This window comes from Mustelus asterias, chromosome 25 (genome assembly GCF_964213995.1).
Source record: "Mustelus asterias chromosome 25, sMusAst1.hap1.1, whole genome shotgun sequence".
Taxonomy (NCBI): domain Eukaryota; kingdom Metazoa; phylum Chordata; class Chondrichthyes; order Carcharhiniformes; family Triakidae; genus Mustelus; species Mustelus asterias.
This window is the reverse complement of record NC_135825.1, coordinates 34895236-35017131: the sequence shown is the minus strand read 5'-3', so window position 1 is coordinate 35017131 and position 121896 is coordinate 34895236. Positions and strand designations below refer to the sequence as shown.

Here is a 121896-nt window from a genome sequence, read left to right as displayed (position 1 = left end):
AAATCATTTACATGTATCGAATAAAGTTTTACACTCAGCACTGATCCCTGGATTACGCATAATTTTAATCCTTTTCCAATTTAACAATACCAATTAACCCTGACCCCTTGTTTTTTTGTCTGTCCACCAATTTTCTAACTATCCTGTTATGTTTCCTCCTGGAACAGACTCCTGACTTTGTGTGACAGAACTTTTGTAAGGCTCCCAAGCAAATCCATCATACAATCAATATATTTACAGGTCATAGCATGCATCCCTTCGTTCCCCATCTCTCTGGACTCCATGATCCTGTCCCCAACCCCTCCTGCACCTCTCCACTACACTGCATGACCACACTCCCGTGCCTCCCAGATCTCCCTAGCCTCCCACAATTTCTCCCCTCCTCCCTGACTTCTTAATTGAGACTGGATGATTTACTGAGCACCTCTGTTTAATCCCCAAGCATAAACCTAAGCTTCCAATTCCCTCTCCTTTACACCTTCACTCTGACCTTTCTATCCTCGTCGCTCTACAGTGCTCCAATGAAGCTCTGCGCAAGCTTAAGGAATAGCACTTTATCTTTTGATTAATCTTCCACCTTCAAAACTGAGTTCAAAAACTTCAGATCATAAAATCAACTCCCCTTTCCTTGGACACCACGTGCTTCTCATGATTCTGCAGTAGCCATTTACACCTCCCTATACCCATTTTTTTTCTCTAACGTGCCAATGCCTCCACACCTGTTTGCCTTGCACATCACAGAATCACAGAATTGTTACGGCAGAGAAAGAGGCCATTTGGCCCATGATGTCTGCACCAGCTCTCCAAACAAGCATTGTGGCTTAGTGCCATTCCCCTATCTTTTCCCCACACCCCTGCATATTCATAGAATCATAGAAATCATAGAAACCCTACAGTGCAGAAGGAGGCCATTCGGCCCATCGAGTCTGCACCGACCACAATCCCACCCAGGCCCTACCCCCACATATTTACCCACTAATCCCTCTAACCTACACATCTCAGGACTCTAAGGGGCAATTTTTAACCTGGCCAATCAACCTAACCCGCACATCTTTGGACTGTGGGAGGAAACCGGAGCACCCGGAGGAAACCCACGCAGACACGAGGAGAATGTGCAAACTCCACACAGACAGTGACCCGAGCCGGGAATCGAACCCAGGACCCTGGAGCTGTGAAGCAGCAGTGCTAACCACTGTGCTACCGTGCCGCCATATTGGAAAATATTGTTTCCATTCAAGTAATCATCTAATGCTCTTTTGAATGGATCAGTTGAACCTGCCACCACATTTCCAGCAGTGCATTCCAGACCCGAACCACTCGTGTGAAATGATTTTTTTCTCACATCACACTTGCTTCTTATACAAATCATTTTACATCTATGCCCTTTCATTCTTAATTCTTGTATGAGGCGGAACAGTTTCTTCCTATCTACTCCGGCTAGTCCCTCATGACTTTAAACGTCTCTATCAGTCTTCTTCTCTCCAAGAAGAACAGTGCCAACGTTTTTATTCTATCCTCATAACTGAAGTTTCTCATCACTGGAATCATTCTTGTAAACCTCTTCTGCTCTCTCCAATGTGTTCATATCCTTCCTATAGTGTACACAGTATTTCAGCCGAGGTCGAATGAGTGTCTTGATTATTATCTGATTTATCACTAAATCAATCTTTACTTTTGCTCTATCATGTTTTGGTTTTTTTTCCTCCCCCCAGTTCAGCCTTTTCTCTCTCGCTTATAAGTTCTTAAATCTCGAAATACAATTTTGATAAAAGCCCATTGACCTAAAACATTAACTTGGTTCCTCTCTCCATTGATGCTGCCAGATCTACTGAATATGTCCATCATTTTCTGTTGATGTTAACAGCTTAATGTTTCCTCTGTCAGTTTTTTTTCCAGTTTGAGTGAAACACAGCTGCTTGTCCTTCGTGCCTCCAGATAACACCATCCTGCTTGAAAGTCAAAGCTATGGGTACCTTCTAGAAGCAAACAGTCTGTAGTTGGATAACCATTTTAGGCCTACCTTATTTCCACTCTCTACTTCCTGTCTGCCATCCAGTTCTCTATCCATTTCACATTACCCCCGATACCATGAGGCTTTAATTTTGATCACTAATCTCTTGTGTGGGATCTTGTCAAAAGCCTTTTGAAAGTCCAGATACACAACATCCACTGGTTCATCCCTGTCCACTCTACTGGTCACATTTTCAAAAAGTTCCAGATTTGTCAAGCAGAATTTCCCTTTAGTGAATCCATGCTGACTTGGACCAATCCTGTCACCGCTTTCCAAATACTCAGTTATTGCATCCTTAATAATTGACTCCAGCATTTTTCCCACCACCAATGTCAGGCTAACCGGTCTGTAATTCCCTGTTTTCTTTCTCCCTCTTTTTTTTAAAAATGGGGTTACATTAGCTACCCTCCAATCCACTGGATTGATTCTAGAGTCTATAGAATGCTGGAAAATGATCACCAATGCATCCACTATTTCTAGGGTCACTTCCTTGAGTACTCTGGGATGCAGAGCATCAGGCCCTGGGGACTTATCAAGTTTTAATCCCAGCAATTTTCCCAACACAATTTCCTGACTAATAAGGATTTACTTCAGTTCCTCCTTCATTCTAGACCCTCTATCCCCTAGTATTTCTGGAAGGTTGTTTGTGTCCTCCTTAGTGAAGACAGATCCAAAGTATTTGTTCAGCTGGTCTGCATCTTTTTGTTGTCCATTATGAATTCACCTGATTCTAACTGTAAGGGATCTACATTTGTCTTCACCAGTCTTTTTATCTTCACATATCTATAGAAGCTTTTGCAGTCAGTTTTTATGTTTTCTGCAAGCCTACTCTTGTATTCTATTTTCCCCTTCTGAATTAAACCCTTTGTCCTCCTCTGCTGGATTTTAAATTTCTTAATAAGAAGTTTAACAACACCAGGTTAAAGTCCAACAGGTTTATTTGGTAGCAAAAGCCACACAAGCTTTCGGAGCTCCAAGCCCCTTCTTCAGGTGAGTGGGAATTCTGTTCACAAACAGGGCATATAAAGACACAAACTCAATTTACATGAATAATGGTTGGAATGCGAATACTTACAACTCATCAAGTCTTTAAAAAACAAAACAATGTGAGTGGAGAGAGCATCAAGACAGGCTAAAAAGATGTGTATTGTCTCCAGACAAGACAGCCAGTGAAACTCTGCAGGTCCAGGCAACTGTGGGGGTTACAAATAGTGTGACATGAACCCAATATCCCGGTTGAGGCCGTCCTCGTGTGTGCGGAACTTGGCTATCAGTTTCTGCTCAGCGACTCTGCGCCATCGTGTGTTGCGAAGGCTGCCTTGGAGAACGCTTACCCGAATATCAGAGGCCGAATGCCCGTGACCGCTGAAGTGCTCCCCAACAGGAAGAGAACAGTCTTGCCTGGTGATTGTCGAGCGGTGTTCATTCATCCGTTCTCGCAGCGTCTGCATAGTTTCCCCAATGTACCATGCCTCGGGACATCCTTTCCTGCAGCGTATCAGGTAGACAACATTGGCCGAGTTGCAAGAGTATGTACCGTGTACCTGGTGGATGGTGTTCTCACGTGAGATTATGTCATCATCTCACATCTCACATCATCTCACGTGAGAACACCATCCACCAGGTACACGGTACATACTCTTGCAACTCGGCCAACGTTGTCTACCTGATACGCTGCAGGAAAGGATGTCCCGAGGCATGGTACATTGGGGAAACTATGCAGACGCTGCGACAACGGATGAATGAACACCGCTCGACAATCACCAGGCAAGACTGTTCTCTTCCTGTTGGGGAGCACTTCAGCGGTCACGGGCATTCGGCCTCTGATATTCGGGTAAGCGTTCTCCAAGGCGGCCTTCGCGGCACACGACGGCGCAGAGTCGCTGAGCAGAAACTGATAGCCAAGTTCCGCACACATGAGGACGGCCTCAACCGGGATATTGGGTTCATGTCACACTATTTGTAACCCCCACAGTTGCCTGGACCTGCAGAGTTTCACTGGCTGTCTTGTCTGGAGACAATACACATCTTTTTAGCCTGTCTTGATGCTCTCTCCACTCACGTTGTTTTGTTTTTTAAAGACTTGATTAGTTGTAAGTATTTGCATTCCAACCATTATTCATGTAAATTGAGTTTGTATCTTTATATGCACTGTTTGTGAACAGAATTCCCACTCACCTGAAGAAGGGGCTTGGAGCTCCGAAAGCTTGTGTGGCTTTTGCTACCAAATAAACCTGTTGGACTTTAACCTGGTATTGTTAAACTTCTTACTGTGTTTACCCCAGTCCAACGCCGGCATCTCCACATTTTAAATTTCTCCCAGTCCTTAGGTTTGCTGATTTATCTGGCCAATTTATATGCTTCTGCTTAGGTCTTAATACTATTCCTGATTTCCCTTGTTAGCCAAGGATGAGCCACCTTCCCCATTTTACTCTTACATCAGACAGGGATGTACAGCTCTTAAAGTTCATCCATGTGTTCTTATAATTCTTTAAATATCTGCCAGTGCTTATCTGTCAACCCCTCAGGTATCCTTTGCTAGCTTATCCTAGCCGATCATGTCTCATAACATCAAAGTTAGCTTTCCTTAAGTTCAGGACCCTAATCTCAGACTTAACTATGTCACTCTCCATCTTAATGAAGAATTCTACCATACTGTGGTCACTTCTCCCCAAAGGATCTTGCACCACAAGGTTGCTAATTAATCCTCTCTCATTACACAGTACCCAGTCTAAGATGGCCTGCTGTCTAGTTGGTTCCTCGACACATTGGTCGAGAAAACCATCCCTTATACATTCCAAGAAATCCTCCTCCATCGCATTGCTATTAGTTTGGTGAGCCCAATCAATATGCAAATTGAAGTCACCCATAATAACTGCTGTGCCCTTATTGCACACATCTCTAATTTCCTGCTTGATGCCATCCCCAACCTCACTAGTACTGTTTGGTGGCCTGTACACAACTCCCACTAGTGTTTTTTTGTCCTTTGGTATTCCGCAGCTCCACCCATTCAGATTCCACATCGTCCAGGCTAATATCCTTCCTTACTATTGCATTAATCTCTTCTTTAACCAGCAATGCTACCCCACCCCCCTTTCCTTTCATCTTTTCTGAATATTGAATACCCCTGGATGTTGAGTTCCCATCCCTGGTCACCCTGGAGCCAGGTCTTCGTGATCCCAATTAATCATATTTGTTAATGACTATCTGCACAGTTAATTCATCAATCTTATTACAAACACTCCTCGCACTGAGACACAGAGCTTTCATGCTTTTGTTTTGGCATTTGGTGCTCTCTTAGAATTATGATGTAATGTGGCCCTGTTGTGATAGTGGTTGGACCTTTAAATTTAACAGCTAATGTCATAAAATTGGGGGCATGGCTTCCTTATCTCCAACTCTCCAGCCCTCAACTAAAGGCCTCAGGGTGTGCAGCCCCACACAATTCTCACCTGGCTCGAGTTCGAAGGTTGCCAAGAAAGGAGTGGTTGGATTTCCAGGTATGAAACTAGGAACAGAATGGCAATCCAACTCGGGTTACCACTCTGTGGAGGTTCAGGCCCAATATGTTTATAAACCATAAAACAAACCTACAACATGTGGGTAGATAATCAGTACATTTAACTCTCAGCTAGAAAAACACAGATAGCCTCTTTGATTGTTGGCAACCCTAAGTGGCAATCAGCTATTTTGGCTCACAAATCTGAATCTGTTTACATGTATGTCACTCATTAAAATAACGAGATCTCCACATGTTCATCATGGTTTACAAACAGTGTCAGATTTCTGAACATAAATACAACACTTAGCAGACCCTTGATGTAGCCATAACAACGCAAAAATAGCTGCTTAGGCCAATTAATAATGCCCACCACTAGTTAGACTTTCCCTTGCCTGCTTAATCAACATATTTTGCCTTGCAAATTGCTCAAAAAGTTACATTAAAATAGTGCAGCATCTGGAAATGTGCAATTGTGTAGCTTCTTAATCAACCCAAGAACAAAAACATTATTTTACATTTATATTGTGCCTTCAAAATCATAAAAGATCCCAAGTCATTGCACGGGATTATCAAATAAAATTGACATTGATCTGATCAAATGACTTGTTTCTGTGCTGTAACTACCTTGCAAAATTAATACAAAACCACAGAAGGTGATATTAAGGCAGGGTAATGAAAACTTGGTCAAAGAGGTAGGCTTCAAGGAGTGTCAGAGGAGAGAGAGGTGGAGAGGTTTAGGGAGGGAATTACAAAGCTAAGGGCCTAGGTAGCTGAAAGCCCTTGGTCAATGGTAGAGTGACTAAAATTGAAGAGGAATACGGGCCAGAATTGGAGGAATGCAGAGATCTTAGGGTGTTGTGGAGCTGGAAAAAGTTACAAGAATGGAGACTCTCATGGAATTTGAAAGGGAAGATGAAAATGTTAAAACTAAAATGTTGCCAGACTGTGAGTCAATGTTGGACAGCAAGCACAGAGGTCATCAGTGAATGGGACTTTAAGTGCAAGTTAGGACATGATAACAGAGATTTTGGTGAGCTTAAAAACATGAAGGTGGAAAGTGGAAGAGCATCGGTAGTGAGTTGGAACAGTCAAGTCTCGGGATAACAAAGGCATAGACAAGGGCCTATGCAGCAGCTGAGTTGAGGCACATAAATGTTATGGATATGGAAAGAAGTGGGATAATTTTCCCCTTTGCTCACACCTCAGCGAGCAGCAACAGGATTATTTTTGAGAAGGAGTACCCATTTGAGTGCTGTGAGTTTATAGAACAGACACAAGCAGGCTTCCTTGCAAGTTTAAACAAACTAAAGAGTTAAAAAGCATTTATTTTCACATCACCCAAAATATAAATCCTACAATCACCCACTCCCCAAACAAGCAGGCACACACACAAAATAATTTATAGAGATGTAACATGCACTTGAATTCCTAACAGACTATCAAGAAACAAGTCACTTGTTCACAGTGCTTATAATTGACCTTTTGAGGCAGAGTTCTGTCCTTTTGTTCGGTGAGATCTTTTTCTCTGAAGTGCTGGTCCCAGGCTGACTTGCTGAGCTCCCTTGAGGATTCATAAGGTATTGGCTCCCTTTCCAGCAAGTTTCAGTCATGTGATGGCAGCATCAACGTATCTCATTATCCATAGAATGGGTTGGAGTCATTGGCTGGAATTTTACCATCCCGCCCGCCATGGGAATCGGAGCGGGAGAGGGGCGGAACATGGAAAGGTCTGTTGACCTCGGGCGGGATTTTACGGTTTCGGGACGAGCGAGGCCATAAAATCCCGCCCATTGACTCATGCAATTGACACACAATGAAGATGTTTGATATGCCATCAAACATTCCAGTTATGATCATCTCATTGAATGACATTATTTGAAAACCCATCTTCCATTGATCGGCAGGTCTAGATGCCATTGTCGTATTAAAGCTCTTCCATTGAAATGGTGAAGGATAGCCAATTACCATCTTAAGTTCAGTGTTGTCGGTGTACATGTGGAACTTGACATTATGTTTTCAGATGATGTTGCTGAATGGTAACATGTTGAGAACAAGTAGGAGGGAGCCAAGGTTTTAATGTAAGATCTGAATAAGGAAGAGTAAACGAGAATGATGAGTTCAATATTAAATGAAATACAGAAACAGAAATGAAGGAAAAGAAATTAAAAAAACAGAAACTGCTGGAAGAACAGTTATTTTGGATTCAAAAATGTTAACTCTGTTTCTCTTTCCACATGCTGCCAGGCCTGCTGATTTTTCCAGTACTTTCTGTTTTTATTTCAGCTTTGCAATATTTTGCTTTTATTAAAGGGTAAGAAAGATTGGATTGAAAGAGAGAATGAGGGACAGAAATAAAAATAAAAGATGCCTTTTTAAAAATGTGTTAAAATCTGAAGGAGATTCCACTTGAAATAGTTAATTTTCAGTATCAGAGACAGTAATGGAAACATTCCTTTGTTCCAAGGGCAAATATACTTAAAATGACAACTTCCTGTGGCAAGTTTACTTGGTATCTATCTACTATGCAAGTTCATGCCACTCCACACTTACTCAACCTTGCCTAAAAATTCTGCGTCACTTGCATTCCAATAACAGCAGCGCCATTAGCCTCACCGTTATCTTGGCAACATTTCTTGGGGTTGGGGGCAGGGAGAGGGGGATGGGGGGTGGTAGTGTGATTAGCCTTGCCCATTTCATTATCTCAATGGGCAGCCCATACACCTCTTATTGCCTGACCCAGCAGGGGTAGGTAACATGAAATTTCTGACTGATCCTGAAAAATTTTCTAATGCAGTAACAGCTCTTGCTGTGTTGCCAGGATAAACCTCACTTAGTTAGAGATAGAAGTTTACAGCATGGTAACAGGCCCTTCGGCCCAACTTGTCCATGCTGCCCTTTTTTTAAAAAACCCCTAAGCTAAACCAAATTGCCCACATTTGGCTCATATCCCTCCATACCCATCATACCCATGTAGCTATCTAAATGCTTTTTAAAAGATAAAATTGTACCCGCCTCTACTACTACCTCTGGCAGCTTGTTCCAGACACTTACCACCCTGTGTGTGCAAAAATTGCCCCTTTGGACATTTTTGTATCTCTCCCCTTAGTTAACTTACCCCTGGCAGGAAACTAATGTGTGGGTTAGGTTGGATGGCTATGCTAAATTGCCCCTTATGTCCCAAGACGTGCAGGCTCGGGGGATTAGCAGGGTAAATATATAGGGTTATGGGGATAGGGCCTGGGTAAATTGCCCTGTTGGAGGCTCAATAGATCGAATGGCCTCTTTGATTTGATTTATTATTATGTGTATTGGGATACAGTGAAAAGTAATGCATGGTACATGCGGCACCATGGCACAGTGGTTAGCACTGCTGCCTCACAGCGCCAGGGACCTGGGTTTGATTGGCGGCTTGGGTCACTGTCTGTGCGGAGTCTGCATGTTCTCCCCCTGTCTGCGTGGGTTTCTTCCAGGCGCTCTGGTTTCCTCCCACAGTCCGAAAGATGTGCTGGCTAAGTGCATTGGCCATGCTAATTTCTCCCTCAGTGTGATGACCAGGGGATTTTCACAGTAACTTCATTGTTTAAAGTTTATTTATTAGTAGGTTTACATTAACACTGCAGTGAAGTTACTGTGAAAATCCCCTCGTCACCATACACCGGCACCTGTTCGGGTACAGAGAGGGAGAACTTAGCATGGCCAATGCACCTAACCAGCCCGTCTTTCGGACTGTGGGAGAAAACCGGACCACCCGGAGGAAACCCACACAGACACCAGGAAAAGAGTGAATGTTTCCACTGTTTTTCAGGGAGTGAAATGGGGAGCAGGGTTGTAGCTTGGTGCAGTGAGTGGCCTGTCCCACCCTAAGGTGGAGGGAAGGAGGGTTGCTGTTCCCGCTCTTCCAGTCCAGGGGGCGCCAGCGGTCGCGGGAGGACTCGGGGCGGTGTGTTTACAGGAGGCCGGCTCCGGGAGCCTGGTTACCTTTTGCTGGTTTGTGGAGAAAATATCTTTCATTTCTCTCTCTCTTTCCGTCTCTCTTGCCCCCAGCTTTCCTCTGCGAAGCTCCCGGGACTGAGGAAGCGGCGTTAGTGAAGTAGGAGGAGGAGAGCGGGGCCTTTCCAGCCAAAGGCCTGCTGGCTGGAGCTGGAAGAGAGAAGAGGCCGTCGGATAGCTTGTTCCTCATCTCTTCCCCAACCACCTCCTTCCCCCTTTCCCTCATTCCCCCTTTCCCTTAATCCTTCCCTCACTCCCCCCTCAACAACAGGGGGAAAAATAAGGAACACACACACAACCAGGAAGATGTTGGCCCTTTTCAACAAGCTGCTGGACTGGTTCAAGTCCCTTTTCTGGAAGGAGGAGATGGAGCTGACCCTGGTGGGGCTGCAGTACTCGGGCAAGACGACGTTTGTCAACGTGATAGCGGTAAGAGAATCAGTACAAACACAACCAAAAAAAAATCCTCAATATTCAGAGAACAGGGAGGTGCCAGAAAAACCCTATGGAAATCAACCCAGTTCAATTGTCTCATGTGGGAGCAATCTTACTTATTTATGTAATTAAAAATATGAAATGAAGGTTAGAAACAAATCTTTCCCACCAGTTTTGAAGCATTTTGCAACGTTGGCAAAACACTTTGCCTTTTTTTTTCTATCAGCGATTGAAAATGTACATTTCCATTTAGTGTTAGAAAAGATGGTGTTTTGATAATTAGAAAAAAAGCATACACAATTCTGCGCATGGTCCAGCTTTAACTTCCTGAGTGGTTTCTTAACTCTCTGCGGCCCTACAGTATATCCAGCTAACATTGGTGTGTGTGGCCTGTGTGTTTTTTTAAAATTTCCATTCCCTGGGTGAGTGTCATGAAGATGTTTGCTGGTCTGCAGTGAACATGTGACATTTGTAATCTCTGAAAAATGCAAGTATCCAAAATGTGGAACATTTGATGTATTTGAAAAAAACACAATTCATGGGGGCTGTGAGAGAGAATCCGTCTTGGAATTGTAACTCATTTTGGGGTTACACCCTAGTTATGAGTATTCATGAATCATACCCAAACAAGAGGGTGTTTTACAAAAACAATAATGCTCTGCAATGTTTTGCATACTCTGCTGAGCGTCTTTTAGTCCAGATTTTTTGCAATAGATGGATTGCAGTTTGGTTGCATCATATGACAAATCAATAGGTTTGATAGGACCCTGAGCCTGCTTTATCTCAGTTCTGTGTTTGTACAACTTCTTGTGGTTACGAAACAATTCTGTGTACGTTTACTGGAGTAGAAAGAGAAAACATGAGCCAAGTCATTATTATAGCACTGATCTTTAATCTGCTTTAGATTTCTCTCATTCCAGCAATATGACTTATAGAATGTTCATTATAACTAACTGGATTTCCTGTGACAAACTACGGCAAGTTGGAGAATACATTATTTTGTAACCTGGGTTCTTTAAAGTGCTAATGCCAACTATCTCTCCCAATCCCAGAAGTACTCCTTGGACAGCTCTATCTTTTTCTGTCCAACTTGTTTCCCCCTCAAATGGGGTTGCACTCTTCCACTGTTCCCCCTGCAAGTCAGCCTCTACTTTCTTTCTCTCTCCTCCACCCCTGCCTTTGCACAATGAGAACACAAAAGAGGAAATAAATGGTTTTGCAATGTTTTCAGGATATTTTTTGCCCAAGGCTGATCACTTTTAAAACTCTGAATGTGATAATTAATTGAATCAAAAGGAGAAAACTTATTCAATTACTGGATTTAATTTCAAACTATTAACAAATATCTTTGTAGCCTCCTTACACTAAATCCCAGTTTTCTGTTCAAATAAATCAATAACTGCCACTTTAAAAGAAAAATGTCTGTCTCCATTAGCACCAATTGCCCATCTATATATATCATTCAAGTTTTATGTAAGCTCCATTGGTGAATAACTTGCAGACTCTGTGAGCTTGGGTGGGGGTGCTTACAGTCTAGCCTAATCCAGATTTTGCATGATGTGTGGTACTCTTTCCCCATACTTTAACCTAGCTGGGATTGACTAGCTCAGCACAGATTGAGGGTGGGACCGAGCATCTTCCTGCCTAATGGCTCAATTCCACACTGGAATGTACCATTTACGAGTCAGGAAAGATTTTGATACAAACAGGGTATAGGTGCAGGATTGCTCTTAAGACTAAATGGCCTGGTTTGTAAGAGAGGGATTATTATTAAAATTGTTGATTCATGTCAGTATATTTTTTCAATTTCTCTTCGGTTCTAAAGTGCACTTTAGAACCTTTCAGCTAAGCTTTTACTTACGAAAGAAGTTTTAACATAAATTATATGAATAATCATCTTGCATAGATGGAAGGATGCCGTTGATCACGAATGTTGAAAATACGTCCCTTATTACCCACCCGTAAGGCCTTTCACTTAACAGCTGCTCTGTTAGTCAGTAAAATTTGTAGTCTTGTACTAATGTAACATTTTTATGATAGCTGATATGTAAATTGCCCAATAGAATATGCTACAGTATATTAATTGTGAAGATTAACTAAATATTTGATCTAATATCTTTCTAATGTACAAATTGTGGTCAGCCGCAATCGTGTTGTTTTTAGACCTTCTGGACCTTGTATTTGGTAATCATACTTTAAAAAAGAAAATAATCAATTTGAGTTTTTTGTGAAGGATTTTTACTAATTTAAATACACTTTCTGTCTGCAGTAGGGGTGTGATTTTGAAATCAGAATCTTTTAATTTTGTGGTTTTTGAAGCTGTTCTTCAAAAAAGGACCTGGGTTCGATTCCCGGCTTGGGTCACTGTCTGTGTGGAGTTTGCACATTCTCCTAGTGTCTGCATGGGTTTCCTCCGGGTGCTCCGGTTTCCTCCCACAGTCCAAAGATGTGCGTGTTAGGTTGATTGGCCATGCTAAAAATTGCCCTTAGTGTCCTGAGATGCGTAGGTTAGAGGGATTGGTGGGTAAATATGTAGGGATATGGGGGTAGGGCCTGGGTGGGTTTGTGGTCGGTGCAGACTCGATGGGCCGAATGGCCTCTTTCTGTACTGTAGGGTTTCTATGATTCTATTCTATGATTTGGATGACTCCTTTTAGAAAATGTGCTATCTGGTTATGATACTGAATTATGCATATCTGGAAGATTCTACGTTTGATTCCTAATCTCTGTTGGCATGGTTGGTGCTACAGTTGGCCTTGATATTACCGGATAAAGATCATGAAAACAATCCAAGGTCTCCTGTGAAGCTGCCTCGAATGAGATGGATGTAACACACACACGCACACAGCTTTGGCTTTGCCTTCCTACAGCCAATTAATTTTTAAGAACTATGATCTAGATTCACAGTACGGCCACTTGGATGATGCACCAGATGGCTGTCTGCTCCTGTAAAACCATACTCTAAATATGAGCCACTGCTTTCAGGAAGTGAGGAGTGGAGGTTAGAAGAAGCACAACCATTTTATTACTTGAGAGATGTTTCAAACTACAAAATTATATATTATTTGTGTGTGTGTGTGTATATGTACATTGAGGTATTTTACTAAATAGAAGAATTAAAATTCCTTTTGTAATTCACCATCTTTTGAATTCTGATATCCTGTGATGTTTTGTAAATTTTATAGCACTATGCCCCCATGTACCACATGGTCAAAACTGACTATTGTTGCTCACTCTTTTATATTCCTCATATTCAGGCAAGTAATCATGATTCTCTTTTAAAAGTAATTTTTGTGATTATTTTGAATTTGTACCCTCCTATTATTTTGCCCTCTCCAATGGATACCGCATCGTAGCCATTGGTAATATTGTAAACCTCTGCCAGGTCACCACCTCAATTGTTTGTGAACCTCTTGCAAATGAGCAAGCGGTTAAAATATTGTAATATATCAAATACTAGATTAGTAGCTGAAGCAGCAGTGCATTTTATATTCTCAGTATGTTCCAAAGTGCATCATGGAAAACAAGTTATTTTGCAAGCGTTGTCACTTGTTCTGTAGTCTAAGGCAATAACCAGTTTGTGCACAGCAAGCTCCCAATATTGACTAAGTTGAAGGACAAATAAATCTGTTTTTATGGTTTGGGTAAAGAGTAAAGTTCTGCCAGGGCATCAGGGCAATTTCCCTGCTTTTCTTTAAATAGAGCTGTGGGAAATTTTGTACTGCTTGAGCAGGTAAGCAGGGCCTCTCGACCTTACCTTTGAATCCTGGTATTCACTAGTGCAGCATTCTCCGTTCTGTACTGAAATGTTTGCCATCAGTGATATGTTGAAGCCTTGGAGTGAGGTAGAAGCCCGTTATCTTGTGGTTTAGAGCCAATTTGATACTTCAGTCATGAATTGTAATTAACAGGCAACCTGCTTAACTTTTATGGAAGCGAATGATTTGCCATTTGAACTCCTTTTTAAAAACAACTTACTCCCAGGGAGGAGGTCGCATAGTAGTACTGTCACTGGACAAATAATCCAGAGACCTGGGTTCAAATCTCACCACAGCAGATGGTGAAATTTGAATTCAGTAAAAAAAAATCTGGAATAGAAACCATTGTTAATTATGACCCATCTGAGTCACTGATGTCCTTCAGAGAAGGAAATTTGCCATCCTCGCCTGAGCTGGCCTACACGTGACTCCAGATCCACTTCAGGGTCAAACACAGCAATGTGGTTGACTCTGAAAGACCCTCAATTAGTGATGGCAGTAAGTACCCATATGACACCCACGTGAATAAAAATAGATTATCCCTTAACCAAATTACAGAATGCTTAATGGGGAATCGTATAAGAGTCAAAGTTACTTGCCACAATCAAAACATTCATTCAGTTGCATTTAGAATATGCAGTATCTTAACACTTGAACTGGTTAATTGGTGTCTGTTGTTGTGGTAAGCTTCTGTGCGACTGAAAATCCCAGCTGAAATGTCGAAGCTCATAGTGCAAGGTTGAACAAAGGAAGGGCGATGACGAGATAAATTGAATAGATGTAATTAGATGACTTCAAGCTTGATCTAGGTTAACTGGTTGAATGAATGATATTTTCACATCCTGCAACTTGAACAGTTTGCAGTTGCCATTTGACTGTTCCGACATTCTGCAACTTATTGCTTCCAGAATAGGAGTTACATTGCATTAGAACTAGCTGAAATGGAGCTTAGCTTAGCATTACCTGAAATGTGAGTCTACATTTTTTTTTGCAGTATTTGGCACATGATTTTCTAAATGGTTTACTTCACATTACTCAAATGTCATGACCAAACGTGTCATGTGAGCTGACACAAAGCAGAAGTAGAATCTTTTTTGTCAGAAAATAACTTGCAAAATTATTAATGCACAATTACCTTTTAAAATCATAGAATCCTACAGTGCAAAAGGAGGCCATTCGGCCCATCGAGTCTGCATCGACCACAATCCCACCCAGGCTCTATCCCCATAACCCCATGCATTTACCCTAGCTAGTCCCCATGACACTAAGGGGCAATTTTGCATGGCCAATCTACCTAACCTGCATGTCTATGGACTGTGGGAGGAAACCGGAGCACCCGGAGGAAACCCAAGCAGACATGGAGAATGTGCAAACTTCACACACACAGTGACCCAAGCCAGGAATTGAACCTGGGTCCCTGGCGCTGTGAGGAAACCGTGCTAGGCGCTGTGAGGAAACAGTGCTAACCACTGTGCCACAGAGGTTGATTCATTCACATTGTATTAATAGTTGATTATATTTGACACTGGTTTTATAATTTGTATTATGTTTGCACAAAGTACTAAATATTTTAGTTTTCCGGGCACTCAAACACCATCTGTTAGGCTGGAAAGTCACTTTGGGTATACATGTGAGTAATAATGAATAATCTTCACCTCATGTGTATCAGTAGATCACCTTAAGCCTCATTTTGAAGTCCACATAAGGGCAGTATAGTGGCACAGTGGTTAACGCTGCTGCCAACAGCGCCAGGGACCTGGGTTTGATTCCCGGCTTGGGTCAATGTCTGTGCGGAGCCTGCACGTTCTCCTCGTGTCTGTGGGTTTCCCCTGGGTGCTCTGGTATCTCCCACCGTCCATGCTGATTAGGTGCATTGGCCATGCTAAATTCTCCATTAGTGTACCTGAACAAGTGCTGGAGTGTGGCGACTTGGGGATTTTCACAGTAACTTCATTGTTAATGTAAACCTACTTGTGATTAATAAATAAACTTTGCATAGATAATGTGCATAGTCACTCCCTTATGCACCATGTTAGTTAGTTCCTTCTCAAATTTTAGTGGTGCAATGACGCTCTTCCAATCTTTGCGATCTGTTTGTTGACAAATAAATGATCAAGCATTACATAACTGGGTGCCACCTTTGCTATGTTGTGAAAAATGTCCAGTATCTTGTCAGGTTGCAAAGGTCCGAAAGAGAAATCCTTTGTCAATGAAGAACAGCATGTATGTGACTTGCATAAATCAATGCCTTTGATTGGATTTTGCTTCTTCATTTGCAATAATCTACACGCCCTGACAGTTTTTCTCCCAGATGCTTTAATCAGACAATCTAGAGTGGTTAAGGCATCATGCCATTAATCCTGAATTTGCTGGTAATATGAAGGTAAACTAAATGTGTAGCCAAATATTGAGTAAATCATCCAACCCTTCGTGTCGGGATAAAGAGAAGGCGTGAGTTGTGAACAGCCACAAATTGTTTGACTATTTGAGCTATTGCATCATTAGCTTGTTGCCAACCTCCCGATGAGTGTCAAAAAATTGTTACATTTGCAGAATGCAATAACTAGGTTCATTGGACATGACTTCTGATTACAAATGTTTTGCATCACTGAACATCCCACCTACCTTTTTGTGTGCGGGGAGTGGTGCTGGTATTCAATGGCAAGATTTTGATGACAAGATTTTGTTCTTATAATGATGCTTAACCTTGCAGCCCAGAAACAGTACAAGTGAAACTTTGGAGTCTTACGCAGATATCAAAATCAGCATGTATATAATTCAGAAATTGAGTGTTCATATGCATCTGCATATGAACATACAAATTAGGAGCAGGAGTAGGCCACTCAGCATGAGTAGCATTTATGTAATTCACAATATACAATTACAATACTGAATATAGTTAGTATGCAGTCTTGTCTGGTCTATTAGAAGCAAGAAAACACAACATTCTGTGACGTTTAATTTTCCAAACTCCATAAGTCGCAATCCTGTTCTTTCTGCTTTGTTGGCTGAAGATATCCTGCTTCATGTTTTTTACTTGACATTCTCTCTTTCGACTCATTCCCCTGCATCTCTCTCGCTGTTTTGCGAAAGAGATGATCCCAAATAGCATACATCGTAATATAAGACTCGTATCATCTGTTTTAATGAAATTTCGCAATCGAAAGCTGCTAGAAGTTGATATTAAGATATCGGCCCAAGTTCTCTCTGGTCTGTTTCTTCTTAACCAATAAAGACTATAATGTTTCTGCATTAAGTTTTGAGCAGAAAAGCTCATTTTTAAGTAGGCGTATAAATTGAAAAATTATAGAGGTTGCTATCTGAGAGTCTAATAAACTGTGTATCATTGCAGAGTTACCATTTGAATTATTGACTGTGCGTATCAAAATACTACAGCAAAATGCCAAGAACCAGTCTGCTTTAATGTTGTGCAATAAGTTTTGCAAGCTGCTCTTAATTCATCATTTTAAATTGCTTCTACCACTGACAGATTCATAACCACCAGTACCTCCCCCAGTATGAGACAACTCTAAACTCTCAGCAGACACCAATGCTGAAGGACAAAATCTATAATAGCACTGCTGAGTAGCATTTTATAGCGGATTTGCTATAAAAATTTCACATTGCAATTTACTAAATTCTTAATTACAACATAAAGGGATTAGTATGTTGACTGGAGAAAGTGCCAAGTTTATAAATTCTACTTAAATTTGTCCTCTTGGAGAGATGAGCAAATATTGTGCTAATTTTGCGAGTTTTAGTTTGTAATAATCATGACTCTACTATCGGCGTCAAGCACTTGCAGGTCACCTGCAGACTAAAATTCACTCTACTTCCGTAAGTATGTCCCAGACTGCTACACAAACAATCTGGAGATAAGACTGTCAGTGCCAAATCAAGCAGCGAGGACCAGTTTTATGCTAAAGGCCTGTACTCATGAGGAACTGGATTGAGACCACAGTACATGCTAATCGGTTGTAGATAGGAGACTTGTTCAGGCCACAGTTGGATTGGAATCCAGTCTGAGTTCAAAGTATCTCCTGCTCTGTATCACCTGGTTACCTTTTTTGCTTTCTAAATTGTATAATATTTCAGTAACTTGATCTGTATTTTAGCAACGGCAGCACTGGAAACAGTGAAGCTGAGTGATGACTCCTTGAATATGTAATTTGTTCACATTAGCATTAAATATTAACAACATCTCGTTAAATGCAACATTTCCAATTCTCTGCCCACTAGAAATGGGGGAGTATAATGTTTCTATTTTTCTTTATGGTGCTAAATAAATGGTTCAGATGGTTTTTGAAACCATGTAGTTTATGAAACTTCATGAAGCATAGCTCATGTTATGAACTTGAATGTAATTAAAAGTGTAAGAAGAAATTAGGAACTGGTTCATGCTGCATTTGTAATGAAATTTTTCCTGGACCTAATTGTTCAGCAAATTTTAAAAAATAAAATTGAGGGCCACGCTGCCTACCCTCAGTGCTTCTACCTCCCATGAATTTGTTTGTGCATTTGCAACAGAAGTTTGCATATCCCTCTAGCCAGATCAGTTGAAATGGCTACAGTACATTGCAGTTCTTCACAGAAACCTCCTCCCAGACCATGTTTTCTTAGACAGTCCCTCGAAGTTGAGGATGACTTGCTTTCACATTAAAAATTAATTCTTAGGTGACTGAGAAGTCCAATGCAGTCTCTGTTGTAGGTGGGATAGATGGTGGCTGGGAGAACGGTGGGTAGAGTGCCCAAGTTGCCATGCCCTCGTTCTGCTGTAGATGCTTGGCTTCAGCTTGATCTTGGTGGTGAAACTTAGTATTCAGTTTCTTCCCAGATGCTTTGCCCCCCACTTCCGGGTGGTCTTAGATCAGGGATTCCCTGGTGTCGGTGGGGATGTGGCCCTTTTTCAAGGGCATCCTTGTAGTGTTTCCTCTGCCCTTCTGGGGCTCACTTGCCATGTCAAGTAGAGCGCTTGTTTCTGGAGTCTCATGTCAGGCATGCAGACAATGTGGCCTACCCAGTGGAATTAATCGAGTGTGGCCGATGCTGCAGATGTTGACTTGAGCGAAAACATAGACATTGGTGCACCTATCTTGCCAATGGATTTGCAGGATCTCTCAGACTGCTGGTATTTCTCCAGGATTTTGAGGTCCCTTCTATATGTAGTATACATCTGTCAACCATATAGGATGGTGGGTATCTAGACTGCTTTGTAGGCCATGAGCTTGGTGCCAGGTCTGAGGTCCTGATCTTCAAACACTTACTTCCGCAGGTGAACAAAGTTTGTGCTGACACTGGTGGTGTTCAACTTTGTCGTCGATGTCTGCCCTTGTTGACAGTAGGCTCCCAAGGTATGGAAAGTTGTCCATGTTGTTGAAGGCCACGTTGTGGATTTTGATAAAGAGGGGACAGTGCTGTGTGGCAGGGGAAGGGTGGTAGAAGACCTTTGTCTTATGGATATTTACTGTAAGGCCCATGCTCTTGTATGCCTCAGTAAGGTGTTGATGATGGTTCGGAACTCACCCTGGGATGTGCGCAGACGCAAGTATTGTCTGCATACTGTGGTTCAATGACCGAGAATAAGATGTGGAGTTAGCACAAGGCTGGATGTGATTCTGATTTGGATGAGCCCTTGGAGATGTGCATGACCATAAAAATTGGGAAGGAGTAGGTCGTTTGGCCCCTCAGAATCATAGAATCCCTACAGTGCAGAAGGAGGCCTGCCTGCTCCACAAATAGGATCATGGCTGATCTGACATTCCTCTCATCCAATTTCCTGCCTTTCCCCATAACTCTTGATTTCCTTAATGATTTCTATCTATCTCAGCTTTAAATATATGCAAGGACTCTGTCCCAACAGCCCAAAGATTCACAGCCCTCTAAGAGAACAAATTTAAAGGTTAAAAAAGTTTGTTTATTAGTGTCACAAGTAGGCTTGCATTTACACTGCAATGAAGTTACTGTGAAAACCCCTTGGTCGCCACTCTCCGGCACCTGTTTGGGTACACTGAGGGAGAATTTAGCATGGCCAATGCACCTAACTAGCATGTCTTTTGGACTGTGGGAGGAAACTGGAGCACCTGGAGAAAACCCATGTAGTCACTGGGAAAATGTGCGGACTCCGCACAGACAGTGACCCAAGCCAGAATCGAACTGGGGTCCCTGGTGTTGTGATGCAGCAGTGCTAACCACTGTGCCATCGTGCATTCCTCCTCATCTCAGTCTTAAGATGTGCCCCTTTGTTCATGAGACTATGCACTCCGGTCCTAGACTCTCCTGTGAAGGGGATCCTCTCACTATTTACCTTGTCAAGCCCATTAAAAGTTCTTTATGTTTCAATGAAATCATCTTTCATTCTTCTAAATTCCAATGAGTAGAGACTCAACCTGTTTAACTTTCCTCATAAGATAATTCCACCAAATCAGGAATTGTCCTAGTGAACCTTCTCGGAACTGCCTCCAATGAAATAATATCTTTCCTTAAATAAAGGGACCAAAACTGCTCACATTAGTCCTGATGTGATCTCACCAGCACCATTATATAGTTGCAGCAAGTCTTCCTTACTCATATACTCCAACCTCCTTGAAATAAGGGCCAACATTGCATTAGCCTTCCTGATTACCTGCTGCACCAGTGTGCTAGCTTTCTGTGTTTCATGCACAATTACTCCCAAGGATCTTTGTGTTGCAGCTTTCTGTAGTTTTTCTCCATTTAAGTAATACTCTTCTTTTGTTCTCCTTTCCAAAATGAACAACTTCACACTTTCCCACATTATACTCCATTTGCCAAATTTTTGCCCACTTACTTAATCTAGCAATATCTCTTTGTAAACTGTTTGTATCCCTCTCACAACTTGCCTTTTCACCTGAGCATGAGCATTCTAAATTCTCTGCCAGCGAATACAAGTGTGATGGATGAGCAGAACTTATTGTAGTACAGAATATATGTGGCTGTGGTTTAGACATGATGAATTTTATGGAAGTGCAAAATGGGACGTGAACAAATTGAATCTTGAGATGAGAAAAGGACAAATTTTTTTTTTGGTGGGTTTGTGGTTTGGTTAATTAAATGTTAATTTAACTTGAGCCTTGAAGCGCAAAGCGTCTTTATGGTACTACCAGGTACAGCAGATTTAATGTTTCTGGTAAGCTATTTTGAAAACCCCATGGTCTAATTTCATATTCGGTCATTGTTAAAATTGCATTTTACTTTATTCATACCAGTAGACTCCAGTTTTTTTTTAAAGCAAAGGTTTCAGGCTGAGGTGTATTTTTTTTTCTTTAAAAAGTACATTTCCACCTGTATTTGTTTGACTTCAGCCTTTGAATTCCAGTGTCTATTTTTAAAAATTCGAACGGAAGCAGGGAATTCAGCCCCTCAAGCTTGTTTCACTCTCTTCACCCCTCTGGTCCCCTCTTTGGCCCTTGGCCATGTTCCTTGTCCCCTGGGGACTATTCTTAGTTGCCTTGTGCCCCTAGGGAGACCCCCATGACAGGTTCATGTCTATGTGAACCTGTTGTAATGGCACAGTTTGAAGGTATGACGAGGGGGTCAAGATACGGAGAGGGGGGTCATTCTATTAAAATGCATGCAGATGCATGTAAATGAGGTTCATGCATGAGATTTAGTGGTTTGGATCAGGAATTGGCTAGCTGTAAGAAAACAAAGGGTGGTGGTTGGTGGGGAATGTTCATCCTGGAGTTCAGTTACTAGTGGTGTACCGCAAGGATCTGTTTTGGGGCCACTGCTGTTTATCATTTTTATTAATGACTTGGATGAGGGCGTGGAAGGATGGATTAGTAAATTTGCGGATGACACTAAAGTCGGTGGAGTTGTAGACAGTGCGGAGGGAAGTGGCAGGTTACAGAGGGACATAGATAAGCTGCAGAGCTGGGCTGAGAGGTGGCAAATGGAGTTTAATGCGGAAAGGTGTGAGGTGATTCACTTTGGAAGGAGTAACAGGAATACAGAGTACTGGGCTAATGGTAAGATACTTGGTAATGTGGATGAACAGAGGGATCTGGGTGTCCATGTGCATAGATCTCTGAAAGTTGGCACCCAGGTTGATAGGGTTGTTAAGAAGGCGTACGGTGTGTTAGCTTTTATTGGTAGAGAGATTGAGTTTCGGAGCCAGGAGGTGATGCTGCAACTGTACAAAACTCTGGTGCGGCCGCATTTGGAGTATTGCATACAGTTCTGGTCGCCGTATTATAGGAAAGATGTGGAAGTGTTGGAAAGGGTGCAGAGGAGATTTACTAGGATGTTGCCTGGTATGGTGGGAAAATCGTATGAGGAAAGGCTGAGGGGCTTGAGGTTGTTGTCGTTAGAGAGAAGAAGGTTAAGAGGTGACTTAATAGAGGCATACAAGATGATCAGAGGATTAGATAGGGTGGATAGTGAGAGCCTTTTTCCTCGGATGGTGTTGGTTAGCACGAGGGGACATAGCTTTAAATTGAGAGGTGAGAGATATAGGACAGATGTTAGAGGTAGGTTCTTTACTCAGAGAGTAGTAAGGGCGTGGAATGCCCTGCCTGCAGCAGTGGTGGACTCGTCAACGTTGAGAGCGTTCAAGTGGTTATTGGATAAACATATGGATGATATTGGAATAGTGTAGATTAGAGGGGCTTTAGATTGGTACCACTGGTCGGTGCAACATCGAGGGCCGAAGGGCCTGTACTGCGCTGTAATGTTCTATGCTCTATGCCCAGTGAGGGGGGGGAAGGTCAGAGGTTGCGAGAACTATGACTTCTGGATCTTGAGCCCCCACTGACATTCGTATGGATGGCGGGCACAGGTTCAAGATTACTCTTGATATTTCTTGTTTTCGATCTTCCACTAGTAGAAGTACCTTCCCCCCCTGTATCTACCCTATCAAATCCCTTTATCATTTGTATGCCTCAGTTAGATCACCAATCAGCATTCTAAACTTCAAGGGAATACAAACCATTGTATGTAATCTGTCATCATAATTTAATGTTTTTAGTCCTGTTATCATTCTGGTGAATCTGTTATATTCCCTCCAAGAGCAGGATATTATTTTTGTTCCATAACATCACCCATCTCACCTGCCTCAGCTCTTCAGCTGCTGAAATCTTATCCATGTTTTTGTTACCTCCTGATGTGACTATTCCAACTCCTGATTGGACTTCCACATTCAATCCCCTACTGTAACCTTGAGATGATCCAAAACACTGCTATCTGTATCCTAACTCGCACCAAATTCCAGTTAAAACACCACCTCTATTTTAAAATTTGCATCCTTGTTTACAAATTTGTCCATGGCCTGGCATCTTCCCCCAATCTCTGAAGCACCACTAGCCCTACAACTAAGATCTCTGTGCTCCTCTAGTTCTGGCATCTTGAGCATCCCTAATTTTAATTGTTCTGACATTGGTAACTGTACTTTCAGTTGCCTAAGATTTGAGCTCTGAAGTTATTTTACTAAACCTCTTCTCCAATTCTTTCTTTCTTCCTTTAAGGCGCTCTTTAAAAGCTACCCCTTGGTCCATCTTTTGGAAATCTGCCCTAATATCTCATTATGTGACTGTCAAATTTTATATTGTAATATCTTCGTGCCTTGTATGGTTTGTTATGATTTTGGCAGCATGCAAATACAAGTGGTTGTTGAGGTGCCATTTCCAAAACAGAATGGGGACTAATCAAGGATCTCCAGTTGAAGCTTTCCCTTATTCCAGGCACTTGTGATGAATGTCAGTATTCCGTTGGCATTTTTAATTTTGTACCTGTACCCGAGCTTTTATTGATTTGCTAAAGGCTTCTGATGCTAGTTTTTAAAACCCAAAAAAGGTCATGGAGGCATCCTAAACAGTTGTAATGCACAATGCTTTAAAACCAAGCAACATAATTAAACAGTATGTGTGACTTGTGTTTATTCTAATTCAAACAATATCAAGTTTCCTAACATATACATTGTTATTAATGCTTCATCTTGTAGTACAAAAGGTGCTTCTATTATTTATTTGATTAGAAACCCTACAGTGCAGAAAGAGGCCATTCGGCCCATCGAGTCTGCACCGACAACAATCCCACCCAAGCCCTATCCCTGTATCCCTACATATTTACCCACTAATCCCTCTAACCTACACATCCCGGGACACTAAGGGGCAATTTAGCTTGGCCAACCAACCTAACCCGCACATCTTTGGACTGTGGGAGGAAACCGGAACACCCGGAGGAAACCCATGCAGACACAGGGAGAATGTGCAAACTCTACACAGACAGTGACCCGAGCCGGGAATCGAACCCAGGTCCCTGGAGCTGTGAAGCAGCAGTGCTAACCACTCTGCTACCGTGCTGCCCAATTATGGGGACAGACGTTAGTTTGTTCCCATTTCCACAGCCAGGATTTGAGATTGCCATGTTTTTGTTTTGTATGCTAATTGGTATAAATAGTATCAGATTTGTTTGCAATGGGTAAAACAGCCGGGTACTGCTTGTACCGTATTCATCTCTAGCCCCCCTGTCAGTGAAAGGTGTATGAAGGGGTCTCTTGGAAGTAGCACTTAAAAATACATATTAATAATATAATGTTCATCAATTTACACCTTTCTACTATGTAGTCAGTTTCCACTAGCAATCAAATGTGGGGAGTTTAATTGCATAGCTACTTGCCAGATAAAGTCAGCTGACTGGGTTCTCAAGAAAACCCCTTCAACACTCTTCATTTTCGTGTTGTTCAATTAAATCATTCAATTTGCATTATGCGATTCATATTTTTTGAGCTATAAATGATCTAAGTTGTATAGCTTGATTCTAATAAGCATTGGACAATAATTCAACCTCAGATTATCAATAATATTCCTTTATTTATAAATTTCTAAATTATTTATTTACAATTGAAAATGTATCTCTTTATTTGAATCAATTCTATATTAAATTGATTGGAAGTTTTAATTGCTTCTGACGACCTTTGAACACATTTAACGCAGTGGAAACTTGTATCAACCATTTTGTGTTACACATACGCAAGTGAGGTATGTTCCCTAATCCATTTTCTTTATTATGTGCAATTGAGAGCTGCCTTTCTAAGATACCATAGCAACATTAAAATGGAACTGTGCCTTCCTGTCCAGGTTCCCATAGTCAAAAATAGGTGCAGAACAAAATCTAGTTGCCTCTTCTCGACGAGCGAGCAAAAGAAAATTTTTAGCCGAGGATGCTTTCGTTCTCTGCTGGAAATAGTTAAGAATGTTGGTAGAACATGAAAATTAATCTCTGCTTCTCCAAGTAGGCGATAGTGTGTGAACTGAAGTATTCAGTACCTTTTGAAAGCTAAAATCATGTAAATTGTAGCATGGGAAGGTGAAATATCTGTAATTCTTAGACTGGTGCAAAGAAAAGTATATAATTTCGATGGCATTCCACAAATATTTCCATTAGTGTTGGAGGCTAGAATTTTTGGTTTTATCATGTATTTGTTATTCATTGCTTGTGCTGATTTTAAATATGTTTCAATGAGATATGGGCATTGCTGGATAGGCCAGCATTTATTGCCCATCCTTAGTTGCCCTTGAACTGCTGCAGTCGCGGTGATATAGGTACACCCACGGTGCTGTTTGGGAGTTCCAGGATTTTGATCCAACATCAGTGAAACAACAGCGCTATACTTCCAAGTTAGGATGGTGAGTGACTTGAGAAAGAACAAAAAAGAACCAAGAACAGTACAGCACAGGAAACAGGCCCTTTGGCCCTCCAAGCCTGTGCCGCTCCTTGGTCCAACTAGACCAATCGTTTGTATCCCTCCATTCCCAGGCTGCTCATGTGACTATCCAGGTAAGTCTTAAACGATGTCAGCATGCCTGCCTCCACCACCCTACTTGGCAGCGCATTCCAGGCCCCCACCACCCTCTGTGTAAAAAACGTCCCTTTCAGGTGGTGGGTACTCCAAGTGATGGTCATGGCCGTGGGTTTGGAAGATGCTGCACGTGGAGCCTTGGTGAGTTCCAGTAGTGCATCTTGTAAATGGTACACATGGCTACTGTTTGTCAGTGGTAGAAGGAGTCAGTTTGTTGAAGGGGTGACAATCAAGTGGGCTATTTTGTTCTCGAAGGTGTCGACCTTCTTATGTTGGTGGAGCTCCACTCATCCAGACAAGTGGAGAGTATTTCATCACACTCCTGAATTGTGCCTTGTAGATTGTGGACAGGCTTTGGGGAGTCAAGGGGTGAGTTACTTGCCGCAGGATTCCTAACCTCTAACGTACTTTTATAGTATTTATATGGCTAGTCAGTGGTGATCCCCAAGATTTGATAATGGGGGTTTCAACCATGGTGATGACATCGAATGTCATGGGGAAATGGTCATGGCCTGGCACTTGTGTGGCGCAGTTGTTACTTGCCACTTGTCAGCCCAAGCCTGGATATTGTCCAGGCCCTGCTGCATTTGGACATGGACTGCTTCAGTATCTGAGGAGTTGCGAATGGTGCTGAACATTGTGCAATCATCAGCAAACATCCCCACTTCTGACCTTATAATGGAAGGAAGGTCATTCATGAAGCAGCGAAGATGACTAGGCCTAGAACAATATTCTGAGGAACTCCTACAGCGATGTCCTGAAATGGAGTTGACTGACCTCCAACCACCATAACTATCTTCCTTTCTGCCAGGTATGATACCAACCCCCCTGATTCCCATTGACTTCAGTTTTGCTCGGTCTCAGTCAAATGCAGCCTTGTTGTGAAGGGCAGTCACTCTTGCCTCACCTCTAGTATATCTTGAAGGAAAACTCGAGCTGTTAAAGGTCCTATGTGTGTTTGTTCAGCAATATATTTTATTAACTTTAAGAAAGTTTTTTAGTGTTTGCTGCCCAACTCGGGAATGTGAAAATCTTCAGTATAGTGATAGAAGATGAGTGACCTTTTACCTCCATTGCCTCAATAAATATGTTGCCAATAAAGGCAGAAACTAAACTGACTAAGCATGATTTTGTTGTTCCCAGTGCTGTAGTTGATGACTTCTGCATTCTGATGGCATTTTCATTTCCCAGATGACCTTTTAGAATTTTAAAGTTTGTATCATGACGAGTGCTCCTTTAATACATTGCCTTGTAAAGCTCATTATGAATTATAGTTTGTAATACTGCTGTGACCTTTGTTAACCTGGTTAATGAAATAAAATGTTGATGACACATGAAATCTAGAAATTATATAAGGTTTCATTGGTTTTGATGGATCTATGACAGAAGGGAATGTCAAGCATGGAAAGAAGTGTTGCCAGTTTGCTTGGATTCATGGAGTGTTGCAGTACAGAGGCAGGCTATTCAGCCTCTTCAAGTCTGCAAATGTTTTCCTCCATATGTCACCTAGTCTAATCTGTTGACCCTCAGAGTAAAGAAGTGATGAACAAAGAAGCACTTGCGCAGAAGATTTTGTGTAACTCAATCTTTATTAAGGTTAAAAAAAACACTCAATGAACATTAACTATTCTTCCCTTAACTTGGTGGAATGCCAATTACCCTTGAAGCACTTGAACTGTCCTTTTTACTCAAAATTTGTTAAAATACTGATTGCTACAACAAAACACAAGGCTCACGGCTTGAATTCCAATCCTAACCATTGCAAGGCAAGGCAATTTGATCAGACTCCCTTCCGGCTCAGTTGTCTTCTTTTCCAAATCCTGGACTTGGGTTACCTTCCTTGGTCCGTTGGTTGTTCCCACAGGTGTCTCCAATGTTCCTCCTTTTATCCAAGTTCAGCTGGCGCTGAGTCATGATGCACATATTCACCTGACCCCGCTGAGTTCTATTGTCCCATAAGACTTAAACTCATTAATGGAAATCACGATACTCCTGTTTAACCATGTTAATCAAGATCTCGTTGTCCGCTGGAAGGAACATCCCTGCCTGACCAGCTATTTGCCAGTTATGGGGTGGAATTTTATGACCTCATCGCACCCGTTTTGTGGCGGGAATGGCGCCAGTTTTCATGCCCAATCCCATTTTACAAAAAAAACGATCGGGAACCCACCCAAAACAGGTGAAATGTCAAATTTACATTTTTTTGCATTCACCACAATGTCGTTACCAATCGTCCCAGCTCATCCGCCTTAATGCCCTCACTTGTTGCAGCTGGATCGGTCAGGAAAACACGGCCTCTCTAAAAGTTGGATTCAGGCGCTTGGTCAGTGAGGGCGAGTGAGGAGTTAAGTCGCCGCATTTAAACTGCTCCGTGCTGCTCAGAGGGGGTGGCCATGTTGCGTTTCAGGTCGGGGGAGCCTGGGGGTAGGTGTGAGGGGTTGCTGTTGCTCACAGGGTCCAACCTTGGACTTTCAGCACGGACCCGGCTCAGAGTGCTGATCTCAGGTCTTAGCCTGAGTCAACCAAATGCAACCCAATCATCTTATAGGGGTTCCTGTGGGCCCCTGGGTCACTCCATGGGTTGGTGGCGCTTCTGCCGTGAGCTCCAGAAGCTCCGGCGTCACCTGGCCCTGTCAGTCCTGGAGGACCACCTGTGTTCTAGCCATGGTGGTCGAGCCCTCTGCAATGGCCCTCTGAGTAGGGGGCCACCTGTCAATGGCAGCAGCAAGTGCCTTCTGGAACTGGGCCACGCTCTGCAACCTCTCAGCCATTCCCCATTGTGACTGTGCCACGTTCTCTAGAGCTGTTGCCATAGCCCGCTGTGTCTCGTTGCTGTCCCATTGGATCTCCTGCAAACTCTCGAGCCTTTCAGCCATGGTCCGCAGAATCTCAATTAGCCAGTTGACGCCCTCAGCTGTGGTCTGCTGTAACTCGGCCATCGTTTGGAGCCTGCCAGTTATGGTAAGGATTTCCTGCCCATGGATGTACGTCAGCAGAGGCGTCGTGCACACCAGAGAGTGACCCAGCTGCCTCGCCACTAACTTGACCCACCGATGTCCAAAGATGTGCAGGTTAAGTTGATTGGCCATGCTAAATTGCCCCCTAATGTCAGGGGGATTAGCATGGTAAATATGTGGCATTATGGGAATAGGGCCTGGGTGGGATTGTGTTCGGTGCAGACTCGATGGGCCGAGTGGCTTCCTTCTGCGCTGTAGGATTCTATGATTCTATAATGTGAGAGTCTCTGCGATGGTGAGTTGCGAGGTGGACGCTGACGCAAAACTAGTGCTGGCCTCGGAGGTCCCTTCATCCGCTTCCTCTGAGGAGTGTTTCGCGCTGTCAGGGGCATGATGGGTGGGAGCAGCAGTGGGGGCCGTGATGCTATACGGCCCACGCACGTCAGGATTCCTTCCTGCAACACAGGATGCAAGGTTAAGTGCAAGGAAGGGTGAGAAATCTGGGCTGCATGCAACTTACTTGAGATTTCTCCAACAAGTGGAGGATTGGCAAGTGTTCTATGCTGCAGACCGACCATGCTGCCACTAATGGTTTGCATCCTCTCCTCTCCCGCAAGCTCCAGTGCCCGCCGCTCAAAGGGGGGTGAGGACCCGGATCTCGGGCACATCGCCCCCTGTCTTCGCCCTCTTCTGGTGCTTCTCCTGTGAGAACAGAAGAGGCCATGTAAAATCTAATGGCATGAGTCCTGCAGGGTTTCGGGGGTGGCCCTCAAGAGCGCAAGGGTTGTGATACTCGTGGTGGGATGAGGGAGGTGCTTGGGGGTCAGGGTCTGAAAGAATGCAGGGTGCTGGGGTTGTGGGATCTGGGGGGGAGATGCTAGATGAGGTAAAACACTCTCCCATGCTGCCTGGATTAGTTTATTCAGTTATTTGCGGCACTTCTTCCAGCTTTGGCACGAACGCATTCAGCCACTGCCTCCCAGGCTGTGTTTCCATCCCTTCCTCTGGGATGGCGTTCTGATGGGGGGGAAAGAGGGTGTCCTGCCTTGTCTCCACTGCCTCCAGCAACCTGGTCAGATCTGCATCTGAAAAATGGGTAGCTGTCTTCCGAGAGGCCATTTCTTCTTGCACTGTCTGCCCGTCTGTCCATTCTTGGGGTTTTTATGGAGCTGTGCCTTGTTAGGGCAGATCAGCTGCAGGCAGCTTGGATGAGTCACGGGTTACGCGCCCATTTGTGCATTTCAGCGAGTTTAATGTAGTTTGCTTTGTTGCCATGAAGGGGAAGCCAAGTCAGCACTTGCAGGTGTGCTAATTGGGCTGGATTTGTGCCTCTGTGATGGTCGGGGGCAGGGGACAGAGGGCCATGTCAGTCAGCCATCGGGGATGGGGGGTGAATAGCGGGCCATGTGCCAGGGGTTCCTGGGGGTGGGGAGAGGTGGTGGGGGTATGGGGTGGGGAGGGGTGGGCGGGTGTTTGGGGAGAGGCTGGGGTAAGGGGGTCAGTAATGTTGTCGAGGGGATCTCCGATGTCTGTGGGCGGGAGGGGGAGGCTGTACTGGGTTCTATTAGCAGAGCTATTTTTTTCTGCGTTTCCTGCGCGCGCACAGTTTGTGGCTCCGATCTGAGCTGCTGGCTGTCTGGCAAATTAGGCCCTGCCCACTGGCTTTCGCAGCTCGAAACGGTTTAGCCCATGGTTTCAAAGACCAAGACTTACATGGGTATAGAGGGATATGGGCCAAATGCGGGCAATTGGGATTAGCTTAGGGGTTTAAAAAAAGGGCAGCGTGGACAAATTGGGCCGATGGGGCCTGTTTCCATGCTGTAAACGTCTATGACTCTAAGTGGCGGCCCGGTGGCACTGCTACTTCACAGCACCAGGGACCCGGGTTCGATTCCCGGCTTGGGTCACTGTCTGCGTGGAGTTTGCACGTTTTCCCCTTGTCTACATGGGTTTCCTACATGTGCTCCGGCTTCCTCCCACATTCTGAAAGATGTGCTGGTTAGGTGCATTGACCCAAAAAGGCGCCGGAGTGTGGCGACTGGGGGTATTTCACAGTAACTTCATTGCAGTGTTAATGTAAGTCTTACTTGTGACTAATAAATAAACTTTAAAGTGCATAAAATTGGGAGTGAAAACTTGCCGAAAACCGCATCAGCAACTCTCCCGTTTTCACGCTGGTTGGACACTTAGGAAAAAATGTCGTAAAATTCCGCCCATGGAGTCTGGTAGCCTTTTTGTTTATTGTCCTTCCTATTTTCATGCTTGTGCAAAGTTGACCTGTTTTCCCACCATGCTCTTGCAGACATTTTGCTGTTGGTTCCAATCTGTTACTCATTCCCAGGATCCTTAAATAGCCCCTTTTCGAACAACTAGCTGTCTTAAATAGGATTGTGGCAAAAAAATCACAATGTAACCAACATCTGTATAAAGACATTGTTCTAACATCTCCTTTCATTATTTTTATGGTTTATCTTAAATTGATGCTGTCTTCTGTTACTGTGTTGCTGACCAGTAGAAACAATCTATTTCCGTTAAGTCTTCGTGACCTTGAAGGCATCTTATTGGATCACTCTATAATCTCTACCCTTGAGAAAAACTTGCTGGTTTCCATACTTTTCATAACTGTAACCCTTCATCTCTGGGAACATCATGAAACCATCTTTTCCATTGCATTTATAGTGTTCCTACAAAGGAATGCCCAAAGGTCTGCTCAGTACTGCAGTTAAAATCTTCTCATTTAATTTGTATTTCGTTGCCCTATATTTATCTTTACTTTTCACTTTCAGTATTGAATTGCATCTGCTACCCGCCTGCCCATTATGCTATCCTATACATGTCCTCTTTCAGTTTTCACAATTCGCTATCAGAAAATGTCACAGTTCCTATAATTCCTCAGACCAACTAATGTGTGTGGGGTGGATAAAAGTAACTTCAATCCAAACAGCTGTGAACAGAACCATTGACTTGAAAGTGCTGCACTAAAAACATTTTGTCCTTCGTATGCATACAAGTCTAGATTTCAAAATTCAGTCAAGTACTGGCGTTGCAGGTTTCATATGGCGGATATGCTGTAGACAACCTCCAACCCAGGGGCCCCAGTACAGCCCCCTAATGCATTTGTGGAGAGACAGAGTGCTGCATGTCAGGAGTGTCCCCATTGCAAAACATGTAGCAGAGTGTCACCATAAACTCAGCAAATGAGGAGGCTATTGCTAAACTTTGGGTATTAACATACACTAAATGTTGTGATTATTAAATGTGTGGATAGATTTACGATTGTTTGACACAGAATTGGTTCTCTGCTTCTGGTTTCCCCAGATTTTTATAACTCACCAAATACAGTAAATGTCAACAATATATAGGTTCTGCACAGTGTCAATTGTTGCAAAAAGAAATGTCCTAAATACGCCTTAGAAAACTCCTGCTGAGAAGGGTCCTTACAGTGACTTTGGTCTTTCATTTTCTTTCCCTTTGGAAACTTTTTAGCAGTTCAATTTCAAATGCCCTTTTATTTCTAATGTTTGTCTTTCCAATGCAACTATGTCAAGAAGATGTGGTAAAATGAGAATTAAGGAATCTGATAATTGAGAATGTGTTTTGAAGTATGATTAAAAGTGAGTAAAGTTTTTTCAAATGGAAATTGCTTGGGAAGAAAGGTTGGCTGAGATGAAGGAACTGAGGTCTTTGATATGTGGATTAGACTAGCAACCCTCAACAGATATTTACCCAAGACAAATGGATAAAAATGGGACATCGAATTTCAGGAGTTCAAGAAAATATGGTAAAACTTCAAAAGAGAAGATACTGGTGAATTTCACACTTGCATTCAAAAAGGATGAGCTTATGTAAGAAATGCCATTAAGAAGGACTTCTAAGAAAGGTAGTTCAGGTAAGAAAAGATTTTAAAAGTAGTACATCAGTGACAGAATTTATCCTATTCAGAGAGCTGCTCCGAGATTGTAGCCACACAGCAGGAAGCTATGTTCATTTCCAAACAAGCAAGTATCTGGAGAAATCGTGTTTGAACAGCTATGTTGTCTCTATTTTAAGGCAAAAGCAACCCCGCAAGAGATACAGGTATCAAGTGTGGTAACAATTGATGGATTGTGTTTATTGTTTTAAAGGATATTGATTGGGGAGGTTTAACTCTGAGGTTAGGAAAATAGAGGGATTTAGAACTCTGAATTTAAAGGTATTGTGTATAGTAATTAAATGCATATTTTAGTTGTCTTTCTTGTGTATTTTACTACGTTTATTAAAATTATTGCTACAAGACTTTATAACAACTTTCAAAAATACAGCTAACAACCTGTATTCCAAGCTTCCCTTCTAAAACTTGGAATACCCCAGCATTGAACATCATCTGGGTTCTGAACCTGTAAGTCTGAAATATGCAGGTACCCATATGATTGTACTTTGGTGAGCCTTTATGATGTAATCATTTTTTAAAAAGTTGTCACCCATATTTCCATCAGTATAGGATGGCACGGTGGACAGTGGTTTGCACTGCTACCTCACAACGCCAAGGACCCAGGTTCGATTACTGGCTTGGGTCGCTGTCTATGCGGAGTCTGCACATTCTCTCCATGTCTGCGTGGGTTCCCTCTGGATGCTCCAGTTTCCTCCCACGGTCCAAAAGACGTGCTGGTTAGGTGCATTGGCCATGCTAAATTCTCCCTCAGCTGTACCCAAACAGATGCCGGAGTGTGGCGACTAGGGGATTTTCACAGTAACTTCATTCCCATGTTAATGTAAGCCTACTTGTGACACCAATAAATAAACATAAACTAAACTTTATTGTTGCAACTTTCCATTTAGTGTTTTGACAAATGCCTTGTTTGTGAGTGCTAATGGGTGTGAATATGAAGCAATGTTGCTGTTTGAACAGAGCTGTAACATACTGTAATACACTTTTATAGTAAGTTCTGCAGTACAGTCTATTCTGTTTTCATTAAATATTTTGTTTTCTTTTACGCTAACAGTCTGGACAGTTCAGTGAAGACATGATACCAACAGTTGGATTCAACATGAGAAAAATCACCAAAGGAAATGTTACCATCAAGGTACTTAGCCTCTGATTTTTCCAGTATACTGTGCTTGTAATGACATGATTTTTAGCTAAATCAAATATGCAATACATAAATTACCTGACATATCCTGAATTTATTATCATGTAATAATCCAAGCTATTTTGTGCATTTCTCAATTGTAGTGTTTAATAATTAAAGGCTTCTTAAATAGATTTCTCATTACAGCTTTCCAAAACTTGCTTCTTTAAAAACTAGTCTGGTAAATGTTGATATATTTTTGTATGGCAGATTGTCTATTAAAATAATGCTGTGAATCAGCCCGGTACACTTGACCAATAATATGTCTGCATTCTATTGGGGAGCTGAAGGTGTTGAGCTGATTGTAGATCGTAACCTGTTATCCTTCTCTTTAAATGAATAGAGTGTCCTCCCATTTCCTACTACATCATCTCCATGAGCATGATCTTGTTACTAATTGCCTGTAGACGAAACCCCCAAGTATTTTTCAGTTTGCGTTGTGATTGCCAGTTCAAGCTAGTAATAGTCTGGTGTAAATGCAGCATGCCTATGGAAGCAGTCCTGTCAAAGTTGTAATGATTGCTACTGATTGGTTTGGAAGTGGATCAAATACCCAATATTGCTGGGAAATGTAAGCGTGTCTTTTGCTGGAAAGGATTTTTACTGTTTAATATAGCAGATTAGTACTGATACGGATTACTGCTAGAGGTGCTGCCTTTCAAAATAATGCACTTTTATCTAATCTAATCTGGTGCAGAGAGTTATGATGACACAAATTAAAATTGCTTCAGAGTTCTGCGTACTTGCAATAGTGTGTGTTCTGGGTTGTATGCAACATTACTTCAAATTTCATTTCAATTTGGAACACACTGAATACTGGCTATGCTACTGTGTTTGAGTAGTTTAGCTTGGCTCAGCAGATATAACATCCAGCTGTGTTGGTAAACCATAATGCATTTTGGGTTATCTGGTGTTTTAGTTACAAATAATCAGGTGGAAGTAGTAGGTACTCTACTGCCAGGCCAACATATTGGGTATCATACTTTGGACTGTTTTAGATTTGGAGTTGGAAGATCTTGAAAGCATAAAAACTTAGTAACTTGGGTAGTTGCGTGATGCACCTTGATTCTTTTGCAAAAGGCTTGCAAAGATTTTAAATGTTTAGACCTTTCTTTCAGTATTGGATAGTCACTGGGAAAGTGTTTTTATTTTTGATATTCATTGTGTTGCAAACTGGAACATTTTGTAGTAAGCAGTCCATTAGAGAAGGAAGCATCAGTAGTCATTTTATTGGCATGGTGCTTAGTAAGGGCAGACCAGTTTATGAGTAGATAGTGGTAGAGAAAATTAGAAAACTATATGAAAGAACATGGGTAGAAAATAAAGGCTAAGCATGACCAAACTTGAAAACTATATTTATTCTTTATATACACGTCGGAATTTTAAGGAATACAATTATATTAATTGCCTGCCTTAATTTTAGCTTTGGGACATTGGTGGGCAGCCTCGATTTAGAAGCATGTGGGAACGATACTGCAGAGGAGTCAGTGCAATTGTGTAAGTATTTAAATTGGTTTATTAATGGGGGAAAATTATTAATAGTATGTATTTCATTTGATGGCCTATTCTGTAGCTTAGACTATTTGTTTGGTGATATTGCAACACAGTAGTCCAGTTAGGTTATCTTTCTTCCTTGTCTCTTTTTGGTCAGACGTTTGCCATGTCATATTTTTTTTAACATTTCTTTCTGCATCTGGTCCTTTGAAACAATTTTCTTCACTTTTCTTTCCCCTCATCCCCTTATTCTGTTACAAAAATGTCGTCCTGCTTATGTTTTGTGGGTATCAGAACTTAGCTATTGATGTGTTAAATGATCAGGTCCTTGCTGAGCATTATCTTGGGCATTAAAGCCAGACCCCACCTTGTGTTTATCTGGCATCCACATGCATGCTGAGTGGGGGTTGCTGTTCCAGTGGTTGCTGAGCAGCAGTTGAGGATGGAATCGCTGTCCAATTTTTTTCCATTTCAAACCTGGGCCGCCATAAACAATTATAGTACCCTGACTATTGTACTGGTTGAAATTAGCTACCTCAGCACAAACCAGATATTCAACCTGATATTTACTGGTCAGCTACTCATTGGAACTACTGTAGACTGCCATTCAAACAGAATTTTTAATAAGTCTCCTATTTGTACATTTTTCAGGTACATGGTTGATGCTGCAGACCAAGAGAAAACAGAAGCTTCAAAAAATGAATTGCATAATTTATTAGAGAAGCCACAGTTGCAAGGAATCCCGGTGCGTTTATTCCTTTTCAGTTTGTAATGAGTCAAACCAAGCTATTCTGAACTTTTATCAAGAAAAAAGTATTCTTCAAAAGTCTTAGAATTTGGAGCGAATGGTTTTGGAGTTCATTTATTTCATTCTGATTCAGTGACTTGGAATCCTAACGTGATGGTTCAAAACTTGCATTGCACAACAATTGCATTTAAAGATTTTGAATTCTGTAAAAACTGAAAATTCTAATATATTCATTGTAAATATTTTCAAACACAATAGAGGAAGGGGTGATGTAATGGTTAACCAAAATTTTGGCAAAAACACTGCAGTATAAAGACAAGACTAGTGTGTCTGCACACATACATGGCTGATGCTCATATAGTATCATCTCCTCTTGAAAACTACTTGCCCACAGTGTGAGACAATGGCACTGATATAGCTTCTGCTTTCTTTCATATATTGAAGCTATCTTAGTCACTGAACAGAACATCTATTTGACAGCAAGTTTAATAAAACAGTCAAAAACATAAAATCAAGAAAATGCAGAATCCAGAGCTATGGCATATAATCTACTAGAGATGTGCTAGTATTATACTGCAGCAATACAGAAGAGAAGTGCCAATTCGGTGATTACACTGATGAATATGTTGCTGTTAATTTCACACTATTATAAGTGAACTGTTTTCAAAGATTTTTCAGAAAGAGATTTGCATGATTTTATTTTCTGATTTTGAGCTGATTGACATCCAATAAGAAAATGTGTTATTGGATAGTGCAAAATATTGAAAATGCTCTATCAAACATTAAAGCAAATATGTGATGTGAGGTAAAAATTAAATGGAAAGTGTTTGAAATACTCAGCAGGTCAGGCAGCATTAATGAAGAAAGAGTAGAGTTTCGGGTCAGTGAAAGTTCACTGATTTAAAACATTAATCCCAACCCGTGCTATCTAACCTGCAGTGCATGTAGTGGGATGCATAAAAGTTCTCATTAATATAGTAATTTTACTAATATATCGCAAGTAGTTTTTTACTGAAATAAAAAACACAATTCCATTATATTCTGGTTTAAAAATATTTATTTCTACTTTGTCTTTCTATTTTTCTTGAAAGAAGGATGTTTGTACTCAGAATACCATATTATTATGTTATCTTGCGAACGATTGGACCTTACATTTGATTTGCAAGTCTGCCATCTAATCACAATAGAAAGTTATGGACGCTGTTGCAGGAGACAAACACCAAATCCCATGAACTACCCAAAATATATAAATATTATATTGGAAAATTCCATTTGGTAACCTACATTAGTTGCATATTAAATAAATTACTCCCCACTTTCAACAATTGCCATGCTTTGAAAAATATGTTTGGAGTTTATAGTCTCATGAGTTAGTTCACATAGAACTGATCTACAGAATCCTGTAAGATTGCTAACTATGGCAGAACAATAGCACAGCACTTGAATGCCAGCGGCATCAAATGCTAAGTTAGACAGTGATAAATTCATTACCACAATTTTGTTCAGCGACACTGATACAAAAGCAAAATGGTGTGGTTGCTAGAAATCTGAATTTAAAAACCGGGTTGACAGTATCTGTGGAGAGAGAAACAAAGTTTAAGATCTATTAACCTTTAACCAGAAGACAATGAAAGATCGCAGACTTGAAAAGTTACCTCTTGTTTCTCTCTCCACAGATGCTACCGGACTTGATGAGTAGATCAGTATTTTCTGTGTTTAATTAACATTTGCAGTAATATAATTATTACCATTGAAAGATTAAGGTGTATTCAGTAATTAACTCCAATCAATTGAAGCAAATCCAGCAGGAAAATTGTATTTTACCAGCTCAGCAGTAGTTGTTTCACTTGTTGCGAAGATTGCAGTGTGGGTTTGGCAAGGGTAAATATGGTATTCAGTGTAACTTGGTAGGTTTCCCATATTGAAATTGTCTGTTGACATGAGCATAAAATCATGTCTAGCAGGAGGCTGGTGAGGCTCTATATTCCTCTGGGGAGATCCGCACTGAGTTTGTCGTGCATGGCTTTCTCTGGTTGCGTCTTTCTAGCTTTTGCTAACTTCATATACAGTACGATTTCTTAGTTCTTCTGTCCTTTTTTCTACCTAAAACCTAATCTGTTGGTCACTGCAATTGACACATTTTATTTTGTTTTACAAAAGCACATTTCCAATTATTTCTATTCTCTGCTTTCTCCCCCAGCATATAAAGCACTAGCAGTAATAACACTTAGAACCAACAGGGTTCTCATAATTTCATTAGGGCTAGTCAATTGAAGAACCATGACTGATCAGTTTGCTTAGGTCATCCCTAATGATAGGCCATGTGCTATGATACAGTACTAAGTAGTTCCATATGTCGGCCTTGCAGTGATTAATAATTTAGCTTCAGCATTGCATCATCCATGCAGAATGTTCCAAAGGTCTGTCAAGCAACATCCCCCACCATCAAAAATGTGAGAACACTTTGTTTGTAAATAGAATACAATGGACAAATGCACTTGAAGAAAATGAAATACTTTCATTTTAATAGCATATTACTATGCCTACATTTGTCCCACCTCGGATACAATAATTGCTTTCATGAATGTGAACTTTTGTGCAATTTCGTTGGGCCACCAGTGTTTTCAATAGTATTAACTCTGTGTACCCATCTCCTGCAGAAAGACTACATTTTTTTAACTGCTTGTGGAGAAATGTTTTTGTGCATTGACAGAGCCACGCACTGTGAAATCTTTAGTATACTGAGTTCCTTGTTTGCATCTGTCTGGTCTGCATTGGAGTGTGGATTGCAGCAGACTGAAAACTGCAGTTTGGTGACTGAGAGAAGTTAAGGGTTAAATTATGGGTTAATTTCTATCTGAAGTCTTGTCTAGTCTTTACTTTAGCAATTAACTAAAGGTTGCTCTTTCGATTGGCAGTAGGTGAGTTTAAGGCCAACTTTAAAACAGGGCTGATAAAGGCTCTGCTCACAGCTGCAACTAGTTAATAGGAAACCTCTTTAAGCCAGTTTTCTAGTGGCTAGATTTAGTTGAGTATAAAAGTAGGTTTTAAAGTGCTGTCTAGTCTGTACTGGAATGCGCCTTTGGATGGCAGTAGAGCATGGAAGCTGGAGTTTGGTGAATATACAAATTTGGTGAGGAGGGAGCCAGATGATCCTTTCTTATCTTTCCTCAAAGACAAGCAGCAGCTTTGATAAGTAGGATATAGTGAGGCTTTCTACTGTCCTTAATATACCCTAAATTAGAGGAAATAAAAGTAAAGGGAGTAATTTAAGGATAAGTCGTGGTAGGGCAGCTTGACCATGTAGAATGCTCCTCTTGTGCGATGTGGGACATCAGGGAAACTTTCAATGTTCGGGGTGTCCACGTGTGCAGGTGTCGTCCCCAGGTACAGCTACCTGAAATCCGCATTTCATAGCTGGAACTGTGACCAGAGTCACTGTGGAGCATCCGGAAAGATGAGATCTTCGTGGATAGCACAAAAGGTGAGGTTGTCACACTGCAGGTAAAGAGTGCACAGACAGAAGGGAAATAGGTGACTGCCAAACAGTAGGTAGGGCAAGAGGCCCCTGGATCCATCTCCCAGTAACAGATTTTCCATTTTGGATATTGATGGGGGAAATGGTTTCAGCAAAGGCTAGGTCCATGGCACCATGAATTGCTCAGCTGCACAGGGGAAGACAAAAAAGAATGGCAGAGCAATAATGATGGGGATTCTGTTTTAAGGGGAACAGATAGGCGTTTCTGTAGCCCAGATGTGACAGCAGGATGGCATATTGCCTCTCTGGTGCCAGGGTCAAGAATATAACTGAGTGACTGCAGGACATTCTGAAGGAACAGCGTGAAGAGGCAGAGGTTGTCGTCCATATTGGTATCAACAACATGGATAAAATGAGGGATGAGGCCCTGAAAGCTAGGGGACTAGAAAATAAATTAAAAAGCAGGACCTCAAGGATAGTAATCTCAGGATTACTCCCCTTGTCACATGCTAGTGAGAGCAAGAATAGGAGAATAGACCAGATGAATGCATGGCTGGAGAGACAGTATAGGAGGAAGGGATTTGGATTCTTGGGGCATTGGGACCAAATCTAGGGAAGATGGGACATGTTTTCACCCAAACAGCCATAGGACTAAGATCCTTGTAGGAATATTCATTACTATTGTTGGCAAGTGTTTAAACTAGAGGGATGGGAACGTGAGCGGAGAGACACGAGAAATGGGAGAATTTATAATCGAGAATAAGGAAATAGCAGGGCAATTAAACAACTACCTTAGTTCTGTCTTCATGGAGGAAGGCGCAATTAACTTGTCAGAATGCCAAGGAACCAAGGGTCCAGTGAGAAGAAAGAATTGAAGGAAATTCGTATTAATAAAAAAATGCATTGGAGAAATTAATGGGACTGAAAGCCGATAAATCCCCAGGGCCTGATAATCTACATCCCCAGCACTATAGGAGGTTGTCATGGAAATAGCGGACATGTTGGTTCGCATCTCCAAAATTCTGGAACAGTCCCAGCAGATTGGAGGGTGGCAAATGTAACCCTGATCTTTAAGAAAGGAGGGAGGGAGAAAAGGGGGATTATAGACCGGTTAGCCTAAATGCTAGAGTTTTTTATAAAGGATGGGCTAACTGGATACTTAGAAATTATCAACAGCATTAGGCAAAGTCAGCATTGATTTCTGAAAAGGCAATCATTTCTGACAAACCTGGAGTTTTTTTAGCAGTTAACAAGTTGAGTAGAAAGGGATGAACCAGTGGATGTGGTGTATTTGGATTTTGATAAGTTTTTGATAAAGTTCCATATGAGAGGTTAAAAACAGAGTGGAAATAAGTGGGTCTTTTTCAAATTGACTAGTGGGGTCCCAGAGGGATCAGTGCTTGGGCCCCTGCTGTTCGCAATATAAATCAATGATTTGAATGAGTGAACCAAAAGAGCAGCACGGTGGCACAGTGGTTAGCACTGTTGCCTCACAGCACCATGGACCTGGGTTTGATTCCTGGCTTGGGTCGCTGTCTGTGTGGAGTTTGCACATTCTCCCTGTGCCTGCATGGGTTTCCTCCGGGTGCTCCGGATTCCTCCCACAGTCCAAAGATGTGCGAGTTAGGTGGATTGGCCATGCTAAATTTCCACTTAGTATCAGGGGGACTAGCTAGGGTAAATGCACGGGGTTATGGAGAAAGAGCCTGGTTGGGATTGTGGTCGGTGCAGATTCGGTGGGACAAATGGCCTCCTTCTGCACTTTAGGAATCTATGGAATCTATGAAATATTCACAAGTTTGCTGATGAAGTGAAACTTGGTGGGAATGTGAGTGGTGAGGAGGATGTTAAGAGGTATCAAGGTGACTTAAGCAAGTTGAGTGAGTGGGCAAATACATGCAGATGTAGTACAACTTGGATAAATGGGGAAACATATTTTAATAACAATAGATTGGGAAATGTTGAAGCACAAAGGGATCTTGGTGTCTTGGTAGGCCAGTCTCTGAAAGCAAACATCCAGTTAAAGCAGGCAGTTAGGAAGGCAAATGGTATGTTATACTTCATTGCAAGAGGATTTGAGTAGAGGAGCAAGGATGTCTTACTGCAGCTGTACGGGGCCTTGGCGAGACAACACCTGGAGTATTGTGTGCAGTTTCAGCCTCCTTACTGCAGAAACGATGTACTTGTCATAGAGGGAATACAGCAAAGGTTCATCAGACTGATTCCTGGGATAGCAGGATTGTTGTGTGAGGAGAGATTGGATCGACTGGTTCTGTATTCCCTGGAATTTAGAAAGAGAGGGATCTAATTGAAATGTATAAAGTTATGATGAGGCTGGACAGACCCTCTGGCTGGAGGGTCCAGAACAAGGGGTCTTAGTCTCAGGATATGGGATAGGCCAATTAAGCCTGAGATGAGGAGAAACTTCTTCACTGAACCTATGGAATTGCCTACCAAGAATTCTGTGGAGGCCAAATTAGTAAATATATTCAGAAGGAAATGGGTAAATTTCTAAAGGTGTCAAGAGGTATGGGGAGTATGGTGTTGAAAGAGGATCAGCCATTGTCCTATTGAAAGGCGGAGCAGGCTTAAAGGGCCTACTCCTATTTTCTATGTTTGTATGATATTAACTGACAAATTCTAATGTGTAACAACTGCACATACTTTATTTGACCATATGAATATAAATTTACACAATTCTGCAAAAAAGCAATGCAACGTGGGATGAGCGAAATTTCTGCCAAAAACCAAAATCCTGAAGTTCTGTAGATGCCAACAAGCATTCTTTCATGCTGTTAACATTTATTTGCATTGTATAATCAGCAATTAATAGCAAAATCAATGTGGGTCATTTTGCTTTGTCGCTGTCCTGAAATCCCACAAAACTGCAGGATTATCGAGGCATGCAGAATGAGACCATGCCTCTGGAACATCTGCACAGCACCCACTCGGCTGTTTTCTACATTGGCTTATGAGAAAATAGTACCAGACACTCACTTCAAGCCATCAGGGGAGGATTGTTCCAGAGACTGTTTGCAAAGATTGTACTTGAAAGCCAATCTGATTATCAAAGGGAAAACTTTGAAGTGGAATAAGACAATAAGAGGAAAAAACTGGGAGACGTGCAAACTTGACAATTGGGAAATTGGCACCTGACAACCATCAGTGGCTCACTAATAGTCTCATTAAGGAGAAATAAGCAAAACATTGTGGATGCTGGAATCTGAATAGAGTCCAGCATCCTCTAATTTAGGCAGGTGGGAATCATATGTTCTTTTGAAAACTATTTCAAGAATCAGAGAGTCTGTTTTGACGTGCCTTTTACTGAGGATTTTCTGTGTCCAATATGAATATTGCTCATCTACTGGAGTGCAAAGTTTTTTTTGGTTTTTAATCCAGTTATCACAGATTTTTATGGCGGCTTGCAAAATAATTGAGAAGGTGCAAACTGGATTTTACTCTCGTGTGAATATGAGCAGGTTGTCATTTAGAGTTGATAAAATGTTGCAAGGCTAGAGAGAAATCCATTTACATTGATTTTCATCATTATTTCCTTGGAGTAATAAGTATAGCCTTTTCTTAGAAGCTGTTAACTCTTGTAGGACCAAAGGTTGGACATTATCCAGTATGTTCAATCCAGTTCCAAAATCCATAGAGGTTGATTGGAAACTTGCTGAATCTATATTTCTATCTCGAATGTATAAGGAAAAGGTTGTCCACCATTTCCATCCTATTTAGTGTTTTTGTCGTTGTAATACTGACCTCCTGGTGACTGCTCTTAGCGTCAAACATGCATCAGCTATATGGCATGTCCAGATTGTCCTCAAAAGCTCCCTTTGAACTCTGAGAGTACTCACATTTGAAGACCTGTCCTAATGCACCCTTGTGCAAAGTGGCTTTTCAATTTCAGTTTTCACGGAAAAAACAACCGAATTGTGGAATATAAACTCCAAAACATTGGTGAAATCTGTAGTTTAAAAAAATAAACAGTGGTCTCCATTTAGGGTTCATGTTGAGGATTTGTTTGTGCTTGTTTTTTGAAGCTGTTGCGTAATTTTTGAGTTTACTAGATTGGCACATATGTACCTTGAAGCACAGACAGTGCTATGTAGGTGACTTTAGCAGTGTTTTATTATCCCACAAACTGCAGAGATGAATGACCAATTAAGTATCATTGCCCCCTAATGAATACCAAATCTTTAATAACAATGAGAGCAGAATTGCCTCTGTGAATTCTATCATAACTAATAAATCAGGTTGCATGAATTTCAACGTTAATATTGCATTTGGAAAAATATTGGATCAATGCTTTTATGATCTTTGACTAGCTTTCAGTATTTTGTGTTTTAACAATCTCCGAGCTATATGCTGTCCTGTGTATTTACTGGTGTACTTGGAACATCATCCCATGCTGGGATAATATGTTTCTTTGTACTTTAAGGACATGGTTATTCTCACAAAGACTTGGCATGTTTTTGAAAATTATTTGTTTGTAATTATTGAAATGGGCAGTGCATGTTTTAATCCAGCAAGAATATATTCCTTCAAATATAATGAAGTACACAATCACATCTATTGTACTATATGGCTGTGAAAGCATTTGTGTCTAGTGCTGTATTGCAGGTATGCTCCTCTATCAGAGGATCTGTTTTTGAATGAATAATGTCGCCTGTAGATTAATAAGGTCCCATGACACTATTAGATGGGCGGCTGTGTCAGCCTGGTGCCATGGTAAATGTGCATCCTTAGACTAGCATCACCAACAGGTTATCTTTTCATTTCCCAGAATTATTATAAACAAAACAACCATAATGATGTATAGCGCTTAACAAATATATCCAAGATGTTCCAATCAAACCAATCCCATAAAACCTTTCCACAGGTTTAACACAGCAAAGACTAATGCTCATGTGATACTGGAATTGAGTCCTTTTTGTTGGAGAATTGAAAAACCTGACTTCTCAGCTTTTAATTTTTAGCAGTCCTCTGGATACACTCAGAACAAGTTGAAGTCAGAACAGCTTCCCAGAACACCAGGAAGAGACTCTGTAAAGCCCCTAACAGCAGATTTTCTACTGCAGGATGACAAGATGGTTAGCTTTCAGCTAACCAGCAGAACTTCTAAAACCCAGGGAGAGAGAGAGAGACACCGATTTCAGTCTGATGTCCACTCATTTCTAAACTAAACACTGCTATTGGTCAAAAACAAAGTTAAGCCTTGAATTCCCTAGGAAGGAAAAAAAACTGACCAGAATCCATGACCTTCCTCCTAACAATGCAGGGCCATAAAATAATCCAGAGTAAAAATATACAACTGCCATTTAAACCACTGAAAGAGCAATAAAAGGGCTCCTATAGACAATCCTACAACAATGAGAGCCGAGAGCTACAGAGAACATGATTGGGGAAAAAAATCTCTTAAAGGTACACTAACATCACACACTTTATAAACAGTTGCCCTTTGCACGGCTCCCTCTGGCAACCCTGAAGGCCCCTGCCGCTGTACTTACAAGCTGCACCTTAATTACATAATTCAAAGACATTGTGTCACAACATACTGCCTCTCCTTCTCTGAGATATTCCTTAAAACCCACACATTTGGCCAAACTTTTAGTGACACCTCAACTCAAGCGCCTTGAAATTATTTTCCACGTTTAAGTTGTGCTATGAATGCAATTTGGTTGAAATAGGAACACTCATTCATATTAATTAAAATCAGAGGGAGAGAAAGTAGTTTTAAAATATATTGGGTAGATCCTTAAATTATATATAGAATTAATTTTTATACAGAATGCATCTTTACTGCTCCTGTAAACTGGAGAAGCTGCAATAGTTTGACCTGTAAAACATTACTTCAGTGATTACATTTGTAATTAACTGAGAGGCATACATAATTTGTTTCTCTTGCATAAATGAGAACTGATTTGAGACTTGGGCTGTTTCTTTTCTTTTAGTGCTGGAACTGGTTCAACCCAGAATTGCTTATGATGCTTCTTTACAGTAATACCATCCCTTAACTTCAATGCTATAGTCATCAAAAGTCTTCAAAGCCCTGGTGAGAGGCTAAAAGAGCCTGAGAGAAGAATGGATCGAGTTTTAAACTTGAACAAGGACAATAATGGGAGCATGAAGACAGCTGGCTAAAGTGAATATGGAAATTAGGTTAAGATATAGGTTTGTAAAGATGCAGTGGCAGCATTTATGGAGATATTTCAAAATACTCAAAGGATGCATTCCAGTCAAACACAGATGCTAAGGGAAGGGTGCCTAAGGAAGTTCAAGAGTTTCACATTGAAAGAAAATGTATATAATTCTGCAAAGGTAAGTGCAGGTCAGAAGATTGCACAGAATATAAAGAATGACTAAAAGGTTAATAAGAATGGAGAAATTATAGTATGAACTAAAAATAAAGAAATAGATATTGAGAGTTTCTATAGATATTTGAAAAGGAAAAAAGTGAGTATTGATCCTCTAGAGAGAGAGTCTGAGGAATTAATAGTGAAAAATAGGGAAATGGTAGATTAATTGGAACAGATATTTTGCATCAGTCTTCATTGTAGAGGACACAAATAACATCCCAGGAATAAGTGTGAATTTGGAAGCGAAAAGGAGGGAGGAATTTAAAACAGTTGCCATCACCATATAATTTTATCTTTTAAAAAGCATTTAGATAGTTACATGGGTACGATGGGTATAGAGGGATATGGGCAAAATGCGGGCAATTGGGATTAGCTTAGGGGTTTTTTTAAAAAAAGAGCGGCATGGACAAGTTGGGCCGAAGGGCCTGTTTCCATGCTGTAAACCTCTATGACACCAGGGAAAAGGTACTGAGAAAAACAAAAAACTGACAAATCCCCAAATTGCAAGGTCTTAAAAGATTTGTCCACTGAAATGGCAGATGCATTGATTTTAACTTTCCAGAATTCCCTAGATTCTGAAATGGTCCTATCTGATAGAAAATTAGCGGATGTGACTCTTTTCAAAAAAGAGAAGGCAGGGAACTAGTGGTGAGTTAGCTTAACATTTGTCAAAGAGGAAATGCTGGAATCTTTTGTTGAGGAAGTGCAGTTTGAAAATATTAGTACAATCAGGCAGATTCACCATGCTTTTGTGCAAGGGAAATCATGTTTGACTAATTTATTGGAGTTCTTTGAAGAAGTAACAAACAATGCAGGTAAAGGATAAACTGTGGATGAGACGTACTTAGATTTCAGGAAGGCATTTGAGAAGCTGTGATATCAAAGGTTACTGTACAAAAAGCTCTTGCTCATTGTGTAGAGGGTAATATTAGCATGGATAGCAGATTGGTTTGTTCACAGGAAACAAAGTAGGCAGATATGGGTCATTTTTGTCAGTCAGAAATTTATGCCATCACAATTTATGATGCATATTATTGTGATTAAAAATTGAGAGTATTCAGGATGTTCTTTCTCCAAGACAATGCTTTCATAACTTCTCTTCCTATACAGTTCTGCTTTCCAGTGCAACATTCTAATCTTAATTACTGCAAGTATCAATCTTTTACGCATTTTCCTAATATGGGCTGGAAGAAGAAATAGCATTTTCACTAGAGATAGAATATAAATATGATTTTGCCTTTTTTTTCTTGTGCGAACAATTGTTATAATTGACTTAGATTTAGATCTGTCTGCAACTTTACATCCTCCCTTTGTATACAGCATGGTAGAAAAAATATACTATACAAAACTGTGTACCCGTGATTTTAGCTGGAATGAACATATGACCCACAACTCTGCTCAAAATCAGAATGCTTGGGTGGCAAACAGTCTGGTTCTACCTGTGACCAGGCAGGGTTTGAATCAACAAGGAATGTGGAGTTGGGGATGGGGGTGTGCAAGGATGCTGGCTTTGCAGTATATGGTAAGGAAGAGGAGGAAGCAAAACATGATCTGAGTGGGGCTCAGTTGGAAATTGGCAGAGAGGGAATCAGGATGCAGGAGCCTGGTCTCGTGGAAGTACGTGCAAAACTAGAGAGAGAGATTGAATACCTGTTGGGGGGGGGAAAAAAACCCACCACCACCTCTGGGTACTATTCCCTAGGAGAGCATTGGTGACCATGGTCTTCCATTTGATTGATCCTTAACTATGCTTGGCGAAGTACTGCAGTGGCATGCTGTTGCCTTCTGCAGTATGGCTGACCAGGAAATTCCTGCTCTAACCACCTGCCGTTAGGTGCATTGGAAGGATTTACAGGCTGAAAATCATTTTGCCATGTTATGAACGCACCTGTCAAGGCCTGAAAGGAGACTTGAACCTGGAGCTTCTGGCCCAGACATAGAGACACTATTGCTGCACCAGAAAATCCCTCTGACAAACCAAAAAGTTTAAAATGTGTAACTAAAAAACAGTCCAAAGATGTGCGTGTTAGGTTGATTGGCCATGCGAAAAGATGAGTAGAATTGGTCAGAAATAAGCAATGTTGTTTGTGGGTTAGGGCATTGTTCTTCCACGCAGTGATTCCATTAGTTGCTAACTCGTATGACTTGATTCTGAATGGGATGTTTCCACATGTCATTTGGCTTCGATTATCCAACGCAAATGTTGTGCTAATATCCTCTAAATAGTTTGGATTCATTCCAGAAAGTTGCATCATTTAACTAGCTTCCTATGCTGACACCTTCTGTATGGTCACCAGAACCACCAGGAAATGCCATTGCTGATGTCAGGTGGCTGCTGAGAGAGCATTTTGACATTTTTTATAATTGACACCACATTGGGAGACTTGCAAAGCTGAACATGTTATTGAGATTGTAAGATCCATATGCCTTTTAATCAACATTTGGATTGAAACCAGAAGGCAGGGATCCTTTCTTTTTAAATTTAAGTTTTTGAATTTATTTATTAGTGTCACAAGTAGGCTTACACTAACACTGCAATGAAGTTACTGTGAAAATCCCCTAGTTGCCAGACTCTGGCACCTGTTCGGGTAGCCATGATGTGGAAATGCCGGCGTTGGACTGGAGTAAGCACAGTAAGAAGTCTCACAACACCAGGGTAAAGTCCAACAGGTTTATTTGGCAGCACTAGCTTTCAGAGTCTCAGGCTCCTTCATCTGGTGGAGGAGCCTGAGACTCCGAAAGCTAGTGCTGCCAAATAAACCTGTTGGACTTTAACCTGGTGTTGTGAGATGACTGACTGTTCGGGTGCACAAAGGGAGTATTTAGCATAGCCAATGCACCTAACCAGCACGTCTTTCAGACTTTGGGAGGAAACCAGAGCACCCAGAGAAAATCCACGTAGACACAGGGAGAACGTGCAAACTCTACACAGTGACTCTAACGGGGATTTGAACCCAGGTCCCTGGCGCTGTGAGGCAGCAGTGCTAACCACTGTGCCACCGTGTGTTGGCATCAGCTTTAGTTCTGCAAATTCCTTGCTGAACTTGGAGATCTAAAAGACATAAGAGAGTGTTCAATTTCAAATTATGAACATACATTTTACTTGTAATTGCCTATTAGAGCAGATGAGAATCTTTATTTTGAATGAAAACTCACCACTTCCATGACACATTACTCTAAATTATCCATCATAGTAATGCTAAGGAGCATTTATTTGGTAGGGTGTTTGGAGAAATGTTTTATTATTGTCAGTATTTTGAATTTACCTTCACTTGCCTTGATGGGCTGTTGGTGGAGTCACCGCATTCGATATAAAATCTGCTATTATAACATTTCCATTGTTAAATATTACAGAAGGTACTGACCCTGGTGAGTCTTTTTGTTTTCCTATAGGTGTTAGTTCTTGGGAACAAGCGAGACCTGCCTGAGGCATTGGATGAAAAAGAACTTATTGAAAAAATGTGAGTAGCTTTTGTGCTTTCAGTCAAATCTTCTGTTTAACCTTCAAATGCAACAGCAATTACTTGTACTGTATCTTTAACATGGAAAATGTCACAAAGTACTGAACACAGCCAAAACTGATGTCAAACTGTAGTAGTGATGTTGTGAGAAAACATGGTCAACGCACCAGGTGTTAAAGTTAGAAAAGTTTAGGAGTGCATAGTATCTAGATCAGTGGATCCCTATTGTGCCGTGAAGATCCCGTAATTGTGCTGCGAAAAAAGCTTCAAAATGATTCAACATTCATGTAATTAAACTAAAACTAGCACTAACCTTCACCTTCAGCTCTGGCCAGCATCTGCAAGACCTGATGAACCTCGGGCCTCCCGCGCATGCGCCAGCTGGGAAAGAGCCGCACATGCAGTTTAGAATTTTTATGTTGGTCAGGCCCATATGCATGACCAACAAGACTTGGAGCTGAACACAAAGGCCCCATGCGTCCCCACACACAAGTGAAAATTCAGGAAGGGCACAAAAACCCTGGGAGAAGCGAGAGAAACAGGTGGGGAAAAAAATGGCATATGCTGTTCTGAAAATCACAATATTGAAACCATGCCAAGAACTTGCATCTATAATTATGTTTAGCCAATGCCTAGATATGAGATCAGCGTGATGCTGAGATGACTTTCCTGCACTTCAGCATTCTCGCTTTAATTATGTTACTGCTTTTTCTCCATACTTTATTTCTTCTTCCTGAGGTAATAGTATTGAAAATATTAATATAAAAGCAAAATAGTGCAGATGCTGAAAATCAGACCTAAAAAGAAAAGAAATGCTCGAGAGGAAGTCAACGTTCGGGTTGATGACCATTTTAAAATATTCTTGTATGAACTGGATAAATTATTGTGAACTGTGTTTTCAAGGAACTCGAGGTTTCCTTTATACAATTTACATTTAAATTATGTTTTTATGTTTTTCCAAGTCAATGGCCCAGGTTTTGCAATAGCCTAAACAGAAGCTACCAGTGATCAGCATAACTATTATCATGATGGAAATCAGATTTTTGGCATCCACACATGCCAAAACATGAAAACCGTGTTTCCTTAGTCTCCAGATTTTCTGCCCCCTGTTTCCGTTCTCTGTGATGGCGAAAGCAGCCTGAAAATCACCCCAAAAAACTCTTTCTCGAGGGAAGTTCAGAGAAACAAAAGTGCCTCAAAATATTTTTATGATTTAGAGTTGTGCAATGATGTATAGAAGGTTGGGAAAGAGTGCTCTAGATAGTAAGCCTATTATGACTGAAGACCACCATTGGTGATGGGACAAGGAAGGATGCATTAGAGGCCATAAAAGACTGATGTGTTCAGACTTGGATGTGTGAGGAGCTTGCATATCTGGATTGAAATGAGGCCATGCAGGGATTGTAAATGAGGATGAGCATTTTTAATTGTGCATTGGACGGCAGTGAACCAGTGAATTAATCATTGACCAGCACTTTGTGGTGAAGTTTATTGTAAATTGCAGTTGTACACTGAAGGGGAGGGGAGTCACTGAGGCAGGTGTGGTAAAAGTCTGAAGTTACTAAGAGCATGGATAAGGATTTCCGTGGAGTTAGATAAGAGCAAAGGCAGGTGATGTGGAGATGATGGAAAACATGTACAATAAGTGATTCAACGTGAATGAGAAGTAAGGAGGGACGACTAAAATCTCAAAGCCACAGTTGGGAGGAATAAAGTAGTAGTTTTGGCTTCTTTTTGGAAATTGTACAGTCAATTGTACAGTTTGGTGCAGAGATATCTCCACGAAACACATAACTAAGGATTGTCAGTTATGTAAATCAGGAGAAGGAGGTGGTGATCATGTTGAATTTCCAAAGCTGAAGACCTAATGACTATGTTGGAACCATGAAAGTGAATATCAGAGCAGGGCAGAGTGTTCTACAATTTGAGTGCCACAAAAATATTTAAGTGAGTTCATGTGGTACAGTCAGCCACGAAGGTTGATGACTTTGATCAGGATCGTGTCAGTGCATTGGGTTCAGTGGGACAAAGCTTTCTATAGACAATGGTCTTTGAGATGAGCATGGAGCTAGCTAATACTATATGTTTATGGATTGGGAAGAGATAATATAATTAGAAATAGGGCACTGGTTAAGTGGGTAGGCGAACAATAGGATCAAAGATTGGAGGAGGGTTGAGGGTAGCTGTGTTTGGAAGTGGGATGGGAGTGATTCAAAATGGACTATGGCAAGGGAGTTAAATGCTGAAAATTTGAGTGGGAATGATTTGAGTTTTCAGTGTAGGTGTCAAGAGGGCTGTTGAGGGTTGAAACTTCAGAATGATAATTTTGGGTTAGGTTAGAATTGATGGGGAAAATTTAAGAGGAGGAGAGAATGGTTGAGGCAGCTGTGGGGATGATTTGAGTCTTTGAGTCTTTTGTACAGTGATGAACAGCAGTAGTGGATTTTTTTGTTGGTCAAGGGAATAAGGTAATCTTGTCAATGTTTGTATTCGAGGTTCTGAAGTCTTGAGATGTTGCAGGTGAAGGGGTTGATTGCATAAGATATTGTGTTGACAGGAAAGGAAAGAAGCTTTGGCTTAGCGTTGGAAGTAATCAAAGTGCACAGAATTCCCTGGGATTGAAGAGGCAATTAATGCAAAATTACCTAAGTGAGAACAGAGATTAATGATGAACGGTCGTATTTCAGATTAGTGAAAGTATGAGGTGGGGACCCCCAAGCCACTTTTCTTGATGTTTATTAATAACCTGTATTTGCATGTACATGAAACACACAAAGGCAATAAATACTGGTTCAACCCAACTGGAGTATTGTGGCCAATTGGTGAAGGCGCAAAAGAGAATGGTATGTGGAAAGGCTAGATAAGCTGCGACTGCTGTCTTAGAAGCAGTGAAGACGATTAAAAAGAGATTTGATAGACATGTTCAAAATTATAAGGGGTTTGTTGGAGAAAACAATGATACACTAGGCCACAACTTCCATTGTGGAAATCAGATTGCCACTCCGCTTTCATTTACTTGTGCTGAAATGCAGCCGCACCTTTCTTGCCCACCTTCTGACTCGTGCTGGATGAGGAAAGTGTGGTGCAGCAGGCTTTCTGACAAGTCCAGTAGAGTTGGACAAAAGGAAGAGACATCCCTCCCCTTATCGGGCAGTCAGTGGGGGGGTGGTGGCTGAGGGTAGCTAGGGTGGTGCAGGGTGTGTACCAACATTTGTACACTTTCTTGTGCAAGGATTATTCTGATCAGTTAACCAACTGAATCTCAATGATAAACTTCCTCAAATCCTTTTTGTGCTTTGTTAATTATAAAACAGTTTGTTAATCTCACAGTATTTTTGTAGATAAAAAAAATGTTTCACAACTTGGTTCTTGGCAGTTTTTTGTAGTTCCGTGGGAATATTGTGGAATGCACAAATCCAAAATGAAAGCTTTTTTGAAACACTTTCATTTTCTAGGACAGCAAGCTGTTCGAATAGTTCTGGTTTTGCAGTAGAGGCAAACCCAGCATAGGGCTTGGTGCCCCCTGGTGGTGTCTCAAACTTGATGCTCAATCCAGAATTTGGTGAACTGACTTTGACTTAAGCAGTTCACTGCTCATCGAGAGGATGTTCTAATATTCAAGTTTGACATAATTTGCAAAACAATGCATTGAATTTTATGTCAAATTTTAAAGATTTAGATTTAAATATAAAACATAGTGTGTAATTTTAGCAAAGAACAAAGAATGCAATAAAAACATTCTACATAAAAACTCTTTTTTGCCAGGTGCCATTTGTAAATTAGCAGGCAAACCAATTACCTTCTTGATTTAAAAAAAAAAGTCAACAGTACCTATGAGAACAATAAGTTGATTTGATTTATTATTGTCACATGTATTAACATAAGAACATAAGAAATAGGAGCAGGAGTAGGCCATCTAGCCCCTCGAGCCTGCCCCGCCATTCAGTAAGATCATGGCTGATCTGAAGTGGATCAGTTTCACTTACCCGCCTGATCCCCATAACCCCTAATTCTCTTACCGATCAGGAATCCATCTATCCGTGATTTAAACATATTCAATGAGGTAGCCTCCACCACTTCAGTGGGCAGAGAATTCCAGAGATTCACCACCCTCTGAGAGAAGAAGTTCCTCCTCAACTCTGTCCTAAACCGACCCCCCTTTATTTTGAGGCTGTGCCCTCTAGTTCTAGCTTCCTTTCTAAGTGGAAAGAATCTCTCCACCTCTACCCTATCCAGCCCCTTCATTATCTTATAGGTCTCTATAAGATCCCCCCCCTCAGCCTTCTAAATTCCAACGAGTACAAACCCAATCTGCTCAGTCTCTCCTCATAATCAACACCCCTCATCTCTGGTATCAACCTGGTGAACCTTCTCTGCACTCCCTCCAAGGCCAATAAATCCTTCTGCAAATAAGGGGACCAATACTGCACACTGTATTCCAGCTGCGGCCTCACCAATGCCCTGTACAGATGCAGCAAGGCATCTCTGCTTTTATATTCTATCCCCCTTGCGATATAGGCCAATATCCCATTTGCCTTCTTGATCACCTGTTGCACCTGCAGACTGGGTTTTTGCGTCTCATGCACAAGGACCTCCAGGTCCCTTTGCACAGCAGCATGTTGTAATTTTTTTCCATTTAGATAATCCAATTTGCTATTATTTCCTCCAAAGTGAATAACCTCACATTTGTCAACGTTATACTCCATCTGCCAGATCCTCGCCCACTCACAGCCTGTCCAAATCTCTCTGCAGAACTTCTACGCCCTCCACACGATTCACTTTTCCACTTATCTTTGTGTCGTCTGCAAACTTTCTTACCCTACACTCAGTCCCCTCCTCAAGATCGTCTATATAAATGGTAAATAGTTGAGGCCCCAGTACCGGCCCCTGCGGCACGCCACTAGTTACCATCTGCCAACCAGAAAAGCACCCATTTATTCTGACTCTCTGCTTCCTGTCGGATAGCCAATCCCCAATCCACGCTAACACCCTACCCCCAACTCAGTGTGACCCAATCTTCTTCAGCAACGTTTTGTGAGGCACCTTATCAAATGTCTTTTGGAAATCCAAAAACACCGCATCCACCGGTTCCCCTCCGTCAACCACATACAGTGAAAAGTATTGTTTCTTGCGCGCTATGCAGACAAAGCATACCATTCATAGAGAAGGAAACGAGAGAGTGCAGAATGTAGTGTTACAGTAATAGCTAGGGTGTAGAGAAAGATCAACTTAATGCAAGGTTAAGTCCATTCAAAAGTCTGACAGCAGCAGGGAAGAAACTATTCTTGAGTCGGTTGGTACGTGACCTCAGACTTTTGTATTTTTCTCCTGACGGAAGAAGGTGGAAAAGAGAATGTCCTGGATGCGTGGGATCCTTAATTATGCAGGCTGCTTTGCCGAGGCAGCGGGAAATGTAGACCGAGTTAGTGGATGGGAGGCTGGTTTGCGATATGGACTGGGCGACATTCACGACTTTTTGTTGTTCCTTGCGGACTTGGGCGGAGCAGGAGCCATACCAAGCTGTGATACAACCAGAAAGAATGCTTTCTATGTGCATCTGTAAACATTGGTGAGAGTCGTAGCTGACATGCCAAATTTCCTTAGTCTTCTGAGAAAGTAGAGGCTTTGGTGGGCTTTCTTAACTATAGTGTTGGCATGGGGGACCAGGACAGGTTGTTGGTGATTTGGACACCTAAAAGCTTGAAGCTCTCGACTCTTTCTACTTTGTCCCCGTTGATGTAGACAGGGGCATGTTCTCCTTTACGCTTCCTGAAGTCGATGACGATCTCCTTCATTTTGTTGACATTGAGGGAGAGTTCACCAGTTCACCAGATTCTCTATCTCATTCCTGTACTCTGTCTTGTCATTGTTTGAGATCCGACCCACTACGGTGGTGTCGTCAGCAAACTTGAAAATCGAATTGGAGGGGAATTTGGCCACACAGTCATAGGTGTATAAGGAGTATAGTAGGGGGCACCGGTGTTGAGGATGATTGTGGAGGTGGTGTTGTTGCCTATCCTTGCTGATTGTGGTCTGCGAGTTAAGAAGTTCAGGATCCAGTCGCAGAGGGAGGTGCCGAGGCCCAGGTCACGGAGTTTGGAGATGAGTTTTGTGGGAATAATGGTGTTGAAGGCTGAGCTGTAGTCAATAAATAAGAGTCTGACGTAGGTGTCCTTGTTATCTCGGTGTTCCAGGATTGAGTGCAGGGCCAGAGAGATGGTGTCAGCTGTGGACCTGTTGCAGCAATAGGCAAACTGTAGTGGATCCAGGTAGGCCGGGAGGCTGGAGTTGATTCGTGTCATGACTAGCCTTTCGAAGCACTTCATAATGATGGATGTCAAAGCCACCGGCTGATAGTCATTAAGGCACGCTGCTTGGTTTTTCTTAAGTACTGGGATGATGGTCATCTTCTTGAAGCAGATAGGGACCTCAGATTGTTGTAAAGAGAGGTTGAAGATGTCTGCGAATACTCCCACCAGTTGATCCGCGCAGGATCTGAGTGCTCGTCCGGGTACCCCATCTGGGCCTGTGGCTTTCCGTGGGTTGACCTTCGAGAAAGCTGCTCCGACATCTGCAATGGTGACCCCAGAAACAGGTTCATCCAGGGCTTCCAGGGTGGAGGTCATGCTCTTGCTGACCTCTTGCTCAAAACGGGCGTAGAATGCCCTCCATGTTGCTCATAGATTTAGAAATCTGGCATCATTCACTCCACATGCACTAAGTGCTGTGATATTGTCCTATTTCTCTGGTATTTGCAGTTATTTGAATTTGATCCTGTGTGAAAGTGTAGTTCTTTATAGTGTACAATGGTTGATAGATACTTAAATTTTATTTATCAAAAGAAAATCCAACATCTTTAATTGAAAGATACACCATTCCTGACTTATCCTTAGCTTTGCATCTATTCTTCTTGGACCTTAAGGCATTTTTCTATGTAAAAGTGGCTAAATAAAAACAGTATTGTATTGATCAACAGCCAAGTGAATATTCCTAACTTAACCTTGAATAGTTTGCACTCCTCCTAACATTGTCTGACTTTGCCATGCCTCAGCTCACCTGCTAAAGCCCTCATCCATGCCTCCATTACCACTGGACCTGATCATTCCAAGACACTGCTGGCCACCTTCCAAACTTCCACTATTCATTCATTTGAGTTCATCCGAAATTCTGCTATCTGTGTCTTGACTTGCACCCATTCATGCTTACATAACACCCACCCCTCAGTGGGTGCTGTGACCTACATTGACTCCCAGTTAGCAAACCCTTAATTTTAAAATTCTCAATCATGCTTAAAATACTGCCCCCCCCCGCCGCCCCCCACACACACGCACAGACACACACACACACACCCCATCCTACCATTGCAACATCCTCCAGTCCTATAACCCTCATATCTGCGCTCCTCCAATTCTGGTTTTGCATGCATCCCCGAGTTTTAATCCCTCCAGTATTGGTTATTGTGCTTTCAGCTGCCATGCCTGTAAGTTTTAGCATCCTCATCCTAAATCTCTGCAATTTTGCCTCTCCTGTTCAGATGTTCCTTAAATCCCACCCCTTGACCAAGTTTTTGGTTATTTGCCCTAATATCTCCTTGTGTGATTTGGTGTCAAATTTTGTTTGTTTAAGGATAACACTCCTACGAAGCACCTTGGAATATTTCACGATGTTAAACATGCTTATATAAAAACTAATTGTTGTTGTAATGCATGTCTGAAACTTGTCATCGTTTTTTTTCTGTGATTGCTCACTTGTGACATTATTTTAAATGTATCTATTTGTCTTCCTACAGCTGAACGAATGTGCATAAGCCAAATCATATTAATTAGTGCTACTGGGCTGAGGTTTTCTCTTGATTTCGAAATGATTTGCAACTAAAACAAATTCTTATCCATCCTCCTTTTTAACAGTTGATTATTTTAATGAAAATTCCTTAAATGTATGTTGTGAAGTCGTGCATATATAATAAGCTTTGGAATTGGAAACATTTTACAAAAAAAAGCAGAGTATGTCCCATGATGGATGGATCAAAAATAATTGTTATGCTCTTTTGTTATTTTTAGCTCCATTAATAATTTCATAATGGTGCAGGAAAGAAAACCAATATCAAATCTTTATACGCAAATTTAAATAGTTTTTGCATACCTCTGGCTATAGGTACCTTTTTAAAAAAAAATCTTGTTTTCATCCACATTTTTACTAAAGGATTGTTTAGGTCACTATTATAAAAGCAAAGTTATTTACCTGTTAAACTGCAGTAAGATTTAAATTTCTCTGAGAAGCTTTCATGCATTTCACTTGCATGCCATTAGTATATATCAATTCCTGTGCACGTTGTGAGTTGCATTATTAGTGCATAGATTTAAAAAATATATATTAAATTTGCCCTTTATTGTGTTGTACTAGGAACCTGTCTGCTATCCAAGACCGAGAAATATGTTGCTACTCCATCTCCTGTAAGGAAAAGGATAATATAGGTAAGTACTTGTGGGCATATTAAAGAAAAACGGGCAATCAGGCATCAGGGAACTGAAAATAGACAATTCAATTGAAAATAAAATATTGGGTTGAGTCCTTTGATCCATTCAGTTTTCCATTCAGTTTTGCAGGGCAGCTGGAATCCAGTTTTGCACTTCAGTCAGGCAGTGGCAACATTTTGTAGGAGGTTTTTTTTTCCCCAACTGAACAAAGAAAATTGCAGCACAGGAACAGGCCCTTCGGCCCTCCAAGCCTGCATTGACCATGCTGCCCGACTGAACTAAAACCTCTACCTTCGCGGGAACCATATCCCTCTATTCCAATCCTATTCATGTATTTGTCCAGACGCCCCTTAAAACTCACTATCGTATCTGCTTCCAGCACCTCCACCGGCAGCGAGTTACAGGCACCCACCACCCTCTGTGTAAAAAAAAAACTTGCCTCGTAAATCTCCTTTAAAGCTTGCCCCTCGCACCTTAAATCTATGTCCCCTAATAATTGACTTTTCCACCCTGGGAAAAAGCTTCTGACTATCCACTCTGTCCATGCCCCTCATAATCTTGTAGACTTCTTTCAGGTCGCCCCTCAACCTCTGTCGTTCCAATGAGAACAAACCAAGTTTCTCCAGCCTCACCTCATAGCTAACGCCCTCCATACCGGGCATCCTGGTAAATCTTTTCTGTACCCTCTCCAAAGTCTCCACATCCTTCTGGTAGTGTGGCGACCAGAATTGAACACTATATTCCAAGTGCGGTCTAACAAAGGTTCTATAAAGCTGCAATGTGACATGCCAATTTTTAAACTCAATGCCCCGGCCGATGAAGGCAAACATGCCGTTTGCCTTATTGACTACCTTCTCCACTTTCAGTGACCTGTGTACCTGTACACCCAGATCCCTCTTACCCATGTCACTACCTAAATGCTTTTTAACAGACAAAATTGTACCCGCCTCTACTACTACCTCTGGCAGCTTGTTCCAGACACTTGCCAAGTTCTGAGTGGGTTCTGAGATGTTTTGTAGAGTGGAAAATAGGAGGTGACAAATAACATTATCATGTAAACTTTAAATAAGCTTCTAAAAGAGTGGCTAAGGTCTAAGCTGGAACCATTTGTAACCAGTATCTCGAGTACAGAGTCTAAATGGTTGAAAATTGCTCCACCGATGGAGTGTTAGAAAAAAACTGCAGGAAGACGCAAGTCTGAGGACTGAAGGAAAAAGACAAACAGAAAAAGGTTGTGGAAGGTGAATCTGTTTGAAAGTACTGAAGAAAGGTCCTGAGGAAGTTGACTATATGGGAGATGCAGTGCAGCTGGAAGATGAGGTCAACCCTGTTGAAAAGCCCAGGGTATGAAGGGATAGTATATAACAAAGGATGTCACCAGTATCGTTGATCAACCTTGCTGCATTGGGTAAGATGAAAAATGGATGAAGGGATTTGAATGCTGAATTAGGAGAATGATGAACGTATATATCTGTGAAGTGACCACTGTTTCAACAATTTTGGAGGTTGCACAGGTCAACGATGGGTTATTTGAGGCATGGTTGATAGTTTTTTTTGAAGGGAAGGGGCAGGGGCTGAGATTTGATCAGAGGTTGGAGCCTCAGTGGTTGGAGGATTAGAAAGTACATCTCTGAACAGATGAGCTTGGAGAGTATGGGGAGAAAAATGGGGGAGAAAAGTTACCTTCAATTTTTGGCTTGTGTTCAAGCTCTCTATTCTAGGGTGCCTTGACTATCTCCTTTGCTACATAAGAAAACAGTGACATTAGCTTTTTGATTCTTTTAGATGCATTCCAGTATGAACAAACTACGTGTTATTTAATTGTGAAGTATTACAGTGACATCACCTGTGCTTGTTCATGGCTTCACTTAGTTTACATAGAAGGCAATCCAATAATGTGATGGAATCCATGATTTCAAAACTTGTATTTTTGAGACATACCCTAACTGAAAGGAAACTGAACTTTGCATTTACTAAGGAAACCAAGACTGAAGCGGTGATTGGAAACTAGAACCTTTCGGTGGACTGAGACCTGTTAGCCATAGACAAGGGCACAGCCATCCAAATTCAGTAGTAAAAATTGATGAGCACAGTAGTGTAGTACAAGTAGACTGAAGAAAACAAGACTCCAGATCCAGAAGTTGAGAATAAGCAAGGACACAGTTGCTGCAGCTGATTCAGTTACTTGAAAATCAGACTGGTGGATTTTTATCTTCTAGGCCGAGTTGAGGAGGTTCTGTGGGCGTGTGCCAGTTTGGGTGAAGGCTGTGCCCATGGAACTTGGTTTGATTGTGTGCTTCCATCAGCTGGGGTTCAGGTTAGCTCCTAGGAGAGGAGCTCAAATTCTTTTTGATGCAGACAGAGTTTTGAAGGACCATGCCTGAGATTGATGACCTATATGCCAATTCATTAGATTTGCCTTAATTCGACCACAATTTGACAGTTATTTGTGTTGTAACTGATGTTATTTCTGGGATTCAATATAAAAGTGATGATCTGAGATAGTATTTAGTGTGTTATTTTGCATAGTAAAAATTCTTCTGTTTTAAATTGGTGGAATCTTGTGGCTTCATTCTTTAAGAAATAGATTTCAGATTTCTTTGTTTTTGACAAAAGGTTACTGGTCTTGGCTGAGACCATAATTTGTTCATAACTGATGCAAAACGCTTTGCTGTCTAATGCTCTAGCATTAGAGTTTGTGCATTTACAGCGAACTCTGCTGGAATTCATTTGAATTTATACAGTTGTAAAATTTATTTTTAATCAATTTGGAGTTTTAGTTTAAGCACTTAAACTAAGTATAATACTTATACTATTCTATAATCTTGTGAAGCAAAAGTCCCAGAGGCTGCTTTCAACATTTTTTGAGAGAGTGCTGACTGGTGGTGATTTAACCTGAAGGTCACCACCTCAGGTGAGGAGCAAGGTTGAGAAGGTGGGGTCTTCATGGATAATCTCAGCTGGCATGGGAATTGAACCCACGCTGTTAGCATCGCTCTGCATCACTAACCAGCCATCTAACCAACTGAGCTAACCGAGCCCCCATCTTGTAGAGGGCTGATGTCCAGCTACATCTTTCTGATGCAGAGAGTGGACTCTGGTATTGAGAGAGTCTTTTCTCCAGGATTTTTTATTTTCAATAAATTATGAAATATGACCACAGTTAACTGGGATATATTGTAGCCATTATATTCAAAATTCTGAAAACACCAAATGAGCTGAATGACTGTTTAAATGTTTGCAGGAAGAATATTAGCTAGAACATGATAGGTTCCTGCTCCTGGCTGTGGGATCTTTAATATTCACTTAGTTTTGTCATTTAATCCCTATGATGAGCCATTGATAATGCAGCCATTGCCTCAGCATTGAGTTGTCAATCTAGAATGTGCTTTAACTCTAAACTTTGGCTCAGGCAGGAGTGCAATCAACTAAATTAATTTGACAAGAGCCAATTTACTGTTGTTTTTCAGTCCAGGTCTGCCTTTAGTCTGAGAAAGAAATCTGATTTAATTAAAATAATTATCAGAATTTGTGCACAGAAACGGGCCATTCAGCCCCTATGGTCTGTGCAGGTGTTTGTTTCACAAAGGTCTCCTCCCACCCTATCACCAAAAGCTTTTTTCCTTTCCTTCTCATGTACTTTTCATTGCCACCCCATGCATCTGAAGTATTTCCCATTCTCACCATTCCCAGCGTAATGGCAGGTGGAGGTTATAATGCATACTTTGGCTGGCAAAATAAATCAGAAGTAGCCTAAATGCAGTTTCCTTTCATCACCTCAATTTCCTCCTGTACCTTCCGATAAAATAACTCCTAGCTGGGCACAGATCCACAGGGAGCTTTTGCTATTTCTGTCCCTGGAATATAGGGTTAGGAGATTCCACCATCAAGCAAAAATAAGATTCGTCAAACACTGAAATCTCAATGATGGTAAAATAAGCTTCTGCTTTCTTGAAGATTGTCACCTGGCAGTATTTCCAGTTGTTTTCACTAGTTACTTTTGCAGGGTAGGCCAGATGAAATCTTCAAGCTCAGGATCATGTAAATTGAATATTTGCTACCTTAAAGTCGAATGCCATTGGGGGCATCATTGTTAGTTTTTCTTGGCTGTTATTATCATGGTCAGCGCTGAAAATAATGAACCATTTGTCTTTCCATTGTCTAATATATTGATCTTTCTCTATAGTGATTTTGTACCATGTGTCTTACAGATGAGGAATTGTAAGAAGTCTCAACACCATGTTAAAGTGTAACATGTTTATTTGGTAACACGAGCTTTTGGAGTGCTGCTCCTTCATCAGGTGACTCACCCGATGAAGGAGCAGCGCTCAGAAAGCTTGTGCTACCAAATAAACCTGTTGGACTTTAACCTGGTGTTGTGAGACTTCGTACTGTGCCTATCCCAGTCCAACGCTGGCATCTCCACAGATGAGGAAATAACTGCTGTTTAGAGGATGGCCTAGTCAGCAGTGAGACACAGATCATTGATGGATGTGAGAAGCACAATTAGGATCATGTCTCCCAGATTATGTGGCTCCTGCCAGCAATGATATTGGGGTCATGCTGCTTATTTGCAAAAATGGTTGTATGGGACAAATTTGATTGACCACCTTTGATTTTCCCTGTTCACCTCTGTCCATTCAGTGGTCTTAGAACATAGAACATAACAGCGCAGTACAGGCCCTCGATGTTGCGCCCACCAGTGAAACCAATCTAAAGCCCATCTAACCTACACCATTCCAATATCATCCATATGTTTATCCAATGACCATTTAAATGCCCTTAATGTTGGCGAGTCCACTACTGCTGCAGGCAGGGCATTCCACACCCATACCACTCTGAGTGAAGAACCTACCTCTGACATCTGTCCTATATCTATCACCCCTCAATTTAAAGCTATGTCCCCTCGTGCTAGCTATCACCGTCCGAGGAAAAAGGCTCTCGCTATCCACCCTATCTAATCTTCTGATCATCTTGTATGCCTCTATTAAGTCACCTCTTAACCGTCTTCTCACTAACGAAAGCAAGCTCAAGTCCCTCAGCCTTTCCTCATAAGACCTTCCCACCATATCAGGCAACATCCTAGTAAATCTCCTCTGCACCCTTTCCAATGCATCCACATCCTTCCTATAATGCGGTGACCAGAACTGTACGCAATACTCCAAGCGCGGCCGCACCAGAGTTTTGTACAGCTGCAACATGACCTCCTGGCTCCAAAACTCAATCCCTCTACCAATAAAAGCTAACACTCCGTGCGCCTTCTTAACAACCCTATCAACCTGGGTGCCAACTTTCAGGGATCTATGCACATGGACACCGAGATCTCTCTGTTCATCCACACTACCAAGTATCTTAGTAGGATTACTCTGTAATCCTGTTACTCCTTCCAAAGTGAATCACCTCACACTTTTCCGCATTGAACTCCATTTGAACGCTCCATTTGAATGCAGGGGGGAGGAAAATAGTGCCAAAGGGGCGAAGGTTATTTTTAATGTCAGCAAGCTAAGTACAACTTCAATGTCTTTATAAATTATCAAATATGTTCTCTTTCAGCCCATGTCATTACATAAAGCTTACTCAAAACATTTTGTACCAATGCAGTACTTCAATTTTGTTTTGACAATTCTGCTTGAAACTTGTGTTTTTGGCTTTCCATTGCTGCATTTTAAAAAATATGAATTTTATGACTCTCCTCTTGCATTATTATGTGGGAAATGTGGCAAAGTAGGGAATCTACCCATCCAGAGTTCCGCCACCATTAAATTTTTATATTTCTAGGAAGTCCAGGGAGGCATCTTTGCAAATAAAAGTTTTTTAAAAAAAATATGTTGTCTCCTTCATTTTGCTAATACAGTTACTCTGCTATTGAGTAGATGAGCTGTGAGCATCAAAGTTGTGGCTGTTACTTTTAATAGCTGACATGGTATACATGGCAGATTCCAAATTTCAAAAGGTGGGACATATTGTGAAGCAGTAAATCTATTGAGGGACTGAGAAAACCAAAATTGATAAATGCTGAGTTCTGAATCATCAACTCCATTTTGACCCTATACTGGAGCTCAGTGATGAATTCATCAATGGTAGCATAGTTACTGTCATTGTGTTAGAGCCCTGGATTAATGATCCAGAAGCATGAATTCAAATTCTGTCATGGCTGCTGGGGTATTTGAGCTCAATTAATTAAATAAATCTGGAATTAGCATCGCTAATGGTGACCATGAAACGAGTGTATAAACCTATCTGGATCACAAAATCTGCCATCCTTACTCAATCTTGGCTCCAGACACAGGAATGTGGTTCTTTTAACAGTCTTTTGAAATGGCCAAACAAACCAATTAGAGGTGGACAATAAATGCTCGTGACGCCCACATCGCCTGAATGAATAATAAAAAGGAATCTAAGTGTTCTTTCCAGATCTGATCATTTCAGTTACTGCAATAGGGATAAATTAGATTCTTTGCTCCTCTGCAACTTAGTTCATTAAAAAAATGAAAAAGTAGTGGTGAAACACTTTTACAAAAAAAGAGTAGACTGTTTCTAAATATATTATTGTAATTTCTTTGTATAATTGGATATGTATGGGCACTGATCAATGGATTGAATTCTGGTTAGTACATTTGACTTTAACCCTATATGTATTGGCAGGTCTGTTGGATGAGGCTACAAAATTTGAACACTGGGTACTTAAGAAACTTGTAGTTCATAAATAACCCATTAGTGCACAAAATGGTTTATGTTTGGGATTTGTTTCTTGTGCTTTTAAAATTGTACTTGTTTTTCAGTGACATTTTGTATTTAAAAAAATGCTTTTTGTCAAATTTTATGCTGCTTATACTTGTAATTTTATTTCCCACAAATTAATTTCAGATATAACACTACAGTGGCTCATTCAACACTCAAAGACCAAACGTAGCTGAGAGCAAGGGATGCTGATTTCTTACTTGCCCAGGACCTGCCATAGTTAATCCTGACCTCCTTCCCTGGAAAGAAAGTTTAGAAAGCTATCCAACAACACTGAGGTCAAATTAAAAGTTTTTATCATGAGAGAGAGTGTACAATATTATTTTGCACTTTTTTTATGTTTTTATATAATTAAGCTGAGTTACTAAATCTAATCTTGTGAAACTTAATAACTTACCCACTGTCAGTTTGAAAAGGGTTTTGTTATTGAATAAATGGGATGTTTTTATTTTTAATATGCATGCTTATAAAACCCCATTGTAAGATGGAACTCCTTCTATCCGAGTGCCACAGTTGTTGATGTTGAGGAAGCACAATTACATTCCATTGCATCAACTGAGCATGCTCAGGGGATCCATGCAGTGGCCCAATTGTTACACTGAGCAAATCTACATCTGTTTCATTACTCCACCCAACAAGCCTAGTCTTGTTATTTGCACCTCGAAAATAATTGTGGATAGTCTGGAGCTGCTTGGCACAGCAACTAACATATTAATATATATTATATATAATTTATATAATATATATATATTATAGTCAATGCAGGTCATCTACAGAGAAGCCATATCTCTCGTATCTTTAACTGAGATGTTTTAAATGTCAATGTAAAAGATCACGGTCGATGAATGCCTGTTACTGGTAAATGATGGAGAGAGACGATATGTGGTCATTATATAATCTGCCACATACAGTAAGGTGATGAATGTTTTATTGATTCATTACAAGAAAATTTTCAACACCCCTCCAATTATGTTTCAATTCGCATTAGTAAATGCCAGGTATCTGGCTATGAATTTGCACTCGACAAACATCTGAAGTTGGTAAATGATTGTCGTTTATGAGATCTGCAACCCTAATTGGGGAAAACACCAGAGGGACTAATATAGCCTTGAGTTCAAGTATGTATGTTTAATTTTAACCTTCAGTTGTGGACATTTTGTTTCTCAAAGCCCATTATTCAGTTTGTCATTGCTAATAATGGCAGATGGTGGACTACAGAGGAGCTCTATATATAAAGTTGCAGTTTGGTATCTCTCTCTGTTATTTGACATGTAAGATGTGCATTGTGACCTTGTAAAGATTAGCACTATCATCAGTCCAGCGAAGTGGCTTGAATAGTTTCACTGATATCTTTGCCACATACAGTAAATTGTGTTCACGCTTTGTAGCTGAAATCTGATTTGAAGGTTTTTTTGATATGCATGTAATTTTTTTAAAGCACCATTAGAGCATATAAATCTACTCAGGATGGAGAAATGAGACAAGCTACTACTGTCCACTTTTTAATTTTTCTTGCTTTTTTGCCTGCATGGTTCCTTAAGTGTTTAAACTGCTGCTGTATTAATGGCACATCCCTATAGTTGCACATTGAAGTAGTTTTACTTTTGACAGGTAACATAACAGGTGATGAGCTTGTTTTTTTTTGTTGTGACTTGCCTTTTTTAATAAGTTTACAATCTGTTTTCAATTGCAGTTTTGTACATACAGATTTAAACCAAATCGTTGAAATTTTTAAAATATACAAATTTGTGATAAATATTGTACTAGATAGTAATTTGCTTACATACAGATATTTGGCTGCAAAAGCTAATGGTTAGCAGTGTTTGCTATTGTAAAAGGAGAATGACGGACTAATAGCTTGTGGTGTGTTTTTCTTGAACTGTAACTGGTTTTAAGTGAATCCTTTATCCTGCAGTTTTAAGAAGCCAATAAATAATTGAAGTTAATGCATACTGTGTCATATATAATAGCTTGTTGACTTGTACAGTCAACTTGTCAAATAATTGTCCTGTGGGTGATTGATGTACTGTTGCTCTTGTCATATGATGAAGCTAATGCTGTAATAAATACATCCACACAAAAATTGTGCCTTTTCTTGTACTTTCACACACAGCATTGTTTTTATTTGCCTTGCATTGGGCGCAGCATTTTTAGATCAAAGTAGCTGCACAGTTTTATTCTTAACAGAAGTTAGTCTAAATTTAAACACTACACAAGCATTAATAAGATTGGCCTTGGTTCAGACTTCTTAGAAAGTTTGGGATCCTGTACTTTTGCTGATTGTGTTCAAGGTTGTGCAAGCACTTCCAAGTGGTCTGATTTAATGCAATTAGGTGTGTTTTCACTTTTGTTAGCTTCTATTACCAAATTTGCTGCACTTTCAAAGTTCTATATCAGTTAGCTGTTTGTCTCCAGTTGCATATCATAGAATCCCTATAGTGCAGAAGGAGGCCATTCGGCCCATCAATTCTGTACCAACAGAAATTCCACCCGGACCCTTTTCCCGTAACCCCACCCTGTTAATTCCCCTGACTAAGGAGAAATTCAACATGGCCAATCCACCTAACCTACACATCTTCAGACTATGGGAAGAAACCGGAGTACCGGGAAGAAAGCGGAGTACCTGGAAGAAACCTATGCAGACATGGGGAGAACATGCAAACTCCACACAGTAACCCGAGGCCAGAATTGAATCCAGGTCCCTGGTGATGTGATGCAGCACTGCTAGCCACCGTGCAGTCCTAGCAGCAGCATATCCCCAGCAGCATGAAAAAATTGCTTAAATGTTCAAATTACTGTATTTCTTTCAAAATAGAGAAATGAAAGTGAAATGCTAAGGCCACAGCTTAAAGAAAACTTGGATTTATATGGCATCTGTAGCATAGAAAAAATGTCGCAAGTCATTAAACTGTTCCCTAAGTGCAATAGTGGATATTGAGCCAGAAGAAGAGGTATGAGTAGTGGCCACCATTGTGTGATCCACAAAGTGGGTATCAACAGAAGGGAAGACGGAGATAGAAAAGCAGCAGAATTGGGTACGGCCCTTAGTGATGGAAGTAAGCTTGCTAGCATTTCAGGGTTGCCTTGGAGTCTCCAAGAATTGAAGAGCAATTTCCAGGAAACTGCTGTGCACAACTCTTGGAGAAAAATCATCGGGATATTAAAACTTATTTTCTTTTAACATTTCTCTTTATAAAGCGTAAACATATTAAAATTGTGGGGAAAAACTCTTTGGCTGATGGTCAAGTATCATCTAATTGCATAATGATTCTTCCTGCTTTCCAATTAACCACAGAATCCCTACAGTGCAGATGGAAGCCATTGGCCCATCAAATCTGCCCCGATTCTCCAAAAGAGCATAGTACCCAGGCCCCAGTGTTAAATTAATAGGATCTCACTATTTCAAAGCAATGAAAAGAATTAGGTTAGAAAGTGGCATAATTTTATTCAAATTCATTTACAGGATGTGGGAATTGCTGGCTGGACCAGCATTTATTACCCATCCCTAATTGCCCTGAAGAAGGTGGTGGTGAGCTGACTTCTTTCACTGCTACTGTTCCTGAGGTGTAGTTACACCCACAGTGCTGTTAAGGGGGGGGGATACCAGGATTTTGACCCAGTGATAGTGAAGGGATGGCAGTATATATTTTTTTAATACTTTTCCAATTCAATCAAATCAAATCCAATTCAGAGTCTCAACAAGTTGAGACATTTCAGATCCAGGCTGACAAGACAGGGCAAGCGACCAAACCACCCTGTCCTGGGCCCGATCTACATGAGCCAAGCTGATTGGAGAAGGGGGAGGTTCCTCCTTCAAGACTTGAGCTCATTTGCATCTTAGCCAAAAGGCCGAGATGCCGCTTTTAAAAATTGCTTCATATGAAACATATGAAGCTTCAGTGTAACCTAATGACCTCAACCAAGTGCAGGCGATCCATACTACACTTGATCTTAGCCAAAAGGCCGAGAAGCGGGATGGCAATATAATTCCAAGTCAGGATGATGGCTGACTTGTAGGGGAACTTCCATGTGGTGGTATTCCCAGGTATTTACAGCTCTTGTCCTTCTAGATGGTAGTGGTCATGGGTTTGGTTAAAGAGCTTTGGTGACTTCCTGCAGTTCATCTCGTGCATGATACACACTGCTGCCACTGTGTATCTGGTGGAAGGAGTGAATGTTTCAATTAAGGGATATCAATTAAGTGGGCTATTTTGTCCTGGATGGTGTCGAACTTGTGTTGTTAGAGCTGCACTCATTCAGGCAAGTGGAAAATATTGCATCACACTCCTTGTGCCATGTCGATGGTGGATGCTTTGCGGCGTCAGATGGTGAGTTACTTGCTGTGGGAATCCTAGCCTTTGACCTGCTCTGACAGCCACAGTATTCATATAGAATCATAGAATCCTACAGTACAGAATGAGGTCATTCAGCCCATTGGGTCTGCACCGACCACAGTCCCATCCAGGCCCTATCCCCATAAATTTACCCTAGCTAGTCCCCCTGACACTAAAGGACAATTTAGCATAGCCAATCCACCTAACCCGCACATCTTTGGACTGTGGGAGGAACTGGAGTACCCAGAGGAAACCCACGCTAACGCAGGGAGAATGTGCAAAATCCACACAAACAGTGACCCAAGCTGGGAATTGAACCCGGGGTCCCTGGCGCTGTGAGGAAGCAGTGCTAACCACTCTGCCACTATGCAGCTATGGCTAGTCCAGCTCAGTTTCTAGTCAATGGTAACCCCAGGTTGTCGATATTGAGGGATTCAGCAATGGTCATGCCATTGAATATCCAAAAGCGATGAATAGATTATCTTTTCTTGGAGATGGTCATGGACTGCTACTTTTGTGGTGTGAATGTTACTTGTCAGCCCAAGCCTGAACATTGTCCAGATCTTGCTGCATTTGGGCATGGACTGCTTCGTTATCTGAGGAATCATATTAATGGTGTCAAACATTGTGCAGACATCAGCAAACATCCCCATTTCTGACCTTATGATGGAAGGAAGATCATTGACGAAGCAGCTGAAGATGGTTGGGCCAAGGACACCATCCTGAGTAACTCCTGCAATGATGTCCTGGAACTAAGATGATCGACCTCCAACCAGCACAACCATCTTTCTTTGTGCCAGGTATAACTCAAACCACCAGAGGGTCTCTTTCCCCCTCCTCCCAATTCCCATTGAATCCAGTTTTGCTAGGCTCCTTGATGCCATACTCTGTCAAATGCTGTCTTGATGTCAAGGGTAGTTACCCTAACCTCATTTCTGGCATTTGGCTCTTTGGTCCGTGTTTGAAACAATGTTGTAATGAAGTCAGGAGCTGAATGATCCTGGCGGAATCTAAAGTGAGTGTTCGTGAGCAGATTATTAATGAGTAAGTACCGGCTGTTAGCATTAATGATCACTTTCCATCATTTTACAGATGCGTGACAGTAGACTAATGGGGTAGTAATTGACCAGGTTGGATTTGACCTGTTTTTTTGTGTACAGGACAAGTATCGTTGCCAAGTAAATGCCAGTATTGTAGCTGTACTGGAACAGCTTGGCTAGGGGTGCAGCAGTTCTATATTGTTGCTAGTCAGGGGCCCATAGCCTTTGCAGTATCCAGTGCCTTCAGCTGTTTTTCAATATCATGTGGAATGAATCAAATTGGCTGAAGACTGATATCTGTGATGCTGGGAACCTCCGGAGGAGGGGGCTGAGATGGATTATCCACTTGTCACTTCTGGCTGAAGATTGTTGTGAATGCCTCAATAAGTCATTGGCTAGGCCAACATTTGTTGCCTGTCCCTAGTTGCTCTTCAGAACGTGGTGGTGAGCTGCTGCCTTGAAACACTGCAGTCCCTAAGGTGTAGGTGCACCCACAGTGCTGTTAGAGATGGAATTCCAGTATTTTGTCATCCACCGTTCACAGCTGGATGGCAGAGCCTAGATCCGATCCGTTTGTTGTGCCTCAGAATTGTGCACTAATCTTGCAAATAGGATAAACCTCTAGACTCTTATTTTTATCAAGGCAAGCTTTGACTTCATAGCCACCATTTGAGATCTGGCTCTGTAATCTAAATTGGGTATGTTTGTTGAATTTAATTTGCTTTCCAGAGAATCTGACACAGAAATATATAACCAGTATTGACTTTGAATCCAGGTAAGTGAATTTGTATGAAAGATGGGAACAAATTGGACTACGTAGGCAGCTTTGTGGGGGATTAATCCTAGTGTTTATCAATGATAAGTTTATTTAGGATGTCCATAATGGGGAAACAGTGGGGGCAGTTCTCCCAAAAGTGCTGAATTGGTGGGAAAACTGTTCTAAATCCTGACTGTTTTCTCAGTTCAGCTCCTCACCCAAATCTCTGCACTATGTCACAGTCGTGAATATCATTAAACGCTCAGGGGTGGGGGAGGGGGTGCCTATTCACACCTAAGAGCCTGAAATCGGCAGGATGAATGGGAACCCGCGCATGCGCACATTGCTGGGAGATCGCTGAAAATATCATCCAGCATCCAGATCACTGCCATCTAAACCCCACAGACATCACTGGCCTCATTACTAGCCCTCACAACCCCCCACACACACCGCTGGCCCCCACAGAGAGATCTCGCTGGCCCCCACAACCCTCCCATGCACATCGCTGGTCTCATTGCTGCCCCCCCCCCCCCGCCCCCACACCGCTGGCCCCCACAATCCCTCTACAGAGACATTGCTGACATCCACAACACCCCCACAGAGACATCGCTGGCCTCAGTGTTGCCCTCCATCTTCCCCCATCTCCTCCCACACACACACATGGCTGCCCGCTCACCTCACGTCCCCATGGATCCGGATAATGTGGGAACGCAATCCCTCTATCCCTTGAACATACTGTCCTCACTGCTGCCCTGCAGAGAACTAGCATTGTGTTGACATGCACAACGCTAGCTTGTGATCATTCCTTCTCTTGAATGGGAGCCTGAAGTATTGCACCCCCCCCTGGGCTCAGCAGCTAATCGATTTAGGAGCCCTGAGTATTGCACCACCCCACTCTCCCCACATCCATAGAACATAGAACAGTACAGCACAGAACAGGCCCTTCGGCCCACGATGTTGTGCCGAGCTTTATCTGAAACCAAGATCAAGCTATCCCACTCCCTATCATCCTGGTGTGCTCCATGTGCCTATCCAATAACCGCTTAAATGTTCCTAAAGTGTCTGACTCCACTATCACTGCAGGCAGTCCATTCCACACCCCAACCACTCTCTGCGTAAAGAACCTACCTCTGATATCCTTCCTATATCTCCCACCACGAACCCTATAGTTATGCCCCCTTGTAATAGCTCCATCCACCCGAGGAAATAGTCTTTGAACGTTCACTCTATCTATCCCCTTCATCATTTTATAAACCTCTATTAAGTCTCCCCTCAGCCTCCTCCCCTCCAGAGAGAACAGCCCTAGCTCCCTCAACCTTTCCTCATAAGACCTACCCTCCAAACCAGGCAGCATCCTGGTAAATCTCCTCTGCACTCTTTCCAGCGCTTCCACATCCTTCTTATAGTGAGGTGACCAGAACTGCACACAATATTCCAAATGTGGTCTCACCAAGGTCCTGTACAGTTGCAGCATAACCCCACGGCTCTTAAACTCCAACCCCCTGTTAATAAAAGCTAACACACTATAGGCCTTCTTCACAGCTCTATCCACTTGAGTGGCAACCTTTAGAGATTTGTGGATATGGACCCCAAGATATCTCTGTTCCTCCACAGTCTCCAGAACCCTACCTTTGACCCTGTAATCCACATTTAAATTAAATTTAAATCCCAGACACAGCCTATTGAATGGCAGCCAATCAGCATCCCGCGGAATGAATGACACTCAACTGAATGCCCACACTCACTGCATCTGCACTCCCCTAATAAGCCAGAGCTGTATATAAGCTGCAGGAATGGACACACAGCCACAAAGATGGCTGCTCGTAAACCGGCTCCCAGATTTTCAGAGGCAGCCCAGGAGCACCTGTTAGATGCCGTGGAGGAGAGGCATCATCATCTGTTCCCTGCCCAGGGCCCCAACCCAAGGGGTGCATCTGCCAGGGCATTGTGGGAGGAGGTGGCAGAAGTGGTGAATGCCAGGAGCCTGACACTGTCACAAAAAAATGTACAACCTTCTGCGAGCAGCAAGGGTGAGTGAGCATCCCACTTGGAACCCCGCACATGCTGGCCACGGATCTCCAACCCTGCTTAGACACCTGAAGGGCATGCAACAAGTGACCCTTTCCCCAGGAACAGAATCTAACCCCTTCCCCTCACCCCTCAAACAGCACCCTTCAGTGGTGACCGCTTTCCCCGAAACTGTCAGCACAATGCCCGAGTCACAGGCACGCATTGCATACCATGCACTGCATGGTTCTGTCTACATTTCCTACTGCCTCAGAAAAATAGCCAGCATAATCAAGGACCTTACACACCCCGGACATAATCTCTTCCACCTTCCATCAGGAAAAAGATACAAAAGTCTGAGGACATGTACCAACTGACTCGAGAACAGCTTCTTCCCTGCTGCCATCAGACTTTTGAATGGACCTACCTTTATATTAAATTGATCTTTCTCTACATCCTACCCATGACTAACACTACATTCTGCACCCTCTACTTTCCTTCTCTATGAACGGTATGCTTTGTCTGTATAGCGCGCAAGAAACAATACTTTTCACTGGATACCAATGCATGTGACAAATCAAATTAAATCAAGAATACATTGGGTTGCAGTTGACACTTCTGATTCTGGCCTATTGTTCATTCCATCTCTCTCCACTTTGCCAGTTGTGACAGAACCTTCAAACATCATGGCCCCAAACCCCAGAATTCTCATTTGCCTTGGAACAAATTTCTCCCAATCCAAATGCCTCCCTGATGCCTATGCTCTACCACAGCTTTGGTCACATCCTTAACATTTCACTCAATTCCTGCACTATGTCCATTACTTTTTAATGCCATCATCTACACCATCTTAATCACTTCACTGTTTTAAATGTGCTACATAATAGACCATCTTGTTGCACTACCCCTAAAAAATGTCACATCCTTACTGGGTGTTGCTAGCTAGGCCAGCATTTATTGCCCATCCCTAATGCCCTTCAGAAGGTGGTGCTGAGCTATCTTCTTGAACCACTGCAGTCCATGTGGTGTTGGTACATCCCCAGTGCTTTTAGGGAAGGAGTTCCAGGGTTTTGGCCCAGTGGCAGCGAAGAAACTGCGATGCATTTCCAAGTCAGGATAGCAAGTAGCTTGGAGGGGTTCCCATGTGTCTGCTGCCCTTGTCCTTTCAGATGGTAGCAGTCATGTTTTTGGAAGGTGCTGTCTCAGGTGCCTTGGTGAGTTTCTGCAGTACATCTTGTAAACTGCTGCCACTGTGCATCTGTGGGTAGGGTGCCAATCAAGCGGGCTGCTTTGTCCTGGATGGTGTCAAGTGGAGAGTATGCCATCACACTCCTGATTTGTGCCTGTAGATTGAGGCCAGACTTTGGGGAATCAGGAGATCAGTTACTTGCTGCAGGATTCCTAGCCTGTGGCCTACTGTTGTAGTATTTAAATACTAGTTCAGTTTAATTTCTGGTCAATGGTAACTCCCATATAGCTATTTTGGAGTTGTAAAGATTTATATTTATCCTCCAATAGACTAGTCCAAATAAAGTTGATGCCTCTTATATTCAGTTTGTCAGAATATTTGTTTATTAGGTTTCCTGAGAATTGGGAGATTGTGCACAATTCATCATAATTTCAACAGCGAGAATAAAGAGAGGATAAAGAAAAGCACAGTAGTATATTTGACTGCACTTGGGAAGGATGAGAGTAGAAGTGATTTGATGGAAATTAGAACATAGAAACAGGATTAATGTAATTAGCCCCTCGAATCTGTTCCACCATTTAATAAGATTGTCACAGAACTGTGACCACATACTTGCCTTTGCCTCATATCCCTGAATACCTATTATTTAACAAAAAAACCATCAATCTCAGATTTAAAATTAACAATTGATCTGATATCAACTGCCATTTGCTGAAGATAGTTCCAAATTTCTGCCACTCTTGCATAGTAGTGTTTCCTAATTTTATGTCTAATTTTTAGATTATGTCCCAAGGGTGGCACTGTGACACAATAGTTAGTACTGCTGCCTCACAGTGTCAGCGACCCGGGTTCGATTCCCGATTTGGGTCACTGTGCGGAATCTACATATTCTCCCCGTGTCTGCATTGGGGTTGCTCCGGTTTTCTCCCACAGTCCGAAAGACGTGATGCATCGGTGTAAAATTCTCCCTCAGTGTACCTGAATAGGTGCCAGAGTGTGGCGACTAGGGGATTTTCACAGTGACTTAATTGCAGTGTTAATGTAAGCCTACCTGTGACTAATAAATACATCTTAAACTAGTTCTGGGCTTGCCAAGCAGCAGGAACATTTTCTCTCTACGTGCATCTGTTCTATTTAATATCATGAAAACCTCAATCAAATTTCAGGGACCACGTTCCTTATTTGTGTCCTCTCTCCTTGTAATTTCACCCTTAGAGTTCTAGCATAGTGTTTATTACTGGACTGGAAATGCAGGGGCCTGAACTACTAATCAAAATCCCACAAGCAAAGCTCAAGAAAGTAAATCATTCTGGAATAAAACATTACTATCAGTAATATGACTGCGAAATGACCAGGATATAGGAAAGTTTAATTAGGCACACAGATTTCAGAAAGAACTTGAAGGATTCACTTGCTAACTTAAAAGATCTAAGTTAGGATCCTTGTGCCTAAACTTGATACCCTTGACTTGGGAAAAGGCAAAAATGTGACCTGAATGCAGTCAGCCTGCTGATACCTAGGCTTGGTGGAAGAATATTGAAGATGGCTCTGAGATCACTGAGAACTCTGTGACCATTCCACTGTTTTCTATGGAGCCACTAGATGCATGAATTTTCTCACGGGATGAAGAGACAAGCACTTCAAATCCTGTTGCATAGATTACCTTCTGGGAAATTCTGTAAACAGTGAATATGTGACTGAAACTCCCTCCAACTGTGGAATCAAAGCGCAGGCTTTTGAAAGTCTGGCACCTTGAAGCAAAGACTTCAATGGAGAAATAAGAAGGTAAAATATATAACATTTGGGTAAATGTATTGTGAAGCATGCACTTTTGAACAAAAATTGTATTTGGCTAATTTAGACTATTTTGTAAATGACATGGGAATTAATTCATTTGCTTCATCAAACTCTGAACAAATATTTATATATTTTTTTCAATTTAAATGTTGACATGAAAAGTGTTGCAGGGGACGTTTTGGCTGGAAATTTGTCATATGCAATGTTTTAAAAGTATAGCTCCTATTTTAATTTTTTAGTTTCAGGGAGGAATCTGTTTCTGTGGTTCTACAAAAGAAAGAGTGGTTACAATTCTGTCTAAACAATTGTCGTTTGCCCTTGCCTAAATGATGATCCATTGTGCAGTTGTACGTAAAACTAATTACAATGGTCTACTTCAGATACATGAATAAAATGCTAAGCATAATTCTTTAAAATATGATTTTAAAATTGTCATCATAACTTTGTTTAAAATCAAAAAGGGTACAATTTTTAATGAGTGCATATAGCATAACAATTAGCCATTGCAACTAAAAAAAAACACCAAAAGTTCAGGAAAACTTTTCAGCCAAATATATTTTTTTAAATGCAGTGTTGGCTTTAAAACATTGAAAATGTAGCAATTTAATGTGTTCATGTTAAGGCAGTGCCAAAAACATTGTTATGAATAAGATGTAGATTTTACTTTAAGCCTCAATGTTGCATTTGTACAGCATGATACTGGTAATTGGAAGAAAGTAATCAGTATTCATAAAATACTGCATTAAAATAAGCAAATTTCACTATTGTTTAATTTTTGTTCACCACCATGTTTTGCCTGGGAGTTTATTGCATGTTCACATTCATATAACACTCGCCAGGTTTCTAAAAACTACAAAGTAAGACCTTGCGCTTTAAGCTGCGCACAAATTGTTCTCGACCTTGCCACCAGCAAATGTTTTTCTCAAGTATCTTAGCTGGTAGATTCATTAATTCAGATTGCTGCTTTCATTCGTCTTCTTTTTTATGCTCTTGAACATTGTGTCTATTGTTCTCCCTCAGCACCCGGAACAAAGGACTCTTATGCTGCTTTGGTGTAGGTAACCATTGATTGCTGGCTGTATAACAAGCCTGAATTCCCTGGGAAAATTCTTTTTTTTAATTCAAAAGCACTGTGCTGAAAGAACATTTACTTGTGCACATTGGAAAGGATTAGCTTCAGCCCGTTCCTGCAATTCTCCATTCAAAACTGCACACCTTGAATTCTAAACAAGATTCTGGTTCTAAAAATATATATATTTGTGCCTGTTTTTAAATTGGAATGGGCTGGTCATACGCCAAAAATGGCTGGGCACCACTTGCCGTCCAGTTCCCTTCTACATCCAGCCCATTGTGGTTTTTGACCAGCCAAGGAAGTAGGCATGTCACACTCCAACCAAAAGGAGGTGGGACCAGTTTACATATGTAACTTAGAGTCTCCTTCACCTGAAGTCTCGTGCTGTAATTCTGGCATTCATAAGAGCCAAATAAGAGATGGTATGTGGCCAAACTAACAATCCTTCAAATGACCACATCAGGCTGCTTGAAAAGCCTTTTATTTTTAAAAAAAAGCCATGCCATTGGTTTCTTTGGAGTCAAAAGACTGTTCTTCTGATCTGACAAAAATCTTCCCACCTGCTGCCAGGCACTTGGTGGCCATTGTCCCTTGGATTGCCTCCTCCTCCATTACTGGCTGGATTATACAGAAGGAACCACCCCTCCCAGATTGACATGCTGTCCATTAGAACGTATTGAGCACTGGCATTTGGCCAAATATATTCCCTTGAGGCTTGACTATGAAATGGTTCAAACATTTCGCTGGTGTTATTGGGTGGGTGGGCAGTGGGATCATTTCACTCAACTTCACCTGCTGTGAATCCAAAAAAACCTTTATTTATTATACTAGTGATTTTACTGTTATAGAACAGTTTTGCCTGTTATAGAAACCCTACATTGCAAAAGGAGGCCATTCGGCCGATCAAGTCTGCACCGACAACGATCCCACCTTGGCCCTATCCCTGTAATACCACATATTTACCTATGCATCCCAGGACACTAAGGGGCAATTTAGCGTGGCCAATGCACTTAACCCGTGCATCTTTGGAATGTGGGAGAAAACTGGAGCACCCGGAGGAAACCCACACAGACATGGGGAGAATGTGCAAACTCCACACAGACAGTGACCCAAGTCGGGAATTGAACCCAGGTCCCTGGAGCTGTGAGGCAGCAGTGCTAACCACTGTGCCACTGTGTCGCTTTATGGAAAGCTTTCCTCAGCTTAATTTTAAATATTTCTGAAGTCTTCCATTGTCACATGTATTGGGATAGTTTCTTGCACATTATACAGACAAAACATACCACTCATAGAGTAAACAGAGAAGTAAAGGAGATGGTGCCGAATATAGTGTTACAGTCATAGCTAGGGCGTAGAGAAAGGCTTTCTCTTAACATTAAAAGCTAACTAACCTTCAGAAACAGGTGGGAGTTAAAAGTCATTGAGTAGTGTGTGAGACAGGAGCTGCAAGTGTAATTGTGGTCTAAAATCACTCTTTGTAATAGAACTGGTTCCTCCGTTATTGCCTTCGCAATTTAGAACGTCCCTGCACAAAAAAGAACCTTTATCAGTTCTGATAATCCCTTTATTAAATTATTGGCTGCTTTACAGCAATGCTCCTTTTTGTTAGGTTCCGAGGACAATTACATTTGTGGCTTCCTTTTAAATTATATTGTTGCGTGGCTGTGCATGCATGGTAATCTAAAGGGACCAACTTGTGCGCAGCCTGTGCTGGGACCTTTGGGCTGCTGCGTATCTTAGAGGTGACATTGTAGACTTCTGTGCAAAGAATACAATTCATCAATAGCATAGGTGTGGTGTATTTGAGGATGGAGGAATGTTTGTGTAATAATAATTAGAAATCCATTATTTCACAATGCTAGAGTGTAGCTAATGTAAGCCCGCTGTTCAAAAAGGTAGGCAGAGAGAAAACAAGGAACTATAGACCAGTGAGCTTAACATCAGTGCTGGGGAAGTTGCTAGTGTCCATTATCAAGGATTTCATGACTCAGCATTGGGAAGGCAGTGGTACAATCAGACAAAGTCAGCATGGATTTAAAAAAGGGAAATTATACTTGACGAATTTATTGGAATTCTTTGAGGCTGGAACTAGTAGAGTTGACCGAGGAGAACCAGTGGATGTGGTTTATTTAGATTTTCAGAAGGCTTTCGACAAGACCTCACAAACAGACTACTATGTAAAATTAAAGCAAATGGGATTGCAAGTAATGTCTTGAGATGGATAGAAAGCTAGTTAGCAGATAGGAAGCAAAGAGTTAGCATAAATGGTTCCTTTTCTGATTGGCAGTCAGTGACTAGTGGGGTTCCACAGGGATCTGCACTAGGACCCCAACTGTTCACATTGTATATTACTTATCTGGAAGCGGGAACTGAATGTATTATCTCCAAATTTGCAGATGATAAAAAGTTGTGTGGGAGGGTGAGCTGTGAGGAGGATGCAGAGATGCTTCAGTGTGATCTGGACAGGCTGAATGTGTGGGCATCTGCATGGCAGATGCAGTATAATGTGGATAAATATGAAATTATCCATTTTGGTAGCAATAATAGGAAGACAGATTTTCTTGAATGGGTGTAAATTGAGAGAGGTGGATACTCCGCGAGAGCTTGGAGTCCTCGTGCATCAGTTGCTGAAAGTAAGTACACAGGTACAGCAGGCAGTAATGGTATGTTGGCTTTCATAGCGAGAGGTTTTGAGTATAGTTATTGGGATGTTTTACTGCATTGTATAGGGCATTGATGAAACCACACTTGGAGTATTGTATGCAGTTTTGATGTCCTTATCTGAGGGAGGATGTCCTTGTTATAGAGGGAGCAAAGGTTTACCAGGCTGATTCTTGGGATGGCAGGTCTGTCATTTGAGGAGAGACTAAGTTGGTTAGGATTGTATTCACCGGAGTTTAGAAGAGTGAGAGGGGATCTCATAGAAACTTATAAAATTCTAACAGGGTTAGACAGGATAAATTCAGAAAGAATGTTCCCAATGGTGAGGGAATCTAAAACTAGGGGTCATAGTTTGAGGATAAGCGATAAACCTTTTAGAACTGAGGTGAGGAGAAATTTCTTCACCCAGAGGGTGATGAATGTGTGGAATTCATTACCACAGAATGTAATTGAGGCCAAAACATTGTGTGATTTCAAGAAGAAATTAGATATAGCTCTTGGGGCTAAAGGATCAAGGGATATGGAGGGAAGGAGAGATCAGGATATTGAATTCGATGCTCAGCCATGATCAAAATGAATGGCGGAGCAGGTTTGAAGGGCTGAATGGCCTACTCCCACTTCTAATTTCTATATTTCTATGTAACATGAGTAGGAACATGAGAGACAAATTTAACATGCTACATTTTAAGGAAGCTAATTTTAAAGTAGGGGAGTTTGAAATGAGAGGCATGAGCTTAGAAAGACCCAAGTGTGAAACTCTAGGAGAAAATATGGAGGATTAAAGTGTGAAATGAATATAGAATATTTTTGACAAATTCAAGAGAAGGTGCATGTTAAAACGACACCATTTTCGACAATATCAGAGCCTGAACTCTCAAGGTTAAATGTAAAAAAATAGCAGTTCTGAAACAAATCTGGGAGATTGGAATGTATCTAAAGGCTTCGAGAAAGATAATCCCAAGGTTGAGAAAAAAATGAAAAAAATATTGAGAGGCATTTTAGAGTGAGTAAGTGGATATTGTCAAAATATTTGACAAAGTAGTAAAGAAAAATATGGGGTCCCCTAAAGTGAAAAAATAAATGAAGGAACCTTTGTGATGGTGACTTCAGAATTAATTTTCACCATTAAAACAGTGATATGTTTACAGTAGTGAGGAAGGATGCAAATGCAAATTCATACAGAAAATAGCAATTCATAGTAAAGAGCTCATTAAAGTTTATTTATTAGTGCCACAAGTCGGTTTACATTAACACTGCAATGAAGTTACTGTGAAATTAAGGTAATGAAGTGTTTTGAATATTCATTCAGCAAATGGAGCAGATGAATTATCAGCCAAGGATACTTGAAATGAGGATAGAACTAGGTAGAATTGTAACTGAATGTCAATCACAGAGTGTACGGCTAGGAAAAAATACTCATTGTTCCTTTTTTAAAAAAAATATAAAGGTTAGTAGTATGATCCTGGGAACTATAGGCCTTTGAGCATAATTATCTTCAGGGAAATTGTTGGCACATGTTGTAAAGAATTCAAATGCATCTAACAAGAACAAAGGCAAGACTTCAGAACTCAAATTGTTTTATCAAAGCTAGAGGTTTACTAGAATTCCTTAACCATGAAATTCAATTAGTGAAGGTTGATAAAGTGATGGTTGTCGTACGCCTTATCAACATTACATGTTTAGTGAATCAGAAAAAACTGGTGAATGGTCTTGACAGGGGGAGGAGAACATATAGTGTATTGAATAAGTGTGTTAAACTATGAGATAGAAAGGAAAGTAATCAACGATAATAGTCGTAAAGGGACTATTCTGTGCCCCAGGAATTAGGTTCTGGGTGTATTTTTAAGTGTTTAATGTCTGATCTTATGGTCATTGAAAGTAACTGGCTTTTATTTTTCAAATTTCCTGCTGTAACTTTGAAAGTTCAGCAGAAGGCCAGGAGTAAAGACCTATTTCAGTTCTGGGACCCTTATTGTTATGTACATTGTTAAGTAATATAGATGAGAATGTAGGGGGGGGAATGTTAAGCAAGTTTGGAGATGACACCAAGATTGGTAGGGCGGTTAATAGTTAAGAAGATGGTTGTTGTTACAGGTGGGTTAGCCAGATGGGCAGAGCAGTGGCAGATGGTATTTAACTCTGATAAGTACAAGGTGATGCACTTTGGAAGAGCAAACAAGATGAGCGAGTATTTAAGGAATGGCAGGAGACTGGGTAGCTCAGAGGAACAGGGATAATTATTGGGGTAATTATTCACAGATCCCTGAATCATAGAACCCCTACAGTACAGAAGGAGGCCATTCGGCCCATCAAGTCTGTACCGACCACAATCCCACCCAGGCCCTTTTACTGCAACCCCAAGCATTTACCCTGCTAATGCAATTTGACATGGCCAATCAACCTAACCCGCACATCTTTGGACTGTGGGAGGAAACCGGAGCACCTGGAGGAAACCCACGCAGACACAGGGAAGATGTGCAAACTCCACACAGACAGCAACCCGAGGCTGGAATTGAACCTGGGATCTTGGCACTGCGAGGCAGCAGTGCTCATCACTGTGCCACTGTGCTGCCTGAAGTCGGCAGAGCAGATTAATAGGATAGCTAAGAAGGCATTTGGGACACTTGCTTTCTTCAGTCATTGTATAGAGTATAAGAGCTGTGCAGAATGTTGGTTAGGCCACAGCTGGGTACTGTGTGCAGTTCTGGTCACCTCACTACAGGAAGAATGTGATAGCACTAGAGGGGGTACAGAGGAGATTTACCAGGATGTTGCCTGGGATAGAGCATTTTGAGCTATCAGGAGAGACTAGACAGGCTTGAATTGTTTTCTTTTGAGCAGAGAAGGCCACGGGGGGCATGATTGCAGTGTATTAGATTATGAGGGGTATGGACAGGGTGAATAGGGAGCAGCTGTTCCCTTTGGTTGAGGGCTCAATCATGAGGGGACATAGTTTTAGGGTAAGGGCCAGGAGATTCAGAGAGGATTTGGGAAGAAACATTTTTCACTCAAAGGTTGGTGGGAATCTGGAATGCACTGTCTGGGAAGGTAGTGGAGGCTAAAAACCTTACAACCATTAAAAGATATTTGGATGAGTACTTGAAATAGCATAACATTCAAGGATTATGGGACAAGTGCAAAGAAATGGGATTAGCGCACCATTAGTGGTAGTTATTGTCGATGCAGACTCGATGGGCCGAAGGGCCTTTTCTGCACTTTATGCCTCTATGACACTATGCCAATTGCCATGGTTTTATGTTATTTGTAAGTAGAATTAAGCCTCTCTCAAGCAAGATCTCATACGTCGCATGGATTTTCTCCAGGAACATGTTTTCTATTCTCTCAAATATGAAAAAATTGTTTTGAGTTAGGGGACTTTTTCTAAAATTGTGAATTCGGGATTGGGGATAGAGGTTAAGGCTGTTGTCATTTGTTGGATCCTTGGCTCATCTGGCTAACTGCAGCACAATCTCCATAACACCAGGTTGGAGTTGAGCTGAAAGCAGCTGCTGCTCTGTATTTTCCAGTCGCTTTTGATTGCTGCTTATGGAGCCATGTCAAGAATGGGTTGCTTACCCCAATGTAGTAATCAGGTCTTGGTTAAAGAGAGCACCTTTGCAATACCCCAAAGCAGCCACTAGATTTTGTTTATGTTATGCTGAACCCTCAACTGCTTCCTTCAAATCAATACTCATCACTTTTAAAGAGGTAAATATTGATGTAAGCACAGCACACACTAATTCTATAAACCATTGCAGCATTACAATTAATACTGTGTCGTCTGTAGATTTTCCAAAACTAATATTTGCATAAACTGTGTAAGGACCAACACCATCTCTGGTTCTGGGCACTTATCATACTTATCAGTCATAATATGAGAAGATAATGTGCAGATAGCAGCTAGTAAGGGCAATTCTATTCTGCCAATCAAGAGATCTGACTGCTGAGGACAATTGCTTTGCTCTGAGATAGCGGTCTTGTAGTGAATTGAAAATTGCATTGTATATTTTGTCCACCTAAAGCTACGATACACACATGTACCAGCAGAGGGAGTCCAACAGGAAATAAGAGCACATGCCATTCTGATTTTGGATGCTTCCTACTGAATATCTTGTAGTTTCCTCCCAACAATTTTAAGCAGTTGATTTAAATGGGAATGTATGGCAGTAGCTTCTGGCAGATTGGTGATTAGAGTCTGTAATGGCTGCATAAAATGAAAGGGTTCAGGTAAAGAGTGCTCTCTGGGAGAGAGCAGCAAGTTGTAGAGCACGTGCTCAGAGTAACAATTTAATACATTTGTGAAGTTACTTATCAGGGTCCTAGCCTAACAAAGTGGTAATGTTACAGATCCAAATCTTTGAATGTGCTCTAAAGTGGGTGTGTTTGTGGATTTTGATGCTGAAATAATCTATTTTACAATGTATCAGACTGCAAACTAAGCAGATAAACACATTACGGCAGCAAACAAATTACATAGATTACATGCTTGCTGTTACAAGGATAGATTGTATTGACAAAGATATAGTGTGATTGACAATATTTTCCTACAAGTGATCCATAATGTGGAGACCCAATAGCACTGGAGATCTAGTTTGTCTTGAGTAGTGATGCTGTCATCAGTTCTTCATTTACAGCTAAATCTATTTTTTGTATTTGATGGTTTTGCAATTCTCATGGTAGGAGAGTAACATCTGTGTTTACACAGTAAAATCTACTCCTGTGTCCCAGCAATAGAATCATGGGTCCATGAATATCGGAGTCCACAAATCAGCTGACAGGATATGGGAGAAAATTTGAGCAATGTTGACCTAGGGTTGTCTGCATGGATTTCCTCCATGTGCTCCGATTTTCTCCCACAGTCCAAAGATGTGCACGTTAGGTGGATTGGTCATGCTAAATTGCTCCTTAGTTTCAAGGAAAAAGATAGAAAAGTCTGAGGTCACGTAGCAATCGACTGCCTCTCATGGGAGGTAGTACCAAGGTACTGCCTCCCAAGCCTATTGTATTAAATATGACTTTTCTCTGAGCATTTTGGAAGCGTTGGCAGCTAAGTCAATTATGTTCTCTTTTTAGCATAAAAAAATGATCTTATCCTGGACTATATCAACCCACTGGGTAAATTGTACCTTTGACTCTGCCAATCTATTTCTGAGACCAATGCAAAATTACACTTTACAGTCAATTTAGAAGATTTAGTGCAGTGTTTGGATCATTAAGTGGTACAATATGCAGTTGAGACATCCCACAAATTGAAAATAGCAAAATTGTGTGTCAGGCCATCAGGGGAAATCATCAATAATTTGCTGCGGGAGCTTCAAAAGTGTATTCAATTAAAATTTGGGTTCAATTAACTTGCTTGTGGCCTGCCTAAACATTTGGTTCCAAATTAACCATTCAAACATTTTAGCTTGAAAGAGACTTGACCTTAAGGCAAAAGGCAGGGTAAATAATAGCAAATAATATCCACGTTTATTTAAACAGGGAAAAAGGGAAAAAAAATATTTTTCAACGCTAAATAACAGAATCTTACAACTTTAGGGTGATCACTCCAGATTGAAGTATAAACAACCTCAGGTCCTTGCCAATGGGCAGCATGGTGGCACAGTGGTTAGCACGGGTGCCTCATGGCGCCAGGGACCTGGGTTCAATTCTGGCCTTAGGTGGCTGTCTGTGTGGAGTTTGCACTTTCCCCCTGTGTCTGCGTGGGTTTCCTCCAGGTGCTCCGGTTTCCTCCCACATTCCAAAGATGTGTGGGTTATGTGGATTGGCCATGCTAAATTGCCCCTTAGTGTCCAAAGATTGGTAGGTTAGGAGGATTAGTAGGGTAAATATATGAGATTATGGGAATAGGGCCTGGGTGGGATGCTCTGTCAGAGAGTCGGTGCAGACTTGATGGTCCGAATGGCCTCCTCCTGCACTGTAGGGATTCTACGATTGCCCTGACAACAATTCTTTGCAGCGTTACCCGCAAGAACACTCACTACCAATTATGTCTAGTCCACTCTCCCTCTATGATGACTACAGTAAAAAAAAATGATTCTGACAACCTCCATTGTTATCCCCCAAAATTGGCTTCATTTTGGTTCAATTTATTGTCATCGGCGTTACTAGGTTGATTCCATTGGACTGGTGCACATTGTCTGATTAAGCAGACATTAGGGTGATTTCATTGGCTTTCTCAATTCTGAAATAATACAAGCTTCTATTCATTAGGGACATTGTTCTAAGTCATTAAGGACAAGGCACGATGATTATTGACCGAGTGTTCTCCCACAGATGTTAGCAACATATTTAAAACAAATCATTTCTCAGCAAATTCATGCTTTTAATTATCGAATCACAAGAATATTAGTATGAACTTTAACCTTTATAACTATTTAATCACACATATATTCTTCAGTTATAACATAATTGAGGTACAACCTATTTAATTCAATCATCTGTTGCCAGCTGATCACTAGTTTTTAAAATAATAAGTATCAGTATTCTTAATGAAGTAGGGTGATTGCCTAGATAGCAGCAATCGCAAAATGTTTTTTTTCAGTCCAAATTTTAGCAGAAAATGGTATCTTGAACCTTTAGGAACATAGGTGCAGGAGTAAGCCCTTTGTCTCTTCGAGCCTGTTCTATTATTCCATTAAATCATAGCTGATCTTGTTATGATCTCAGCTCCACTTTCCTCTGTCTCCTATAACCCATGACTCCCTTGCCCAACAACATTCTATCTAACTTCACCTTAAGTAAATTCAAAAACCCAGGGGGAGGACCAGGGGGCCCGCCACAGGAATCATAGCGGGTGGGGAAGAGTGGGAGGTCAAACCATGCAAAGGTCCGTTGACCTCGGGTGTGATTTTCCGTTTTTGGGGCAAGTGCAGACAGAAAATCCCACCCCCAGCTCCCACTACTTTCTGGGGCGCAGACAGAAAATCCCACCCCCAGCTCCCACTACTTTCTGGGGCAGAGAAATCCACACACCAAAGGACCCTTTGGGAGAAAATGTTTCCTTTCATCTCTGCCTGAAAAGGGAGACTTCTTATGTCCACTAGTTTCAGTCTTCTAAACTCTGAGGGTATAGGCATAAACTTTCTTCATAAGACAACTTCTTCATCCCAGGAATTAGTTCAGTGAATCTTCCTTGAATTGCCTCCATAGCAATTGCATCTTTTTATAAATAAGGAGACCATACTACTCACAGTATTCCAGATGTGGCCTCACCAAGAACCTGTGTAGCTGGAATAAAACTTCCCTACTTTATATTCCCATTTCTCAAAGCAATAAACAATGTTGCATTTGTCTATTGAATCACCATATGTACTTGAATACTAACTTTGTGTTTCATGTACCAGGACTTTTCGATTCATCTATACAACCGAGTTCCACAATCTTTCTCCATTGAAATAGTATACTGCTTTTCTATTCTTCCTGTCAAAGGCAACAAGTCCACATTTACCCATGTTATACTGCATCTGCCAAATTTCTATCTACTCACTTAACCTGTCTATATCCCTTTGCAGACTCTTCACCCCTTGACAATTCACTCTCACACCTATCTGGGTGTCGTCGGTTGAATGAGCTACCATATATTCAGTCCCTTCATCCAAATCATTCATACAGGTTGTAAATATTTGAGGACCAGCACAGATCCTTCTGGCACTCATTACAGTTACTCAAAATGTTGAATGTATTTCACCCTCCACAGATGCTGCCAGACCTGCTGAGTTAATCTAACATTTTCTGTTTTTATTTCAAATTTCCAGCATTCATGTTCTAATATGTTACCTGCTGCAATATATGTGTTTATCTTGCCTTACCTTTGATGTGGTATCCAATCAAACACCTTTTAGAAATCCAACTACACCACATCTACTGGTTCCTCTTCATCCACATTAAATGTTGCTTTGTCAAAAAACTCTAACAGATTAGTTAAACATGATTTCCCTTTCATAAAGCCATGCTGACTCTGCCTGATCAAATCATGATTATCTAGGTACCCTGCTATAACAGCCTTAATAATGGATTCTGTGACAGATTATCCTGCTTTCTGCATCCCTCTTTTCTTGAATAAGAGTTGCTTTAGCTATTTTCCAATTCACTGGAATCTTTCCAGAATCTAAGGAACTTTGGAAGATTCTAATTAATGCATCTACCATCAGTGCTGCCACTTCTTTTAAAACCCTAAGACGAAAGCCATCTGGTCCTGGGGATTTGTCAGTCTTTATGTCTAATAGTTTTTCTAGCATCCTTTCCCTGGCGATGGTGATTGTATTAGGTTCATCGCTCCCTATCATCTTTGGTTTTCAAGAACCTTTGGGAGGTTTTCTAAGTCCTCTAAACAGACTCAGAGGGTGGAATTTTCCTCACCGGAACTAAGTCCCATGGCAGGGGCAGGGATGGGGTGTGTTTCCTGCCATGGAGGCTGCTGGAAATCAATCCATATCATGTGACCTTGACCTCATTAAATATGCATGGAGAGGTTTTGCGATATTTTGTGCATCAGGATGGACAGGAGGGCTCATGACCTGCCATCATATCCGGGTACCATTTGTAAAAGGCATCTGGACATGCGTGATCCACGATTGAAGAAAGAAAATGGACCTCCAGGAACACTGTGAAGCTGGAAAATGGACCTCCGTGAAGACACTGAAGCTGGAAGATCGGTCTGATAGATGTACCATCACCCCTACCCACTGCTGATTGATCCAGGGTCCACGATCGCTGGAGGCCTCCAGCCCGAATTCTGGAGGGAGCCCCAGGCTTTTTTCAGGTATTTATTAATATGTACACATCATCTTGGTCCAGAGGTGTTCTGGACTGGAGTAATTTCCTGCAGGTGGCCGGGATGATTGGGGCAATTCCTTCACCTGCATCGCATTAGCATGATGCATATCGGTTTTACACCAGCCTCGAGTGGAAACTGTCGACCGGTCATGGCGGGTGGGAGTGGAAGACTCCACTGTCGTTTTACACCAGTATGAAACAGACTTTTGGTGCTCCTGCTACATTGTTCTCCTCCCCCCCGCATCCCACCCACCCCCCACCCCCCCCCCCCCCCCCCCCCGCCCCCCCCTGGCTGCACAGGAAATTTTGCCTAAAATCTTTATTCAAAGCCTCCGCTCTTTTCAGTTTTCCATTAACAGATCCCCAGACTCTCTCTCTAGAGGACCAACACAAGCTGTAGTCACTCTTTTCCCATTCAAATTATTGCAGAAACTTTTATCATGAGTTTTTATATTACTATCCAGCTTTCTCTCATACCCTGCTTCCTGATTATTTTTTGGTCCTTTTTTCCTGGTTCTTAAAACCTGTTCATCCTCTGACCTAATACTGATCATGCAGATTTGGTCAGTGTTTCTTCCAAGTTAATCCTATCCTTAAACTTCCTTATTTATCCTTGGATATTGCAGCCTTCTTGAAGAGCCTTTCTTCCTCACTGACGTTTATGCTTTCTCTTACTGTAATCTAGGAATCATCAACATAGATATCAAACCTAATCCTCTGCTTCCAAATTCTGTCATCACAATAGTGACCACTTAAATAATGATGCCAAAAGGGAATTTGCGCCATTTGAACATTGTAAGAAATTAAGGGAGACGTAAGAGGAAAAATTGGCAAAATCTGAGCAAATCCTAAAAGTTTTCATCTGAACGAGAACAGCATCCATGTTGCGGAATCAATTTCAAAACAGAAAATGCTGAAAAAACTCTGCAGGTCTGGCAGCAGATGTGGAGAGAGAAACAGAGTTAACATTTTGAGTCTATGTCTTCTTCAGACTCTGAGAAATTTATTTCTTGTTTGCAATTTAGCGAATGATGCCATTAAATACTTTTGCATTTACATTTGGATATGTTCAGATCTCTGGCAACCCTCTGTCAGCAGTTGCTAAGGGAATAAATTGATTCAGGATTGAAGATTTAAAAAGGTCACCAACAGTTTTGTATGTTCTTTATATTTGTTCACAATTAAATTAGCACTCTATCCATTTCTGGCCTTCTTCAAGACTGAGTGCATTTGTTTTGGAATCTGTCAGAATGTTAAATGAGGTGCTGCATTAAGTCTGTCTAGCTGTTACCATCAGCATCCCATGTTATTTGTGAACTGCTGATCTGAAAACTGGCGGATTCTTGCAATGGCATATATTGTTCAAACACTGAGTTAGTTGGCTTTGTGGGTTTAATTGTTTATTTTTCTCTATACAAGCTCTTAGCTTCTGTTCCACACTCCTGGCCAGCAATATCTGATAAATGCATAAAATATGAAATAGATACTGACTGTATTTTTGGAGAGGGATCTACCTTTTAAGAACAGAGGGTGATAGGTTCATTGCTATAGTGCCATTGCTTTGCTGGCTGCTGCTTCCTGTGCAGTGTTCTATCAAGGTAGGAGTGCATATTCAGCGAGCGCTAGAAGGATGTGAATGTGAGCTATCCTGACTCTGCGATGTCCATGTCCAGGATCCCTAATTTGGACAACACAGATTTCCAGGCAACAAATCTGTGTCACTTGTCAAACGACAAACTTGAAACTGCGAGATGGGCCTGGCACTAGTGTTCCTTAAAGGGCCAGCCACCCAATTGCAGATAAGTTATTTTTAAGAACTGCAGCTGTTGCAACTTTCTGGAAGTATGCTGGAGTGCTTTTGGTGGCACTCCAGTTCTTGAATTTGAAAGACAGCGCTGTTGCTTCCAGAAGGGAACCATAGAATCCCTACAGTGCAGAAGGAGGCCATTTGACCCATCCAGCCTGAACTGACAACAATCCCATCCAGCTCCTATCCCCGTGACCCCACGTATTTACCCTGCTAATCCCTCTGACACTAAAGGGCAATTTAGCACAGCTAATCAACCTAACCTGCACATCTTTGGCACATGAAAGGAAATCGGAGCACCCCGAGGAAACCCACTTGCACACGGGGAGAATGTGCAAACTTCACACAGACACTTGAGGCCAGAATTGAACCTGGGTTCCTGGTGCTGTGAGGCAGCAGTGCTAAGCGCTGTGCCACTGGCAAAGGAGTGGGTGGCTTGTCCACACAAAGGCTACAACAGGTATGGAGGCAATGCCTTTGAATGTGCTGTATGACAGAAAGATGGAGCATACAAGTTCTGTGCATACCACCTGCCAATTTGGAGTCAGGATTCTCTATGTTCCTGGACAGTGACAGCAGGCTTACTGGCAGGCCAGCTAATACAATCAACATCTCAGAAGGCAACTCTCTCCTTTCTATATCACCCCATCAAGATCCTCATTTTCTGCAATCTCGGCCTCTGGTGAGCTTGTAAACTAATTATCCATTCCCCTGTGCCTGCCTGCATCTCACACATGCCTAGATGATTCACCATGTACTGTCCCGATTCTCAAACTTGCCTCTAAGGTATGCACACAGTCAACAGTGGCTGTGAAATCAACAGCAAGGGCCTCTTCATTAATGCTGTTGCTCCTTTTGTTCCTCACCCCCATATAAGTTGATATGGCTGGGCAGGTGGCAATTGCTGGAAGGCGGAGAGCAGAAAATCAAATGAGCGAGATTGTGGTGAAGGACGTAAGGGTCAGGTGGGAAGTGAAAGGCTCATGGCCACACCATCAGCAGCTTGCACATGGTGTCACATAGCAGGATGGGGGTGAGCGGGAAGTTGAGAAGGGGCATTCAGCGAAGAATGATCCTCAATGTTCTGAGAAATGATGGCTGGCATGGGCTCTGTCGCTGAAAGCCTCACAATGTTACTCCCCTCTGATTGCTGTTTAATGAGGTTTTCTGGAAAGTGATATTGAGCGAGATTGGGCCAGTTCTTGCTGCATATATTTGGTGATGCTCACTGTCTAGACTCATTTCTAAAAACAAAATACTTTTTCGGTAAGATATAGTTCAATGGCTGACACCTTGGGAGCTGTAGCACATCGAGGCGGTAGTTTGCAATTCATTGAGGCATCACTGGGTGAAATTAAGTGAAGTTTTAAAATTTTATTTAAATGATTTAAGCAAGGTTTTATTCCAGATTAGACATGATTGATTTTTTTAAACTACTTGCACTTAGACTGAACATTTGTTTAATGTAGTGTTAGCAAGATAAATGAGATTTCTGCACAGATCACATCTGACTTGGAGTCTCGAAGGAATACATTAAGATTTGAAATGTGTGAGCCTTCTGCAAAAAGGTCATTGGTTTTGTTGCTCCTGGTAACAGCCAGCAACATGATGAATCCTCTTCCTGCAGTTTAAAAAGCATTTTAAAATTATAAGTATTTATTGTTTCATCATGTGTGGCTTCTTTATCCACAGAGGTTAAAGATTTCTTTCTGGTGAACTGTCTTTCATATTTCAGCTTCCTCGAGATCTAAATAGAGCAGAATGTGATGAAAAAGCATAGTTCCTGTGTTTGTTCTGTTTACTGCAAACTGCACAATTCCTTTTCAGAGATGTTTGCATACTTCAGCAAATTAAACTGGACTCCTTGGCTATATTCTTGGCTGCCGAACAATTTGTAGTGCTCAGAATTGATAGCTTGACTTTCTTAGCCCCACTCGGCTGAACTTTGAACAAGACAAACATTGTCCAACACTAGAAAAAGTATAAGGGCAGAGGGCCACGTTCTATTTCCTTGAGTTGGATCCATGGCCAAGGCTGATGATACTTTGCTCATACAGTCTTGCCACATTCACATGTTGAATTCAGAACGGTCACTGAAAAGAAATTTCAATAAGTGTCCTCCGCGGACACTTGGATTGACAAAATATACTTTATTTTTAAATTGCTGGCACCAAAGTGATTTGTTTCTGCTGAATTTTACGACAGGTTTTTGCGTTGAAGTTTCATCCACTATCCATCTTAAATAAAGAGCAAATTGTATGTTGTATTGAGATAATTAATCTCGATTTAATGTGATCGATGATGAATATTTAAATCTTCTCCTGAAATGCATTACTTAGCAGCTGCGCAGCTTTTTAAATTTCTCAGTGTAATGCAATACCATTTCTACGAGTTAAAATATCTTTCGATGGTTATGGAGCAAATCCAGAAAATGAATGACCATAAGACATAGGAGCAGAATTAGGCCACTCGGCCCATCGAGTCTGCTCCGCCATTCAATCATGGCTGATAGTTTTCTCATTCCCATTTTTCTGCCTTTTCCCCATAACCCCTGATCCTTTTATTAATCAACAACCTGTCTACCTCTGTCTTAAAGACACTCAATGACCTGGCCTCCACAGTCTTCTGCAACAAAGAGTTCCACAGATTCACCACTCTCTGGCTGAAGAAATTCCTCCTCATCTCTGCTTTAAAGAATCGTCCCTTTAGTCTGAGGTTGTGCTCTCTGGGTTCTAGTTTTTCCTACTAGTGGAAACATCCTCTCCATGTCCACTCTATTCAGGCCTCACAGTATCTTGTAAGTTTCAATAAGATCCCCCCTCATCCTTCTAAACTCCAACGAGTATAGACCCAGAGTCCTCAACCGTTCCTCATACGACAAGCTCTTCATTCCAGGGATCATTCTTGTGAACCTCCTCTGGTCCCTTTCCAAGGCCAGCACATCCTTCCTTAGATATGAGGCCCAAAACTGCTCACAATACTCCAAATGGGGTCTGACCAGAGCCTTATACATCGTCAGAAGTACATCCCTGCTCTTGAATTCTAGCCCTCTGGATATGAATGCTAACATTGCATTTGCCTTCCTAACTGCTGACTGAACCTGCACGTTAACCTTACGAGAATCTTGAACAAGGACTCCCAAGTCCCTTTGTGCTTCTGATTTCCTCAGCATTTCCCCAATTAGAAAATAGTCTATGCCTCCATTGGCTCCACATGATGCTATTTATCATCTCATTTCATAAATTCTCTGGTTATCCTACAAAAAGTCTGCTTAGTTTTAAAATATGGATTGTTACATTGAAGAATTTTAAACTCTTGACATGAAGCTTTTAATTTTGAGTGTACTTTAGAAGTTTCAGTGCAAAGTAAGTTGTGTAGATTGACTGAACTGTAGGGGATGCTTTGGAAACAGTGCCAGAATTTATAATGCCAGTAATATGCTACAAAATGTACAACACATATTAAAATACAGTATTAAAATCATACTTAATCACAGATATTTACTTATATCAGTGATTAACTATGGCATTGACTTATTTTTTAGTGATACAGATATTTTAATTTAAAGGAGTTTTGAATGTGCCAGTGAACACTGCTGTAAAGAGTTGGAAGTCTAACAACACCAGGTTAAAGTCCAACAGGTTAATTAATTAATTAATTAATAAACCTGTTGGACTTTAACCTGGTGTTGTTAGACTTCTTACTGTGTTTACCCCAGTCCAACGCCGGCATCTCCACATCGTAAAGAGTTGGCCCATCGAGTCTCACCAAACCACAATCCCACCCATGCCCTATTCCCCTGCTAACCCCTCTGACACTAGGGGCAATTTAGCATTAATCTAACCCACACATCTTTGGACTGTGGGAGGAAACTGGAGCACCCTGAGGAAACCGACGGGGATATATTTAAGTACACAAATATATCCTCAACAAGACTCTACGATCATTTTCCCTCCACATTCCAAAGGGACCATCCCCTCCAAGATACTTTGGTCCAGTCCTCAGTCACCCCCAATATATCATTTCTTTCCCACTGCACACAAACACAGGAGATGTAACAACTGACATTTTATCTCCCCTCTCTTCACCCTCCAGGGTCCCATACACTCCTCCCAGGTGAAGTAGCAGTTTAAGTGTATTTCTTTCAATTTAGTATATTCGCTGTGTGCAGTGCGGTCTCCTCTACACTGGGGAGAGTAAAGACAGATTGGTGACCACTTTGCAGAACATTTCCATTCAGTCCGCAAGCATAACTCCGATCTTCTGGTGGCCTGTCATTCTAATTCTGTATTTGCTCTCACACTGACGCTTCTGCCCTTGGCCTCCTGCAGTGTTCCAGTGAAACTCAATGTAAGCTTGAGGAACAGCATCTCATTTTTCAATAAGGCCCTATAGAGTCTTCTGGATAAATCATTGAGTTCCAACAATTTCAGACCATAAGCTCTGGTCCATTTTGATCAATTTGCTTATTTTGATTTTTTTTTTCTAGTCAGCAGCTACTCAAGTTACATGTTTTGTTTTCTTTCCCTTTGGCCCTGGGAGACTAACTCTTATCTTTCCTGCCTTTCACCCTATCACAGACCTTCCTTTTGCCCTTCTCACACCTTGCCTAAATTCTAGCACATCTTTCCCGGGTCTGATGAAAGGTCATAGAGCTGAAACATTAACTCTGTTTCTTTCAACAGAAAGAAACATTCATTGAAAATAGAAGCAGGAGTAGGCCATTCGGCCCTTTGACCTGCTCCGCCATTCATTATGATCATGGTTGACCATCAAATTCAATACCCCGATTCCGCCTTCTCCTCATATCCCTTGCTCCTTTTAGCCTCGAGAACTATGGGGGGATTCTCCCATCCTGCGGCGCTGATTTTTCACCCAAATTCGACACTTCGAATTTTTTGGGAGAATCGCCTCTTATATGCAATTCCTTCTTGAAATCACACAACGTTTTGTCCTCAACTGTCTTCTGTGGAAGTGAATTCCACAGATTCACCACTCTCTTGGTGAAGAAATTTCTCCTCACCTAAGTTCTATAAGGTTTACCCTTTATCCTCAAACTATGACCCCTAGTTCTGGATTCCCTCACCATTGGGAACATTCTTTCTGAATCCACCCTGTCTAACCCTGTTGGAATTTTATAAGTTTCTATGAGATCCTCTCTCACCCTTCAAAACTCCAATGAATATAAATCTAATTGACTTAATCCTCTTCTCATATGACAGTCCTGTCATCCCAGAATCAGCCTGGTAAATCTTCACTGCACACTCAATATAGAAAGAACATTCTTCCTCAGATAAGGACACCAAAACTGCACTCAGTACTCCAGGTCTGGCCTCACCAATGCCTTATACAATTGCAGTAAAACATCCCTATTCCTATACTGAAATCCTCTCACTATGAAGACCAACATAAAGTTTATTTATTAGTCACAAGTAGGCTTACATTCACAAAGCAATTAAATTACTGTGAAAATCCACGAGTCGCCACACACCGGCGCCTGTTTGGTTACACTAAGGGAGAATTTAGCATGGCCAACTCACCTAATCTGCACATCTTTGGACTGTAGGGGGAAACCAAGCACCTGGAGGAAACCCACACAGACACGGGGAGAATATGCAAACTCCACACGGATAGTGACCCAAGCCGGGAATCGAACCCAGGTCCCTGACACTATGAGGCAGCAATGCTAACCACTGTGCCACCATGCCGCCCATACCATTTGCCTTCTTTACTCCCTGTTGTACCTGCACTCTTACTTTCAATGATTGATGCACGAGGACACTGAGTATCCATCTCTCTCAATTTACACCCATTCAAATAATAATCTGCTTTCCTATTGTTGCTACAGAAGTGGATAACCTCATATTTATTCACATTATACTGCATCTGCCATGCATATGCTCACTCACACAGCCTGTCCAAATCATGCTGAAGCATCTCTGCATCCTCCTCACAGCTCACCCAACTTCCTATCATCTACAAATTTGGAGATAATACATTTAGTTCCCCCAAATCACTAATATATAATGTGAACAATTGGGGTCCTAGCCCAAACCCCTGCGGTACCTCACTAGTCACTGCCTGCCAATCATAAAAAGACCCATTTATTCTAACCAGTTGCTTCCTATCTGCTAACCACCTTTCTATCCATCTCAAGACACTACCCACAATCCCATGTGTTTTGGCTTTATATAGTAATCTGCGGAATCAGACCTTGTTGAAAGTCTAAATAAACCACATCCGCCAGTTCTCCCTGGTCAACTCTACTAGTTTTATCCTCAAAGAACTCCAGTAGATTTGTCAAATATGATTTCCCTTTTGTAAATCCATGCTGACTTAGTTTGATTATATCGCTGCTTTCCAAATGCTGTGCTATGAAATCCCTGATAATGGACTCTAGCAATGTTCCTATTACTGCGTTAGACTCACTGGCCTATAATTCCCTGGTTTCTCTTTACCTTCCTTTTTAAATAGGGGGCTTACATTAGCTACCCTCCAATCTGTAGGAACATTCCACAGTCCAAAGAATTTTGGAAAATTACCACCAATGGATCTACTATTTCTAGGGCCACTTCCTTAAGTATTCTGGGATGAAGATTATCAGGCTCTGGAGATTTATTTGCTTTCAACCTCATTAATTTCACCAAATCCATTTCTCTACCAAAACTGATTTCCTTCAGCTCCTTACTAAAACTTGCTTTTCTCAGAACTTCTGGAACATTATTCATGCCTTCCTTTGTGAATATAGAAGTGAAGCATGAATTTAATTCCTCAACAATTTATTTATTCCCTGTTATGAAATCCCACGTTTCTGACTGTAAAGAGCCAACATTCACTTTTGCCAATGTTTTTCTCTTTACTTACTTACCTATAGAAACTTGTATTATCAGTTTTTTGTTCCCCACTAACTTACTTTCATATTCTATTTCCCCCTCAATAATCCTTGGGCCGCCTTTGCTGAATTTTAAACTGCTCCCAATCCTCAGGTCTATTGCTTTCTCTTGCCAATTTGTATGTTTCTTCTTTGAATCTAATCCAGCTCTAATTTCTCTTGTAAGCCATGGTTTGGCCACAGTTCCCTTTCCACTCTTGTGCCAAACAGGAATAAACAACTTTTGGCATTCACCTATTCATTCCTTCAATACCTGCCATTGCCTGCCCACTATCCTTCCTTTCAGTAATGTTTCCCAGTCCATCGTAGCTAACTCATGCCTCATACCATCATAGTTGCCTTTATTGAGATTCAACTACATCTCTAAATACCTTGACAAAAATGTTTATCATATTATGGTCACTCATCCCCAAGGGTTCTCACAACCAGATTGCCAGCTAATCTTTTTTCATTTCACAACATTCAGTCCAAGATGGCCTGTTTCCTTGTTGGTTCCTCAATGTATTGGTCCAGATAACCATCCTGTATATTCTCCAGAAATTCCTTCTCTATTGCACTGTGACTAATTTGACTCACCCAATCTATATGCAGGTTAAAGTCACCCATAATCACAGACGTTTCTTTCTCACATGTATCTCTGATTTCCTGTCTAATGCTATTCCCAACATTACCACTACAGTTTGGTGGTCTGTATACCGCCCCATGAATGTTCTTTGCCCCTTGGTGTTCCTTAACTTGACCTGTACTGGTTCCACATTGTCTGTGCTAATATCTTTCCTCAATATTGTATCAATATCTTCTTTAATCAACAATGCAACTCCCCATATTTTCCGTTCTGTCTGTCCTTCCTAAGCACTGAATAGCCCTCAATATTTAGTTCCCATCCTTGGTCACCTTGGAGCCATGTCTCCATAATGTCATACCCCTTTACGTCTATCAGCGTAATCTATCTGCTGCCTTAACCTCTGCTGAGTGTTTCTAGCATTTTATGTTTTTGTTATAAATGGAAGTTCTCCCTGGCCCTGTTTCATTTACTATTGTTTCACCAGGTCATATGTCACCTAATGTCAAAATGGTAGGTGTTGGGTTTTTTCTAGACTTTCACTAACAGCATTCTGAATTTGTCACTATTAGTCACACAAGAACAAGCTCTCACTTTGATATTTCTTCTGTCCCTCCTGGGGTTTATCTGGCCCCCATTCAGCTTCTCCCTGAGACTTTGTTGAGATGATCATGTAGATTCTAAACCTTGTTAGTTATGGTATTATCAGGTTGTAACTGACCTTTAAGTCACTATGTGCAGTGCACAACAGTAGTTTATCCCTCAAATAATGTACAACTAATAACATCAGTATTTACTACACATTGTGTAATATACTTCATGTAACAGCATGCCTTGTATTTCCCAACCTGCAGCATTTACTAGTTATATTGTCACTTACTGGAGAAATGTTATAATGTTACAATTTCATATTATCTGCTGATTTAGGGTGTTTACTGCTATTGTTTAATGGTAACAATAATCTTTACTCTCCATTTTCTTTGTGTTACTGCCTGTTTTCCACACAAGTAATTTGATAACCTTTAAAAAAAACACTGTTATTGCTTCTGAAAACCCAATGGAGCCTTCTTAGTAAGCTTCCAGAGAAAGATGTAATAGTTTAGCACTGTGCAAAATTAAAAACTGGGTAGGATTAGCTCACCCACTCAGCTAGAGTTACTCAACAATGAAACAGAATCAATCATAGAAACATAGAATCATAGAAACAGCTTAGCTTTTTGGCAGAGCACCTGTTTAACATAGATCTCACTCCAATTGTTCTATTGACTGCTCCAGTACTGCTATTGTGGGAGAAGGTTGCCATGGAGCATAATTCTCCATCTGCGACTGAGTATTCAGCCTCACCTACTTTCAGTCTACTGTTCTGCACTCACTTGCACATTTTCTTTTTGTATTCTCTCTGGACATTGTTGGCACGGCCAACATTTATTGCCCATCCGTAATTGCCCTTGTGAAAGTGGTGGTGAGCCACTTTCTTGAAAAGCTGTAATCCATATCGTGTAGACACACCCACAATGCAGTCTGGGTGTGGGTGTCAGATTGTTATTCAGCATGAAGGTGATATATTTCCGACACTTATATATTTCCAATGGGGTCTGCTGCCCTTGTCTTTTTGATGGTAGTGGTCGCAGATTTAGAAAGCGCTGTCAAAGGAGCCGGAATGAATTGTTGCAGTGCAACTTGCAGATGTCTGAGACGGCTGGCACTGTCCACCAGTGATGGAGGGTAACTGGAGAGTATTCCATGATACTTCTGACATGTGCGCTGTATATCTTGAACAAGCTTTGGAGTGTTAGGAGGCTTCTGACCTGCTCTTGTAGCCACAGTGTTTTATATGGTTGGTTCAATTAAGCTTCTGGTTAATGGTGACCCTCAGGTTCCCTGCTGCCATCAGGCTTTTGAATGGACCTACCTCGCATTAAGTATATCCTTTCTCAAGAAAAGCAACCTTGTCTGAAGGCAGATAAGCCACTTGAAGGATGCCACAAGCATTATTGTAGGTGTGTCCTGTGTGTTCAGATGGCCAAACAGATGGGTCCATAACTTCCAGGGGCATTGTACCCAGGAGGTATTCCAAAGATACTGGGTGACCCCCACCAGCCTCTGCCCCCACCCCCAGGAAGTTCAATCTTATTGTTGGGCAATGACCCTGCATTGGTAACCATCCGATAATCTGATTTAAATTGCAGCTAATGGATGATTCTGATTGTCTTACAAGAGTAACCACCCAGGAAAAGTTGTAAAAACCAAAACTCCTGGATTAATATAGTACTGACTCCCCCTCCACCCTCCCATCCCCTGACCAAGCTCCAACCCACCCTCAGTCTACTCCACCAATCACCCTCCGATTTCTCCAACTATCCCCCCAACCTCCCCACCCCCATCTTCTCCCCACCCCACACTGACCACACCCATTGACCCCTCCAATGGGGCCCCTAGACTACACCCCCTGATCCCCCGACCATCCATCTAACACTCTCCCCACTCACTGACCACCTGACACTCCCCTCCCCCACTCATCATCCTACCCCACTCCCAAATCTGACCCATTTACCTTCCATACTTACCATCTCCCTGGCTTCTTAAAGTGGCCGGGGCCTTTAAATAAGTTGCTTTATTGCAGTGAAGGCCACAAAATAGGGAGTGAGTCTTTCTTTCCCTCTACTCTGTTGCACTCGACTAAGAGGATCCCTGAATAGCTGCACTGCAGCTTTCTCACCTGCCCTGAGTCGGAAGGTGAGTCAAGTAAGTTGTGGCTGCACTTCAGTGTAAGTAAATCAGAGTGGAGTGTGAATCTGAATGTGATTGCCACACCATGGAAGTTCTGGCCATTGAAATCCCATTGTCTGTAGCTAATCAGTATTTCTATTAAATTTCCTTAATCAAAACATGGAAGAATAATGTCCTGATGTCTAACAGTAGGAAGTAGGAACTGCATTATAGGGTTCTATGATTCTATACACCATAACCGCTGTATGGTGCAGGGAGAGTTAAAAGATTGAACAGTAGAATCATAGTGCTTTATAGCAGAGGAGGCCAGTTAACCATTGTATTTGTGCTGGTTCTTTGCCTGAATAATTCAAAAAAATGCACACTAGTCCAAGGTCTTCCCAACATCTTGTATTTTTGTCTGCTTCAAATATTCATCAAATTTCCCTTCTGATGGGCATGGCACAGTGGTTAGCACTGCTGCTTCACAGTGCCAGGGACCCAGGTTCGATTCCTGGCTTGGGTCACTGTCTGTGTGGAGTTTGCATGTTCTCCCCGTATCTGCATGGGTAACCACCTGGGTGTTTTGGTTTTCTCCCAGAGTCCAAAGATGTGCGGGTTAGGTTGATTGGCTATGCTAAATTGCCACTTAGTGTCAGTGGGACTGGTAGGGGTAGGGGCTGGGTGGGATTGCGGTCAGTGCAGATCTCTGCACTGTAGGAATTCTATGATCTATGTTTTCTGTTTCAACAACTTTCCATGGCTAAGTATACCATATTCCAACAACCCTCTACATAACAACAGATATTTAACTAACCCCTCTCCTCATTCTCTTAGGAGCAACATAAAATTGACAACTTTTGTCACCGACTCCCTAAAGCAAAGAAATAATCATTCCGAACCCAAGGAAAAAGCTCCAAAATTAATATAATCTCATCTCTCAAATCTGAACAAGTAGCATTCCACTGCGTTTATTGCTCTTTTTGATGCTGAGGAGTTTAATGATACTTTCATTTTACTGAGTTTATTTTCTCCTGTCCTCTTAAATTCCCCATGCTCCAATGGAAAGATGAAAGAATAACCAATGGACTACATTGACTTCTCCATTATAGCACTTACCCAGCTATGAGATAGTGTGGAAAAGCACTGGAGATTGAGTTGATTTCTAATTTTGCCTCTGACAATCAGAGTATATTGTCTTGCCACTCAGTGTTGTGCCAAATGGCCTAGAACAAAGAACAAAGAACAATACAGCACAGGAACAGGCCCTTTGGCCCTCCAAGCCTGCGCCGCTCCCTGGTCCAAGCTAGACCATTCTTTTGTATCCCTCCATTCCCACTCCGTTCATATGGCTGTCTGGATAAGTCTTAAACGTTCCCAGTGTGTCCGCCTCCACCACCTTGCCTGGCAGTGCATTCCAGGCCCCCACCACCCTCTGTGTAAAATATGTCCGTCTGATATCTGTGTTAAACCTCCCCCCCTTCACCTTGAACCTATGACCCCTCGTGAACGTCACCACCGACCTGGGGAAAAGCTTCCCACCGTTCACCCTATCTATGCCTTTCATAATTTTATACACCTCTATTAAGTCTCCCCTCATCCTCCGTCTTTCCAGAGAGAACAACCCCAGTTTACCCAATCTCTCCTCATAACTAAGCTCCTCCATACCAGGTAACATCCTGGTAAACCTCCTCTGTACTCTCTCCAAAGCCTCCACGTCCTTCTGGTAGTGTGGCGACCAGAACTGGACGCAGTATTCCAGATGCGGCCGAACCAACGTTCTATACATCTGCAACATCAGACCCCAACTTTTATACTCTATGCCCCATCCTATAAAGGCAAGCATGCCATATGCCTTCTTCACCATCTTCTCCACCTGTGACGTCACTTTCAAGGATCTGTGGACTTGCACACCCGAGTAAGATTGTGAATATGGTGAGGTACGCATCACGAGGAGAAACTACATTTTGTACTCCAGGTACAATACGCCATTCCTCGGATGTGCTTTACTAGGCAAAGTTTGTGTTTAAAGCTAAATAAAAATAATTTTTACTCATGATGCATATAAAAGAATCAAAACTTTGATGAGGATTTTTACTAGTTTAGAAATTAGTTAATTTCTGTACTAAAGTGTAGATTTTATATCATTTCATTTGCATTTATTTAAAAACCATAGAAATCATTAGGAGGAATTAATATAATTATCTTCCTTGGGGCTGGCTATCCCATTCATACTTCAATTTCCTCATCACCTTTGGCTTGTTTGGCAAAAGAACCTTATTACCATTCCTTTCATAAATCTTTACATGCAGCAAATGATGGGCAGATTCAAACAGCAGAGCTGTCAAGAGGGCAGCATGACATATACCAGTATCAGACCTTCATTGGTAACCAATCTGACAGCATACGTCTGATCTCAGACTCAACTGTGCAGAACACTGCAGACCCATTTTGTAAATTAGTTACCCATGACTTCTCCTTACACGTTATTCAGACTATTTCAATAGCTGTTACCATGTGACATATAAACGCACGCTTTCTGGTACTGAACTGGAGCAGAAATATTGAAGTTTATTCAAGCCTGACATTCAACATTGCTAAAGCAAAGCACGGGTTACATAAAGATTCAAACCCTTGATTTAGTGTTAGCATTAAAACTTGATGAAGGTATTTTGTGTCATTTCTGGAAGTATTTCGAGGCTAAATTTGCGATGGGATTTTGTATAGTTTTGTTCTCTTCTTGTTTAATGAGTATTCTCTGCAGTTTTGTTCTGCAATAGGCTGGTGCATCAAGGAGTGAGGGGGAAATTACAACAGGGCCAATCTTATCTAGTACCTGACGTTTACAGCTGAATGTGATCCTCTGTGTATTTGATACTTCCAACTGAATTAGCTCCTGTGCTTAACTTGACACCCACCAGGCCATTCTGGTTTTGTTATCATTGTTAATAGGAAACCAGGCCATTCTGGTTATTTATCATAAATGAGACCTCCACCTGATTTTCCTTCTCCTAATCCTGGAGTACTAATAGCAATTGTACCACCCTGGTCAGTAGTACGGCTGAGATCAGTTGATTTAGTCTAGATTGAAGCTTGTTATATATGCTCATCCATTAACTGAGCAAATTTACTGATCCATCAAAGGAGCCAATTTTTCCAATCTATGTTGAGCAGCTTTGCATTATAAAAAAGCAACACAGTATTGATAAATGTTGAAAGGAAATATGTTTCTTCCATTGGACATAGGTAATTCAGTGCATTTTCATTTGCTTATCATATGACCTCTTCTTTGAGAATTGCTGACTTCAATATTAACAGGTCATCTGAAAACTGACCATTAGGTTTTACACAACCACAGTTATGCTGCCATTGATGTGAAGTCATGATGTGGAGATGCCGGCGTTGGACTGGGGTAAGCACAGTAAGAAGTCTCACAACACCAGGTTAAAGTCCAACAGGTTTATTTGGTAGCAAATACCATAAGCTTTCGGAGCAATGCTCCTTCGTCAGAAGGAGAACAGAGACCACTCCATCTGACAAAGGAGCATTGCTCCGAAAGCTTATGGTATTTGCTACCAAATAAACCTGTTGGACTTTAACCTGGTGTTGTGAGACTTCTTATTGATGTGAAGTACAGACAACTGAGACCACCTTGAATAGGTAGTCAAACATCGCTCCAGATGTTTGGTTGTCTCCCAGTTTAGTCAAAATGCCTCTTTTGACATCAGTACAATGTGAAAAATGATTTTTTATTCATTCGTGGGACGTGAGTGTCGCCCATCCCTGAGAAGGTGGTGATGAGCTGCCTTCTTGAAACACTGATACAACTGAATGGCTTGCTAGGCCATTTCAGAGTGCATTTGAGAATCAACCACATTGCTGTGGCTCTGGAGTCACATGTAAGCCAGATCAGGTAAGAACGGCAGATTTCCTTCCCTGAAGGACATTAGTGAACCAAATGGGTTTCTCCAACAATTGACAATGGTTTCATGGTCACCAGTCAGTTCTTAATTCCAGATATTTTTTATTGAATTCAAATTCTACTATCTGCTGTGGCAGGATTCAAACACTGGTCCCCAGAACATTAGCTGAGTTTCTGGATTAATAATCTAGCAATAATACCACTAGGCCATTGCCTCCCCACTGATAAAAGGTATGCATCATAAGTAGCCCAGTTAGCAATTTTTTGTTTGGGATAGAAAATAAGTAGCAGATTTTATGAAATAAAAAAAGCACAGTGGCACGTGTTAGAACCAAAAGGACCTGTTCACATTTTTATTGACATGGTTCTAGGCCAACACAATAGAGCCGACAAAATATTTCCCTGTTGTGAAGTTATACAGCAGCAGGTTCCATCTCCAACATATAAGATAGTGAATATAAAAACAGCAATTTAACTAATAGTTTATAAAATCTAGGTAGTTTTGTCTAAACAGTATGTTCTGTACATTGTAAGAATGTAGAGGGTTTAGAACACAAAATTTATAAAAATACAGATCTAGAGATTAGGAAAATATTAAAGGTTACTTCATACACCACAGACATGTTAATCTTGACCGTAATGGGAACTGGTCTATGTGTATTTGGTGGTCGCAATAGGATAAGAATAAGTCATGTGTGAAAATGGCTTAGTAATGGCAATCCTCTATGCTGTACACAAAAAGATCTAGTTTACTGTGATCTACGAGGGATTTGCTATTGGAACACCGGTGCTACATCAATATATACTTACATTTTGTTGTAACAGGTTTTAATATTTTTTACTTGTATTTCATTCAAGAATTGTTTTTCACGACTTAACAGTCTAAAAGAAAGCTTAAATCCCGAATGGAAATATTAGTTATTCACACCGCATTGACACAGCAAGACCTTACTGGAGCCAACTAATCCTCTCCTAATTTGCTACTTCAATTCAAGCAATAAAAATAATCTACTGGTATACACCTCTAAATCAAAGAATGAACTGACTGCTATATTTGATAATGGGCCTGTTTCACTGTCAAGCTTTAAGGACTCAGGCTGAACATGACCGATTGTTGTTAACACTGGGTACCTAGAGTCATCATTGCTGGCGTTTCCTTGGGATTATCACAGAAAATGGATGCCATTTCCGACTTCAGCTTGCTATCTTGAACACCACTTACTGAGGCCTCTGGAACACACTCGTCACAGCAGCAGCAACAGCAATCCATGAAGGCTCGGCCCAAAGGCTTACAGAGGCATAGGAGCAGCACTGGGGTTACAGAGGACTTAAAGAACAGGAAGAACTGATTAATAATGTTGAGTAAGTCAATGGTTTCCTTGGAGATTTCAGGGAAGGTGTAGGCCACCACAATGTTGGAAATATTTTCAGGGATGATGCAGAAGCCATAGAGGATGATTAGACCAATCAAGGTGTGGTTTTTCTGACTCTCGTGCTGGGCATGTTGAGAACTAATTTTGAGGTCCGATTTCTTCTGTGTGATTTTTACCCTTCTCAACACCAACTGGCAAGTCACTGTGAAGATGATTGGTAAGCAAAAGTAGCAGCCAAAGTACCACCACATTCTGGAATTCTCATAGGTCAGTGCAAGTCCATAGATATGCTCAGGTAGGTTCAAAGACGTTTTGATAATGCAATAGTCAGTGATAACTCCAGAGACAATAGAGGTCTTTTGGTTCAGTTGCCAGAGAAGGACTTCAGGGAGGGCCAGCAGCATGGATCCTATCCAGATGACTGCCATCTTAGCCACAATGGACGGACAACTTTCTATCAGCCGAATCTGTGACTGTGTACTTGTTGCAGAACGAAACTTGTCGATGCTTAATGCGCACAGGCTAAAGGTAGTGACTCCAAGAGAAGAGACCTAGAAATTAAAATAAATTCATTTTAAGAAGATACCATTTGTAAAATGGTCTCATTTTGAAAACATCCTAAAGAGTTACACACCACAACTTTAAAATGCAGTGATCTTAGTAATGCAGACAAACACAACAGCCATTATGCACTGGAAAAGGTTTGCAAATTTTCATGCCAAACAATAAGAAGCATAAATTAAAAATTCAATAATATATTGACATGGTAAAATATTTGTGTAACAATTTTTATTTAAATGGGGGTGCAAAATAAGGCTGTGCCAAATTTATTAGTAAAACCCACCATTTTAAAAATGACATGATACGGTACAATACCTCAATACAACACAGTACCTCACTGTTGAAATCATTGTTATAAAACATATGCATCAAACAATATAAAATCTCATAAATTATCTATATGTTGACAGGGAAAGCATGATGCATTATCATTATGCATTTAGCATATTGGAATTTATTGCCTAAACAGAATATTTTAACACCTTAACTTTAAAAACATGTCAGATAATAGCAGATAATCTTAATCTTCTAATTAAGTGCTCGACATTTTCTTCTTGTATTGGTTACTACAGTATACAGCATACAGTCTGACCAAGTAATGCGCTTAGAAGTTGCAGGAGTGTTTTGAAATTGAGTTATTCTTGGCTAAGATCAAGCATCAGATCAAGCCCAAGATGGGATGCAATGTCTTATCCTGTCAGTTTGGATCTTGTTTGTCTCTCTTGTGGGGACCATGAATTGGTTTCAATTGAATTTTGAATTTGGTTTTTGAAGCAAACATGGGGCACAGTGGTGAATATTGCCGCCTCTCAGCCCCAGGGACCCAGGTTCGATTCCTGGCTTGGGTCACTGTCGGTGTGGAGTCTGTACGTTCTCCCTGTGACTGCGTGGGTTTCCTCTGGGTGCTTCGGTTTCCTCCCACAATCACAAAGACACGTTGGTTAGGTGCATTGGCCATGCTAAAATTTTCCCTCAATGTACCTGAACAGGCGCCAAAGTGTGGTGAGTAAGGGATTTGCACAGTAACTTCATTGCAGTGTTAATGTAAGCCTACTTGTGACACTAATAAATAAGCTACACTTAAACTAAACTAGATTTGGGTTTGTTCATTCTAAGCATTGACTTTGTAACTTTAAGGCGGGAGTAAAAAATTTAATAAAAGGAAAAGAATATCCTGATTGCCATCAGATTTTAATAAAAGCAAATATTGCACATGTAGGAAATCTGAAATGAAAAACAGAAATGGCTGTAAATACTTAGCAGGTCAGGCGGCACCAATGTAGTGAGAAACAGAGGTGATGCTCTGAAAAATTAACTAATTCTCTCCATAAATGCTGCCTGCCTGTTTGAGTATTATTTTATTCCCACATCATGTTTGAGTATTGCCAGCACTTTCATTTCTGATTTAAGCAGTTGGTTCTAAGAACAATGTTAGCACTTAGCTCCATCCTTCAACAAATAGCCATGAATACTTGTGGCAAACTCTGAGGCATTTATTTTAAAAAATCAAAATAACCACAGCCTCTAAATGTGCAACACTGGCCTAAATTGACCCTTAAAAAATTGTTCAGCCCCTCCACTCCCCTACCTCACCCGTCGGGTTCCACAAAATGAACCACTGTTGTGATGATGAACAGTAGTCGCAGCTTTCTGATTGACAGGGCAGCAGAATGCCAAAACTCTTAAACAAAAATAACTTCCAAAATATACTGCATCCTTTGAACTTGTACTGAACAACTTCTCCAAACATCCTGCAGCTGATCCTCAAAGAAAGTGCTTACATCTAGTTAGAGTATTTTAAAATACAAGGGGACATCAGTGTGCTAACAAGGGACTGCCAAGTCGCCATTGTCACATATTCAGCATCTTTACAAAGATTTTTTTTGATATATCTGTACATTATGTGTGTCTTGCTTTGATCATTCAGCGTTGCCGATGGATTTAATTGCTTTATAAATTTTACTGCTTATCTAGCATGGCAGACAGGCCACCAGCAAGTGAACAGAGTCACATTTTAGTGGCAGAATAATCTGCAAAGTCAAAGACCAAAAATAAATCACAGTTTACACCATGCTGCCAGTCTGACTATTTTAATGCCAGGACTTTATAATACCCTGGGATCACTAAAAGTGGTATAAAGCCACTTTATTTCGAAAAGTGCTACGGAGTTAGGGTAACCAGCTGAACTTGCTAACACTCCTATCAGTTAAATTGAGTTTTATTTAATGTTGCTCGATATTTCCTTACTGTGAGCAAGCCAGCCAACCCCAAAACAATGGTAAAATGATATTCCATTCATGTCCATTGTGTCAGTTGTACCAAATAACAGAAGTAATTCAAAGAATAAAATGTTTGTTTTTTCACCTTGTAATTAAATATCTGAGACAGGACAGAATGGTGGAATTTGAAAATTAAATGCAAATAATATATTATCTTGAATGTTTATATTTTTCACCGTTGACGCTGACAATGTTTTAGAATCCCTGACTGCTGGAGGTGACGGATAAGCGTTGCTCTCTGCTCATTACAGACACTTGTTAAATGCTCTGTAGTTTCTTTCTCTATTCTGGATTTCCGTGGGCGACACGGTGGCACAATGGTTAGCACTGCTGCCTTACAGTGCCAGGGACCTGGGTTAGATTCCCAGCTTCGGTGACCGTCTGTGTGGAGTCTGCCCATTCTCCCCATGTCTGCGTGGGTTTCCTCTGGGTGTTCCGGTTCCTCCTAAAATAGGCTAACATTAAGTGGGTCCAAAAAGTCCAAAAAGCGTGCCGGCTAAGCGCATTGGCCGTGCTAAATTCTCCCTCAGTGTACCCGAACATGCGACAGAGTGTGGCAATAGGGGCACACAGTAAACTCTGACGATGTACATAGTTTTAAGTAATGAAATGTAATGAATGTAATGTTTTGTAAATAAGCACTGTATTGTAGGGTAAAAATGATTCATTTTTTGCACTGTTTGTAACTTTCCGATCTGTCGTTTGCAATGTCTTATTTGAGAGTTTTTTTATGAATAAAGTATATTTTTGAAATTAAAAAAAAAGTGTGGCACTAGGGGATTTTCACAGTAACTTCATTGCAGTGTTAATGTAAGTCTACTTGTGATACGAATAAATAAACTTAAAACTTAATGTTAGCCTATTTGTGACAATAATAAATAAACTAAGCGAAGACTAAACTGGATTTGTGTTTGCCCAGTCCATTCTAAGCATTGACTTTGTAACTTTAAGGACTGAGATGCGTAGGTTAGAGGGATTAGCAGATAAATATGTAGGGGTATGGGGGTAGGGCCTGGGGTGGGATTGTGGTCGGTGCAGACTCGATGGGCCAAATGGCCTCTTTCTGCACTGTAGTGTTTCTATGATGGAGTAAAAAAATTAACAAAAAGAAAAAGATTGCTATCAGATTTTAATAAAAGCAAATATTGTAGGAAATTTGAAATGAAAAACAGAAACAGCTATAAATAGCAGGCCAGGCGGCATCAATGTAGCGAGAAACAAAGTTAAAGCCTACTTGTGACAATAATAAATAAACTTTAAAAACTTTCCGTGGAAGCCATTTAAGGCCAGAAATAACTTAAAGGAGGAAACCTCCATCAAGACAAGAAGGATTATTTCCCTGAAAAAAAAGTTGTCTTGAGCGGGGATCTTACCTCCAGGTAGGGCACCACTTTGCACCCGATGTCTCCCAGCAGCCTTTTCTTGGTAATCTCGTTGAAGATGACCACTGGCAGACAGAAGAAGATGACAAAGAAGTCCCAGCAAGCGATACCAGCCAGGATGTTGTTCCAGACGCTTTTCATGTAGTAGTTGTGGCAGACGATGCACATCACGGCCAGGTTGCCAATGATCCCAGCCGCAAAGAGTATCAGAGACAGCAGCATGACTGCATAGGCGCTGTAAGTGCTGTCGGTCACAGGGTAGAAGGTGTTTTCCAGCTGCAGCCTCCTGGCTGTGGTCTCCACTTGGTTCAGCTTCTCGCTGGACACCCCAGATGTGGCTGCCCCAGCTTCCCTGGCCAGCCCATCTTCCAGGGAAGTGAGGAGGGGGATCTCAGAGGTTATTTGGGAAGGGGTCGGTCCATGATGGGGAGAAGCCCCCCCTGGCGGGGGGGACACCCCTGTTGCCTTTCCTGGGGCAGCGCTGCTCTCTTCTTCCGTTCCCCGCCTCCCCCTTTGCCCGGGGGTCTGGGAAGAGGTGGGTTCCCCTGGGCTGCTGTGTCCTGATCTCTCCTCTCTGGAGCTCCCTGAATCCCAGCTACTGCCCACCGCGCCGTCCAGCTGATCTCCAAGCGGCCACTCGGCCCACATCTCCTTGCCCAGCTGGGAGTCACTCACCTGTCCTCTGCTGCCACTCTCCAGGTCATACTGCCACTCCAAGCTGTCTGTGCTTGCCAACCCTAGGATGAGGAATTGCCCCAGAAACAAAGCAGCAAGAGAGGTGGACATCTCCCCTCCTTCCCCTCCTGACCGCAGCACAATCCGCAGCCCACCGAACACCACGCAATCCTGGTCCTCTTTTTTTTTGCAGAATCCTCCCACTTCTGATGACTGACTGGCCACTCTTTCTCTTGCTGGGAGATTCTCTCTGTTTGACAATGCACCTCTGGAGTTGTCAGAACTCCCCTCCACCACCCCCCCCCAAAAAAAAACTTAACACATTGTTCAGCTTCCAAAAAAACAGAGTGATCTTCTCAGCCCTCCCCAAATTCTCGTTATTTTTTTAATTCCCTCTTTTAAATGTGCTCCCAACTCTGGGACATGTAAAAGCTGCAGCACACACACACAGTGAGAAGGTTTTAATTGCCCCCTGCTGGTGGGAATCAATACTCCACAAAGGGACCCTTAAGGTGGTTTATAATTGGATTTTAATACAAAGTGAGTGAAGGAATGATTTAAATGCAGCTTTCAAATGCCATTTTACTGATTTCTTAAGAACCCAATATCATTTTCTTCTCAGTTTCGCTCTTTTCCCACTTAAAGCCCTGCCAAAAAAAAAACACAAACTAAACTAAGGCCATGCCAATTGTCTCTTAAAGATGTTTTGTGAGGTGCAGGAGAGAGGCTGTTTGGTGTGGCGATTAAGAGAGGGCTGGGGTCCAGAGGTAGCTGCGCTCATGGTTTGCATCTCACTGATAAAGAATTCGAGAGTCCCAAGCATTTGCAATGTAAAAATAGGTCTTTGGTCCAACTGGTTATAGCCACGACACTAACCCCCACCTGGCTTCAACTAAACCCATAAACATATCCTTCCAGAACTGTCTCTCACATAAGACCATAAGACGTAGGAGCAGAAGTAGGCCATTCAGCCCAATGGCTCTACTCCTCCATTCAATCACATCATGACTGATGGCACATGAGTCTGAGGGCACGTACCAACCGACTCAATAATAGGTTCTTCCCTGCTGCCAGCAGACTTTTGAACGGACCTCACACTAAGTTCTTTATGAATGGCATGCTTTGTCTGTATAGCATGCAAGAAACAATGTTTTTCACTGTATACTAATACATGTAACAATAATAAATCAAATCAAATCAAATTAAATCAAAAATAATCCTATAGAGTGAGTACAGCAAAGGTTTACCAGACTGATTCCTGGGTTGGCAGGTCTGTCATATGAGGAGAGACTGAGTCAGTTAGGATTATATTCACTGGAGTTTAGAAGAGTGAAAGGGGATCTCATAGAAACTTATAAAATTCTAACAGGGTTAGACAGGGTAGATTCAGAAAGAATGTTCCTGATGGTGAGGGAGTCCAGAACTAGGGGTCATAGTTTGAGGATAAGGGGTAAATCTTTTAGAACTGAGGTGAGAAGAAAGTTCTTCACCCAGAGAGTGGTGAATGTGTGGAATTCACTACCACAGAAAGTAGTTGAGGTCAAAACGTTGTCTGATTTCAAGAAGAAATTAGATATAGCTTGAGGGGCTAAAGGGATCAAGGGATATGGGGGGAAGGGGAGATCGGGATATTGAATTCGATGATCAGCTATGATCAAAATGAATGGCGGAGTAAGCTCGAAGGGCCAAATGGCATACTCCTGCTTCTAGTTTCTATGTGTGTTTCTATGTAACTCCACTTTCTCGCCTTAACCCCTAACCCTTGATTTCTTTACTAATCATCTGTTTATCCTCCTTCCTCTTGAGTACACTAGATAAAAATAAAATACTGTGGATACTGGAATCTGAAATAAAAACAGAAAAAAGCTGGTAAATCTCAGCAGGTCTGACAGCATCTTTACAGATGCTGTCAGACCTGCTGAGATTTTTCAGCACTTTCTGTTTAAGTTTCAGATTCCAGCATCCAACCTGAATCAAAACGTTGGCTCTATTCTCTCTTCACAGATGCCGTCAGACCTGCTGAGATTTTTCAGTATTTTCTGTGTTATGTTATGCACCTCAGCTACTCCCTGTGGTGGTAAGTTCCACATTCTAGCCACTCTCTGGATAAAGATGTTTCTTGTGAATGTCCTTTTGGATTTATTAGTGACCATATTAGAACCACTAGTTATGACCATCTTATAGTTATGGTCCTTAGTTCCCTTATCACTTGATTGCTGGAGGTGAGGTTATACAACGGGCAAGGAATTGAGATTTAAGGAGATGGTTGATAGTGGTGAAAGTAATTCAGCTGTTATCTTTGGGTCTGCCCCGCCATTCCTGGCACGTTTATGGAGTAATGAGTGCTTTTGACAGAGGAGAGTGAGGCTCAATAGCTCGTGCAGACAGATCTTGGGTGGTTAAACCCATAGCAGGGATATTGACTGAGACAGGAGAACGCAAGGAGACAAGGATCGCAATAGTGGCACTGAGGGAATGGGTGAGATGCTCAATGGTGTGGAAGTATTATGGCAAATGAAGGGCCACCTACTAGGCAACTGGCATTTAGAAAGTGCCATTATTATGACTTGGAGGAGAGTGCTTTTCATCCAAAAACAGCCACAGAAACAAGTGGGGTACATAGAGTTGGTGAGGGGCACAAAGAAATAGTTAGAAATGACTTCAGTCTGTAATCAAGATCATAGAATCATGGAATCATACAGTGCAGAAGAGGCCCTTCGGCCCATTGAGTCTGTAATAATACATTAAAAACACCTGAGTTTTCACCTAATCCCATCTGTCTGCACTTGTCCCATAGTCCTGAATGTTATGATGTGCAAAGTGCTCATCCAGGTACTTTTTAAAGGATGTGAGGCAATCCACCTCTACCACCCTTCCAGGCAGTGCATTCCAAACTGTCACCATCCTCTGGGTAAAAAGGTTTTTCCTCACATCCCACCTAAACCTCCTGCCCCTCACCATGAACCTATGTGCCCTCGTGACTCATCCTTCAACTAAGGGGGAACCGCCGCTCCTTATCCACTCTGTCCATGTCCCTCATAATCTTGTACACTTCGATCAGGTCGGAGCAGAGAAGACTGAGGGACAACCTCGATCAGGTCGCCCCCTCAGTCTTCTCTGCTCCAACGAAAACAACTTAAGCCTAGCCAACCTCGCTTCATAACATAAATGTTCTATCCCAGGCAGCATCCTGGTAAGTCTCCTCTGCACCCCCTCGAGACAATCCCATCCTTCCTATAATGTGGCAACCAGAACTACACACAATACTCCAGCTGTGTCCTCACCAATACCAACATGACTTCCCTGCTTTTGTAATCTATGCCTCAATTGAAAAAGGCAAGTGTCCCATATGTCTTTTTCACCACCCTACTAACATGCCCTTCCACCTTCAGAGATCTGCGGACAAATACGCCAAGGTCCCTTTGTTCCACAGAACTTCCTAGGAAATTCTACCGTTCATTCAATACTTCCTTGTCAAATTCCTCCTTCCAAAGTGTATCATCTCACACTTCCTAGGGTTAAATTCCACCTGCCACTTATCTGCCCATTTCACCATTCCATCTATATCTTCTTGTAGCCCAAGACACTCAGCCTCACTGTTAACCACCCACCCAATCTTTGTGTCATCCGCAAACTTACTAATCCTAATCCCCACATAGTCATCTATGTTGTTTATATAAATGACGAATAATAGGGGACCCAACATATATCCCTGTTATACGCCACTGGACACTAACTTCCAATCACTAAAGCAGCCTTCTATCATCACCTTCTGCCTTCTTCAACAGAGCCAATTTTGAATCTACTTTATCAAATTACCCTGTATCCCATGTGCATTTACGTGTGTTACAAGTCTCCCTTGTGTCGACCTTTTCAAAGCCTTGTTGAAATCCATATAGACTATATCAACAGCACTACTCCCGTCTACACACCTGGTTACCTCCTCAAACCATTCAATCAAATTTGTTTGGCATGACCTTCCTCTGATGAAGCCATGCTGACTATCCCTGACCAAGCCTTGCCTCCCGAAGTGGAGGTAGATGCTCTCCTTCAGAAATTTCTCTAATAGTTTCTCTACCACTGACATGAGACTCACTGGTCTGTAGTTCTCTGATTTATCTCAACATCCCTTCTTAAATAGTGGAACCACATTAGCTGTTCTCCAGTTGTCTGGCACCTCCCCAGTGATGTGGAGATGCCAGCGTTGGATTGGGGTAAGCACAGTAAGAAGCCTCACAACACCAGGTTAAAGTTCAACAGGTTTGTTTGGTAGCACAAGCCACAAGCTTTCGGAGCGCTGATCCTTCATCAGGTGAGTGGGAGTTGTGTTCACAAACAGGGCATATAAAGACACAAACTCAATTTACAAGATAATGGTTGAAATGCGAATCTTTACAGGTAATCAAGTCTTAAAGTTACAGACAATGTGAGTGGAGAGAGGGTTAAGCACAGGTTAAAGAGATGTGTATTGTCTCCAGCCAGAACCGTTAGTGAGATTTTGCAAGCCCAGGCAAGTCGTGGGGGTTACAGATAGTGTGACATGAACCCAAGGTCCCGGTTGAGGCCGTCCTCATGTGTGCGGAACTTGGTTATCAGTCTCTGCTCAACGATTCTGCGTTGTCGTGTGTCGTGAAGGCCGCCTTGGAGAACGCTTACCGGAAGATCAGAGGCTGAATGCCCGTGACTGCTGAATTGTTCCCCAACAGGAAGAGAACACTCCTACCTGGTGATTGTTGAGCGGTGTTCATTCATCCGTTGTCGTAGCATCTGCATGGTCTCCCCACTGTACCATGCTTTGGGACATCCTTTCCTGCAGTGCATCAGGTCGACAACGTTGGCCGAGTTGCAAGAGTATGTACCGTGTACCTGGTGGATAGTGTTCTCACGTGAGATGATGGCATCCATGTCGATGATCCGGCACGTCTTGCAGAGGTTGCTGTGGCAGGGTTGTATGGTGTCGTGGTCACTGTTCTCCTGAAGGCTGGGTAGTTTGCTGTGGACAATGGTCTGTTTGAGGTTGCGTGGTTGTTTGAAGACAAGAAGTAGGGGTGTGGGGATAGCCTTGGCGAGATGTTCGTCTTCATCAATGACATGTTGAAGGCTCCGGAGAAAATGTTGTAGCTTCTCCGCTCCGGGGAAGTACTGGATGACGAAGTGTACTCTGTCCACTGTGTCCCGTGTTTGTCTTCTGAAGAGGTCGGTGCGGTTTTTTGCTGTGGTGCGCCGGAACTGTCGATCGATGAGTCGAGCGCCGTATCCTGTTCTTATGAGGGCATCTTTCAGCGTCTGGAGGTGTCTGTTGTGCTTCTCCTCACCTGAGCAGATCCTGTGTATAAGGAGGGCTTGTCCATAGGGGATGGCTTCTTTAATGTGTTTAGTGTGGAAGCTGGAGAAGTGGAGCATCGTGAGGTTATCCGTGGGCTTGCGATACAGTGAAGTGCTGAGGTGACCGTCCTTGATGGAGATGCGTGTGTCCAAGAACGCAACCGATTCCGGAGAGTAGTCCATGTTGAGTCCGATGGTGGGATGGAACTTGTTGATGTCATCATATAGTTGTTTCAGTGAATGTTCACCATGAGTCCAAAGGAAGAAAATGTCATCGATGTATCTAGTGTATAGCATCGGTTGAAGGTCCTGTGCGGTGAAGAGATCTTGTTCGAACCTGTGCATGAAGATGTTGGCATATTGAGGTGTGAATTTGGTCCCCATGGCTTTTCCGTGTGTCTGGGTGAAGAACTGGTTGTTGAATGTGAAGATGTTGTGGTCCAGGATGAAGCGGATGAGTTGTAAAATTGCATCTGGAGTTTGGCAGTTGTCAGCGTTGAGTACTGAGGCAGTTGCAGCAATGCCATCGTCGTGGGGGATGCTTTTGTAGTGTGCCGAGACATCCATTGTGAAGAGGAGTGCTCCTGGTTCAACTGCTCCATGTGTGCTGAGTTTCTGTAGGAAGTCCGTAGTGTCACGACAAAAGCTGGGGGTTCTTTGTACAATGGGTTTCAGGATTCACTACGGACTTCCTACAGAAACTCAGCACACACAGAGCAGTTGAACCAGGAGCACTCCTCGTCACAATGGATGTCTTGGCTCTCTACACAAGCATCCCCCACGATGATGGCATTGCTGCAACTGCCTCCGTACTCAAAGCCGACAACTGCCAATCTCCAGATGCAATTTTACAACTCATCCACTTCATCCTGGACCACAACGTCTTCACCTTCAACAACCAGTTCTTCATCCAGACACACAGAACAGCCATGGAGACCAAATTCGCACCTCAATATGCCAATATCTTCATGCACAGGATCGAACAAAACCTCTTCACCACACAGGACCTTCAACTGATGCTATACACTAGATACATCGATGACATTTTCTTCCTTTGGACTCATGGTGAACATTCACTGAAACAACTATATGATGACATCAACAAGTCCCATCCCACCATCAGACTTACCATGGACTACTCTCCGGAATCAGTTGCATTCTTGGACACACGCATCTCTATTAAGGACAGTCACCTCAGCACTTCACTGTACCGCAAGCCCACGGAAAACTTCACGATGCTCCACTTCTCCAGTTTCCACCCTAAGCACGTTAAAGGGGCCATCCCTTCTGGACAAGCCGTCCGTATACACAGGATCTGCTCAGATGAGGAGAAGCGCAACAGACACCTCCGGACGCTGAAAGATGCCTTAATAAGAACAGGATATGGCGGTCGACTCATCGATCGACAGTTCCGACGCGCCACAGTGAAAATCCGCATTGACCTCCTCAGAAGACAAACACGGGACATGGCGGACAGAGTACCCTTCGTCGTCCAGTACTTCCCCGGAGCAGAGAAGCTATGACATCTTCTCCGGAGCCTTCAACATGTCATCGATGAAGACGAACATCTTGCCAAGGCCATGCCCACACCCCCACTTCTTGCCTTCAAACAACCGCACAACCTTAAACAGACCATTGTCCACAGCAAACTACCTAGCCTTCAGGAGAACAGTGACTACGACACCACACAACCCTGCCACAGCAACCTCTGCAAGACGTGCCGGATCATCGACACGGATGCCATAATCTCACGTGAGAACACCATCCACCAGGTACACGGTACATACTCTTGCAACTCGGCCAATGTTGTCTACCTGATACGCTGCAGGAAAGGATGTCCCGAGGCATGGTACATTGGGGAGACCATGCAGACGCTACGACAACGGATGAATGAACACTGCTCGACAATCACCAGGCAGGAGTGTTGTCTTCCTGTTGGGGAACACTTCAGCAGTCACGGGCATTCAGCCTCTGATCTTCGGGTAAGCGTTCTCCAAGGTGGCCTTCACGACACACGACAATGCAGAATCGCTGAGCAGAAATTGATAGCCAAGGTCCGCACACATGAGGACGGCCTCAACCGGGATCTTGGGTTCATGTCACACTATCTGTAACCCCCACGACTTGCCTGGGCTTGCAAAATCTCACTAACTGTCCTGGCTGGAGACAACACACATCTCTTTAACCTGTGCTTAACCCTCTCTCCACTCACATTGTCTGTACCTTTAAGACTTGATTACCTGTAAAGACTCTCATTCCAACCATTATCTTGTAGATTGAATTTGTGACTTTATATGTCCTGTTTGTGAACACAACTCCCACTCACCTGATGAAGGGGCAGCGCTCCGAAAACCTGTGGCTTGTGCTACCAAATAAACCTGTTGGACTTTAACCTGGTGTTGTGAGACTTCTTACTGTACCTCCCCGGTGGCCAGAGAGGAATTGAACATTTGGGCCAGACTCCCTGCAATCTCCTTCCTTGCCTCCCACAGCAGCCTGAGGCACAATTCATCTGGACCTGGAGATTTATCCACCTTTAAGCCTGCCAAAACCTCCAATACCTTGTTCGTCCCTATGTCAATTTCCCCAGGATCTCTCAGTCTCTCTCTCTCTAAATTCCATCGTCTTCATTCTCTTGGGTGAAGACATTGTGAAGTATTCATTCCACATTGTACCAGTGTCCTCTGGCTCTACCCATAGATTGCCCCCTTGGTCCATAATGGGCCCTACTCGTGGGAGCAGAGAGAGACCTCAGACATATCAAGGTTAGACATGGGGTCTGTGAAAATGGGCAGGAGTCTGTGAAAATGAGCAGGAGTGTTCATATGGAACAAATGGTTTAGGGAGGTCAGAGAGACAGAACAATCAGAGGAAGAAGTGCAAGGAGAGGTGGGATGAAGATTGCAATCGCAAGAATGAAATTTTGCTAATTGAAGTGACTGGCAGAGGGAAGCAGAAATGATATCCCAGTGAGAAATGTAGGGTGAAGCTTGGGGATTGCGAACAAGTAGTTTAAAGGGAAGATGAGATGGGTGAAATAAGGTAAGCTGAATGATTTTGGGGAAGGCATCGAAGAAGTAGGGATAAATTGCAGGAAGGGTCATATCACAACTGTGATGGGCAGTGTGTATGTGTGTATGTGTGGCAGTTGCCAATTTGGAAATAATAGATGAAGTCCTAATTACATACGTGTGTTTAAGCTTATCACTACAGTTGTATATGCTGGGGACATTAAAAAAGTATTATATTTTAATGAAAGTAATGCTATTAAATTCCCCACACCTTGGACAATCAATTCCAAGAATGCATTGGCACGAACGTTTAATGTCACTGCAAGCAGTTTCTGTTTTATATTGTAGTATAAAGGATTAACAGATGGGATATGCTATTATTTGATGTGGATAATGATGTACCACTGACACCAATAACTCAGGTGTTTGACACTCTCGCTCTTTCGTGCCTGGATGTAAGTGTCACTGCGAAGGTCAACATTTACTGCCCATCCATAATTGCCCTTGCCAGTGGCAGTCCATGTGGAGTCAGTACTGTTACGATGTGATGCACATTTATCTTTAAGGGGGCAGAGGTTAAACTGCTGTCCATCGATATCCACCACAATACAAAATGTGGTGCATAATCCCATGACTCTATAAACAGAACACAGCAGCAGTCTTACAGGTTGGATGTGTCTATGTAACCTCCCACTTACCATTAACTGTGCATAGTCTTATCTTCAAATAAAGAACCCACATTACTGTTTCACCAATCCTTGTTGTATGATTGGTCTGTTTGTGATTCATGGAAAATGAAACAGGTATATCCATAATGCTGTTAGGGTGGGAGTTCCAGGATTTTGACTCAGCGACAACGAAGGAATAATAATATAGCTCCAAGTCAGGGTGGTTGGAGGGGAACTTGCAGATGGTCGTGTTCCCATATGTTTGCTGTCCTTGTCTGTCTAGTAGAAATCACATTTGGAAGATGCTGTTGAAGGAACCTTGGTGAGTTGTTGCAGTGCATCTTGTAGATGGTTCACACTACTGCCGCTGTGCATTGGTGGGGAATGTTTCAGATGGCATGGATGCAATGCCAAGCAAGCCGCTTTGCCTTTGTCAAAGTTCTTGTGAGTTGTTGGAGGTGCACTTATTCCAGGCAAGTGGAAAGTAATCCATCATTCTCCTGGCATAGCTGGTTGACAGGCTTTGGAGAATCAGGAGATGAGATACTCACCATAGAATTCCCAGCCTCTGATCTGTTTTTGAAGCCACAGAATTTATATCCAGTCCAGTTAAATTTCTGGCCAATTGTAACTCCCAGGATGTTGATAGTTGGGGGATTCAGTGATAGTAATGTTGGAAATGATCATTTCCTGGCATTTGTATTACTTGCCGCAAGTCAGCTCCAGCCTGAATGTTGTCCAAGTCTTGCTGCAGGTAGACAAATGGTGCTTCAGTTTCTGAGATGTTGTGAATGATACTGAACAACGCAATGATCAACACACATCTCCAATGCTGATGTTTGGTTGGTGGGAAGTTCATTGATGAAGATTATTGGGCCTAGGGCACTATCGTGAGAAAATCCTGCAGTTATTTAAAAACAAATCCTGGGATGTGGGTTTCACTAGCTTAGCCAGCAAGTATAATCCACTCCTAAATGGCCCTGAGAATGTTGTGGTGATCTGTCATCTTGAACCACTGCAGTCCATGTAGCGCAAGTATACCCACAGTGCTGTTCCAGGATTTTAACCCAACAACCGTTAGGAAATGACAACATCTTTCCAAGTCATGATGGTGGGTGTCTTGGAGAGCAATTTACAGGTGGTGATGTTCTATGCATCTACTGCCCTTGTCCTTCTACGCAGCAGAGGTCACGGGTTTTGGCATTGCTGTCAAAAGAACCTCAGTGAGTTGCTGGAGACCTCTGTAGAAGGTTGTAATATCCACTTGGCACTTTTGGCTGACGATGGTTGCAATTACTTCAGCTTTGTCTTTTGCTCTGTTGTGCTGTCTCCCCCAACATTGAGGATGGGGGTACTTGTGGAATCTCATCCTCCAGTGAGTTGTTTAATTGTTCACCACCATTCATGACTGGATATGGCAGGATTGTAGAGCTTAGATCTGATCCATTGGTTGTGGGACTGTTTAGCTCATGTTGCTTCCGCTGTTTGGCACACAAGTAGTCCTGTATTGTAGTTTCACCAGATTGAATCCCCATTTTTAGTTGTCTGGTGCTGCTTCTGGCATGCCCTCTTTGCACTCTTTGAGCGGCACGGTAGCACAGTGGTTAGCACTGCTGCCTCACAGCTTCAGGGACCTGGGTTCAATTCCGGCCTCAGGTGACTGTCTGTGTAGAGTTTGCACGTTCTCCCCATGTCTGCATGTGTTTCCTCCGGATGCTACGGTTTCCTTCCACAATCCAAGATGTGTAGATTAGGTTGATTGGCCATGGTAAAATTGCTCCTCTGCACTGACTCTCTGTCAGAGTCGGTGCAGACTCAATTGGCTGGACGTCCTCTTCTGCGCTGTCGGGATTCCATGATTCTTCGTTGAACCACGGCTGATCCCTGTCTTGATGGTAACAGTGGAGTGAGGTTACAGATTGTGGTTGTATGCAATTCTGCTGCTGCTGAAGGCCCACAGCGCTTCATGGAGTTTTAAGTTGCTAGATATGTCTGAAATCTATCCCATTTAGCATGGTGGTAGTTCTACACAGCAGAATAGAGGGTATAATCAATGTGAAGACAGGACTTGGTCTCCACAAGGACTCTGCAGTCATCACTTCTACTGATACTGTCATGGACAGATGCATCTGTGACAGGTATATTCGTTTTTATCCTTGTTTTGGTTCTCTCATCACCTGTGGCAGAGCTAATCCAGCAATTATGCCCTCTCGGCCTGAGCCAGGTTGGTCAGTAGTGGTGCTACTGAGCTACTCTTGATGATGGCCATTGTACACCCACCCAGGGTACATTCTGTGCCCTTGCCACCCTCAGTACTTCTTCCAAGATGTGTTTAATATGGAGGAGTACTGATGCATGATGATGTCCTGGGACTGATCGAATGGAGAGTCTATTGAGTTTACTCTTTTTATATTTACTCCTTAGGAACTGCAGCATTATTGTGCTTCTGTTGTACTATAATTCCCATTGTCACCTACAAATTCGACAATCAACTTAACTTATCAATGAATATCTCCATAACCTCCTCCAATGATTTATCTCTGCTTACACTCCACCTGTCTAACATCAGCCTATGCCTCTGTCAGATGTTCCTCTGCCATTCTAGAATCCACTTAATATTTCAATTTTGTCACCTCCCTGTCTTTAAAAGTCTCAGTGATATTTCTGTTTAACCATGCAGTCTTCCCTTCTAATGCTTGGCATTTTTCTCCCTGCTCTGTGTTGACTCATTGCCCCATAAAGTGCTTTGAGATGTTTCACT

The 121896-nt window shown here is 41.8% G+C and overlaps 2 protein-coding genes across 2 annotated transcripts; one reads left to right on the top strand and one right to left on the bottom strand.

Annotated features, from left to right (window-relative positions):
• The first annotated feature begins 9437 nt into the window (after nucleotides 1-9437).
• Nucleotides 9438-64660, top strand: LOC144511891 (ADP-ribosylation factor-like protein 8A). Its single transcript, XM_078242322.1, has 7 exons — nucleotides 9438-9932; nucleotides 33451-33531; nucleotides 35000-35073; nucleotides 35722-35815; nucleotides 49049-49116; nucleotides 57520-57590; nucleotides 64461-64660. The coding sequence occupies exons 1-7, from the start codon at nucleotides 9810-9812 to the stop codon at nucleotides 64508-64510; spliced, it is 561 nt and encodes a 186-aa protein (XP_078098448.1). The 5' UTR covers nucleotides 9438-9809; the 3' UTR covers nucleotides 64511-64660.
• A 39528-nt stretch (nucleotides 64661-104188) lies between these two features.
• Nucleotides 104189-110242, bottom strand: LOC144479275 (G-protein coupled receptor 37-like 1). The gene is made up of 2 exons (XM_078197950.1): nucleotides 109448-110242; nucleotides 104189-105785 (listed from the first exon to the last, which is right to left on the bottom strand). Exons 1-2 carry the CDS (start codon nucleotides 110240-110242, stop codon nucleotides 104979-104981), a joined length of 1602 nt encoding a protein of 533 aa, XP_078054076.1. The 3' UTR covers nucleotides 104189-104978.
• Between the last annotated feature and the right edge of the window lie 11654 nt (nucleotides 110243-121896).

Excerpts from the sequence above, each read along its gene's own strand:
- LOC144479275 (XM_078197950.1), bottom strand. The coding sequence starts at position 110,242 with ATGTCCACCTCTCTTGCTGCTTTGTTTCTGGGGCAATTCCTCATCCTA. Across the intron at positions 105,786-109,447 it reads AAGTGGTGCCCTACCTGGAG|GTCTCTTCTCTTGGAGTCAC; the intron begins GTAAGATCCCCG and ends TTTAATTTCTAG.
- LOC144511891 (XM_078242322.1), top strand. The coding sequence starts at position 9,810 with ATGTTGGCCCTTTTCAACAAGCTGCTGGACTGGTTCAAGTCCCTTTTC. Across the intron at positions 33,532-34,999 it reads AAGGAAATGTTACCATCAAG|CTTTGGGACATTGGTGGGCA; the intron begins GTACTTAGCCTC and ends CCTTAATTTTAG. Across the intron at positions 35,816-49,048 it reads CACAGTTGCAAGGAATCCCG|GTGTTAGTTCTTGGGAACAA; the intron begins GTGCGTTTATTC and ends GTTTTCCTATAG.